The sequence below is a fragment of the Ornithorhynchus anatinus genome, chromosome 2, assembly GCF_004115215.2.
Source record: "Ornithorhynchus anatinus isolate Pmale09 chromosome 2, mOrnAna1.pri.v4, whole genome shotgun sequence".
NCBI classification, from domain to species: domain Eukaryota; kingdom Metazoa; phylum Chordata; class Mammalia; order Monotremata; family Ornithorhynchidae; genus Ornithorhynchus; species Ornithorhynchus anatinus.
Window position 1 is genome coordinate 20,608,500 of NC_041729.1, and position 144,179 is coordinate 20,752,678.

At 45.6% G+C, this 144,179-nt stretch overlaps 2 protein-coding genes, 2 long non-coding RNA genes and 1 other non-coding gene across 6 annotated transcripts; 2 read left to right on the forward strand and 3 right to left on the reverse strand.

Moving 5' to 3' along the window:
* Window positions 1-4,207: 4,207 nt before the first annotated feature.
* RPL6 (ribosomal protein L6) lies at window positions 4,208-7,427 on the reverse strand. Its single transcript, XM_029058458.2, has 6 exons — window positions 6,943-7,427; window positions 6,767-6,859; window positions 6,299-6,442; window positions 6,051-6,099; window positions 5,663-5,847; window positions 4,208-4,401 (listed from the first exon to the last, which is right to left on the reverse strand). Exons 1-6 carry the CDS (start codon window positions 7,177-7,179, stop codon window positions 4,249-4,251), a joined length of 861 nt encoding a protein of 286 aa, XP_028914291.1. The 5' UTR covers window positions 7,180-7,427; the 3' UTR covers window positions 4,208-4,248.
* An 8,808-nt stretch (window positions 7,428-16,235) lies between these two features.
* Window positions 16,236-21,178, forward strand: LOC114809087. The gene is made up of 3 exons (XR_003756843.1): window positions 16,236-16,457; window positions 18,475-18,597; window positions 21,146-21,178. It is a non-coding gene; the product is annotated as an uncharacterized LOC114809087 (long non-coding RNA).
* Window positions 21,179-24,359: 3,181 nt separating this feature from the next.
* Window positions 24,360-82,856, forward strand: PTPN11 (protein tyrosine phosphatase non-receptor type 11). Its single transcript, XM_029051906.2, is given in 18 exon segments — window positions 24,360-24,454; window positions 35,020-35,142; window positions 39,366-39,560; window positions 43,205-43,397; window positions 44,934-45,050; window positions 45,868-45,981; window positions 58,046-58,142; window positions 60,656-60,735; window positions 60,876-61,034; window positions 64,756-64,887; window positions 66,906-67,060; window positions 68,247-68,314; window positions 68,785-68,936; window positions 76,731-76,760; window positions 76,762-76,801; window positions 76,804-76,843; window positions 77,534-77,635; window positions 78,752-82,856. Coding segments are annotated over 17 exon segments (1,779 nt in total). The 5' UTR covers window positions 24,360-24,440; the 3' UTR covers window positions 77,604-77,635; window positions 78,752-82,856.
* LOC114809847 lies at window positions 45,547-45,684 on the reverse strand. The gene has a single exon (XR_003757621.1). It is a non-coding gene; the product is annotated as a small nucleolar RNA SNORA7 (small nucleolar RNA).
* On the reverse strand, window positions 78,075-116,011 carry LOC114806601. 2 transcript variants are annotated; one of them, XR_003754644.2, is made up of 3 exons: window positions 115,734-116,011; window positions 83,129-83,273; window positions 78,075-78,219 (listed from the first exon to the last, which is right to left on the reverse strand). It is a non-coding gene; the product is annotated as an uncharacterized LOC114806601 (long non-coding RNA). The 2 variants fall into 2 exon arrangements; XR_005659585.1 differs by lacking the exon at window positions 115,734-116,011 and adding an exon at window positions 84,328-84,432.
* Between the last annotated feature and the right edge of the window lie 28,168 nt (window positions 116,012-144,179).

A 144,179-nucleotide genomic window follows, 5' to 3' on the forward strand; every position in this document is an offset into this window, starting at 1 on the left:
GAGAGGGGAAACACGGTATGAACGTTTTTCTAGAAAAATGATCCGAGCAGCAGCAAGAAGTGTGGACTGGAGTGAACAGAGCCAGGAGGGAGGGAGGGAGATCAGCAAGGAGGCTGATACAGTAATCAAGGAAAAGGATAAGTGATTGGATTAATGTGGTAGGAGTTTGGATGGAGAAGAAAGGGTGGAATTTAGCGATGCTGTGAAGGTCAAACCGACACAATTTAGTGACGGACTGGGTTGAGAGAGATTTTTCTATCGCCACCGGCACCGTGTCTGCAAAATCCTAATATAGCTCTATTAAGAACCAGTTTAACATATTTGTATTAAATTTGGTCTTAAAAGATATGTATAGCCTCTCGTAAATACATACGAGGAGACCAAGTCCAAATATGCCTTTTCAGTTCGTAATTAAGGCCTGGAAAACGAGACAGTTTTAGACATTTACAGAATATTGAGCTTAAGTATTACATGGACCAGCAGTATAGTGATTGGCATTCTTCTCTCACTTCCAGTTCCGTGAGCATCTTCGAAAAGACTCTTCTACTCTTAGCTCAAAGTAGTCTTGAACTCATACGCGCCAATCGAAGGTGGTGGCCGTTCGACATTCGCCCCCCCAATACTAGACAAGCGCTTACACACAATAGGTGCTCAATAAACACCGACTAAATAATTATATCTTCGTAAGAGGCTGCTTAAGTATAAATTCGTTCTGCTGACTGCAATTTCATTCAATAGTATTTATTGAGCTCTTGCTATGTGCAGAGCACTGTACTAAGCGCTTGAAATGTACAAATCGGTAACAGATAGAGACAGTCCCTGCCCTTTGATGGGTTTACGGTCTAATCGGGGGAGACGGACAGACGAGAACAGTGGCAATAAATAGAATCGAGGGGAAGAACATCTCATTAAAACAATAGCAAATAAATAGAATCAGGGTGATGTGCATCTCATTAACAAAATAAATAGGGTAATGAAGATATATAGAGTTGAGTGGACGAGTACAGTGCCGAGGGGATGGGACGGGAGAGGGGGAGGAGCAGAGGGAAAGGGGGGAGAAGAGGGTTTAGCTGCGGAGAGGTGTGGGGGGGTGGATAGAGGGACCAGAGGGAAAAGGGGAGCTCAGTCTGGCAAGGCCAGTTTAAGTTGAACAGTAGCTTTCGCAGCATGGCATCGTGGATAGGGCAGGGGCCTGGGAGTCAGAGGGTCATGGGTTCTAATTCCAGCTCCACCGCTTGTCTGTGTGACCTTGGGCAAGTCACCTCACTTCTCTGGGCCTACCTCATTTGGAAAATGGGGAGCGAGACGGTGAACCCGACATGGGTCAGGGACTGTGTCCAGCCCACTCTGCTTATATCCACCCCTGTGCTTCGTATGTCTGGCACATAGTAAGCGCTTAACAAATACCATAATTATTTCCAAAGTATGTTGCAGCAGGATAAATCTTGAATTTTTGCATAGCACACTGGCCCAGATTACTAGATTTTAATGCCCACAGCAGACTGGCTCGGCCCAGTCCGTCCTTCACCGCATCTCTTAAATGACCTAGTGGCAATAGCCCTGCCTTGGGAATCAGAGGACGTGAATTCTAGTCCCGGCTCCGCCACTTGTCTGCTGTGTGACCTTAGGCAAGTCGCTTCACTTCTGTGCCTCAGTTACCTCATCTGGTAAATGGGGATTAAGACTGGGAGCCCTGCATGGAACAACCTGATTATCTTGGATCTACCTCCATGATTAAACAGTGCTTGGCACACAGTAATAATACAATGCTTTTCTTGAGCATTTATTGTGTGCAGAGTACTGCACTGAGATTACAATATAAGAACTGGTAGACATATTCCCTGCCCACCCTCTGTTCTTCCCCCTACCCCTCCCCACTGTGCTTGTTTGTATATATCATTTATTACCCTATTTATTAATGAGGTGTACATCCCCTTGATTCTATTTATCTTGATGTCTTGTTTTTGTTGTTTTGCTTTGCTGTCTCCCCTTTTTTAGACTGTGAGCCCATCATTGGGCAGGGATTGTCTCTGTTGCTGAACTGTAAATTCCACTTAGTACAGTGCTCTGCACATAGTAAGCGCTCAATACTGTTGAATGAATGCCCATAAGCAGCTTTCGATGTAGATGGGGGAGACGGACGTTGTTATAAATCATTTCACTTAATATTTATTGAGTGCTTACTATGTGCAGAGCACTGTTCTAAGCGCTAATTAGGTATGAAGCTGCTGCATGGGAAAAGGAGTGAAAAAAGGACAAATCAAAGTGCTAGAGTGTCACAGGAGTGGGTTAAGGCCAGATCTTGCTTTGGGAAAAAGAGGTGGCCTGACTGGGTTATGAGGTTCCTGTCCCCACTTTCCCCTCACGACTTATTTGGCTCCACACCTTTTTGTTGGAAATGATGGGGTGTGGTAGCTTTCTTTTGATCTCTCTGGTCAACAGGAAGTACTTAGTACAGTGTACTGTACTCCCGGCACTCAGATAACAGTCAACGGCATTTTTTCAGCATTTACTAACGCTTGGGAGAAAAAAACAGGTCCTTGCTCAAGGTCCTTACATGGTAATGGAGAAAAATTATGAAGATAAACTGCAGGTAGGAGGAAGCAAGGGTATAAATACATGCCATGAAGTTAAATGGGGAAGGGGCTGTGCAAATACTCAGGTGCTAAAGTGGTGCAGATGGGAATGGAAAAGTTTAGAAATCTGTTGGGGAAGATCTAACGACCATCTTTAATCATCACTGTTAACAGCCTGTGCCTCAGCTGAGAATTAAAGCAATACCATAATTGTCTATAGAATGAAAATACTGCACTACACAGCATAATTTACTGGCTGAGATACAGTGGGCACAGCTGGGGTGAGTGCTTTGTTCTGCAACAGGATGTATACTTTTATGTGCACAGCAGGGCAGCTCCTGAGGTGCAGGTATTCTGTCTCATGTCCATAAAACCCTTCCGCCAACCTCCCTTGGTTACAAGGAAGCTCTTATGAGAGGGTGGATGTTTCAGCACAACTCAGCAGGTAGACCTGTCAGAGCAACGTCAAAAAACAAAGCAAAACATGCAAAGTAATTTAGCTTTTGCTTTTCTGCATTTTACAAGGCCTTGTACTACTACCAAAGCCATATATATCTGCTTCACACAAATGCTGTCCTCTGCTACATAACGGCAGCTGGCATTTTATCAAGCATGTTGCTGGACAAGGGCTGCTCAGCCTAAACAAACCAAGCACATCATCCTGCTCGACGAAGGACCAATTTTCCATTTTCCTCAAACCTGAGGTCTTCTGGAGCTTGGGCAGTCTTTTCTTGGGCAGTTCCCATTTTACAGCAATTTAGGTGTTCAGCATCCCTACTTCATGCAGTGTTCTGTCTGCCCAGAAAAAAAGGACACCCTACCATTATTTTCTGTAGATACATGCCACAACAATATTTTAATACTAATGTTGGTATTTGTTAAGCGCTTACAGAGCACTAAGCGCTGGGGTAGAGTAATCAGGTTGCCCCACACGAGGCTCACGGTCTTAATCCCCATTTTACAGATGAGGTAGGTGAGGCACAGAGAAGTGACTTGCCCAGTCACACGGCTGATAAGTGGCAGAGCCGGATTAAAACCCATGGCCTCTGACTCCCAAGGCTGGGCTCTCTCCACTGAGCCACGCTGCTTCAGTTACCTCATCTGTAAAATGGGAATGTTCTTGTCTGTCCATCTCCCCCAATTAGACTGTAAGCCCATCAAAGGGCAGGGACTGTCTCTGTTACCGATTTGTACACTCCAAGCGCTTAGTACAGTGCTCTGCACATAGTAATAAATACTATTGAATGACTGAATGAAGACTATGAGCCCCATGTGGAGCAACCTGATTACCTTGTATCTACCCCAGTGCTTAGACAGTGGTTGGCACATAGTAAACACTTAAATAACCAACATTATTATTTTAGTGACAGATTCTGTTCAAAGACAATGATGAGACTGCAGCAGCCATGTTGTTAGTTAAATTTCCTGTCAGGAAGGTGAAATTGAGCACTTATATTCATCCGTTCCTCTCTTAAAATCTATTTCTTTTTAATAAACGCCCTTCCCCCAAATAGTTTCCCGCCTCACGCAGTCAGCTAAAGTGGAACGGTGACGACGAGCATCTACAAATTTAGCTGTCCTCTTCATCTCCCTGGACCATTATATGTACCCAGAATACCAAAAAAACCCCATTCACTTTTTTCCAAAGTTTAATAAGGTCTTTGCGAGGCATTTAGAACACCAATTTGTGAGGATAAACTCCATTGGATAGTGAGAACATTGAGCGCAAGTAGCCCTGAAGCTGAGGAACCTTCTTGACACGTTGCAAGACCTGAGCGTCCACGGTCTTCTGGTCTGCCTTGCGTTGCTCAGTAATTTCATATTTCTTAAAAAAAAAAAGCAAATGAACATTTATAAAACTCACATTTAATATTCACCCCACCCACAGCACTTTTGCACATCTTAAAATTATACATTATAAATTACTCATATTAATGTGTCTCCCCGCTAGACTGTAAGCTCACTGTAGGCAGCGAAAGTCTGCTAATTCTGTTGTATTGCGCTCTTCCAAGTGCTTAGTATAGTGCTCTGCACATAATAAGCGCTCAATAGATACAATTGATTAAAAAAGGCAAAGGATGCCAGTTTTAAGAGGCAACTCTTATTATATGCTAAGCACTGGAGCAGGTATTCAATTAGGGTGCCTAGCAGAGGCGGGGGAACCCCACCGGCCAGATGGCCTTCTACCCTGGTTTTGTGCGAATAAACCGGAGCCGGGCACAGGCAGCAGTCCAAGCTCACTCCTAGCTCTGCAGTCTTAAACAGTATGCTATTCAAGCGCTCACTCTGCCAAGAGCTGTGCCTTTTAAGCACCGGGAGAGAAAACCGGCCTGTTTATACTGAACGTGGATCTGACACTCGACATCCACCCTTTCCCACAACGCTTGTATAAATTTAAATTATTCATATTAATGTCTATGTGCCCCCTAGACTACATTATGAGCAGGGACTGTGCCTACCGACTCACACAGTTCCCTCCCAAGCGCTTAGTCCGGTGCTCTACCCGTAGTATGTGCTCAATAAATACCACTGATTGACACACCCACCCCACAAGGGCTCCCACCATGAGCCTACCCCCATTTTGCAGAAGAGGAAACACCCAGCGAGGCTTTGATGTGCCTCGCTGTTTCATCAGAGAACATCAATATTCGTACTAAAAAGTACGCTGAACAACTGCATACACAGCACCAATGAAAGTTATTGGGAGAGCATAGTACTAGTACACATTGACAGGGAACGTATCGGAAATGATACTTGAGGACGTACCCTGTGCCCAGCACTCCACTAAGTCAATGGGAAGTTACAACATAATTCAAACATCCCATAGACCCGATGGTCTATTAAGGTACGTGCGCTTCAGTGCAATGGGGGTTGTTGAGTACTCAGATGGTTCGAGAGTGCTGAAATAGCTGCTGGGGAGTTTAGAAATTAATCGGGGAAGAGCCACGGCCTGCCAGACGTTTAGGGGATGGGGGGCGGGGGGAACGTGCAGAATGACATTCTAGAAAAGTAATCAAGTAAGCAGCGGGGAGAGATTTCTTTTTCAGTTACGAACAGGGGCAGGAAGGCTTTAGAGAAGTACTAACCTCTTTCTCTGTGTCAAAAATCTCCCCCTCCTGATGTTTTGGCTTACGCAGCCTCTTCTTCTTGAAGTAAGCATCAGTGAGATGCTTCGGAAGCTTTACGCCAGACACATCAACCTTGGTAGAGGTGGCGATTACAAATTTCTGGTGAGTCCTACGCAGAGGGACACGGTTGAGAGTCAGAGGTCCTAGTTGAAAAGGGAAAAAACCAAAAAACAAACCATCATTAAGCGTGTCAAGCAAGGACAATGCCATCCATTGCCCCACCCTCCCACATCTTGAAGTTCCAGAGAAGGAATCGTCCTTTAGATTCAAGCCAGTTACTGTGGCAAGATTTGGGCCAAAGAATAAATCAGCTCTTGGAGAGATTAAAGTAGAGATGAATTCTTACCCGTCACAAGGAGCAAACCACTAGCCAGCTGCTTCAGGAAAACCACCCGCTGCAAAGGAAGCAGAATTGTTAAACGTTTGGCGAGTTTATCCACAAGTTTATGTGACCCCGAACACCCAAAAACCGGGAATACGGAAAAAAGCTAAAATTAAAGCTTAAAGCCTCGAGTCAAGGAGGAGAATCTGACCAAAAAGGTTCCAGGATTGCACCGTTCGCAGTCACCCTCTCAAGCGACATCTTGTTTTTACCTTGCCTCTGTGGCGGCCAGTGAGAATAATCAGAACAGTTCCAGGAGTGATGCTGGATCGCAGATTCCTCTTGTGCTGGCAGAAGGGCTTCTTGCCATGACTCAAGAGCTTGCGAGGCACATCTTCAGTCGGGTAATACCTAGGCTACAGAGAAAGGCCACACAAATGTACGCACTACAGATATGCCAGCGATTCTGCTCCCTGGGGAAAAGACCCACCTAAATGACAAAACCCACTTTTGCTAGGTGGGAACAAAGCAAGTAGACAGTCAGCAGAATTGTACTATATTTTTGGATTTGTAATGTTTCCTTATTAAGGTTACACTCAGAATTTAGCCTCAACTCCCAAAATGAAGCTCGGGTGTCCTATAGAGTGCATTCTTTGCTGACCCGTGCGTCCTATGAAGTCTATTAAAAGGCAGTCGTCCTTCCCCCCAACTCATGCGCACTCATTTCTAAGCGATCTTACCATTTTGCGAACTTTAACCACTCTGGTCCCTCCATTCTTATCTCCACCAACGGGCTTCGTGATAGTTGTACGGGGTTTCTTCTTTCTTTCTATCTACATACAGAGGAATACACCGTAAGGCAACGGGATACAGTAAAGCCCAGGCAGCTCACGGGAACCCCACTCCCGGTTTTTACCTTAGACTTAGGTGCAGTGAACTTGCGCTTGTACAGGGCCTTCCTGCTGAACATCGCCGACCGCGAATACCTGCCGATTCCACGGGCCAGCACGGGGTTCCGGCTGCAATGGTGCTTTTTGATCTTCTTGACCTTGACTTTGACCTGGCCCTTGACCTTGACCTGGCCCTTGACCTTGACTTTGACCTGGCCCTTGACCTTGGGGCCAGGCTTCTTCTTTGCTTTTTCGCCTGCCATCTAAAACATCAAAGCTCAGGTTCAGTCAGCGAGAAAGGCGATACCCTCACTTGACCACGGGGCAGGGAGGTTCCTGTACGGGCAGGGCCACTAAGCCAATCTGCAGCCAGTGTGTCCTGCTTTCGAATGTCCTCGTTGGGCTACTGAGCCTCCCACTCCAGATTAAAGCCCTGGGTGTTAGACTGAGAAGATCAAATTCTAAACACCACGGATCCTAATCCCGGTTCCGCCACTTGTCTGCTGTGTGACTTTGGCCAAGCCACTGGACTTCTCCGTGTCTCAGTTACCTCATCTGTAAAATGAAGATTAACACCGTGAGTCCCAAGTGGGAGAACCCGATTACCTCGTATCTACTCCAGCGCTTATTATGTGCCAAGTACCGACCAAAGACCACGATTATCATCATCCCGCATCCGAAATTTAAATGAAAAGTTACGGCTTCCATCGCCACGAAAATGTCACGTATACGTGGCTATACCGTATGCTCTCAGTGCATAAGAGCAGAAACTGTACAGTGCTCTGCACATAGTAAGCGCTCAATAAGTACGATTGAACAAATGACGGTATGCTCATTTTGGGTAGGGAACGTGCCTACCAACTCTTATTCTGTCATGCGCTGCTCTGCACACAGTGAGTGCTCAATAAATGCGACCGATCGATTAGGGAAGACGGTCCGGTCCTCCGTCGGGCTCAGAGCCGCCTCGCCCACTTGGAGACTGATGACATTTAATTACGGTAGGGGTCAAGCACTTAATAATAATATTGGTATCTGTTGGTACTATGTGCCGAGCACCGTTCTAAGCGCTGGGGTGGATACAGCATAATCAGGTTGTCCCACGTGAGGCTCACCGTCTTAATCCCCATTTTCCAGATGAGGTAACTGACACACCGAGAGGTGACTTGCCCAGAGTCACAGGGCTGACAGGTGGCGGAGACGGGATTAGAACCCACGGCCTTTGACTCCTAAACCCGTGCTCTTTCCACTGGAGCCAGGCTGCTTCTCAAGCGCTTACTATGTGCAGGCCCTGTAACTAAAGGCTGGGGTGGAGAAAAGCAAGTCCGTTTTAGCCCCCTCTTTGCAGACGAGGGAACCTATAAAGGGAAACGACTTGCCCACTGTCACCCAGCTGACAGGTGGCGGAACCGGGATTAGAACCCATGACCTTTGACTCCTAAACCCGTGCCTTCTCCACTCGAGCCAGGCTACTTCTCAAGCGCTTACTACGTGCCAGGCGCTGTACTAAAGACCAGGGTGGAGAGCAGCAAGTCCGTATCAGCCCCCTCTTTGCAGAGGCGGTAACCGCGAAGGGAAACGACTCGGCCCGGGTCACCCGTCCGAGGCGGGATTCGAACCCGTGACCTTTGACTCCTAAGCCCGGGCTCTGGCCACTCGAGCCAGGCTGCTGCTCAAGCGCTCACTACGTGCCGGGCGCTGTACTAAAGGCCGGGGTGGAGAAAAGCAAGTCCGTATTAGCCCCCTTTTGGCAGAGGAGGTAACCGAGAAAGGAAGCGACTCGGCCCGGGTCACCCGAACGAGGCGGGATTCGAACCCGTGACCTTTCCACTCGAGCCAGGCTGCTTCTCAAGCGCTTACTACGTGTCGGGCGCCGTCCTGAAGGCCGGGGTGGCTGCAAGCAAGTCGGTTTTACCTCCTTCTTGGCAGGGGAGGGGAAAGGACTGGGGCCGGGCCCCCCAAGGTCGAGGCGGGATTCGAACCGGTGACCTCCGGGCCGCTCCCCCGACCGTCCCCCGAGGCGTCCGGCGGCCGCCGCCCCGGGGGCCGGGCCTCCCCGGGCCCGATGGCGACGGATGACGGCGGATGGCGGCGGATTGCGGCGGGGCCGGGCCCGCCATGCTTACCTTCCTGGCGGGGAAAGGGCCGAACATCCGGGTTACGGGGCTGTATAAGGGAGCCGAGCGGAAGGCCGCCCCTTCCCCTTCCCGTCTCCTTCTGGGAAATGTAGTTTTCGCGCCTCTTCCCCGCCCTCTCCCTCGCCTGAGACCCCCTTACTGATAATGGGGCCATTTGTTAAGCGCTGACTATGTGCAGAGGACTGTTCTAAGCGCTGAGGGAGATCCAGGGCCATCAGCTGGTGCCCCGTGAGGCTCCCAGTCTTCATCCCCGTTTGACAGAGGAGGTCACTGAGGCCCGGAGAATAATAATAATGCCGACTTGTTCATTCCAAGCGGAGTGCTCTGCACCTGGTAAGCGCTCAATAAATACTATTGAATGAATGAATGAATAATAATGTTGGTATTTGCTGAGCGCTTACTAGGTGCAGAGCACTGGTCTAAGCGCTGGGGGAGATCCTGGGTCATCAGGTTGTCGCCCGTGAGGCTCCCAGTCTTCATCCCAATTGGTAAAATCTGTAAAATCTGAGAAGCAGCGTGGCTCAGTGGAAAGAGCACGGGCTTTGGAGTCAGAGGTCATGAGTTCAAATCCCAGGTCTGCCACTTGTCAGCTGTGTGACTCTGGGCGAGTCACTTCACTTCTCTGTGCCTCAGTTACCTCATCTGTAAAATGGGGATTAAGATTGTGAGCCCCATGTGGGACAACCTGATTCCCCTGTGTCTACCCCAGCGCTTAGAACAGTGCTCTGCACATAGTAAGTGCTTGACAAATACCAACATTATTATTATTATTATTATTAAAATGGGGACTAAGACTGTGAGCCCCACGGGGGACAACCTGATTCCCTTATGTCTGCCCCAGCGCTTAGAACAGTGCTCTGCACCTAGTAAGCGCTCAACAAATACCAACATTATTATTTGACAGAGGAGGTCACTGAGGCCCAGAGAATAATAATAATGTTGGTATTTGTTGAGCGCTATGTGCCGAGCACTGTTCTAAGCGCTGGGGGAGATATGGGGTCATCAGGGGGTCCCCCGTGAGGCTCCCAGTCTTCATCCCCATTTGACAGAGGAGGTCACTGAGGCACGGAGAATAATAATAATGTTGGTATTTGTTGAGCACTTAGTAGGTGCAGAGCACCGTTCTAAGCGCTGGGGGAGATCCAGGGTCATCAGGTCGTCCCCCGTGAGGCTCCCAGACTTCATGCCCCTTTTGCAGATGAGGGAACCGAGGCCCAGAGAAGTGAAGTGACTTGCCCAACAGTCACCCAGCTGCCGAGTGGCAGAGCCGTGATTCGAACCCCTGACCTCTGACTCTCCAGCCTGGCCTCTTTCCACTGAGCCACGTAGATGCCCGGCACTGTTCTAAGCACCGGGGGAAAGAATAATAATAATAATAATAATGTTGGTATTTGTTAAGCGCGGTGTGGCGCAGTGGAAAGAGGAAGATTCATGGGTTCGAATGCCGGCTCTGCCACTTGTCAGCTGTGGGACTGTGGGCAAGTCACTTCACTTCTCTGTGCCTCAGTGTCCTCATCTGTAAAATGGGGAATAAGACTGTGAGCCTCACGTGGGACAACCTGATGACCCTGTATCTACTGCAGTGCTTAGAACAGTGCTCTGCTCATAGTAAGCACTTAACAAATACCAATATTAAGTGCCAAGCGCTGTTCTAAGCACCGGGGGAGATTAGCGAAGCAGTGTGGCTTGGTCATGGGTTCGAATTCCGCTCTGCCACTTGTCAGCTGGGTGACTGTGAGCCAGTCACTTCACTTCTCTGGGCCTCAGTTCCCTCATCTGGCAAATAGGGATTGAAATTGTGAGCCTCACGTGGAACAACCTGATTACCCTTTACCCCAGCGCTTAGAACAGTGCTCTGCACATAGTAAGCGCTTAACAAATAGCAACATTGTTTTTTTTTTTTGCTAGGTGCAGAGCACTCTACAAAGCGCTTGGAGTGTCCAATTCGGCAACAGAAAGAGACCACCCTACCCAATGACGGGCTCACAGTCTAATCGATGATAATAATGGTATTCATTAAGCGCTTAGGATGTGCCAGGCACTGTTCTAAGCACTGGGGGGCTACAAGGTGATCAGGTTGTCCCACGTGGGGCTCACAGTCGTCATCCCCATTTTACAGATGAGGTCACTGAGGTGCAGAGAAGTGAAGTGACTGCCCCAAGTCACACGGCGGACAAACGGGGGCGGGATTAGAACCCGTGACCTCGGACTCCGAAGCCGGGGACCTTTCCACTGAGCCACGCTGCTTGGGATTTCTTTGTTAAGCCCCTACTAGGTGCCCGGCACTGTTCTAAGCGCCGGGGGACATACAGGGCGATCGGGCCGTCCCACTTGAGGCTCACAGTCTTCATCCCCATTTTAATAAAACTAATGTTGGTATTTGTTCAGCGCTTACTATTCATTCATTCAGTGGTATTTATTGAGCGCTTACCAGGTGCAGGGCACTGTACTAAGCGCTCGGAATGGACAATTTGGCGACAGATAGAGACCATCCCTGCCCAACGACGGGCCCGCAGACTAAACGGGGGAGACGGACGGCAAAGCCAAACGGAGCGAAACAAAAACAAGATGAATAGAATCAAGGAGATATACACCTTATATAAATACGGTGATACATAATATATACAAATGAGCACAGTGCTGAGGGGAGGGAAGGGGGGAAGAGCGGGGGGGGGGGGAGCAGAGGGAAAAGGGAGACAGTCTGGGAAGGCCTCCTGGAGGAGGTGAACTCTCAGTAGGGCTTTGTAGAGGGGAAGAGTCCTAAGGGCTGTTCTAAGCACTGGGATAGATACAGGGTAATCGGTTTGTTCCACTTGAGGCTCACAGTCTTCATCCCCATTTTAATAATAATAATAATAATAATGTTGGTATTTGTTAAGCGCTTACTTAAGCACCCAATGATGAGCCCGCAGTCTAAACGGGAGAGACGGACGGCAAAGCGAAACAGAGCGAAACAAAACCAAGATAAATAGAATCAAGGAGATATACACCTTATATAAATAGGGTAATAAGGGATATATACAAATGAGCACAGTGCTGAGGGGAGGGAAGGGGGGAAGAGCGGGGGGGGGAGAGCAGAGGGAAAGGGGGGCTCAGTCTGGGAAGGCCTCCTGGAGGAGGTGAGCTCTCGGGAGGGCTTTGGAGAGGGAAAGAGTTCTAAGCGCTGTTCTAAGCGCTGCGGGGGATACAGGGTCATCAGATTGTCCCCCGTGGGGCTCACAGACTTCATCCCCATTTTACAGATGAGGGAACTGAGGCCCAGAGAAGTGAAGCGACTTGCCTAAAGTCACACAGCCGCCAAGCGACAGAGCCGGGATCAGAAGTCCCGACCTCTGACTCCCAGGCCCGGGCTCTATCCACGGAGCCACGCTGCTTCTCATTTTACAGATGAGGTAAGTGATCCATCCAGAAGTCAAGTCACTTGCCCAAAGCCACACAGTTGACGGAGGGCGGGGATGGGATTCGAACCCATGACCTCCGACTCCTAGGCCCGGGCTCTTTCCACGGAGCCACGCCGCTTCTCTAATTGAAGCAGCAATAACTGAAGTATTTCTTAAGTGCCGACTGTGTGTCGAGCACGGTTCTGAGAGTTGGGGATGGATAAAAGACAAGCAGCGTGGCTCAGGGGAAAGAGCCCGGGCTTGGGACTCATGGGTTCTAATCCAGCCTCCTCAATTTATCGCTGTGCCTCAGTTACCTCATCTGTAAAATGGGGATTATGACTGTGAGCCCCACGTGGGGCACCCTGAAGACCTGGTATCTCCCCCAGCGCTTAGAACAGTGCATGGCACATAGGAAGCGCTTAACAGATACCACCGTTATTATTATTAATCGGCTTGGACGCAGTCCCAGTCCCACATGGGCCTCGCCATCCAAGGCGAGGATGCACACTGAGAGGCAGCGTGGCTCAGTGGAAAGAGCCCGGGCTTGGGAGTCGGAGGTCATGGGTTCTAAACCCAACTTGGCCACTTGTCAGCTTGTGATTTTGGGGCAAGTCACTTCACTTCTCTGGGCCTCGGTTACCTCATCTGTAACTCCTCCAGGTGGCCTTCCCAGACTGGACCCCCCCCCCCCTTTCCCTCGGCTCCTCCTCCCCTCCCCCCGCCGGCCCTGCCCTCTTCCCCTCATTCAATTCATTCAATAGTATTTATTGAGCGCTTACTATGTGCAGAGCACTGTACTAAGCGCTTGGGATGAACAAGTCGGCAACAGATAGAGACGGTCCCTGCCGTTTGACGGGCTCACGGTCTAATCGGGGGAGATTAGACTCCCCTCAGCACTGTGCTCATTTGTATATATTATTACCCTATTTATTTTGTTAATGAGGTGTACATCTCCTTGATTCCATTTATCTTGATGATGTTGTCTTGTTTTGTTTTGTTCTGTTTTGCTTTGCTGTCCCCCCCATTTAGCCTGCGAGCCCGTCATTGGGCAGGGATTGTCTCTATCTGTTACCGAATTGTCCATTCCAAGCGCTCAGTCCAGTGCCCTGCACGTAGTAAACGCTCAATAAATACTATTGAAGGAATGAATGTATAGTGGGGATTGAGACTGTGAGTCCCACGTGGGATAGGGAGTGGTTCCAGCCCGACCTGCTCGTATTATATTAATAATGATGATAATGATGATGGTATTTGTTAAGCGCTTACTATATGCCAAGCACTGTTCTAAGCGCTGGGTAGATTCAAGATCATCAGGTTGTCCCACGTGGGACTCACAGTTTTAATCCCCATTTTACAGATGAGGGAACTGAGGCACGGAGAAGTGAAGTGACTTGCCTAAAGTCGCACAGCTGATAAGTGGCGGACTCGGGATTAGAACCCACGACCTCTGACTCCCAAGCCCGGGCTCTTTCCAGCAAGCCACGCTGCTTATCCATCCCAGCACTTAGTACAGTGCCTGGCACGTAGTTAAGCACTTAACAAATACCATAATTATTATTATCCAAGAAAGAGAGAGAACAGATATTGAATCCCCATTTTACAAGCTGAGGAAACTGAGGCACATTAACAACGACGTTGGTATTTGTTAAGCGCTATGTGCAGAGCACGCTTCTAAGGGCTAGATACAGGGTCATCGGTTTGTCCGACGTGAGGCTCACAATCTAAATGCCCATTTTACAGATGAGGGAACTGAGGCACAGAGAATTGAAGTGACTTGCCCACAGTCACACAGCTGACAAGTGGCAGAGCCGGGATTCAAACCCATAACCTCTGACTCCCAAGCCTGTGCTCTTTCCACTGAGCCACGCTGCTTCTCTAACGTGAAGTGAATTAACGTGAAATGATTTGCCCAACATCGCACAGCAGGCAAGGGGCGGGGAAGGATTAGAACCCGGGTCCTCTGGCTACCTGGCTCGTGCTCTTTCCACTCAGCCAGGCTGCAAGATGTCCACCGGGAGTGTGTTTTGGGGTCAAATGCTGTTGCTGGCTCACACTAGCAGTCTTTGGGTTGTGCGAACCCCACCGAGACAGATGCTGCCGACAGCAGTGGCCTTATTAACGTCACCCGTCGGCTTCCGCCGGTCAGGGGTGGGTTTGGTGCCCGTTCGATTCAAATGAATTCAATAGTATTTAGTGAGCGCTTCCTTTGTGCAAAGAAGCTACTATATTAATCGATCGGGAGACTAAAATACAACAATAAAGAGACGCCGTCCCCGCCCACAACAAGTGAACAGTTTAAAAGGGGGAGACAGATATTAATGTAAATAAATAAACTACCGGTATGTACATAAGCCCCTCTCGGGGTCGCATGTGAAGAGTTTCCGGTATTCTACGGTCTCGACTACTTCCCTTCCCCTCAGCACTGTGCTCATTTGTATACATTATTATTTATTATATATTTAGATATGATACATATAGTAATAATTTATATATGATTATCCTATTTATTTTGTTAATGAGGTGTAGATCTCCTTGATTCTATTTATCTCGATGATGTCTTGTTTTCGTTTCGTTCTGTTTCGCTTTGCTGTCCGTCTCCCCCTTTTAGACTGTGAGCCCGTCACTGGGCGGGACGGTCCCTATCTGTGGCCCAATTGTACAGTCTAAGCGCTTAGTCCAGTGCTCTGCACCGAGGAAGCGCTCAGTAAATACTATTGAATGAATAACTGAATGAATGAAGCAGAGGCCTGTCCATTCCATTCCGTTCGTAGCCTGGGCAGCGGCTATCGAGCGGAAGGCGACCCGCTACAAGTCGAAACTCACCTGTGCTGGGCAGCAGCGGAATGGGAGCGAGTCGAGGGCGGAGACTCACATTTGCTACGCGGGGGGAGACGACGGTAAACCGCTTCGGTATTTTTACCGAGAAAACCGTGCGGATCCACCGCCAGAGCGACGGCTGATGGAGGCGGGCCGTACTGGGAGAGATGTGTCGGCTGCGCCGTTACGGGTCGGAGACGACTCGACGGCATAAGACAAGATGTGCCATGGGGCTGGGACGGGGGAATCAATAAAGGAAGCAAGTCATAGCGACTCGGAAGGGAACGGGGGAAGGGGCAAGGAGAGCTAAGTCGGGGAAGGCCTCTTGGAAGGAGATGTGCTCTCAATAGGACTTGGAAGGGGCGGGGAGCAATTGTACTTCGGATACAAGGACGGAGGGCGTTCCAGGCCAGAGGCAGGCTGTGGGCGAGAGGTTAGCGGTGAGATAGACGAGACGGATATACGGCGAGAAGGTAAGCGTTAGAGTCTGTGCACAGGCGTGAGGGACAAATATGGAGAACTCCGGAGCCCTCTCCGTACCTTGCGTTCAATTCCTTTACGCTGTGTTCATAGGAGCGGCAACGGCCAAGGGAGGACCGCCTCCAATTTTAGAAAATCGGGTGTCTCAATTTCCTCAGACATAAGGGTACGGTGCACAGAATAGGAACTGGATAAAACTGTCATGTGACGGATTTCTGCCGCGAGATCAGGGCCACTCTTATTCGTGTCGTCCCGAGAGAGGAGGCTATGATGTTGGATATATTTTCTAATATTAATTAATTCATTCATTCAAAAGTATTTATTGAGCGCTTACTATGTGCAGAGCAGTGTACTAAGCGCTTGGAATGTACAAATCGGCAACAGATAGAGACGGTCCCCGCCCTTTGACGGGGTTACGGTCTAATCGGGGGAGACGGGCAGACGAGAACAATGGCGATAAATAGAGTCGAGGGGAAGAACATCTCATAAAAACAATGGCAAATAAATAGAATCAGGGAGATGTACATCTCATTAAATAAAATAAACAAAATAAATAGGCTGATACTTTTCCATGATACACCACCCCTCTGCCAGGTGTCCGTCGCTGAGGGTTTTCAGCTTGTTCTTCTGAATCCAACACCCAGGGGTTTAAATCCGTGGCGGCAGGCGAAGTAGCCCAACGAGGACGTTCAATAGCAATAAACACTGGCTGCGGTTTGGTTGAAGGTACGAATCTTTTTCATTTTTGACATCTGAAGCTTTCCATTATCGAGACAGTCTGGTCGGGATATGCGCTCCGGTGCCCTCGGAATTAAGAATGGGGGTGCTTGTCATTCTTACAATTACAAGGTTACACGAGTTTAGACGCACCTCTTATCCCCTCGATTCTATTTATTGCCATTGTTCTCGTCTGTCCGTCTCCCCCGATTAGATTGTAAGCCCGTCAAAGGGCGGGGACTGTCTCTGTTACCGATTTGTACGTTCCAAGCGCTCAGTCCAGTGCTCCGCACAGAGTAAGCGCTCAATAAATACTATTGAATGAACGAACCTCTTATCGACCACCCTCGAATGTGGCTAAATGCCATAAAAAGTTGGACTGTGCTCTTGGGTCACTTTACCGAGTGAAAATCACTTCCAATCCCACCATCTCCAGGTAGCTTCTTGCAACGAAATGGGTGGGGAGAGGGGGGTACCCAAAGATATGCATCTTCTGTAAGCTCGTTGCGGGCGGGGAATGTGTCTGCTTATTGTTATATTGTACTCTCATTCATTCATTCATTCAATAGTATTTATTGAGCGCTTACTATGTGCAGAGCACTGTACTAAGCGCTTGGAATGTACAAATCGGCAGCAGATAGAGACAGTCCCTGCCCACTGACGGGCTTACGGTCTAATCGGGGGAGACGGACAGACGAGAACGATGGCGATAAATAGAGTCGAGGGGAAGAACGTCTCATGAAAACAATAGCAAATCGATAGAATCAGGGTGATGTACATCTCATTAAACAAAATAAATAGGGTGATGAAGATATATAAAGTTGAGCGGACGAGTACAGTGCTGAGGGGATGGGATGGGAGAGGGGGAGGAGCAGAGGGAAAGTGCACAGTTCAGTGCTCTGCACACAGTGAGTGCTCAATAAATACGACTGAACGAATGAATTATGAAAAGGAAACCGAGTCAAGTTTCCAAGCCCACCACCTCTTGGTAGACTCTTGAATGGGCGCCTTTCTTAAACTCCTGCCAGTCAATCAGTGGCATTTATTGAGTGCTCCCTGGGTGAAGAACACTGTAATAATAATGTCGGTATTTGTTAAGCGCTTACTATGTGCCGAGCACTGTTCTAAGCGCTGGGGTAGATTCGGGGGAATCAGGTCGTCCCATGCGAGGCTCACAATCTTAATGCCCATTTTCCAGATGAGGGAACTGAGGCCCAGAGAAGTGAAGTGACTTGCCCACAGGCACACAGCTGACAAGTGACGGGGAAGCAGCGTGGCTCACTGGAAAGAGCACGGGCTTTGGAGTCAGAGGTCATGGGTTCGAACCCCGGCTCTACCACTTGTCAGCTGTGTGACTTTGGGCAAGTCGCTTAACTTCTCGGTGCCTCAGTTCCCTCATCTGGAAAATGGGGATTAAGACTGTGAGCCCCACGTGGGACATCCTGATTCCCCTGTGTCTACCCCAGCGCTTAGAACAGTGCTCGGCACATAGTAAGCGCTTAACAAATACCAACGTTATTAAGTGGCAGAGCCGGGATTCGAACTCATGACCTCTGACTCCCAAGCCCGGGCTCTCGCCACTGAGCCACGCCCGGGAGAGTACAACGCAACGGAGTCAGCAGAGGGTTCCCCGCTCATAACGAGCTGACATCTCGACGGTGCATTCCACTACGAAAAGGAAACCTGGGTCCCGTGCTCTTGAGTCACTTTACCAAGCGGAGATTCCTTCCAAAGCCTCCGCCTCCAGATCGACTCTTGAACGTGGCTCAGTGGAAAGAGCCCGGGCTTGGGCGTCAGAGGTCGTGGGTTCGGATCCCGGCTCCGCCGCTTGCCAGCGGTGTGACTCTGGACAAGTCACTTCCCTTCCTCTGTGCCTCAGTTATCTCATCTGTCAAATGGGGATTGAAGACTGTGAGCCCCACGTGGGACAACCCGATCACCTTGTATCCCCCAGCGCTTAGAAGAGGGCTTTGCGCGTAGTAAGCGCTTAACAAATGCCACCATTCTTTTTTTAATTGGCATGGAGGCACCCCCAGATCCGCACCCTTCCTCACCTCCTTGCGACGTTTCGTTACGGAAAAGAAACCGGTGTCCCGTGCTCTCGAGTACTTTACTGAGCGAGGACGACTTCCGATCCCACCGCCTCCAGGTAGGCTTTTGAAACTAAATTGGGGCGGAGAGTGGGGCCTCTCAGATCCGCACCTTTCCGAACCTCCTGGCCACGTCCCATTACGGAAAAGAAACCGGTGTCCCGGACTTTTGAGTCATTTTACCGAGGGAAGATGATTTCCAATCCCACCGCCCCCAGCAGACTCTCGAAATTACATCGGTGTGACGAGCGGACACCCGCGGAGAGGGACTTTTCCTAACCTCCTGGCGACGTCCCATTTTGAAAAAGAAAGCCGGGTCTAGAGAAGCAGCGTGGCTCAGTGGAAAGAGCCCGGGCTTGGGAGTCAGAGGTCATGGATTCGAATCCCGGCTCTGCCGCTTGCCAGCTGTGTGACTGTGGGCAAGTCGCTTCACTGCTCTGGGCCTCAGTTCCCTCATCTGTAAAATGGGGATGAAGACTGTGAGCCCCACGTGGGACAACCTGATCACCATGTATCTCCCCAGGGCTTAGAACGGTGCTGTGCACATAGTCAGCGCTTAACAAATAACACCATTATTATTTTTGCGGGAATGGCTAACTACGGAGAGGCAAAGAGCGGGACAGGGACTGTGTGCAACCCGATTTGCTCGTATCCACCCCGGTGCTTAGTACGGCCCATAGTAAGCGATTAACAAATACCACAATTATTATTTTTATTATTATCTCCTGAACGCCCTGCCTAGCTCTTACCACCCAGAATTCATACGTAAGCGCTTAATCAATGCTATGATTAGAGAGGCAGCATGGCAGAGTGGATAGAGCCCGGGGCCTGGGAGCCAGAAGGTCACGGGTTCGATTCCCGGCTCCGGCACCTGTCCGCTGTGTAGCACCTTGGGCAAGTCACTTCACTTCTCTGTGCCTCAGCTCCCTCATCTTTAAAATGGGGATTGAGACTGTGAGCCCCACTCGGGACAAGGGACTGTGTCCAACCCCATTTGCTTGTGTCAGCCCCAGCGCTTAGTACAGCGTCTGCCACATTGTAAATGCTTAACCAATACCATGATAATAATAATAACTATTATTATTGTTAATCAGCACTCAACAAATATGATTATGAACAGTTTCACAAATACCATTATCATTAATAAATGCTTAACACATACCATAATGATAATTAAGTGCTCAACAAATACCATTATTACTCTTAGCATTGATAAGTTCTCAACAGATACCATTATAGTTATTATTAATAAGTACTCAACGAATACAATAGTTAATATCACACAAAGAAATACCATCAATTATTAATACGCACCACATACAATTATTATTTTGAATACGGGCTCAGTAAACACCATAATAATAAAGTGACCAACAAATATCTTTATTATTAAGAGCTTAACAAATATGATAAGAATTATTAATAAGGGCTCAACAACACCATAATTATTATTAATAAGCACTCAACAAATACTATCATCATTAAGTGTCAAATACAATAATTATAACAATTATTAAGGGCTCAATAAACACCATAATAAGTGCCCAACAAATATCATTATTATTAATAATGATAAGCGCTTAAACTAGAACAACAATAATTATTATTATTAATAAGGGCTCAGCAACACCACAATAATCATTATTAATAAATGCTCAACAAACACCATCATTATATAAGCGCCAAAAAATACAATAACAGTAATTATTAGTATCAATAAGGGCTGAACAAATACCATAATAATAAGTGCCCAACAAATGCCATTATCAAGAACGAGTGCTTAACAAATATAATAACTATTATTAAGGGCTCAACACCATGATTATTACTAAGCGCCCAGCAAATACCATCATTGATAACAAGTGCTTAAATATAATTATTATTAATAAGGACTCAACAACACCATAATGATTATTATTAATAAGGGCCCAACAAATACCATTAGTGATACTGAGGTCTTAACAAATATAATAATAATCATTATTCATTCATTCATTCAACGCTTTTATTGAGTGCTGCGGATGGAGCACTGTACTAAGCGCTCGGAGTGTACAATTCAGTAACAGATAGAGACTGTCCCTGCCCAAAGCAGCGTGGCTCAGTGGAAAGAGGCCGGGTTTGGGAGTCAGAGGTCATGGGTTCGAATCCCAGCTCTGCCACTTGGCAGTGTGACTGTGAGCAAGTCACTTGACTTCTCCGGGCCTCAGTGACCTCATCTGTAAAATGGGGATGAAGACTGTGAGCCTCGCGTGGGACAACCTGATTACCCTGGATCTACCCCAGCGCTTAGAACAGTGCTCTGCACGTAGTAAGCGAAGCGGCACGGCTCAGTGGAAAGAGCACGGGCTGGGGAGTCACAGATCACGGGTTCAAATCCTGACTCTGCCGCCTGTCAGCTGAGTGACTTTGGGCCAGTCTCATCACTTCTCTGGGCCTCAGTTCCCTCATCTGTAAAAAGGGGATGAAGACTGTGAGCCCCATGTGGGACAACCTGATGACCCTGTATCTACCCCAGTGCTTAGAACAGTGCTTGGCACATAGTAAGCACTTAACAAGTACCATTATTAGTAGTAAGCACTTAACAAATACCTACATTATTATTAAAAGGGGGAGAGAGAGAGAGCAGAGCCAAACGGAGCGAAAGAAAAACAAGACATCATCATCAAGAGAAATGGAATCAAGGGGATGTAAAAGGGGAAGAGAGACAGCGGAGCCAAACGGAGCAAAACCAAAACCAGACAACATCATCCAGATAAATGGAATCAAGGGGATGTACACCTCATTTACAAAATAAATAGGGGAATAAATGATATGTATAAATGAGCACAGTGCTGAGGGGAGGGGAAGGGGGAGGAGCAGAGGGAATGGGGGCGCTCAACAACATTATTAAGGGCTGTAATGATTATCAAATTAATAATGATTAATGATTATCACTAATAAGTGCTCGACAAACACCGTTATCACTGTTAATGAGCGCTTAACCAATACCACAATGATGCTGATCCCTGACTGTTGATGGCGATGACTGAGATGACCTTGACAGGCCACAAGGGAAGCAGCGTGGCTCAGTGGCAAGAGCCCGGGCTTGGGAGTCAGAGGTCAGGGGTTCGAATCCCGACTCTGCCACCTGTCAGCGGGTGACTGTGGGCAAGTCATTTCGCTTCTCTGGGCCTCAGTGACCTCATCTGTCAAATGGGCGTGAAGACTGCGAGCCTCACGTTGGACAACCTGATGACCCTGTATCACCCCCAGCGCTTAGAACAGTACTCTGCACATCGATTAGACCGTAAGCCCGTCAAAGGGCAGGGACCGTCTCTATCTGTTACCGATTTGTCCATTCCAAGCGCTTAGTACAGGGCTCTGTACATAGTAAGGGCTCAATAAATACGATTGAATGAATAGCAAGCGCTTAAAGTATGGGAAGCGGCGTGGCTCAGTGGAAAGAGCCCGGGCTTGGGAGTCATTCATTCATTCAATAGTATTTATTGAGCGCTTACTATGTGCAGAGCACTGTACTAAGCGCTTGGGATGAACAAGTCGGCAACAGATAGAGACGGTCCCTGCCGTTTGACGGGCTTACAGTCTAATCCGGGGAGACGGACAGACGAGAACGATGGCACTAAACAGCGTCGAGGGGAAGAACATCTCGTAAAAACAATGGCAACTAAATAGAATCAAGGCGATGTACAATTCATTAACAAAATAAATAGGGTAACGAAAATATATACAGTCGAGCGGACGAGTACAGTGCTGTGGGGATGGGAAGGGAGAGGTGGAGGAGCAGAGGGAAAAGGGGAAAATGAGGCTTTAGCTGCGGAGAGGTAAAGGGGGGATGGCAGAGGGAGTAGAGGGGGAAGAGGAGCTCAGTCTGGGAAGGCCTCTTGGAGGAGGTGATTTTTAAGTAAGGTTTTGAAGAGGGAAAGAGAATCAGTTTGGCGGAGGTGAGGAGGGAGGGCGTTCCAGGACCGCGGGAGGACGTGACCCAGGGGTCGACGGCGGGATAGGCGAGACCGAGGGACGGTGAGGAGGTGGGCGGCGGAGGAGCGGAGCGTGCGGGGTGGGCGGTAGAAAGAGAGAAGGGAGGAGAGGTAGGAAGGGGCAAGGTGATGGAGAGCCTCGAAGCCTAGAGTGAGGAGTTTTTGTTTGGAGCGGAGGTCGATAGGCAACCACTGGAGTTGTTTAAGAAGGGGAGTGACATGCCCAGATCGTTTCTGCAGGAAGATGAGCTGGGCAGCGGAGTGAAGAATAGACCGGATCGGGGCGAGAGAGGAGGAAGGGAGGTCAGAGAGAAGGCCGACACGGTAGTCTAGCCGGGATATAACGAGAGCCCGTAATAGTAAGGTAGCCGTTTGGGTGGAGAGGAAAGGGCGGATCTTGGCGATATTGTAGAGGTGAAACCGGCAGGTCTTGGTAACGGATAGGATGTGTGGGGTGAACGAGAGGGACGAGTCAAGGATGACACCGAGATTGCGGGCCGAGATTGCGGGCCACGAGTCAGAGGTCGTGGGTTCGAATCCCAGCTCTGACACTTGTCAACTGGGTGACAGTGGGCAAGTCACTTCACTTCTCCGGGCCTCAGTTGCCTCATCTGTCAAATGGGGATGTATCTCCCCCAGCGCTTAGAACAGCGCTCTGCACATAGTCAGCGCTTAACAAATACCAACATTATCACTATTAACTTCTCTGGGCCTCATCTGTAAAATGGGGATGAAGACTGTGGGCTTCACGTGGGACAACCTGATGACCCTGCACCTCCCTCAGCGCTTAGAACAGTGCTCTGCCCATAGCCAGGGCTTCACAAATGCCAACATTATATTATTAAAATGGGGATGAAGACTGCGAGCCTCATGTGGGCTCTGGATCTCCCCCAGCGCTTAGAACAGTGCTCTGCATATAGTCAGCGCTTCACAAATACCAACATTATTACTATTAACTTCTCTGGGCCTCATCTGCAAAACGGGGATGAAGACTGTGAGCCTCACGTGGGATAACCTGATGCCCCTGTATCTCCCCCAGCGCTTACAACCGTGCTCTGCACATGGTAAGTGCTTAACAAATACCAACATTATTATTATTCTCTGGTCCTCAGTTCCCTCATCTGTCAAATGGGGATGAAGACTGTGAGCCTCACGGGCGACAACCTGAAGACCCTGTATCTCCCCCAGCGCTTAGAACAGTGCTCTGCACCTAGTCGGCGCTTCACAAACACCACCATTATTATTATTAACTTCTCTGAGCCTCAGTTCCCTCATCTGCCAAATGGGGATGAAGACTTTGAGCCTCACGTGGGACAACCTGATGATCCCGGATCTCCCTCAGCGCTTAGAACTGCGCTCTGCACCTAGTCAGCGCTTCACAAAGACCAACGTTATTACTATTAACTTCTCTGTGCCTCAGTTCCCTCACCTGTAAAATGGGGATGAAGACTGGGAGCCTCACGTGGGACAATCTGATGAGCCTGCATCTCCCCCAGCGCTCAGAACAGGGCTCTGCACCTAGTCGGCGCTTAACAAATACCGACGTTATCAATGCGCCTGCGCGGGGGTCGCTTTGCGGGGGGGAGGGGGGGGAGGCACGGCGGAGTCGCGGGGTGATGACGCCAGGAGGCCGAGCGGGAGGGAGGGCGGCGGCGGCGCGGGGCGATGACGTCAGGGGCGCGGCGGCGAGGAGCCGGTCCTGGGGGGGGGCGGGGGGAAGGGGGCCGGGCCTGGCGGGGGGCGGGGCCGGAGGGGCCGGCGGGGAAGGGGGGGTCCGACCGCGTCTCCGGGAGCCTCGGGGTGGGGGGGGGGGGGCGGCGCGGCCCCCGCTCCGCCCGCAGCCCCCGCTCCGCCCGCAGCCCCCGCTCCGCCCGCGCGCTCCCGGGCGCGCTCCCGGCCCGCCTCAGCCGCCCCGGAGGAGCAACATGACATCCAGGAGGTGAGGAGGAGGAAAAAGAGGAGGCCCCATCCGCCTCCCCCCGGCGCCCACTCTCCGCCCACCGCCCCGCCACCCCCCAAAACGGGGTCCCCCGCCGCTCCCCCTTCCCGCCCCCCGCCTCAGCCTGCCACCGCAACCCTCCCGCGGCCCTTGCGGAGCTCCCCCTGCGAGCGGAGCGCCAGGCTAGGCGCTGGGGGCCCCGTAATCATCGCGGCGCTCCGTGGGAAGCGCTCAGCCTGGGCCCGCAGGGGTGAGGCCGGCCGGTGGGACCAGGCGCGGCGGGCATTAGAGGCCCCCCTGGCCCCCCGGCCGATGGGGCAGCACGGTGGATGTCGGGCCTCTCCTCGGCCCCCGCCACAGTCCCCCGAGTGCGCCTTCCCTTCATTCATTTCGTTTTCCCTTGGCAGCAGTGGCTTTTTGCAACCCGAGATTGGGCCCGTTTCCCCTTTGCGGGGGGGTTCGTCCTGAACCCCCCCCCTAAAGCCGGAGAGTCGATCGGGGCCGCGCGGGACATTCCGGGCTTATTGCTTCATGAGAATTGCATCATTATTACACCGGACTGTTAAAAGTAAATTGGGGGCGTTTGTTAAGCGCCCACTAGGTGCAAAGCGCGGTTCTAAGCGCTGGGAGATACAAGGTGGTCAGGGTGTCCACGTGGGGCTCTCGGTTTTAATCCCCATTTTACAGATGAGGTCACTGAGGCCCAGTGAAGCGACTGGCCCCCGGTCACCCAGCTGGCAGGCGGCGGGGTCGGGATTGATAATGTTGGTGTTTGTTCAGCGCCGACTATGTGCAGAGCACCTTTCTAAGCGCTGGGGTAGACACGGGGGAATCGGGTTGTCCCACGGAGGGTTCCCAGTCTTAATCCCCGTTTTGCAGATGAGGTCACCGAGGCCCAGAGAAGTGAAGCGACTGGCCCACGGTCACACAGCTGACGAGTGGCAGAGCCGGGATTCGAACCCACGACCTCTGACTCCCCAGCCCGGGCTCTTTCCACTGAGCCATGCTGCTGTGAGAGTAAAGGGGTGGTTGGGGGGGGGGGGGCAGTTCACTTCTGAATTTTAGGGCGCCAGGTCCAGTCGGGTTCGAGCCCACCCCTGGCCTCGATTTACCATCTTGTCTCAAGCATCATCATCATCATAATAATGTTGGTATTTGTTAAGCACTCACTCTGGGCCGAGCACTGTTCTAAGCGCCGGGGTATTCAATAGTATTGAGCGCTTACTATGTGCAGAGCACTGGTCTAAGCGCTTGGAACGTACAATTGGGCCATAGATAGAGACAATCCCTGCCCAATGACGGGCTCACGGTTTTATGGGGTAGATGCAGGGTAATCGGGTTGTCCCACGTGAGGCTCGCAGTCTTAATCCCCGTTTTACAGATGAGGGAACTGAGGCACCGAGAAGCGAAGTGACCTGCCCAAAGTCACACAGCTGACAGGTGGAGGAGCTGGGAGTAGAACCCATGACCTCTGAGTCCTAAGCCCGGGCTCTTTCCGCCTAGCCACACTGCTTCTAACCTCTCTGTGGCCATGGTTTCTAGTGGATAGAGCACTGGCCTAGGAGTCAGAAGGTCATGGGTTAATAATAATAATAATGGTGGTATTTGTTAAGCGCTTACTATGTGCAAAGCACTGTTCTAAGCATGGGGGGGAACAAGGTGATCAGGTTGTCCACATGGGGCTCACAGTTTTAATCCCCATTTTACAGATGAGGTAACTGAGGCACAGAGAAATGAAGTGACTTACCCAAAGTCACATAGGTGGCAAGCTGGTGGAGCCGGGATTAGAACCCACGACCTCTGACTCCCAAGCCCGGGCTCGTTCCACTGAGCCACGCTGCTTCTCTAATCCCGCCCCTCCTCTCCGTCTGCTGTGTGACCTTGGGCAGTTCGCTGCACTTCTCTGTCCCTCAGTCACCCCCTCTGTAAAATGGGGCTTGAGACTGTGAGCCCCACTTGGGACAGGGACTGTGTCCAGTATAATTTGCTGGTAGATATCCCAGCGCTCAGTACAGTGCTTGGCACGGAGTAAGCACTTAAATGTCATTATTAATATTCTAGATCTGCCCCGTCAAAACTCTGTTTGTTTTTTCTTTGAGGACCGGCTTTCTGACCGATACCTTCAGCACCCTTTGAAATAACGTTAAAGTATTTGTGATCCTTAGGCGCAGGTACTGAGATACAATATTATAATAATAATAATAATATTAAGCACGGTAAGCACTCACCTGTGCTAAGCACTAGGTTGGGTTACAAATTAGACTAGAAACGGTTCCCGTCCCACCTGCGGTTTGCAGTTTTAATAATGATAATGATGGTGTTTGTTAAACGCTTACTGGGTGCCAAGCACTGTTCTAAGCGCTGGGGTAGATACAGGGTCATCAGGTTGTCCCACGTGGGGCTCGCAGTCTTCGTCCCCATTTTACGGATGAGGTAACTGAGAAGTGAAGTGACTTGCCCAAAGCCACACAGCTGATAGGTGGCGGAGCCGGGATTAGAACCCACGTCCTCTGACTCCCAAGACCGGGCTCTTTCCACCGAGCCACGCTGCTTTGAGAGAGAGGGCGAACGTTCACTTTTATCCCCGTTGGACAGACGGAGGGACCGAGGCATGGAGCCGATAAGTGACTTGACCAGGGTCACACAACGAGCAGTTTGTTGGAGCAGAGAGGAGGACGTGTCTCCCGACACCCGGTCCCATGCTCTTTTCATTAGGCCCCGTTACCCGCGAAGAACCATTCGCCACACTGTAGTCCGTCCCTTTAGACGCTGCTTTCATTTTGGTTATTCTCATGCCTCGTTATTGTGTAGCATCGTTAATGCTATACTGTGTGCTTTGTTGACACCCGTTTTAGTATTTATTGTACCTCAGAGCATTAAAATAAAAACCGTTATTGTTGGTTAAGTGTCCCACCCCACAAGCATCCCCCTTTGCCCAGACGCAGAACTCTCTCCGGCTGTGGGGTGATTTGATCGAGAGATGTCTCAAGATATTAGGAGTCAGATTTTTGAAACCCTCCCCGAGGTACATACAACAGCTCTGTGTTCATGAGTGTTTTTGGAAATAACGCCTTTTAAAACTCATTGGAAGTGTGAGAGTTGGCAGATCTAATTGCAAGCCCTGAATGATCTGGTTAACACAACCGCGGTTTAGCGGCGTAGCGCATAACCTCAACGTTCGTGTAATACTTTAGTCACGTCAAGCACTTGTCCCGTCTTAATTGCTTTGCTCTCTATCAGAGTAGGCATTCGGCCTTTTGTTCCGCTTCGGCTTTTCCAGCCGAACAGGTAGCCGCCGTTCCAGTACGTGAGGCACCCGAAGCAACCGATAATCGTGATGATGTCGAGCGCTTCCTGTTTGCCAGGCACCGTACTGACCGCCGGAGTGGATGCAGGCAAATGGAGTCGGACACGGTCCGCGTCCTTTGTGGGGCTCACAGTCTCCTACCCCATTTTTACAGACGAGGTAACTGAGGCACAGAGAAGCGAACTGACGTGCGTCGCGTCACACAGCAGGCAACTGGTGGAGCTGCGGTTAGAACCCGTGACCTTCTGACTCCCGGGCCCGTGCTCTATCCACTACCCCATGCTCCCTTCTCTAGTGCCTTTTGCCCTAGAAAGCTGAAAATCCGGCATGGGCAAGAAAGCCATTTTTATTTAATTTAGCACTCGCCTAGGTATGTTCCTTTCCCACCTGCTGTGGAAGAGAAAGATATACCGTTACGAATTTCAAAAGCTAGCACTTCTCTCTAACCCACAAACGCATCAGGAACACTGTAAAGCCGCAAGCTTTTCGTGGACGGGGAACGTGCCTACCAACTCTGTTGTACTCTCCCAAGCGCTTAGTACAGTGCCCTGCGCCCAGTAAGTGCTTCCCTCTTGCCCACTTCTCTGATCCTTGCTCCCACTTCACTCTGACCGTAAATCTATTGGATGACCTTGGGGCTTCATGGAATTATAAGAGTTCAGATACAAGGTTTTAAAGTCCTTATGTAGCCGTTATATACGTTAGCATCTCTGTATCGGTATAGACGGAGAAGCTGGCAAGCGGTCACCTACGTTATTTGTCTCTAGTTGTCCTGTGGATCTTTGGCAGAGCTGAGATTAGAATCTAAACTTGTAGCCGGAAGAACGTCTCTCGGTCCACCAGCTACCGTCCTCTTAAAGAACCGTGCTAGCCTTAAACGGGAAAATTGTCGACCCGACGTAACGCGTCTCTCTTCCCCACTGACACGCTTTGTCTTCTTCCTGAAAGTTTTAGCGTAGCTCCTACTAGGAGGAATTTAAAACCTTTGGCAGTTCAGAGTGGACACTTTGATTTATATCATTATAATTACTGACTCAGTTTGCCTGGCAGAACCAGTAGTTTGCCCGCTGGTTGGAATGATGAGATCGGGCTGCCTTTATGAACTGTGTGTCCAAATTAAGGTCATCTTTTTGGCTAAGGCTGCAGAAGTCCTGGCTCCACTGCTTAGATTACAGCTTCCCTCTCTATAGCTCCGTCATTGTACGTATCGCAATAGAGTAGCCGAGGTGCCAGATAATATGTTCCTGTAACGGTTATTATTAGGCGATACTAACATTCGCCGATTTAGCAAAAGAGCAAGCTGAAAACAATGTCTCACAGCTCTCTCTAGGATTTGGAAAAACAAAGCTCAGGACCAGTGAGCAGCATTTATTTTTTTCTATTTAGGAAAATAAACAGTTTATTGTTCTACAGAGCCTCTGAGAAATGCGACAAGATATAATCGATTAGTTGGAGACATATGAAATGAGCTGATCTGAGACTTTTTTTTGTGTGTGTATGTGTGGGGGAAACAGCTAATTCCAAAACCCAAATCCCCTATTGGAAACCTGCCATTTATTCCATAGCAGGAGTAGTCCAAATACATCAAGAAACTCATGGGTAAAGTAAGAGTTCCATCTGGGTAACGTTCTCCCCAGAACATGATTTAGTGGCTTTTTTTCTGAGGTGCAGAGGGTTGGAGTGAGTTGCCCAAGATTAGGTTGTTGTCGAGGCAGGGAATTGAGCTTAAAATCCAGAATCTACACACGGGCCAAAATTTTGGGATCTGATAATTCGTGGGGTTGGGGATTAGGTGGGCAGAGAGCAGTTTTTGAGTACTTGCAGTAAGCACAAGTAGCAATCCGTGTAACTTCTGACAATAGTGAAAATTGAACCCAACATCCAACCCATCGTTGGGTGAAATATCCTTGCATTATGGGCAAACTTTCAAGCCAGAAGTTCTTTGTGAACCAAAGAGGCCCAATCCAGGAAAATTGCATTTTAAGTGGGGATCCTCGGGATCAGTAGAGCCCATTCCCTTTGCTCTTCGCAGCCAGATCGGCTCAGTGCCTTCCTCATTTGATCTTTCATTCAATCGTATTTATTGAGCACTCAAGCAGGGGACGTGTCCACCAACTCTAGAATATAATTCTATTTTTATAAATGATATGTGTATATTACAGTTCTGTTTCTATTGATGCCTTTTTGATGTCTGTCTCCCCATTTCTACATTGTGAGCCCACTGTGGGCCGAGATTGTCTCAATCTGTTGCTGAATTGTTCTTTCCGAGGGCTTAGTACAGTGCTCCGCACACGGTAAACACTCAATAAATACGATTGAATGACTGAATTCTCCCAAGCACTTAATGCAGTGCTCTGCTCACGGTTAGCGCTCATTAAATACCGTCGATTGGTTTATTGATCAACTCTCTTGAATCTTTTCCTCAAGTCGCACCCCCTGCTGGAATCCCCGCCCAACTTCTCCCCAGATCACCAAGCCTTCACTTGAACAATTTCTCCATGAAACCTTTCCCTGAGTAACCGGAACGGACGTAGCAGAGATTCCTTAGCCTCTGCCTTCCTTGATCTGATAATCCCTCGACTCTCCCTTTACCTCTCCCACCACATCGTGCACGTGTTTTTTCGATGATGGGGCTGTGAGGACCAGGGTCCAACGTGGAAGGAGGGAACGGGTGAAAAACTGAGAATTGAGTAACTTCTCTTAGGAGGCGTGAGAGAACGTGGGCCGATACGAGAAGCAGCACGGCTCAGTGGAAAGAGCACAGGCTTGGGAGTCAGAGGTCGCGGGTTCAAATGCCAGCTCCGCCACTTGTCAGCTGTGTGACTGTGGGCAAGTCATTTAACTTCTCTGGGCCTCGGTGACCTCATCTGTAAAATGGGGATTAAGACTGTGAGCCTCACGTGGGACAACCTGATTACCCTGTATCTACCCCAGTGCTTAGAACAGTGCTCTGCACATAGTAAGCGCTGAACAAATACCAACATTATTATTACACCTTTGAAAATAGACACGCAATGATGATGGGAAAAGGGGAAGCTCTCTCTGAGATTGTGAAGGGGTTTGTGAAATATCATAGTCAAAAGTTAGAGAAGCAGTTTGGCTTTGTGGATAGAGCGTGGGCCTGGGAATCAGAAGGACCTGGGTTCTAGTCCCGGCTCCACCACTCATTTGCTACGTGATCTTGTGCAGGTCACTTCACTTTTCTGTGGCTCAGAGATAGGGATATCCAACCTGATTACCTTTCATTTATTCATTCATTAATTCAGTCAGTCGTATTTATTGAGTGCGTACTGTGTGCAGAGCCCTGAGTTAAGCCCTTGGAAAGTACGATATAGCAATAAAGAGAGACCACCCTGCCCACAACGGGCTCACATCAAAACAAGTAAACGAGCGTCAATATAAATAAATAGAATTAGAGATACATTCATATATACAAAATATATATTACCTTGTGTTTACTCCAGTGCTTAGAGCAGTGCCTGGTATGTAGTAAGCGCTTAACAGAGACAATTAAAAAAAAAGTTCGAGTGGGGCAATAATTGTGTTTATTTCACATGTCGCACGTTTGTTCTCTTTTGTTTCCTCCCTACCGGTCCACTATCGCCTCATTGCCAAAATTCAGGGTGCTTAATTAACCTTAATGGCATCTCGATAGGTTAAGTGATTAATCTTACTCTCCCCAGTTACCTCCTCTGGACAGTGATTTTCCTGGCAGCAGAGTTGGGTCTCTAGTTAGTGGAGATTGGAAACTAGAAACTGAGGCTAAACTCTTGGTTTCGAGCCATTCGTTCTCCTTCACTGACAGAATGAAAGTGTCCGTCTTCTCTGCTCTGTCTCTACGGCACTCTCCCTCTCACGTTTCCTCCCTTCTCACTCTTCCCCATCCTTCCCTTTCACGTACTTAATATGCTCATCATCCAAGCCTCTCTGTTTCAGACTTACTTTGAATTTGGCTATGGGGTAGGTTTCTCTGCTCAATCTGTATTTCACCCAACTGGTTTTTGATTTTGCAGTTAATGACCAATCTGGTAACTTAGTTAGTCACCTCCGTATTAGCTGGTGTGAGAAGTAGAAGCGTGTCAACACGGTCGGTTATTCCTCACTTTGGGACCCGACTCGATGCGGCGGTCGCCTTCGTTACCAAGCAGAGTGGCCTCTCAATCAGCCATATTTGTTGAGCACTTATTGTGTACGGGCACTGTGCTAGGCACTCGGGGTGGGGGACAAAATAACAGAGTTAGTAGACCCGATCCCTACCCACATTACAGCCTAGAGGAGGTGGCTGACGTTAAAATAAATTACGGATAAATATTCAAGTGCTGTGGGGCTGAGGGTGGGATGAATAAAAAGTGCAAACCCCAAGTGGAAGGACAATACAGAAGGGATCGGGAGAAGAAGAAATGAGGACTTAGTTGGGGAAAGCCTCCTGGATGAGATCTGCCCTTAATCAGCCTATGTATTGAGCACTTACTATGTGGAGAGCATGGTACTAAGGGATTGGGAGAGTGCAGTATAATAATAATGATGGCATTTGTTTAGCGTTTACTATGTGCCAAGCACTGTTCGAAGCGCTAGAGGTGATAGAAGGTAATCAGGTTGTCCCACAAGGGCTCACAGTCTTAATCCCCATTTTACAGGTGGGGTAACTGAGGCTCAGAGAAGTGAAGTAACTTGCCCAAATTCACCCAGCTGACAGATGGCGGAGCCGGGATTAGAACCCATGACCTCTGACTCCCAAGCCCGGGCTCTTTCCACTGAGCCACGCTGTTTAGATTGGAACGGGGGTGTTTGGAGGTTGGACTGGTGAGGAGGCTAATGCAGTAGTCTGAATGGCACAAGGAGGTATTGGAAGCTTCAATATAATACTTTCACTCTGTCTAAAGTATAAATTAAGTTGGCTCTGACCTAAGTCTTTCTATGGAAATTTGAGGGGAAAGGGCTTAATTTAGGGCCATTTTAGAAGCTGGAAGCTCCATAATGATGTTTTTGTGTCTTCATGAAAGGTTTTTTTTTTCCTAGCTACAATACAGCCTGTTTCTATCAGAACATATAAACAAACATGGCATTAAATGGGACGGATCTCTTTTAATTGAGGCCACCCTGTATGGACCACTTTATCCATTTTTCATGTGGAAAGAACTGCTGAGCAGCCTCCTTCAATATTTGTTAACATGGTTAACCACTAAATTCAAGTTTACATGTGGTGGGTAAATAGAAAGATTGTGTGAAATTTGCTAAGTGTAGAACTTTTTGAAACAGTGGTTACGGGAGAGATGGGAGAAAAAGCCGAAGGGTTTTTATTTATTGGCCTCAACTTGGTGGGATCTGCAGAAATGATTGTGCCTTATGGGAAATGGAGGCTTCTTTTCGTTCCTTTGAGCCAGACTATTCTGCAGGCAGAAATGTGTGTTTCTAGAGCTGAAGGATTTAAGAGAAGATACAGCTGCAACATTATTGCCGCTGTTTGGGATATCGAGATAAATCTACAATTGGAGATAGTTTTATAACAGGTGACTAAAATAGGACATAGAAATTTACTTGAGCTTTTCTTGGATATTATAATAGTCCTCCCTCCGTTCTCTCACTTTCTCTTTCCCCCCATTATGGCTGTTCTGATTTTCTTTCCAAAAAAAGCCAAAGACTTAAGCCCAGGAAAACCTCCAGGCTGACTTCAGGCCCTTTGACCCCAATTGTACCGCGGTCCATCATAGCAAGTTGGGTCCGATGGGACCCGTGCCGTGCTGACAGAACCTCACCTTCTTCGTCCCCGGGTCGGCTCAGACATAATGAATCGTCTTATCCGAATTCAAAATCCAAATTAGGTTTCTTGGATTTCAGAGGATGGATGGTTTGAGAGAATCCCAAATTGGGAACAACGAACGTGGATTTCTATTTCTGTCCCGCCACAGTTGCACTTGGTCATTTTGGAGAAATGGAGGTATGAAGAGATTAGAACTTGTCCGTCTGCACAGTATCTACAGTTTATAATTCAAAGGGTTACTGAGTGATTTTTTTTTTTTGGAGGGGGAGAGGGGGCAGGGAAGGGAATGGTTATTTGGAAACCTTTAGACTCCAATGCCAAAGTGGTGTCTTCTGTGGTATGCAAAACTGCTTTCTGATCTGGAGCATGACCCCTTTTACTTGGAATTTGGCTGTTGTCTTTGCCAAAATTGTCTCAGGGAGATTACCATAAATTTGATCGCTTGGAAGGAACGAATAGAATTTGTAAAAATGATTTGATTCCAAATCATCTGTTCTCCTTCCACTTAGTTTTTCTGAAAAAGGACAGTGTTGTAAGAGCTTAATGGTGTTTATGGCAGCGAAAACCAGGTAGCCTAGAGGCGGACGTTACTCTAAGTTTTTGGACCTTCCCTTGAACTCTTAAACTGTCGTGATGTTATGATGTTCGCATTATCAAAATACCTGTCTTTCACAAAGCCTGTGTCTTGATTGTTCCCGATGACCAATACATGAATAATTTTCTTATTTGTTCCACGTTACCACTATAAGAGTGTAATTAATTTAGGTTTGATCTGCGTGTAGAATTTTTTCTTACGTCTACTGGTTAGCCTATTATAAGCCCGATATATGCCGATTCTAGTGCTGGAAAGAGTTGTAGGTTTATTTTATTTTTTTGTTTTTTGAAAAAGGCCACTGCATGTTTCTGATTAAGCACGTGGAAATAATGAAGAACTGTGTGAGTAGTTGTGGATTTTTTTTTTCTTTTGAAATCACTGACCAGAAATCTTTTGTTTCTTCTCGTCTTTATGGTTATGTTATCTAGGCCTTTAGACTTCTGTACTCTATTACCACTTGACTGGACTTAAATTTGAGAGTCCATGTGCAAGTTTTATCCAGATCAGAACAAAGCAGCCTATTTGCTAACAGGTGATAAACAAATGTCTCAGAACAAAGCCCGCACTATGGAGTTGACGCCATAAGCGTTACGTTGGATCAATAAAGTCCGGGGTAATTCAGATCTGGTTATTTCAGGGAACACTCCAGTCTGTGAACCTCAGCGAAAGTTGGGAGCCAGGAGGAAAATCCTCTTGCTGAAAGTTCCTAGGTCTGAGATCCAGAGTCGGCTTGCTCTTTTTCAGTCAATGATGATGTAATCGGGAGATGATAACTCTATTTGTACCTCGATCAGTGGTTTGGGAGACTCTTGCTAAAACGAAGCCTCCCCCAGACAGCGTACGGGTGGCCCGTTCCCATCGATTCTAACACGTTTCTTTTGTTTCTCTTTGTCTTTGCCAAGATGGTTTCACCCAAATATCACCGGAGTGGAGGCAGAGAATTTACTGCTGACGAGAGGAGTTGATGGCAGTTTCTTGGCTAGGCCCAGTAAGAGTAATCCAGGAGACTTCACACTTTCCGTTAGGTAAGTTGATCTTCATAAAGGGGGAATTTTCCAGGTAGAAAACATTGTTCTACTGTCTTTTGTTTTCTTCTTAAATAACCCTGGATGGAGAGATGGGAGCCAACAGAAAAGCAGATCTGCACAGGTGGCTGCCCTGAGGGTGAACAGAACCGTTTTGGGGGTCTGCCTGTGGCCCACTGATAGCAGCCCGAGTCCTGAACCTTCTCCGTGGCCTGGGTTCTAATCCCCGCTCCGCCGCTTGTCTGCTGTATGACCTTAGGCAAGTCACTTCACTCATTAAACTCATCTGTAAAATGGGAAATAAGACTGTGAGCCCCATGTGGGACAGCGACTCTGTCCAGCCCTCTTTGCTTGTATCCACTCCAGCGCTCCGTCTGGCGCCTGGCACATAGAAAGCCCTTAACAAATACCAGTATTATTATTATTGAGGGTGATGGGACCTAGTTTATTTGGGAGAAAGTTAGGGATGATGCTCCTTCTGTTTCCAAACTCTCAGGACAAAAGATGGAGGCAGCCAAGAATTAGTATCTAGCAAATGAAACCTTCTCTTCAATTGATGGTATTTATTGAGCCCTTACTGTTTGCAGAGCATCATCGCATCGGTGGTATTTATTGAGCCCTTTCCATGTGCAGAGCACGGTACTGAGCGCTTGGGACGGTACCACAGAGTTGGTAGACACCTGCCCCGTCCACAGCGACTTTGCAGTCTAGCGGCGGATACAGACATTAATATATATAATTTATAGAATACTGTACTAAGGTCTTGGGAAAGGACAGTACACAGAGGTGGTAGATGTGATTCACGCCCATTCGGGGCAGCTTAAAGTCTGCGGAGCCTCACGGTGCCGGCTCTTGGTTCTACTGTACTTTTTCCTGTCCCTCACCTCATCAGAAAATGTTCCTAATGAAATTTTCTGTAAGTTTGATTTTCCTGCATCCCCTCCCCGCAAAAAGCTGGAACCCGAATAGTCACTCAAAAGCCTGAAAAATCTTAAACAAGAAAGATATTTTCTCTCCTAACGCTGCTCCTCCTACTTTTCTCTTCGAAGATTGGCACTATTCTCTCTCCCTCTCCCAGGAGTTTGCTCACCTGGTTTCATCTTTGGCTTTTCAGTCTTTCGTCTTCGACAGTGGGTTGGTCTCTGAGTCCTACTGGTATTTCTCGTAAACTGTCAATCATTGGCGTTTATTTGAGCGCTTATTGTGGGTTGAGCGCTGTACTAAACACTTGGGAGAGAACAATACAATAGAGTAGGTAAACCTACTCTACCTTGATCCCGTCTATCTCGCCGCCGGCATTTCACCCATGTCGGCTTCGGCCCTGGAACGTCCCCCCCTTCATAGCCAACAGACATTCACTCTCTCCAACCTCAAAGCCTTACCGAAGGCACATCTCCTCCAAGAGGCCTTTCCTGATTAAGCCCTCATTTCCTCTTTTCCCACTCCCTTATGCATCGTCCTGAATCGCTCCCTTTATTCGTCCACCCTCCCGGCACGAAAACATTTACGTGCTGCGTATCTGTAATTTATTTATATTCAGGTCTCTCTCCCCCTCTAGAACGGGAACTGGTGGTGAGCAGGGAACCCGTCTGTCAACTGTTATATTGTACTCTCCTAAGCGCTTAGGACAGCATTCTGCGCACAGCAAGAACTCAGTAAATACGATCGACTGATTGTAAACCCAATCCCTGCCCACAAGGAGCTTGAAGGCTAAGGTGGGGAGACAGACATCAAAGCAGATTACAGATGGATATGTATATTAGTGCTGCAGGGCTGAGCGGCGGGTGAATATCGAAGTGCCTAAGCGGTACAGGCCCAGGTGCGTAGACAATGCAGTGGCAGTGGCTAATAGGGAGGGGAAATGAGGGGTTAGTCAGGGAAGGCTTCTTGGAGGAGGTGTCATTTTAGCGGGCCTCTGAAGAGGGGGAGAGTAGTGCTCTGTCGGATATGAAGGGGGAGGGAATTCCAGGCCAGAGGGAGGATGTGGGCAAGGGGTTAGCGGAGAGAAAGATGAGATCGCACTCCTGCGATAGGTTGGCAGACTGTCTCCTAGGTGCACCTTTTCTTCCATCCTTACCGTAGGTCAGGTTTTCTCCACCTCCCGGCAGGAGCCTCTAGGCTCTCCCCTTTCCGTTTATCCTACAAGTAACCGCCTTGCCGAACTGTAATAGTAATGTTGGGATTTGTTAAGCGCTTACTATGTGCAGAGCACTGTTCTAAGCGCTGGGGTAGATATAGCGTAATCAGGTTGTCCCCCGTGGGGCTCGCAGTTAATCTCCATTTTACAGATGAGGTAACTGAGGCACAGAGAAGTTAAGTGACTTGGCCCTCAGTCTAGCTCTTTGTCGACCATTCTCTCTGGCCACTGCACCCCGCTTCCTCTTGTATGGCATTACCTCTCCCTCCAAATCTGCCAAACCAGATCTCCACCCTCCACCCCCACCTTTAAAGTTCTTCCAGAAAATGCAGTTTCTTACTGAAGGTAATAAGAATAATAACGATGGTGTTTGTTAAGTGCCTACTATGTGCCAAGCACTGTTCTGAGCGCTGGGGGAGATGCAAGGTAATCAGGTTTTCCCCCGTGGGACTCACAGTCTTAATTCCCATTTTACAGATGAGGTAACTGAGGCACAGAAAAGTGAAGTGACTTGCCCAAAGTCACACAGCTGATAAGCGGCAGAGCCGGGATTAGAACCCACGACCTCTGACTCCCAAACCCGTGCTCTTTCCACTGAGCCACGTCCCTAACTAATCCCCAGCAGGGTTAACCCATCAGTCGTACCTTGGACTCATGTTTATCTCCCTATTTGTTTGAATTGCCTTTTTTTTAATTAGTTGTACGCTTACTCTTGTTCTAAGAATATGTTTGCCATTTATCTCTGTCTTACCCATTCACTGTAAGGTCCTCGAGCACAGGAACCATGCCTTCCGCTATTATTTTATATTTCCAAGGATTTAGTCCACTGCTGTGTCCTTAGTAGTAGCTAAAGAAATACTGACGACGATGTTGGCTGAGGGGAGCTGGTCTGTTGCAAGTTCCTCTTGTGGGTTTATTTTGTATCATTCTTGGAACTTGCAAATTACCTTCTTAGATAGGAGGATACTTTCGTAAGTAGACCCCGCTGGAGGAATCTTTCATGGTCTTGGGGTTGTCACATCTTTTTTTCATTCATTCAATCGTATTTATTGAGCGCTTACTATGTGCAGAGCACTGTACCAAGCGTTTGGAAAGTACAATTCAGCAACAGAGACGATCCCTACCCACAGTGGGCTCACAGTTTAGAATGGGGGGAGACAGACATCAAAACAAGTAAACAGGCATCAGTAGAAATAAAGAGAATTATAGATATATACACATCATTAATAAAATAAATAGAATTATAAATAATATTGGTATTTGTTAAGCGCTTACTATGCGCAGAGCACTGTTCTAAGCACTGGGGTAGATACAGGGTAATCGGGTTGTCCCACATGCACACAAGTGCTGTGGGGAGAGGGGTCGAGCAGAGGGAGGGAGTGGGGGTGATGGAGAGGGGAGGGGGAGCACAGGAAAAGGGGGACTTAGTCCGGGAAGGCCTCCTGGAGGAGGAAAGCTTTCAGTATATAATAATAATAATAAATTTTCTTAGGCAGCGTGGTTCCTTCCAGGATTTTTCAGACGTCTAAACTTCTAGGCAGGGATTATATTTTGCGGGGTTCGAGTTGTTTACTGCAATCCATACTCATCAGAGGTGGCCCAATACTGGGTGGTGATCGCTGCCAGAAAAAAACAAAAGCCTTTCTCCATATAGAAATATTAAGTAAAGTTTAATATTCCACCCATTCTGGCGGGAAAAATTTTCACTCTAGCTGTTAAGAATAGGATTATTTTCTCTCCCAACCACCAAGAATTTTTAAAAAAGCTTCTATGGATCAGAGACTGGGGAGACTGTTTTGTAGCCTCTTGTTCTTAATCTGAAATGCTCAGTTGCACTCAACTCTTTCTCCATTTTGGGTCCTGTTATCACCAAAAGATATTAAAGCTACTGTCTTAACTGGTACTTAAATATTAAGCGCTCTAGAGAGAGAGCTGTTTCATCCAGTGGATGTCATACTAGATTAAGCTGCCCTAGTCATGTTAGAATACTTATCCGTGTCAATTTTAGTGAAATTTAATATTTAGAATGAAATCCCTTTTAACCAGGTTAACCGCTTTTTCTCTTTGTGTGAATGAACTGCTTTAGGCGAAATGGAGCCGTCACCCACATCAAAATTCAAAATACTGGGGATTACTACGATCTCTATGGAGGAGAGAAGTTTGCCACGCTGGCTGAATTAGTGCAGTACTATATGGAACATCATGGGCAGTTGAAAGAGAAGAATGGAGATGTGATCGAGCTCAAGTATCCACTGAACTGTGCAGATCCTACCTCGGAAAGGTCAGTGAAACACACTGCCGTAGAAGCTGAAATGCATCGCGCTTCATAATGCACACGTAAAGCAACTAAGGCTCGAGAGACAAGTCTGTCTCCTTAACTGTGAATTTATTGTTAGCAATCAACCCATGGTATTTATTGAGTTATTACTTTGTGCAGAGTCCTGTACTCAGTACAGAATCAGCAGACACGTCCCCTGCCCCTAATGAGTTTACAGTTTCGGCGGGGAGACGGACATGAATTTGAATAAATAAGTAATTTATAATATGCAATTTAAAGATATGTACACAAATGCTGTGGGGTTGGGGCTTGGGCGGATATCAAATGTCCAAAAGTCACAAATCCAAGTGCTTAGACGACACAGAGGGGAGAGCGAGCGGGGGAGAAGAGGGCTCAATCGGGGAAGGCGTCTTGGAGATGTGTTAGCAAAAGAGAAAATTACAGGCATGTGACCTAACGCCAAATCCTAACCCAAATCCTTTTGATTATAACAACTTCTAGCAAATACCCAGTCTTTTGGCTATTAGGGGTGTCCCGGAATATTTCCATTTGTAATCCCTTACTTAGTAATTAAGGGATTTACTAGTTGAAGTCCAAATTTCTGTTGCGACGTACTACAAAAATAAATACATTTCTCTGTGGTAATCCACTTGACTGGTTATTCAGCCTCACTGCCAACAGATGTCAGTTTAACCACAAAAGTGGAAAAAGTAAGAGCCTCAAAGGCCTGGCTGGTTCCGTCGTCCGGACTTGTAGATGGTATTCCACAAATAAAGGAATATCTTGGCTCAAGAGAGAACGGACTGACATTGTGCGATGAGTTAGATGACAGAGGTCATTTAAGCCCTGGGAGGGTAACTTCCGAAAGGGTTGAAACTTTAGTTGCTGAATGCTGGGAATTTTTTTTTTTATTATTTGAAACGGCACTATACTGTATTGAAATCCCTATATTGCCAAAATTCCCTTTGAACAGATTTAAAGCCACCGAATCAGCTGTGCATGCTGCATATTTTTATGCTTTTATATCTGCAGCGTCTTTTCGGGGCCATCATTGGCCGAAGTATTTTTTCAGTCTTATTTATTCAGTCGTATTTATTGAGCGCTTACTGAGTTTAGAGCACTGTACTAAACGGTTGGAAAGTACAGTTCGGCAACAAGTAGAGACAATCCCTACCTAACAACGGGCTCACAGACTAGAAGCAGCGTGGCTTAGTGGAAAGAACCCGGGCTTGGTAATCAGAGGTCGTGGGTTCTAATCCCAGCTCTGCCACTTATCAGCCGTGTGACTTTGGGCAAGTCACTTCACTTCTCTGGACTTCAGTTACCTCATCTGTAAAATGGGGACTAAGACTGTGAGCCCCACGTGGGACAACCTGATTACCTTGTATCTACTCCAGTGTTTAGAACAGTGCTTGGCACACAGTAAGTGCTTAACAAAAACCATCATTATTATTATTAGAAGGGAGAAGACAGACAACAAAACAAAACAAGTAGACAGGCATCAGTAGCATCAATATAAATAGAATTATAGATATATAAGCATAATTAATATATATAGAATAATAAGTATGTACATATATACCCAAGTGCTGGGGGAAGGGGAGTGGGGTAGAGCAGAGGGAGGGAGTCGGGGTGATGGAGAGGGGAGGAGGAACAGAGGAAAAGGGGGGCTCAGTCTGAGAAGGCCTCCTGGAGGAGGTGTTTTCAGTAAGGCTTTGAAGGGGGGAAGCATGCTAGTTGGGCGGAGGTGAGGAGGGAGGGCATTCCTGGCCAGAGGTAGGACGTGGGCCGGGGCTTGACGGCGGGATGGGTGAGAACGAGGCACAGCGAGGAGTTTAACGGCAGAGGAGGGGAGTGTGCGGGCTGAGCTGTAGAAGGAGACAAGGGAGGTGAGGTAAGAGGGGGCAAGGTGATGGAGAGCTTTGAAACCAATTGTGAGGAGTTTTTGCTTGATACGAAAGTTGAGAGGCGACCACTGGAGGTTTTTGAGAAGGGGGGTGACCTGCCCAGGGCGTTTCTATAGAAAGATAATCTGGGCAGCGGAGTGAAGAGTAGACTTAAATGGGGAGAGTATAACTGGAGGTTTCAAATTACCCTATAAACTCACTGACGATGCATTTATCTTCTGTATTTTTTGGACTATTCAGCTCTTATGGAGTACCCGGATTCTTTACAAAGCTCCTGGGAGAAAGATACTATGTTAAAATGGTAGCCCACGGTTCATTGGTTAACCTTGTCTACAAATTAAAGTCGTCAGGCCGGAGAAGTTGACCGCAAATTTGGAAAGTTCTGAAACGTGGATTGGGAAATGTGGCATCATTTGGAGGGATTGGCTTTCTTTTTAGTGAGTCGTCATGAAGCCAGTTCTCCCGGTATAGAAAGCTACCCATTAGCAACTTGCCCAATAGCAAACTAAATACTTTAGTAGGAGCATTATTCATTCATTCATTCAATTGTATTTATTGAGCACTTACTGTGTGCAGGGCACTGTACTAACCACCGGGAATAAACAGTTCGGCAACAGATAGGGACGATCCCTGCCCAACAACGGGCTCACAGTCTAAACGGGGGAGACAGACGACAAAACAGAACAAAACAAAACTAGGAGGATTAATTCTTTCCTAGAGGATTATTTAAAAAACGAATATTTTAGATACTGAGAGGAATGAGGTCCCTATCTGCCTGAAGGAAATGATGATAATGATGGCATTTGTTAAGGGCTTACTATGTACAAAGCACTGTTCTAAGCGCTGGAGAGGATACAAGGTGATCAGGTTGTCCCACATGGGGCTCACAATCTTAATCCCCTTTTTACAGATGAGGTAACTGAGGCACAGAGAAGTTAGGTGACTTGCCCAAAGTCTCACAGCTGACAAGCGGCTGAGTCGGGATTTTAATCCGTGACCTCCGACTCCCAAACCCGTGCTCTTTCCACTGAGCCGCGCTGCTTCTCTAAGCATGTTAAGCAGGAAACATGTTAGGGGCCAAGATTATCATCTCACCCTCACCTGAGTGCTCTGGGGTCCCAGACCGACTCCACCCCTCCTGCCCTCCAATTCCTTCCTTCTCATCCCTACCGATCTTACTCTTCCTTTTCCCCGACTCTACTCCGGTTCCTGCCCTGCCCGTGCTTAACCCTTCCTCACCGTGATTGGGAACCCCCTCCAAGCCGCCCGGAACACCCGGCAACTTCCGTTTCGTCTATATTATATTTTACTCTCCCAAGTGCTTAGTACAGTGCTTTGCACACAGTAAGAAATCAATAAATAGTAATGAATGAATGAATGAAGATGGATCAAAAGGATTTTTTTTTTTTAATTTAAGGTGATGACTTGGATCGGTGCGGGGAAAAGAAAGTGGTGACCTCCATTTCCGAAAAGTGGAGAAATTCTGGGGAGAAATGAAAAATAATCCGAGAATATTGATAATAACGTGTTAGAAGGTCTAGAGATTTTTGTGCCTATCCTTAATTCGCTCTGGCATCTCAGCTTTGTTTGGATTGCGAAGTCTTCATTCGAGAGAGCAGACCTTTGGAAAACCGAACCTTTGATCTCTTACAACAGTTTTAAGAAGATTTCTAAAGGACACGGATAGGTGGAAGTGAAGCATGATCCTCGCTCTGTAATTTTGATTTATTTTAATTTTAGGTGGTTCCATGGGCACCTCTCTGGGAAGGAAGCAGAGAAACTATTAACTGAGAAAGGAAAGCATGGAAGCTTCCTTGTTCGAGAAAGCCAGAGCCATCCGGGAGACTTTGTTCTCTCCGTCCGCACGGGGGATGATAAAGGAGAGAGTAATGATGGCAAATCTAAAGTGACTCATGTCATGATTCGCTGTCAGGTAAATCCCTCAATTAGCTTTTTGCGTATTAGAATCGGAGTCCTTGCTGTGATGGTGTGGACCCTGCAGATGCCTGGGTCGTATTCAATCTGCTCGTTCGGTTTGGGCAGTATTGCCTTTGCAGTACACTGTTTGTTCGAATTGATCATTTCAAAATTCGGTTACATTTTTTATTTTCTGTCTGTCTCTGGCAGATTGAATCTCGCATCAGTGAATCTTCTCTCACCCTGCAGTACCTAATGTGTTTGATTGCATCTAAATTCCTTTTCAAGGTCTCAGCTGCCAAAGTCGCTGATTGCAAATCCTTCTTAGGTTTGTGGCGGTCTGCTCTGGGACTGTACATGCCTCTCTACAACCAGACTACCTGTATTTAGACTACTCTGGATTGAACTTGTCATTTTCATTCTTTTTGAGTTTTGGTCTGACGGTGGAGGTCGGTTCTTTCCTTTTGTTTTAGGGAATCATAATGATGAATTATTAAGTGCTTACCCCATGCCAAGCACTGTACTGAGCCCTGGGGATAGTTGTAAGGTGATCAGGTCGGACGTGCTCCCTGTTCCAGATGGGCTTCACAGTTTAGACAGGAGAGAGAACAGGTATTGAATCCCCATTTTACAGATGAGCAAAGGGAGACACAGACAGGTGAAGCGACTTGCCCAAGGTCCCACAGCAGGCGAGAGGCAGAGCTGGGATTGGAACTCACGTCCTCTGATTCCCAGTCCACGTTGCTTCTCGGTGAATGAATGAGCAGTGGATCTTACTGTTTTTACTTTAACTAGAGTCTATTATCCCAATTGCCTGCCTGCCTGACTCAAGGACCCATCACTTCAAACTTATTGCATAATTTCTCACGCTTTGTCTTCTGAATTTTCACTCCGCTTTCGTTATGTCCCTGGAAAATCTGTTCTCCTCTGCTGACGTCAGCGGTGTTTTCTTCGAACCTCAGGACAAGTCAGCAGCTACTGTCCTGATCCAGATGTTTCATTCATAGAAAGTTCTCTGTGATACCCAACCTGAATTTTCTTATTTTCATCTCATCATTCCTAATTTTACTCATCCTGAAGCCGTTTTCCCCTCCTTGGAGTTTACATAGTTCAGAAACTATTCTCTCTTCCACTCCCCATGCCACAAGCCCAAACAGCTACTGGCTCTGTGCAAATACGCGTTTTTATTATTTGACGAGTAAAGAGTGGTGGTTTTCATTTATCTGTTACCTTACGGCCTTTAGGTGCAGAGTACAAATAGGGCAAGTAAATATTTTGAATTTTACCTGCAAAAATGTTCACGTCCTGAGCGTTATTTCTGTTACTCTTTCCTGTTGGGTCATGCCCTTCGATTCTCAGTATTGTTTCCCTCCTCTCTATTGCCTCAATTTTTGTCCTCATCTTTCTGGGAGAGGGTTTTTTGTTTTTCTGTTTTGATTGTTTTTTTTTTTGTCGGCGTGGGACCTTAGAATACTTTAGAGATGGTGTTAACGGTTGCTGCTGGAATTTGTGACCAGTTTGGTCAGTTAAACATCACTGTTTGTCTTGGAAGGATCTGAAGTATGATGTTGGAGGAGGAGAGAAGTTTGACTCTTTGACAGATCTCGTGGAACATTATAAGAAGAATCCGATGGTTGAGACTTTGGGCACGGTACTTCAGCTGAAGCAGGTGAGTGTACCCCCAAAAAGCTAATCATAGACCTTAGAGCACTTCCTAGAGGATTTTTCACCCTGCTTGCCCTTAATCTCTCTCGGAAGCCCAAGGGGGACTCACTGGTCTCCCCAGGCACGATTCGTGCTTGTCGAGAAATTCAGCCTAACGAGTCAGTATCGAGTCCTCACTGTCAGACTTTTAGGGCATTCTTGTAGTTCATTCAGTCCTGTTGATTGGTATGCTCAATCCGAAGAGGACTGGCCAAGATTACATTTAACGTTTGTCTCGTCTTATGCCGTCGAGTCGTTTCCGACCCGTGGCGACGCCGCGGACGGATCTCTTCCAGAACGCCCCGCTCTCCATCTGCAGTCGTTCTGGTAGTGGATCCCATAGAGTTTTCTCCGTAAAAATACGGAGGTGGTTTACCGTTGCCGCCTTCCGCGCAGTAAACTCCGGTCTTCCGCCCTCGACTCCCTCCCGTGCCGCTGCTGCCCAGCACGGGCGAGTTTTGACTTGTAGCAGATCGCCTTCCGCTCGCTAGCCACTGCCCGAGCTAGGAATGGAATGGGTAGGCCTCTGCTTGACACTCCCTCCCGTAACCGAGACTGGTAGAGTACTGGAAACTCTCCAGGATTGACCCTGAGAAGGGAACATTTAACATACAGATGGAAATTTCTATTGTTGATTCTCTGATTTTTTTTTAGGCCCTCAAAATCTACCTACTAATTCTCAAGGAGCCCTATTTGTCATGTAATGTAGCAGTCATGCATTAACTGGTACATTCTTCCTGAAATTTTGCCTTCATTTCCTAAAAACCATTTATCTTCATCAGCCTCTGAATACAACCCGTATAAATGCCGCGGAGATCGAAAGCCGTGTGAGAGAACTGAGCAAGTTGGCCGAGACCACAGATAAAGTCAAGCAAGGTTTTTGGGAAGAATTTGAGGTAGGTCAAATCTTTAGATTCCGTGGCAGAGGTTGTGGTCTTGTGTTCGGGGGTTGCTTAATCCTATTTATTGAGTGCTTACTGTGTGCAAAGCACTGTACGAAGTGCTTGGGAGAATACAGTATAACGAATAGACCCATTCCTGCCCACAACGAGCTCAGAGTCTAGAGGAAATATATATTTGCTTAATCTTTTCTCTGCTGTTCCTGACTAAATTTGGGCAGGTGACATGCAATCATCTTTTCACCTCAAGGGACTGGTTTACTTCTGCTCAAAGATGACATTTCAGTCCTCTAGACTGAGAAGCATCATGGCGTAGCGGATAGAGCACGGGCCTAAAGTCTAGGTCATGGGTTCTAATCCCTGTCTGCTGTGTGACCTTGGGCAAGTCACTTAACTTCTCTGTGCCTGTTACCTCACCTGTAAAATGGGGATTGAGAGTGTGAGACCCAAGGAGGGACAGGGACTGTGTCCAACCTGATTTTCTGGGATCCACCCCAGCGCTTAGCACAGTGCCTGCCACACAGTAAGTGCCCGACAAAATACCACTATTATTATTATTATTATTAGAAGACCGTAAGCCCGTTGTGGCGGGGAGGAAGTGTCTTCCAACCCTGTTATGTTGTACTCTCCCAAGGGCTGAGTACAAAGAAGGTGCTCAGTAAATGCATTTGATTTATTCATGAGAATGCATCTGTGTGTGTGTGTGTTGTTAGCACACTCTTTAACACGCTGTGCTCCCCGCTAAGATATATTAGGACACAGAATCAAGTCCTAGGCCATTTAGGGGAAGCACGCGATACCAGAGCTGACTGGTGGTGTCAAATGATGTTGCCCATGTTTTCTGGGATCTTAGTTTAATACTAAGAGAAGGAGGAATGGCTCTCCCCCAACAGCCAGACGTGGCCTTGATTTGTATTGCCATAGTTGGGGATGGTTTATGCTGAGCCTTCTGCACTCTTGCCCTTTTCCTGTGTGTTCAGCAGAACGCATCGCAGGATAATTGGCAGGGATGGAGGGTACTGTCTGGGGCCCTTGGGCAGAATACTTCTGTAGGGTCTTAGCAGACGACACTGATCGATTAGTCATTTACAGAGTACTATGTACAGACCATGGTACTAAGCGCTTGGGAGAATACAGTAAAACAGAATTAGCAGACACATTCGCTGCCCATAACAAGATTACGGTTGAGAGGATGTCCCCACATCCTTTTTTTTTTCTTCCAGAAACTGTGGTTGAATAGCTCTCAGATTTGTTTTAGAAAGGACTGGAGACAGACCGTTTTACAAAATAATGAGAAAAGTGATAGAAATAAACACCAAGCATTCTAAATTAAAGCAATCTTCCAATACAAACAAAACCAAAAAAAGGGAAGCAAAGTGAAAATGGAGGAAAGAAAAATAAGGATTTGTGGACCTAGACTTTTTTTTTTTTTTTTTTAGGAAAGTAGCTTCATGCCGTTCTCTTTGAAATCTTTGAAATATAGCCAGCTCTTTCAAGGGACCCCTTAAGTACTTAATAGGAAAAGAGTGGAGCTGGCTCTCTGTCTGATGAGCCTTAAATTTTACTTGACTATTTCCAGCAGTTGACCAGAGTATTAGGAAAGAAAGTGATTTGAGGTTTTGATCCAATGAAATCCCCATCCTTAATGCAAAGGCTAAAGAGAAGAGAACAATCTCCCGCGGTGGCTCGCTCTGAATGTTCAAGGTTATTACTGTGGATAAGTGTGAATCGATCGACTTTTTCACGGGAAGAGGCTTGGGGCAAAATGCTTTGGAAGCGGCGTTTTATTGCAATATTTTTTTCTTTTCAAGTTATATCAGAGAGAAATCTTCACAGAATTCGATCCTCCCTCGTCCTCCAGATGCATTTTTACAAGTCTTAAGGAGTTAGTGCTTAATCGATCATATTTATGGAGTGCTTACTGTGTGCAGGGCACTATACCAAACATTTGGGAAAGTCCAGTACAAAAGGGTTGGTAGATATGTTCCCTGGCCAAAAGGAGCTTAGTGTTTAGAGGGGAGACAACCATTAATATAAATAAATTACAGATATATACCAAGGGCTGTGGGGCCGAGGGTGGGGGTGAATAAAGGGTGCAAATCCAAATGCTAGGATGAACAGAAGGGAGAGGGAGTGAGAGAACTGAGGACTTAATCAGGGAAGGCGTTTGGGAGGAGCTGTGATTTTTAATAAGGCTTTGAAGGTGGGGAGAGTGATGGTCTTTCAGAGATGAATGGGGAGGGAGTTTGAGGCCAGAGGCAGGATGAAAACAGTGGGTTCCTGGCACGGTGATCAAGGTAGAGATACAATGAGGAGGTTGGTATTAGAGAAGCAAGGTGATTAAGTGCTTTAAAACCAATGGGGAGGAGTTTCTGTTTGTGGCATTGGATGGACAACCCCAGGAGGTTCTTGAAGAGTGAAGAAACATGGAGTGGGGAGAGACCGGGGGCAGGGGGGTCAGCAAGGAGGCTGATGCAGCAATCACGGCGGGATAGGATAAATGCTGGGATTAACAAGATGGCAGTTTGCATCGAGAGGAAAAGACAGACTTTAGCGATGTCGTGAAGATTGAACCGACGGGATTTGGTCATCGATTGCTTATGTGGGCTGAATGAGAGACGAATAGAGGATACTGCCGAGGTTAAACTGTAAGCTCGTCTCTTAAACTGTAAGCTCGTTACGGGTAGGGAACGCGTCTGCTTATTCTCTTGGATTAAACTCTCCCAACCGTTTAGTACGGTGCCCTGCACAAAGTAAGTGCTCAGTAAATACCATCGATTGGTTATGGGCTTGTGAGACAGGAAGGATGACGGTGCTGTCTGCAGTGATGGGAGAGTCATCGGGAGGACAGGGTTTGGGTGGGAATATGAGGAGTTCTGTTTTGGACTTAAGTTTGTGGTCTTGGCGGGACATCCAAGTAAGCAGTGATGTCCTGAAGGCAGGAGGAAATACTTAACAAGAATGAAGCACTGTAGTGGGATGGGGTGGAGCGTGAGAGGGAAATCAAGATTTTTTTCTTTTTTCCTCCTCTGTTCATCTGAGGCAGCCTTCTATGAGAGAAGTCAGTTCTCTCCAGAAATCTTGTTGCAATGGAGCCCTTTTAATGGTCTTAATAATGATGTCAAGATGTGGGCTTTAGAAGTATTAACCTCCTTCTCTTGGTCATGGGTACCAGGAAAAAAAGAATCCATTCTAAGTCCCGACCCACTGGCTACATGCTGTGATAAAGAACAAACTTATGCTCTCTTCTGGGCGGCATTAAAAATGAAAAAAAAAAGAGTTGATGCTAATTTTAGGGGGCGAAAGAGGGACGAGAGCCAGACTTTACGAGGCCTGGGAAAGGCTCAGGCCATCTCTTGCGAAGAGTCCATTTACCCACAGATCGTAGTGGAAAGATCTGAAGCGATGCTGATTACCCCCTCTCTTTAGCTTCTCATCTCTGCTGTGTGCTCCTTCCTAATTTCATTTCCTTCAGTTGCATTTGGTACTTAAAAAAGCTAAACTTTTAAAATGCCTGTAAGGGGGGGCTGTTGAGGAGGAACCGGCTCTATTTATTATAGGAATTTGGACACCTTCCCCCTCCCCCCCCTCCCCGGCCCAAATTTAATGTATCAGAAATCAGTCAACAGAGGTAGAGCGTTGCTGATTGTGCTGTCCTTTCACTTGAGCTGTTTTTCAGAAGATTATAAATTGAGAATTAGTTCCTCAGTAAAGTATGATGTGTCTTTGAAATGCAGCAGAATCGTAAAACGTTGACACCTCTGTTAATTTAACTCTGACAGCCATAGCTTGTTTGCTTCTGTAGACGAGGCCAGGTTTTCTATAAAACTCGGCATGTGTCATTTAGGGTCTGTTTACCCAGATGGCACTTATAAATTACTTGCTGTTTATTCATGTTTAAGAATATGATATTCTTTGGTAATGTTCGAGGTATGACTTTTATCGTTTCTCCTCTTTTGCTTCTGAAATAAGGCAAAACCACTACCCTCTTTTTTTAAAAAAAAAAAATTACGTAGTTTGAATCCTCAAATCTTATTTTTCTTCAAGAAGTATCTGTCGGGAATGTGAAATTTTCTTCCTCGTGCTTAAAATTTTGACTGTCATGAAGGTGAAATAGTAGTTATTGTTTTATTTTGCTTCAGGTCGAAACTGAAGAGAGAGATTTTTGCTAGTGTAATTTTGGGTCTGAAAAGCATATGTTATTCAGAAAAAGCACCCATCAGGGTCCTTCTCTGTTCTGCATGGGGTATAGGTTACCTGAATTCAAAATGCAGTCAGTTTTAGAGTACCAAATTCCACCCTGCATTTGAGATCGGGAACGTCCTTCCGACTACACGGGTCTGGCTGTGACGTGACACCGCGTTGGAAGAGGTAACTGGGTGAGTGTCCACGGGGTCGGACGTGAGCCGGACTGCGTGATGAAAGTTTTTCTTCGAGCGGGGTCCGACAAGGACGCGAGCCCCGGGTTTTAGGGGAACCGTCTGTGTTTTTCCATTCCGCGAGCATCCCCCGCCCCGAGTCCTTTGGCTGCTGATCAGCCAGGGGGCACTGTGGACCGAACAGGAACCCTATCGGGGACGGACCAAAGGCGGAGAATCTCTTCAGCGCTTCAGCACTTTTACGCTCCCCATTCGCCAGCCTGTCACCAACAGCCCCTCCAACTTCGTTTCCACCAGTTCCGTAGCCCAAGCTTAGCTCAGAGACCCCCCCCCCTTCCCTCCCCTGCCACCTCCAGACACTGTCTTGTGGTATTCAGTTGGGAAAGGATGGCCTCAGTAGAGAGGGGAAAGGGACGGTATTCACTTTGGAGAATATGGCCTCTGTAGAGAGGGGAAAGGGAAGGTATTCACTTTGGAGAATATGGCCTCTGTAGAGAGGGGAAAGGGACGGTATTCAGTTTGGAGAATATGGCCTCAGTAGAGAGGGGAAAGGGACCTTTAATTTTCCCTGTCTTTATCCTACTTTTCTGGCTTCCTTGCTTGTCCCCTTCTGATAAAATAAATGGTGGTATTTGTTAAGTGCTTACTGTGTGCAAAGCACTGTTCTAAGTGCTGGGGGATACAAGGTGATCAGGTTGTCCCACGTGGGGTTCACAGTCTTAATCCCCATTTTACAGATGAGGTAACTGAGGCACAGAGAAGTTGTGACTTGCACAAAGTCACCCAGCTGGCAAGTGGTGAAGTTGGGATTAATAATAATAATAATGATAATGTTGGTATTTATTAAGCGCTTACTATGTGCAGAGCATTGTTCTAAGTGCTGGGGGAGATACAGGGTAATCAGGTCATCCCACGTGAGGCTCACAGTTAATCCCCATTTTACAGATGAGGTAACTGAGGAACAGAGAAGTTAAATGACTTGCCCACAGTCACACAGCTGTCAAGTGGCAGAGCTGGGAGTCGAACTCACGACCTCTGACTCCGAAGCCCAGGCTCTTTACACTGAGCCACGCTGCTTCTTCTGCTGCTTCATCTAAATGTGAAAGTGAAGTCCCACCGGTCTCCCCCTCCAGGCTCCCAGTCACTTAGAGGGAGCACAGGAATAATTACGCAGGATTCCCCCTCCCCGCCCATTTCCCCTTACAGACGTTGCTGATTAAAATAATTTCCTACAAACAGAATTACATTAAAATATCATGCAATGCTGAAGTCTTTGCCATTTCCCCCACTGCTTTTTTTTTTTTTTTCCAAACTGCCGAAAGGTTCAGTGTCATTGGCGGTGACTGCACTAGTCACCAGTTTCATAAGATACAGCCAGCAAGTTGTTCCCCCTGTTACTTTTTGGTTTCAGGTCGCTCATCCATAAACGGGACATGGTTGTTCTCTTTTAAGTCCCAGGGTAGTACGATGTATTATATTAATCCCAGGACCCTTGGATTACAGAGGCCAAAGACGGGCCGATTGGGACCTAAATGTGTGTATTAAGTGAATTTGGTCTTTTTTTTTGGAGTCTTCTTGATTGAATCATCTCTTTTTCCCTCAGTGTTTTTAACATTTATATTTCCTCAGATTATAAAAAAACAAAACCTCATTCACTGCTAAAGCGTTTTCGCTTCCGCAGTGGCGACGATGCTGAAGTCTGAAGCGGTTTTTCTTGGCAGGGCACCTGACAGCTAAACAGAGGTGCTGGAACCTGCCGGAGCTTTGATAAACTGACTCGGCCCCAGCAGCATCGTTCTTTTACGTTTCCCTTAAAATGATTGGCGCCTTCTCTGGGGAACTGAGGCCCTTTCTTTTCTTTTTATTTTATTTAAACTAGGCTGAAGCAGTGTCTCCCCGCAAATCGTGGATAGGATAATAATGTGCAAGGGTCATCTCCCCTAGTCACCCGAATGGATAGTTTTCCTTATGGCTGGTTATAACCCAGTACTTAGACGGGTACCATAAGGAGCACATTCAGGAAAGAAGCTTTACGGCCTTTCAGCTGAATTCAGGGGTTCCTTCCACCGGCAAGTCTCCCACTGGTGGAAGCGGCAAGAAAGTTACAACTTTCAGCCCCAGCTCGCTAATCCAAAGCGGTGTCCTTCCGGGAGCCTTATGGTGCTGGCAAAACGCGATGCCTCTTGCTGGAATGCTCCTCCCTTTATGTTCAGGGACACTCCAGGGGAGGAAATAACTCAGTCAGAAGAACAGAATACCCTCCCGGTAGTCCTTTGAAATGCCGAAGCGGTTCATCATCACTTAGAAGAATTTGAATTAAGGTGCTGTTACTGGTGAGGGGGAGGGAGGAAGGCTTTGCTGACTAGAACTCTCAGCTGCCCCCTCATCCCCTTAACGGTCTTCAGATTTGTCCCGAGGAGAGCACCCCAGAAGGCTCAGTTTTGAAAAGAATGCGTCGTGGCAATGCAGTATAATTTCAGGAACCTGATGCTGTGATGTAGTATTGTTTAGCACTGCAGTGTTTCCAATAAAAAAGATTAAATAAATAGTTGCAGCGTTCCATCAGATAGAGGACAAAAGACCGGGAGAAAGCAGAAGTCAATTCAGATCAGGTAGAACAGCTCTAGAGGCCCGGCTTTTGAGACGGCCCAGATGGTCGCCAGAGTTCTTAATAATTATTAGCGGTCTAAAAGATAGTGACAATCTGTCAGACTGGCTTCCTAAACTTCCCCTCCTCCTTCCCTTCAGCGGCAGCTGCCGGGACTTGTGGAAGAACTCAGTTTAAACTTTCAGTGGCTTTCGCATTGATTTTGGCAAAAAAGAAAGTCGTAAAGAATCTCGCTCGTCCTTTTTTATCTCCTTTACTACCTCATATTCATTCATTCATTCAGTCGTATATATTGAGCGCTCACTGTGAGGAGAGCCCGGCACTAAGCGCTTGGGAGAGTACGATACAACAATAAACACATTCCCTGCCCACAACAAGCGTACAACTCACTTCTTTCTCTCTCTCTCAAGAATCCGTGAATCCTCCACTTCCTCCCCATTTTTATTGCCATTAACCCAGTTCAATCATCTTTGCTTGCTCGCCTGTCAAAAGTCTCACTCCACTCCAGTCTGTCTTGCATCAGCAGTACGAATCATCTCCCAGAAGCCAATCTGGTCACGTCAGTTGTATTTATTGAGCGCTCACTTCTAGATAGAGCACCTAAGTACTTGGCAGTGTGCCATAAAACAGTTGATAGACATGTTCCCTGCCCACATTGAGTTTACAGTCTAGAGGGAATTATCTTTGACTCATCTCTATCCCTCAACCCGCCCTTTGTCAGTCACCAAATTCTATGGGCTTCATCTTTACAACGTCACTCTCTTTGTGGCGTAGAGAAGCAGCATGGCATAGTGGATAGAGCACGGGCCTGGGAGTCAGAAGGTCATGGGTTCTAATCCTGGCTCCATCACTTGTCTGCTGTGTGACCTTGGGCAAGTCATTTCACCTCTCTGTGATTGTTACCTCGCCTATAAAATGGGGCTCAAGCTTGTGAGCCCCACGTGGGACAGGGATTGTGTCCGACTCGATTTGCGTGTATCCACCCCAGCGCTTACTATGGGGCCTGGCACGTAGTAAACTCTTAGTAAATACCATAATTATTATTATTATTCATTTGCAATCTCTCAGTGCTTTGTACAGTGATTTTTCGTTAGACAGATTGAATTGTGGTTCTACCAAGGACCAACTTGTAGATATGGAGACTAGAACAATTGTCCTGGCTCGTACACTTCAGAGGATCCCCTTCTTTCCCTGCATAAATTGGTAGGCCTGTCTAGGATAAATCAGCTGGCTCAGGCCCAGTGTGGGAGAGCAGAGGTGGAGGGAGAGATGTGCGTGTTTGTGTGTAAGAGTTAGAATGATACCCCCCAAAAGAAGCTGCAAGTTTTCACTGGTCTCTTCCTCCTGATTTGTAAGTGTGCTCCTTAAAAGTCTTCAGAGCCTTAAAATCACATCACCCCCAAGGGTCTTTCCCCCACTAAGCCCTCATTTCCCCAGCCTATTCATCCTCCCTTCTGTACCAATTAAGCGCTTGATATTCACCTCACCCTCAGCCCCACGGATCTATTACTTATTTTAATATCTGCCTCCCCCTCTAGACTGTAAGCTCCTTGGGGGTAGGGAACATTTCTACCAATTCTGCTGTATTATAATTAGCAATAGTAATGGTATTGAAGTGCTTACTCTGTGACAAGCCCTGTTCTTCTAAGTGTTGGGGTAGATACAAGGTAATCAGGTTGGTCCCAGCCCTTGTCCCACATGGGGCTCACAGTCTGAATCCCCATTTTACAGAAGGTGTAACTGAGGCACCGAGAAGTGAAAGTGACTTGCCCGCGTTCACGCAGCAGGCAAGTGGCAGAGCTGGGATTAGATCAGGTCCTTCTGACTCCCAGGCCTGTGCTCTATCTACTAGGCCAAGCTGCATTGTACTCTCCTAAGTAGTTAGTACAGCGCTGCGCACACAGAAAGTACTCAGTAAATGCCATCGATTAATTAAAATTTTCACCCTCGGACTAAGACACTGAAGCATTGGTTGCAGAGGTCCCTCACTGGTTTATTTGTCTCAGGTTAGCATACTGTTTTAGGGATAATAATAACATTGTAGAGCACTTTTTTTTTATTCTGTCAAATCCTTTAGATATCAGTGATCTCATTTTCACCTTCCAACAGCTCTGAGCCGAATGGAGAGGCAAATATTCTTATCCCTATGAGGAATTTGAGGTACACAGGTTAAGCACCTTGCCTAAAGTCACACAGCAGGCAAATGGAAGAGCCACTGTTAGAAATCAGATCTCCTGTCTTCCATTCCCTGCTCTTTCCTTTAGACTGTAAGATCACTCTGGGCAGGGAACATGTCTACTAAATCTGTTATATTGTACTCTTCCAAGTGCTTAGTACAGTACTCTGCACATGGTAAGAGCTCAGTGAATACCATTGATTGAATTCATCTAGACTGCCTCATTCTGCCTAGATAGGTCTTTTCCTCCTGCCCTCCCTTAGAGGGGAATTGATTGTGTCGGACACCCCTTTTGGCTTTGGATCCAGTTGCTCTCTTTTGAAGTCAATTCTTGGTTTTCTGGTTAGTTTTTTTTTTCCCCCCACGGATTATTTGGTTTGCACACTATCTAGTTCCGTATCCTTTTTCCCTTTGCTGACTGCCCTCCACCAATTTCCCTGATCATTAGCATCCCCCCTAGAGGACAGGAAGGAAGAGAGAGGGAAAGGTGAAATGCATATCATTCAACTTGGCAGGTCATTAACGCCTTTGTAAAGGGCAAAGCAAGGGCAAGAGACAGATGGCCAGTGTGAGGTTTTGAATGAGTATCATTGCTAATATAGAGGGGTGGGGGTGGAGGTTATTTGGCTCAAATCATTACCTATGAGGATATTTGCTCATCCAGAGCATGAGATTGCAATTCAGGAATTGTGGACCCCTCCTTAAACTCAGAGATTCATTACGAAGACTAGTTAGCAGTCCCCTTTCCGGAGGCTACCCCTTCACTACCCCAGATAGTGCTCCTCAAAGCCGGGGAAACCTCATTTTTTCCCAATAGGGCGGACCCACGTTTGCAGAGTACGTCGGGATCCTCGGAAGGAGGAAGCTGGAAAAAAAAGGCCCTGTTACTTTTATGAGGATGTGATAGGTGAGAGAGAAGATAGATATGTGAGAAGCAGCATGGTCTAATGGGCTTGGAAGTCAGAAGGACCTGCTTTCTGTCCCTGCTCTGCCATTTGTCCGCCTTGGGCGAGTCGCCTAATTTCTCTGTGCCTCAGTTACTTCATCTGTAAAATGGGGATTAAGACTGTGAGCCTTGGGTGGGGACAGGAACTGTGCCTGACCCAGTTATCTTTATATCTACCCCAGTACTCAGTACTATGCCTGGCACATAGTAAGCACCTAAAAATGCCACAGTTATTAGTATGGGTTTTAGCAATTCACCAGGCTACCCCTTCACTGCCCCAGATAGTGCTCCTCAAAGCCCGGGAAACGGACCAAGGATTGTTAAGCTCTGAAAGCGCCGCTTTGAAGAGGAGTGGGGAGCCTCAACGAAAGGCCTTGGGGAGCAATTTCTCTGGAGCACGGCTGACACTGCCAGGTGCCGAATCCACATTCTGGAGTCTTCCCTTTATTCGGAACTCACCCCTACAAATGGTCTCAGAGACCTGAGGAATTCTAGCGAAAGTTAATGGGTGTTTATTGAGTGCCTGCAGTAAGGTTGAGTTAAGATCCCCGTCCTTGAGGCGCTTACATTCTGGCACAAATATTCACACCCTGGAGGAAAAAGAGAATGGAGAGGTGGAGTGTGGAAGAGTAGTAAGTGCTGAACTAGAATTTGCAAATAAATATGTGTAGAGTTGCCATGCCTAGATGCAAGTGCAGAAGTGGGGAGATGTGAGCGTAAGTGCCGAGTTAGCAGTTAGGAAGATACAACCTAGGGGAAAGAAAAATTGAAAACTCTAGGCCTCCTGGAGTTGATGGGCTTTCAGGAGGGCTTTGAAGATGGGTAGCAATATTGCTTAGAAAAACTGGCTCAACAGTCAGAAGAAAATGTTAGTGAAGCGGGAAGTGACATTTGTTACTTAATGTGAGATTAGCAATGAGAAGGTCATTCAAGTTAAAAAACACTTCTGCAAAAATACCTTCTATTTCTGTCCCAATTTTAGCAAGCCACACACTTGAGTTTTGTCTGAAGGGTGAATATTGCAGTTGGAAATTGGGACTTAAATATCAGTTTTAAATCCAGTTCACACGTGCGTCTACGAATCACGGAGACATGAAATGGGAATTTCTTAATACGATCATTGTGTGCTCACCGTGGGCCGGGAATGTGTCGTATATCGTCGTATTGTTTCCCTAGCGCTTAGTCCGGTGCTCTGCGCACAGTAAGTGCTCAATAAATACGATTAAATGCAACTGATTGCGCTCTAAAGGGCGTAACCAATTTGGCATCTTAGTTCACTTGTTTCTTTTCTGAGGTGGTTTGTCTAAGGGACCGTAAAATTGGTAGGTGGGCTTTGGTGCAGCATTGGAGGGTGAAAAGGTGGAGGCGACTAGGGAGAGCCGGTATAAAGAAGTGCAAGGGAAGAAGGGTTGGTGAGACACTAGGCTGGTGGGGGCCGGCCTCACTGCCGCGGCTCCCGCGGGGGCGTATCGATCGGGTCACGGACTCTCGAGATGACGATAACCAACGGTATCTCCGATGAATTAGCGTAGCAGCAGATTTGGGGGCCGTGACAGTGGCGAGGGGACCAGACTGGCATACCGGAGAAGAGGGGTCGTTTTCTTTGAGCAGAGGCTTTGAGAAGATTGCGGTACTAAGCGGTAGATTAGAAAGAAGGTGCTTCACGCACAAAGACATTAACAGCATCGCAAGAGTCTCTCTCTTCGGGTACACATTACAGAGTGGATGTCTGTTGCACATTGGTCTCTTGAGCATCTCACTGTCAGGAGCCTCATTTTCATAATCCAAGGACCCAGAAACACCCGTCTGTAAATGTGCAATCCTAGCCTTGTGAGCCGGGGTAGAGTGGTCGCCAGCAACAGTTACTTCAAGAAATTTTGAACGTTCGCCTGCCGTAGAATTGAAAAGTCGCTGAGCACGTCAGTAAATAATAATTGTTTGCTTTCATCCAGACTTTACAGCAACAGGAATGCAAGCTTCTCTACAGCCGAAAAGAGGGCCAACGGCAAGAAAACAAAAACAAAAACAGATACAAAAACATTTTACCCTGTAAGTAGTTGTATTTTTTTCCTTAGTGATGTCACTTGGTGATGTTTCGTTTGTTACCGGCGTGTGATGCCGCCAGTTTCTCATTAGCGACTTAGTGCCCTTCTCGGCAGCTCAGAACGCTTAGTCAACTGTAATTGTAAACGGCATCGTCGGTAAAGATTGAATTTGGGGCCAAGCCAGGCATCGACTCACCTAGTTCCCATGATAGTAACTAGCACTGCTGCTAATTAGTTTCCCGTCATTTAGCTCCTTGTTTTTAATCCTTTTCTCTTCTGCCTTTCGAGGTACCACGTAACCGTGGCATGTGAATCTCAGCCTGTATCTCATAATTCCGGCACAGAGTAAGGGCTTAACAAATACCATCTTTATTATTATAATTCCCACATCTAGAGTTAACAGTGGTGCCTGCATGAGTAGGTAGGTTCCCCCGTAACAGCCCCTTCGTTAAAGCAAACAACTGATACCTCTTGGTGAACGAGGAGGGACTCGGGGATATGGAAATCTGGGTCGTGGAAGGGAAGAGGATACGGGGAGGCCGTGCGGACAAGCAGAAAGAGCTTGGGCCCGGGAGTCAAGAGACTCGGGTTCCGCTGTCAGCTCGGCCACTGATCTGTTGTGAGACTTCGGGCAAGTCACTCCTCCTCTCTGGACCTCATTTTCCTCACCTGTAAAACAGGGGTAAGAGAGATTGTGAGCCCCATATTGATCAGTCGGTGGTATTTTGGGAGCCCTTACTGTGTACACAGCACGGTAATAAGTGTTCGGGAGAGTACGGTAGAGTTGGTAGAAACGATCCCCGCTCACAAAGGAGTTTACGATTAGTTGAGAAGCTGAGGCTCTAGCGGAGACGGGGACCGGGCCTGACCTGATAACCTTGTATCTACCCCAGTGCTTCACACGTGGTAGGCTTTTAATAACTCATAATTTATGGCAGGAATATGGCCTGCTGAAAAGGACTCCTAGGGCACATGTCTCTGGTCAATTTGAGAGTGGTAACTTTGAAACATATATTTACCTAACAATAATAATAATAATGTTGGTATTTGTGAAGCACTTACTATGTGCAGAGCGCTGTTCTAAGTGCTGGGATAGATACAGGGTCATCGGGTTGTCCCACGTGAAGCTCCCAGTCTTCACCCCCATTTTACAGATGAGTTAACTGAGGCACAGAGAGGTGAAGTGACTTGCCCACAGTCACACAGCTGACAAGGGGCAGAGCCGGGATTCGAACCCATGACCGTTGACTCCCAAGCCCGGGCTCTTGCCACTGAGCCACGCTGCTTCTCTGTGCATTATATGAAGTTGAGGGTTTAAACTTATAAAAAAAAAATACACGTAGACTGTGTATGGTGTTCACACCAGTATTCGTGAAAACTTGTTTCTATTTATTTAAAAAAAATGTTATCATGGAGTGTCAAAATCTGAAGAAAGGACAGAGGTCAGGTATAATAGATCAAAGGACAAAACCCTCAGGGGACTGATGAGTCTACCAACTCTGTTGTAGTATATTGTACTCTTCCAAGAGTGCTCTGCACACAGTAAGTACTCAATAAATACCAGTGATCAATTTAATTTTTTTTTGGGTAGTTTAGCTTTGCCCTCAACGTGCTGAATGATCTTGACTAGTTGCTGCTTTCTGTGACTCAGTTATTATGCCTTCCCGGGAGGAGGTGTCTAATAACACTTACGTAATCAATGTGCGAAGGCAGAGGGAACTCTTTCAGGGCAAAGTAAAATGTGGGTGGGAGCCCAACTTCAGTACCAGTGAAAAGTGGGTCTTGTCTTGAATAATTCCTTTAGAAATATGGAATTGGGAAAAGAACAGACCAGCAAGAACAATCTGCGAAGGATCCTAAGGGCAATAAAGATTCTGAGGATCATAAGGATTACTGCAAAATATAAAGTGTAGGGCAAGGAGTTTGTACTGAGGACTCCAAGTATGAACTGCATCTAGTTGGCAGTGGAACACAGACTTTTAGTTCATATCCTCAATTAATGAATAGGCTGTTTTTATTCACTGGTCATTTATGTTCATAAAATAATATCTTCAGGGCTAGTTCGTTTTTTATTATTAAGGCCCTTGAGGACAGGAACCATGTCCTTTACTTTTTTTTTTTAATGGTATCTGTTAAGCGCTCGCTTTTTGCCGGGCACCTTACTGAGATCAGATACAAGCTAATCAGATTGGACGCAGTCCATGTCCCTATATGGAGCTCCCGGTCTTAACCCCGTTTTATAGTCGAGGTAACTGAGGCACAGAGAAGTTAAGTGAGTGGCCCGAGGTCACACGGCTGACGTGGCGGAGGCTGGATTAGAACCCGGGTCCTTTTGGGGTCTTTGCTTTTGGTGTCCTCCCCGAGCAACTTAGTTCAGTGCTCTCCACACATACCATTGATGATAGTGATGATTCGGGCATCTGACACGTTTTCGGTGTCAGGAAAAGAATTTGACCAAACTCAAGATTGCCCGATTTTAAAGTCCTGGATCTCTCTCTCTCTCTTTTTTTTTTTTAGTTGATCATACCAGAGTCGTCCTACATGACGGTGATCCCAATGAGCCAGTGTCAGATTACATTAATGCCAATATTATAATGGTAAGTTTTGCATGTATCCGGAGCTTCTCGGTTGCAGGCCTTCTTCCTGCTGTCATATTTTGAGTCCACTATTACGTTCCGAAGAACTGCTTCCAAGAGGCCTCGGTGATTGTTCCAACGATAGTTATTTTGATTTTTAGCCTGAATTTGAAACCAAGTGCAACAACACAAAACCCAAAAAGAGTTATATCGCGACCCAAGGTTGTCTTCAGAACACAGTGAATGATTTTTGGAGAATGGTGTTCCAGGAGAATTCTCGAGTTATTGTCATGACAACGAAAGAAGTTGAAAGAGGGAAGGTAAGATATATATGCTTCTCCTCTCTCTTTATTCCCAGCTCTCTGTCTCTTTACTAAGAAACGTTGATGGAACAGAAGAAAGTGTCTTATATAATGAGTTCCAATATATTAAACCTGATCCTTAAGAGGAAGAGGGAACAGATTTTTTTGGAGTGCGTTTTAACTCCGTCAAACAGCTAGGGTATCATTTAGTAAAAGACTGCTCAGTGCTCTATTGTGTGAACCTCAAACTTCAAGATTTTTTACAAGGCTTTGATAATTGAATTTTGAATATGTGGTAGTAATAATATTTTAAAAACACTTTCCTAGGATGGAACAAAAGCCTACCGCTTGACTGCAGTCAAGTCTGCACTTGACACATTGAATTTCAGGCTAATTAGTGATGCTATATTGTGATTGCTAATGAAATTAACTAGTATCTGAGACTTGCACAGATACAGATGGGATTATACAGCAAAGAATACATTTAAGGTTAAGTAAATGCTAGATCGAGCCACTGGCATCTTTGAATCAGTATCATATTATGGCTGCTTTTTTTATCAAAATGATTGCCAGGTAACTCACTTGCCCTATCGATCAATCATATTTTGGGGGGCATTAACTGTGTGTGGAACACTGTACTGTGTGCCTGAGAGAGTACACTGTAACAGACTTCGTAGATATGCTCCTGCCTTCAAGGAGCTTACAGTCTGCAGGGGGATAAGAATGCCATTTTTAGGTTAACCAATCGATGGTATTTGAGTGCCTACTATGTGCAGAGCACTGTACTAAGGGCTTGGGGAGAGTCTAATACAACAGAGCTGGCAGACACGTTTCCTGCCCGCAGCGAGCTTGCTGCACAAGAGTTCTGCCACTGGGGCACATTCAGCTTTCCGCGGAAAGCATTATGCCGAATCACTTAGTGCTCAGTACAGTGCTCTGCACACAGTAAGTGCTCAGTAAATCCGAGTGAATGAATGAATGAATGATGCTAATATTTAAGAATAGAATAATCTGAGAGCAAAACTTTGCAGTGGGCTGACAGTTGTCCCCTTTCAGGCCCAAGATCTGGAAGGGGACGGGAGCAAGCTCTGTGGTAACCAACTCCCACGTCTCCTTCTGTTCCACATTCTTTTCCTCTAGCCAGGCTTCTGTTTGGTTGGAGAGGAGAATGTTGGGCAATTACAGCAGCCTCCAAGCTCTAGGGATCAATTCTGGCAAGGACATCATCTTGCGAAAGCACCGATTGGCTTTCCCTCTTGAGGGTAGCTAAGGTGCAAGAAGAGCATTATAGCGCCATTGGAGGAAAGCGGGTGGGGACCTCTTTTTCAATACACTCTTATTGGGTCATCTCTCTTTTCTGTCTCTGTAATAGTGTATTAAAAAAGAGGTCCCCACCCCACTTTCCTCCAATGGAGCTATAATACTTCCGATCCTGACTCCACCACTCGTCTGCTGTGTGAACTTGGGCAAATCACTTCACTTCTCTGGCTCAGTTTCTTCATCTGTAAAATGGGGATTATCCCTCCCACCTAGACCGTGAGCTCCACGTGGGATAGGGAATGGGTCCAACCTGATCACCTTCGTCTATCCCAGTGCTTACAGCGGTGCTTGGCATACAGTTAGTGCTTAAGAAGTACCATAACAGTAATAATAATAAGGATTAACCTGACTAATCGTGTGCTGAATCATCGACATGCTAAGAATAAACCAAACCAATCATTGATTCCTAGCCCAGATTCTCATGTTGATCCCACCCATTGCACTAGTTTGTTTTTTGGGGAGGTTGGGGAGGACAATTGACTTGGTCAACAATTAAATAAAGCTTTTTGACAGGGTCAGTGGAGAGCTAAATTGTCATCATTGTCAACTGAGTTGGCAGGCGTGATTAAAGTATCTTAGGCATCTTTCCAGTCTCTACGACCAATTGTAGTGTTTTAAAGAGAACCATGCTCAGAGCGGGTTGAATTGGCAAAATCTTACCGTTCCTCTCATGGAATAGCAGTGAAACAGATGAAATTTGAGATTATTTGCCGAGGCCCGTATTAACCTCTGAAAATCTGCTGGAGCATATTTCGGCGTGAGAGTTTTATTTCTTCACCTCGTATGTAGTTCCGTCATCTCTGGCGTGACCAGAAGTAACCCTAAGAGATGATTGACTAACGACTGCAGTGGATAAAATCCTGACTGCTAGTTAAGCATATGCGCGGGGCATTGAATTTGTATCGAGAATATGTTTGGCGGTGAAATGTGCCGGAGGGAAAATGAAATTCCGAATACAAGAGATATAAATAAACCAAGCCGAGAAATGAAGGTGCGGAAGAACTATTAACCCGCCGTGGGTGATTTCTAGTGTTTATACAGATTCCCCAAATTTTATAACTGCATACTGTTATAGTTCAGTAAAGCTACAAGATAGATGTCTTACTGTAGCTCGTGCTTTGAGGGGATGGCAGGGGATCGGGGGTAGTGACAGACAAGCCCCTATTTCCTGCCTGCTTCCGTCTCCACCAATGCAGATTGATTCCAGACACCTTACTAAATGTATGTTCTCCAGGTAACATACGTTTTCATACCGATGGCAGGAAACCTTCTTCTGGTGGTATCTTTTCCAATCCTCCTACATCTAATGCCAGCAGGTTTTGGAAGCTGGGCATCTGTGGGCCCCTAGGTACAGTTAAGAGGTTGTACTCTAGCAACAGGCTTAGTAGGTGAAAGAGAGTCACCTATAGCTTCCCAGGAAGCCTTAAAGTACAGTACGTTTCTCCGTTAACCTCTGGTGGCTTTTTTTGTTTTGTTTTGGTATTTGTTAAGCACTTTCTATGTGCCAGGCCAAGTTCCAAGCAATGGGGCAGGTATGAGTTAATTACATGGTCCCACAGGGGACTCATAGTCTTAATCCCCATTTTACAGTTGAGGAAACTGAGGCACAGAGGAAGAGAAGTGACTTACCCAAGGTCACACAGGCAAGCGTCGGAGCCGGGATTAGGACCCAGGTCCTTCTGACACCAGGCCTGTGCTCTCCCCACTAGGTCATGTGTCCTGCTGGAGTTAAAGCATATTTAGGTAAGGCAAGAGAGGCAGTTTGATGCCTGAATTGCTAATGCAATGGCAGAGGGTTGAACTAAATTGTCCAGGTTCGGGAATCTTGTTTCTCAACAGAACGGTGGGTAGGTAGGTTCATTTGAGTTGGGTTTGGCTTCGAAACGTAGATTTTGCTGAAAGAGCCTTCCTGATCCGGATATAACAAACCGATCTGTGATGTAGTACGTAAAATATTTATTAGAACATTAATGCTAGACTGTAAGTTCCCTGAGGGCAGGGAGCATGTAATATTGTACTCTCCCGAGCAAGCGCAAAATGTTCTGCAAACTGGAAGTGCTCAGAAGACATGATTGGTTTGAAAATATGGATAAATGAGTATTGCATTTCATTGGGCTTCTATTCATCTGTCAGTGAGGCTTCCCTTTGTCTTTCCCACTTAAGGAGACTCGAGATGTTTTGGCAGCAGAAATGTCTACAGAAAATTCCAGAAAGCTGGCTTTCCGCCTTACTTCGCCCTTCTCAAATCCTTCGGGAGGCCGTCTTCTTCTTTTGGCCCTCCTCCCTTTCTTCCTCCGGTTTTAAAAACCTTATTTCTGATGAGATCAGGCTCTGCTCAGTGGTCACCTGTCAGAGAAATGGTCAGGATGCTGTTCTGGCGCACGACAGGACTAACTGCTTTCTCTGTGGTCCTTTCCAGAGTAAATGTGTCAAATACTGGCCGGATGAATACGCGTTAAAGGAATACGGAGTCATGCGAGTCAGGAACGTCAAAGAGAGCGCAGCTCATGATTATACCTTACGAGAGCTTAAACTCTCAAAGGTTGGACAAGTAAGTACTTTGTCATGTTTTATCATTTGGCTGCTCTTTAAATTAATCATGAACTTTTTGCCTGAAACAGAGTTCCTCATTTTCCAGTCCACACCCTTTCCTCCCCCTGACTCTCCCATCACCCTAGGCTCCACCACCATCGTCCCTGACCCACAAGCCCATAAATTTGGTATTTTCCTCCAGTCTTTTCTCTCAGTCAATCCGCTCATTCAGTCCATCGCCAGACCCTGTCGGTTCTACTTTACATCTCCCGAATCTACCTCTCCCTCGCCATCCAAACTGCTAGCACTGATCTAAGTGCTCATCGTATCCCATCGTGACTGTTGCCTCAGTCTTCTCATTGACCTTCCTGCCTCTTGTCTCTTCCCACTCAAGTCTGTACTTCAGCTCGGTCCACATCTCCCCGGTCCTCAGACACCTCCCTTGGTTGCCCATCCATCTCTGCATCAAGCAGGAATTCCTTACCGTTACCATCAAACGGGAATTCCTTACCATCTAAGCCACTCAGTCAGCTCTCCTCCTGCCTCAACCTTCCCGATCTCCTACCGTAGGCCAACCCAACTGCTCTGCTCCTTTAATTACAACCGCCTCACAGTACCTCGCGCTCCCCTTTCTCACCGCCAGTCCCTTGCTCACGTCTTCCTTCTGGCCTGGAACTCCCTCCCCGTTCGTATCCCACCAGGTGATTACACTTTCCCCCTTTCAAGCCTTACTAAAATCATATCTCCTCCAAGAGGCCTTTCCTGAGTAAGCCTTTACTTTCCCTATTTGTTCTCCTTTCTGTGTAGCCCTTGCTGTACCCCTTAAGTACTTTGATTTTTTCAACCCACCCCCACAGCACTGGCGTGGCGTAGTGGATAGAGCACGGGTCTTGGAAACCATAAAGTCATGGGTTCTAATCTCTGCTCTGCCACTCGTCTGCTGTGTGAGCTTGGGCAAGGCACTTCTGAGAACTGCACCTCATCCGTAAAATGGGGATTGAGACTGTGAATCCCACGTGGCCCGGGGACTATTTCCAACCCAGTTTGCTTGTATCCACTCCAGTGCTTAATACAGTGCCTGGCACATAGCATTTAAGAAATACCATAGTTGATTTCTTTTTTTATTTATCTGTAATTCATCTTCATATCTCTTCCCCCTCCGGTCTCCCCTTTAAGTCCGAAAGCTCCTTGTGGGCAGGGCTTGTGTCTGCGTACTCTGTTGTACTCTCACGGGTGCTTAGTACAGTGTTCTGCACACAGTAGGCACTCAAACCATCAACTGTTTGAAATACCGTTTCTGCTAGCTATTTGTCATTCATTTTAGAAAAGTGCAGAGAGTGGTCGGGTGGCCACAGGAAAATTTTCTTTGAAAATTACTGGTTCAGAGCATGTTATAAGAGGAGACAGAGACAGATATTTGAGGAGATTGTCACGAGGCCTCTTCTCGTGTTTTAATCCATCAGTGGCATTTATAGAGTGCTTACTGTGTGCAGAGCACTTTAAAGTTGGAAGAGTTGGAAACTGTCAGCTCTGTGACACAGAGGTTGTTTTCCGAAAGATACTATTAGGAGAAATTGTACTCATACCCTGCCCGGTTCTATGCACACGCCCCAGGCTGTTCTGATATCGCATCACGTTGTATCCCAGACAGATTCGCATCGTCAGGACAGCACTCTCTAATTCCACGACATCGCTTCTTTGCAAAATGTACTTAAATTTCCCTTTCTGGTAGAGCCGACTGTAGTATTCCCATAGTCTCTCCAGCCCACTGAACTATAGGAGAAGGAATAGTACTGGAATACTTGGTTGCCTTTCAGGGCCGTGGGCATTCAGACCGCGTCTTCCTTACTGATCGTCTCTATTCAGACGGGTCCCAAAACTGAGTCTTCTGTCCGTGTCCGAAACTCCAGTGGAAGGGAAGGGAATCCCGTTAGAGTTTCATCGGTGCACTTGACGTCGCCTAACGGTTCTGGCTTAGGCTTTTTGCCGGGATTACTTTATTTAATTCTTTGCTGTTTGTTCTTGGCTTTACTTCAGGGGAACACAGAAAGGACAGTTTGGCAATATCATTTTAGAACCTGGCCCGATCACGGAGTCCCTAGCGATCCTGGTGGTGTTCTGGACTTTTTAGAGGAGGTCCACCACAAGCAGGAGAACATCACCGACGCCGGGCCTGTGGTGGTACATTGCAGGTAATCTAACCAAGGACCAGGACTTGGGCTTCGTGGAGATCTAACGGTGAAACGTCCTCAAAGAGGATGGGCTCGTCCAGGTCTGTAAGTGCACGTCTCAAAAGCGTGACATGGTGGCCGTTTAGTTTTGGAAGAAGGTTGGCTGCTTTTACGAAATCTGTAAAAGCTGCTTATGTCTGTCGGGATTTCACTCTCCCTGCGTTAAGCACGAGGGTAATGATGCCAATAATAATAAAACTAGTAATGATGGTATTTGTTAGGCGCTTACTATGTGCCAGGCACTGTACTAAGCGCCGACTGCCGGTCTTCCTTCCCTGTGTTTGTGTCCTTCGTTGCCTGCCAGAAGCTCCTGATATTAGATTTTCACCCTCTATTCACCCCTCCTTCAGCCCCACAGCACTTATGTACATATCTGTAGTTAATTTCTTTAAACGTCTGTCCCCCCTCTAGACTTTAAGCTCACAGTGGGCAGAGAACGTGTCTACCGACTCTTTTCTCTCCCAAGCGCTCAGTACAGTGCTCTATACAGAGTGAGCGCTCAATGAATACCACTGATGGATTGGTATCCCAGTCAAAGTTTCGACTCTGCATCCAGAGCACAGTATGCTCTTCTGACAAAACAAAACAAAAAGCAACGACCCAAAAAATCTTCTACCTCAAAGATCAAACCATTAAATTTTGTAAATAGTACTACTCTTTTTTACTGCCTTGATGTTCCTTTTCCAGTGCTGGATTTGGGGAATTGCTCCTCTTTAGTGATCTGCTCCCTTCCTATATGGGGAGAAATATTTTTCTCCTCTGACTGCATGAATAAATCTGGGCCTTCTGTCTCCTAGTGCTTTGAAATTAAGGGTGACCTTGTATTCCTCCCTGACGTAGCTAAAGCTGTCGATGCCCACGTTTTTGAGCTGTATCGGTGTTCAGATCGTGATTGTTCTAGAGGAAAGATTTGAGATCTCCGTGGTCACACTGGATCTGGGAAAGCAGATGGCTACGCGAGACAATTTACCTTCACGCGTTTGCACGGTTGAACAAGGAAAATATGTTGAAAGAAATGAGACTTTAAGGCTTAGCTGTGGTGTCACTGTTAATACCGTCTATTGAACACAAAACCATGCAAGTGGCTGTTCTCAAATTAGAAGAGAGGCAACTGCTTTCTCTTCTCCCCGTTCTCTTCTTCCCGCAGTGCTGGAATCGGCCGGACGGGAACGTTCATCGTGATTGATATCCTTATTGACATCATCAGAGAGAAAGGTAGGTTCCCCATGGAGTGAAGTTCCAAAATTCCTTCTTTCAGATGATGGGAAGGACAGAATAGATGAGCGCGCTAGTGGGGTAAACAGTTTGAGTGCTGTAAAATCTGGCAACTTGCAAAAAGAAATCTGAGGTGACGAACTACCCAGACTAGGATAAGTCTGGAGAAGACGCAGGTCGCATTTCAAACTGTTGTGATGGGGTCGAGACAAGAAGGGGCCTCAGTTGCTCCCCAGGTTTGAATTCGGGGGTAGGGATGGAGTGAGCCCTTGACTCGAAGGCTGCTGGGATGATTGAGCTCTGGGTACCTTTAGCATCAACAATTGGCTTGTGGCTACAAGCTCTCGACCTTCACAGCACCTGGCGGGGAGAGGCCAAACAAGCCTCAAGTTCCAGCGTCCAGTATATCGTACGCCAGATGGCCAGGCCGGTACAATCGCCTGTGATGTTGTTTCATGTTGTCTCTTCAGGGGTGGACTGTGACATCGACGTTCCCAAGACCATCCAGATGGTGAGATCTCAGAGGTCAGGGATGGTCCAGACGGAAGCACAGTACCGATTCATATACATGGCCGTGCAGCACTACATTGAAACACTACAGCGCAGAATTGAAGAGGAACAGGTAGAGCAATTTCCATTAGTCCACAGCAGTCTTCCACCCACGTCTTGCTGATAGATTTAATAATAGTAATAATAGCGATGCTATCTGTTAAGCGCTTACCATGTGCCAGGCACTGAACTAAGCACTGGAGTGGATACAAGCAAGCTGGTTCGGACAAAGTCCCTGTCCCATGTGGGCCTCACGGTCTCAATCCCCATTTTGCAGATGAGGAAACTGAGGCACAGAGAAGTGGTCATAATAATTATAGTATTTGCTAAACGCTTACTGCGTGCAAGCACTATTCTAAGCCCCGGGGTAGATACCAGGATCACAGTCTTAATCCCCATTTTGCAGATGAGGGAACTGAGTCAGAGAGGAGTGAAGTGACTTGCCCAAGGTCACATAGCAGACAAGTGGTGGAACTGGGATTAGAACCCGTGCCCTCTGACTCCCAAGCCCGGGCTCTTGCCACTAGGCCATGTGACCTGCCCAGGGTCAAGCAACAGACAAGTGGCAGAGCCGGAATTAGAACCCATGACCTTCTGACTCCCAGGCCCTTGCTCTAGCCACTACATCGTGCTGCTTCTCTAGATTTCAAGCTGAGTGAGCGGAGCGGAGCTTGAGCGTGGTTCAGAGAACCAGTCCGGGCTGGTTGGATTTCTCTCTTCTCTGGTCACTTCTTTTGGGCAGAGACGAAGATTGAATAAGAAGGGCACTATGGGTGGAACTGTGATTGTCTAGTTCAGCACTCTCCTGGTAACCCTTAAAAATTTGTCTTTAACAAAGAACACCCTAGGCTGGGAGGTAGGTGACTCTTCCCCACCCTTTTCCCCCTCACAGAGTAGTTGGTGGGAAAACCAAGCGTAATTTGGAACCTTCTACTGAGCTCTCCAAGCCCATGTTTCTTGTTGACATAATTCTAATGGCTTTTCTTAAAAAAAAAAAAAAGCGTCAGTCGAATAATTCTGTGATTAGTTATTAGTTCTGCTGGCTGGAAACTTCTATTTTACTAAGTTGTGGTCGACTATGCAAAATTTTAAATTAGAACCTTTCCTTTTCTCTTCATTTAAAGCTGTTCACCAAGCGTCAGACTGAGTTGACTCTGTGGAAATGATGAAAATAAGTAGAACTAGTTCTCTTTGAGCTCTAAATTTTTCAGGAGCACAAATGTGGGCAGGGATCGCATCGACCGCCTGTATTGTATTCTCTATCCCAAGCGCTTAGAGCAGTTCTCTGTACTCAGTAAGTACTACTGATTGATTGCTAATTAAGGCTGTGAACAGCAAAGAAGTCTGTGTTACTTTGTGCAGCGTGAAGAATTTTTAGGCCACATTCTCTAAGATGAGCTCATTAAATTAACTGCCTGGTACAATGCTCTGCAAACAGCAGGCACTCAATAAATACCACTGATTGAATAATTGAGAAACTGGCCCTGGTTTTAAGCATGTTCAGGACAGTAAACTGCCTATCACACGTATGGTTTTTATCGTATTAAGAATCTGCGGTGCACAGAGCCCTAGACGTAAGGGAATGTTCGAAAGGACATACGGTGTGAGATTGGGGTCTGGTTATAAAGCAGCTCACATTTTTGGGAGAAGGAGCCAGACAAGAGTTAATCAGCACTAACATTTAAGTTCCAATAAGTGTGAGCAGTCAATTGGTTCCACTCTTCTCCCTGCACTATTCCCCCTTCTCATTTTTCGTGATTTTCTTCTTTTTTTGAAAATTGTCCTTAGCATTCAGATTGCTTTAGTCAGAGGGTGGGAGGTTTCACTGGTGATGGGCCCACCTTTTCCGTGAGATTGATCGCCTCATCGATCAGTGGTATTTATCGGGCACTTAGTGGGTGCAAAGCATCGTTCTATGTGCTTGGGGGAGAGTACAACAGAACAGTCAGTAGACATGATTTCAGCCCACAAGAAGCCGTAGGGCCCGGTGGACAGAGCATAGGCCCGGGAATAAGAAGGACCCCTTCTAATCCCGGCTCTGCCGCTTGTCTGCTGTGTGGTCTTGGTCAAATCACTTACCTTCTGTGTTCCTCAGCTTCCAACCTGTGAAGTGGGGATTAAGACTGTGAGCCCCACATATGAGCCCCGCATGGGGCAGGGATTGCGTCCAACCTGACTAGCTTGTATCTTCCCCAGCGCTTAGCACATAGTAAACGCTTACCTAATACTATTTTTTTTAAAAAAAAGTCCTTGTTCTGGTTGGTCTCGTGAAGATGGGGCTTGGTGTAGTGCCCATGGGGTGTGGGGATCCAAGCCCCGCTCACCCACTTTGACCAGGAGATCTTCAGGCAGCAGGAAGTCTCTTGGATGGCACATGTTTCTCCTCCCCTCAACTGTCCTGTTCTGCTAGGACTCAGCCAGCCCAAGCGAAGCACCTGGTAGAAGGCTATCCCAGTCCTCACGCAGCAGCCCAAGATTCCAACCCACAATATTTTCCTTTAATTTTTAAAGGCTCATCAGTTTGACTTCTTACCAACCTCAGACTCTTATGGGAATTGTTTTCAAATCATTTGTTGACAATATTTTCACATTACATCTGAATTTAGAGTAATGTGAATGCCCTTTCACTTGAGAAGTCAGACTTTTAAGTGATTATTAAATACTCCTTTTTTTTAATGGTATCTAAGCTCTGACTATGTACCAGGCGCTATATGAGGTGCTGGGGTAGGTACACGCTATTCAGGTTGGACCCAGTCCGTGTTCCACATGGGGCTCACAGCTTTAATCCCCATTATACAGATGAGTTTACTGAGGCCCAGACTTCGCAAGTGACTTGCTCAAGGACAACCAGCAGATAAGTGGCAGAGTTGAGATTAGAACCCAGGACTTCCGACTCCCAGATCCGTGCCCTATCCTCCAGGCCATACCGCTTCCCATAAGCAGGTTGTCTCACTTGACTCAACTACATTTGCTTTAAATTGAAGAGCAGCCTAAGCTTGGAAGGAATGTTTTTTGTTTTGATAATGGTATTTTTTAAGCACTTACTATGTGTCAAGCACTTTCTAAGCGCTGGAGTAGATACGAGTTTATCAGGCTGACACAGTCCTATCCCGCATGGGGCTCACGGTCTAAATTGGAGAGAGGAGGATTTAATCCCCATTTGGCAGATGAGGTTACTGAGGCACAGAGAAGTTAAGTGACTTGCCCAAGGTCACACAGCAGGTAAATGACAGGGCTGGGATTAGAACCCAGGTGCTCTGACTCCCAGGCCCAGGGCTCCTTTCCGCTAGGCCGTGCTGCTGCAGAGGTCAAAGGCATTACCGTGATAATGTTACATATTGCTGACATCAAGCACAAAATGCTTCCGGGCAGATATTTTGCTCTAAAAGCTACAAAAAAACTGCTTTCATAGAATTTCCAGATTTGATGTGAAGCCTTATTTTTTTTGGGGACACTCAACCACCTGGAGAAGGAGGCGAAACAGTGTCCGTGTCGTTGTCGTAACATGGGCCTGAAATATTTCAACTTCCTAGACAGCCCAGCACTCAGGCATTTTGGATTTCCGACGAACGTATTTTTTCTCAAAGAGCACAGATCAACCAGGCAGGATCACTTAGTAACGGTCTAGCGTGGCATTCTATGTTTCTGGGCACACTCAGCTGTTTCATGTCACAGGACGAATGCCGCCAGTCTCTTGCTACTTCAGTCCATTTGGTGTGGTTCAGGGATTTTCTTTGTGCTGTATTTCTAAAGTTTGAGCAGCTACAGGATACCAGTGAGGTTTCGTTGTTCTTGTACTTGAATAAATTGATTCACTCAATTATCCTTAGCGTAGCGGCTTCTTAGGGGAAAGAAATTGGGTTTTTTCTTTTTTAAAGTGCCCAGTTTAATGAAAAACTTCATAAATTATTCAGAGAGGCTCTGTGTTTTTTTGCAACTCACTAGAGTATCAAGCCCCAGGTTAATTTGTGCCAGGTGAGACATGATGGGGATGTTTAGATGTTAGGAGTATATAAGTTCTCTGCTCTGGGAGTAATATTCCTTGCTTTAATATCCACGAGAAGGTTGCCCAGTGTTGCAGATGATTTCTTGAGAACAACTTGTGTTTGTGTGACCACTGCTGAACATTGATATTTTGATTTATGGCATTAAAACCCCCAAGAAGCATTCCAGAAAATAGTTGAAAAACAAGTCAAGGATCCTAAAAACAGAAGCATTCAAGAAAAGAGTCAGTGTGTGCCTAGGGGATCCCTCTCAGAACCGTCTCTTTGTGAGTAGAAGGTTTTTTTTGTTTTGTTTTTTTAAAATACTGAAAACAGGAAAAGTGGATAATCAGAGTAGTAATAATGGAAAGGGGGTTGGGGAAAAAAAAAAACGACATAGGGCCGTAGCATCTGTTTCAGGGAATCAAAACTGTCAGCGGATAGGCTCAGTTTTAAATATCGTTGATTTGTTCTTTAGTTCTGTTAATAGGAACGAGGAAATAAAAATTAGCCTGTGGGGAAATGACTGCTTTCCCCGCTGCACCTGGTGAATAGAATATTGGCCTTCTGTTGCATTGCAGTAGTTTTTAGTTATGCTCTCGATGTTCCGTCGTAGACATTTCCGTTAAAGAGTTTCATGGAGGGGTATATATATATGACTACCAGTCATTCAAACAGCTTTTCTTGGTTTGGAGGAGCACATCACTAGACGTTATTCAGCTTTTGAAGCCTAGCCAGATTGTACTGTCGGGAGTAGGTCATATTATTGTAGTTATCATGACTTAAAGAAAAAAATGAGGTCTAGATTTGTATTGTCTTAAAGGGAATTTCTGTGTATGCCTTGAGTATTTGTTAAAATTATAAACCTTCCTTTTAAATAGTAAAAACTGACTTCAACAGAGGAGCCTTACAGCAACCCGTCTTGCTTTTCCCTAAACCCTGTTTTTATTACATCTGTTGGCCTTTGTGAGCCATAAAACACCCTGGGTTTTGGAACGAAAAGTAAAGTACTGAGCTTCCTAGTCAGAGAAGGAAGTCGAGAGTTTTTCCCATTCAAAACTTTAGTGCGTTGTATAGCCTGGAGTGCTTCCCTGACTTTTTTTTAGACAAGGGAGAAGCAAAATCATGAGAGTGGGCGACTGTGGGTGGAGGAGAGAGATTAAGTCCCGGTTGAGGTGGAGAAAAGGAAATTGGCGATGGGTGAAGGAGAGCAGAAAATGAATGGGATGAGACATTTTTTCTGTTGAGAGCAAGGCATCGTTATCGTAATTGTCACCATCAACAACAGTGTTTGATTGCCTGCTGTGTACATGTTGACCAGGATGGCATATTACGGTTTAAGAAAGAGTAGCTCGTTTTTTAGTGAAACCTTCATGATAGAGGCAAAAATCGAAATAAGTACCAGACGGGTGTAAGACGGGGCAGGGAACATGCTCACTGGAAAGAGCTCGGGCTTTGGGAGTCAGAGGTCATGGGTTCGAACCGCCGGCTCTACCACTTGTCAGGCTGTGTGACTTTGGGCAAGTCACTTAACCTCTCGGTGCCTCAGTTCCCTCATCTGTAAAATGGGGATTAAGACTGTGAGCCCCACGTGGGACAACCTGATTCCCCTGTGTCTACCCAGCGCTTAGAACAGTGCTCGGCACATAGTAAGCGCTTAAACAAAATACCAACATTATTAAGTCAACCCAGAGACAGTTTTTTTTGTGCACACACAATTTGATCAGAAGTGTGGGTCCCACAGAGACATTCACACAACCTCCCCTCCCCCACCTGACCATTGTGTGCGTGATAAATGTCGGGGAACATACAGCAGGACCCCAAAATGAAATCTCTACCTATGCAGACCTCCTTGCACCTTGGAAGGGGGAAGAGAAGATGAATAAATTGATGAAACAGTTACAAATCTGAGTTTAAGGTGTAATAACAATGGAACGGCTAAATAAAATTGGTTAGAAATTTTAAAAGATAAATATCTAAGAATGCTGCGGCTGTTCCCCGACTGGAAATAGTTGGGGGAATAACTTCTCGAGGAGGTGGCCTTTTAGAAGAACTTTAAAGATAAGAAAGGCCATGGTTGGGTGAAGCTAAGAGTAGGAACACACCAATTTCGTAGGACCAGTTTCTCTTAAGCACTCACAGATTTGTAACTTTTTGAGGTACTTTGCTGCTATTTCCAAGGAGAGTAGTAAATAATTATGGTATTTTAAGTGCTTACTCTGTGCCAGGCATTGTTCTAAAATGCTGGAGCATAATACAAGATAATCGGGTTGGACCCAGTCCCTGTCCCACATTGGCTCACACTTTAATCCCCATTTACAGATGAGAGAACTGAGGCACCCGAGAATTTAAGTGACTTGTCCAGAGTCACACAGCAGACAAGTGGCGGAGCAGGATTAGGACCCCATGACTTTCTGACCTCCAGGCCTGTGCTCTGTCCACTAGGTCATGCTGCTTCCCGCACTTGATCCAGACCAAGGAAGAGGAGGAAAGAGTCAGTCCCTGCTGGAACTCTAACCGAAGTCAGTTATCATAAGCCCATTTGTTAAGAAAGAGATTTTTAGGATACTGCCCGTTGTAAAAGTATTTTTTGAGTAATCAGAAGAAAGACCAGTGTGTGTCCATTCAACCAAAGACTAGCACCCCTATTGAAATCGTGAGCCAGTTTTCTAGTGTAAAGTGATACCTTAATGTCAAAGTAAGCATAAAAGAACTAGGGAAAGTTGATGCGCCTCAAAAATGGTATAGAGTGGCTCAGTCATGTTCAGAATTCTAGAGAATCCATAGAGAAGCAGTATAGTCTAAGTGGAAAGAGCATAGGCCCGGGAGTCAGAAGGCCTGGGTTCTCATCCAGCATCTCCAGTTACCTGCTGTGTGATTTTGGCCAAGCTACTTAACTTCTCAATGCTGCTACCTAATCTGTAAATGGGGATTAAAGACTGTGAGCCCCATGTGGGGCATGGGCGGAGAATGTGTCCATTAATTCTGTTGACTCGCTCTCTCCCAGGCTTAGTACAGTGCTTGCACATAGTAAGCAGTCAGGAATACCACTGATGGATTAGCTTGACTCTATCTCGGTGCTTAATACAATGCCTGCACGTAGTAGGTGTTTAACAAATGCCATCAAAGAATAAAAAAAAATTCTACCCTCTACTTCAGCCAAGGTGATTTTTGGAGATGACTTTTAAGTGACTGTGATGCAATTCTCTATCGGACTATTATTTTTATCTAAATTAGATTCCAAGCATATGATAAATTTTACGATAGGGTCCTCTAGAGGTCATCAATCTATTCCCCCCCTTCAAGTAAAAACCGCAAAACCCTTCTGTTTATACGCTGATACTGGTCCCAAAATGTATTTCAGCCCTTCCACCGGAACTATATTACTTTGTCTGATAAGAAAATGGCAAAACCCAAAATAGAGAGTAGTACATTTTCATCTAATTTACCTTTTATTTGTCTAAACTCGAATATTATGAAATGTTTTGCAGATGAGCCATGAAATGTATTCTTTGTCATATTAGCATATAATCCAGAACAGTCACCCAACCTAGTATGCTGCAGTTTGGTTTGATATGACAAATTAGAGTTATTAGTGGCTTCCAGGTAGTTGTAAGATTGGGGATTAAGAGCATCTTCCACTCACAGGAAAATTCAGATTGTACATTCTAATTACAAATGTGGATTCCAGGGAATTTTGACTACTCACCCCGATGAAAAGCCACTGATTGAACCAACGTGGCTTGAGTTCTGCAGGGACGAGGTATCAATTTATCAAGCTCCTCAAGTACCGAGCCGTAGCCTTTCTCCTCTTTAAAATGTCTTTCATTTAAAAAAAAAAGATCAAATATTCAAAAATGTTTAAAGGGTCCTCTCATTTTCAGAAAAGCAAGAGAAAAGGACACGAGTACACAAAATATTAAGTATTCCCTAGCGGACCAGACGAGTGGAGATCAGAGCCCCTTCCACCCTGCACACCAACTCCAACCTGCCCAGAGTAAGTCTGAACCATAATTTATATTCACAATTGGACATCCGTCCTGTTAAATGATTTTATCTGCAGGACAGTGCTTGCATGTATTTACACACTGTCCAAACTGAAATTCGCAAACAACAGTTACCGACTTGTATTTTTTTCTGTTACCGTTCATTCATTCACCTGTCGGCTTATCGCTGAGGAAATTTTTTACATGAGAAATTAGACAAGGATTTTTTTTTTCCCGATCCTCATGAAGTCTGCTTGTAATTTTTCACCCAAACTGTCTATACTTCATGTGAAGTTAGTAGCCGTGGTCACAAGATGAATTTCCCGGAGGAGGAATTTGAGAATGAAGACATCCTCTGCAGGCAAGTAACTATTTTCACCCTTCTCCTCTTTTCCTCTACTTTACTGTTTTCCCTCCTCCAGCCCCTGTCAGTGATCTAGCTGAATCTCACCAGAATTGACGTTCTAACACTGATGCCTGCAAGCAACTAGTCACACAATGTTGCAATGCAGTCAAACTTCAAGAATTCCCATACGGAATTTTCTCCCCACATCTGACTCAGCGATGTGGAATCGAAAAATTGTCCCTTGTAACAGATGGAGTGAATAGAAGCATACCTTGTCAATATAATGGTCTCTGCAGCCTAACCAGAGCGATTTCTTTTAATGTGGTCCACATGATATGAATATGCTCCTTTCCAGAATGAGAGACGATAGCGCCAGAGTATATGAAAATGTGGGCTTGATGCAGCAGCAGAAAAGCTTTAGATGAGAAGACATGCCAAAACTTCACTGGAGAGACAGGTATTTACAATAAAAATGTTTGTCTGGGGCCGTGGAACGGTTTTCAGTTCAGTTCCAGATGGCCAGAGTTTTTTCCAATAAAATCGACATTTAATTATGAGAATATAGCCCTAGTAAAATATACTACTAATGGGAAGGTCTTATTTAATTTGACTCGTAATGCTCTTTCAATATTGGTGAGGTAAAAGCCCTCCAGCTGTTTTGTTCCTTAAGCTAGAAAATATTGGTCCTGGTCCATCAACCAATCGATCGGTGATATTTACTGAGCGCTGTGTGCAGAGCACTGTACAGAGTGCATGGGAGACTACAATAGAGTTGGGAAGACACATTCCCTGCCCACTAGGAGCTTATAGACTAGAGGGAGAGAACAGTTCTTTTGTCTTTTTCCCACCTGTTGAACAGGTGGATAGCGATAAACAATTTACGCATTTAGCAAAATAAAATAGAGCTCTGAGAGACCCAGTTTACTTAGTCGTGACTCAAGGACTCAAATGTTTTCTTAGAAGTGGTAGCTTGCCGGTAGGTCCATAGAGACTGCCAGGTGGTAGTTGTAAGTGTTTCCATTGTCTGGTTGACTAAACTATCTGTGGGGAAAAAAAACAATACAAAGAAATTTATGCAGTGGAAATTGTGCACATTTTTTTCCCCCCTTGGACATTTGCTTAGCAGTAATACACTGACAGTGGGGAGGCGCTCGTTAATACAGTCTTAAAAATATCCCCCCAAATACCACTTTCTTGGATGATTTAATAAAAGCATTCAGTAAAATTATTTATTAGCATATTAGGTTAATCCTTCGGCTCTTTGCTCTGGCATTTTTGGGAGAGAAATAGTCTGGGAAATGAACATTTGTCTCTAGTTGGCCCAGTTTAGAAAAAATATAATCCATATTGGTTTTCCCATATGGCAGAGGGGATTTTAGTAGCTTGCTTCTGCTATTATTAATAGCAATAAATATAAACCTAGAGACCACTAGTGCATATTTTATACATTTCAAAAGCACTTGTTCAACAGTTCTTCAAAAAAATAAGCAATTGAAAATATTCTTATTGTTTCGCTAAGCTTTTATATGTATAACGTTCTTAATGATTTTTGGGTTTGTTTCTCCCTTCCCAGAAATGAGTATTCTTTTTCAAAGCATACGAAAAACCTAAAAGGTCAAGAAAGATACAAGAAATTGCAAGTGAAGAGTGAATTTGGAAGGTCTGATAACTTTGCATTGTGGTTGTTTACCTTTCAATAAGTAAATTAAAAACCATTTAAGATCACTGTACTCTTTCTCAACAATATCTGATTTGCAGTTGCTCAGTTTTCAAATAAGTCGTTTCTACAATGTGGACAATTATATTTGGTAGAGTTTTGTTTGAAAATCTAGGAAGCTATTAAACTGTTGTTTCCGTATTTTACAGATAAAGTTTCAAAATCATTATTTTGAATTTTCCTTCTGTATCTGAACATATTCCCTTTTCTCTCTTTTCTGTGGGAGGGGTGAAGGTGCACTTATTAAAGGAGGGTTGATGTGAGGGAATCTGACAACAGTAGCTAGTACTAAGGGGAACAATTTTTTTTTTTTAACTAAAATTCATCAAACAGCAGTGGATAAAACCATATTCACAGGATCTTTTATCAGCCAAACGATATCAAGTCCAAATCATTTCAAACCTGGTCTGAGGCACAGTTTTGTACATTTTCCTTTTTTCAATTGGCCAGTTTAGAAATGATGAAGACTTGTGTGATGGACATTGTAGATATCAGTGGTATTTATTGAGCGCTTACTGTGTGCAGAGCACTGTACTAAGCGCTTGGGGGAATATAGTTAGAACAGTGTTGGTAGATACGTTCTCTGCCCACTTCTAGCTTACAGTCTGAAGATACGAAGTTGTTTTTCTTGTCAGCAGGTTATTTTCAGTTGTTATTCAGTTAAATTATTGAGGAAACGTGCAAACTTTTCTTGAAAATGCAGATAACCCTTACTTAAGGTACAGATCACAACCGTGCAGATAAGAAGCAGCTAAAAGGGAAGGTCAGGGCAAATATTTTGCCAGAATATTTATTTTTTGCTGAGGGTCAGACGTTGAGATTGAAGAATCCTGTAGTAAACTTCACAGTGATTCACAGTCGATCAGTCGGGGTATTGAGCGCTTACTGTGTGGAGGACACTGTACTAAGCGCTCGGGAGTACAGTACAATAGAGTTGGTAGACCTTATCCCGGCCCACAGAGAGTTTACAGGCTGGGGGGAGCCAGACTTTAAAATAAATTACGGATTGGGAAAATGACCATCTGTTTCACAAACTGACACAATAAACTGCCATGCAGCTGCTTAGTGGGGCATATCATTTTTCCTTAATTTACCATGTTTTATGATTTTCAACAGGGCCTTACACTCCTGGATGACCTCTGTACCCTTGAATTAGGAAATAAGATTCGTTTAAGGAAAGGACCTGATCTGCCTGGGTGAGGTGGGGTCCAGGAGTAAGGCAGAAGTTAATCCATTTGCATTGGGCGGGATTATTAGAATAAGCTTGTTTTATTTTGAGCAGGTATTTAGTAACGTTCTACCTTAAGTGCCTTTCGAAAAACCACATCCTCTTTGCTGTTTGTGTTTAATCATCCTTTTAATGTGTTGAATTTAGTTTAAAATATTTTTGTCCTTTTTTAAAAAAAGAAAAAGAAAAAAAACCCCAACTGAGCATCCTATAGCGATGTCATGATCTTTACTCAGGTTCCTTTATCTGTGGCTGTATTTCAGTTCTTGGACTCTTGTAGAGAAGTCTTGACCTCCCACTAGTTTCAGTGGAAGTTTAAAGCCTGTTTATTGATGAGAGTAGGCCCCAAATCACTATCAGAAGAGTTTCCTTCACCAGAGGTGTTGAATTGGAGCAATTTTATGTTGTGCTCCTCAAAGGCAGTTTTGGAGGTGCTTTTCCCAACCTTTTTCCATACAGAATACGAATTATAAACCATAAAGAACCATTTTACTGTAGGTAGAATGCACGTGCAGGATGAGTATTAATTTTATGGTAGAGAAATGTTGAATTCAAGGGCTAGGGTATAAGGCCACCTTACGAATGGAGTTGAGCCTAGAGTATGGGACATTCCGGGACCTCGACAGAGCGTCCTTTTTGGGAATTCCTGTATTTTGCATTTTGGTGATTTAAGTAAACTCCTCCCCTTTTTATCCTATCATTTCTTTAAAAAAAAAAAAAAGGTCTCTCTATCTCTCTTTTTTTTTTTGTGGTTACTATAATTTTTAACTCCTGACTTTGGGACTGTGTATTTTTGGGCAAACTTTTGTCACCAGCATACCATTGTATTTGTACATGGATTTTATTGTACAAATATATTTGTTGTAATAATGTCAATGTCAGTAGTGTAGATTCATTAGTATTTGCACTCTTTATACCTGAAATGCCTGTAATTTAACAGAGTGGAAGTCTGTCTCGGTTTACTTCATTTACAGGACGTATCTGCTCTAGTGCTCGATTTACATTAAACTTTCGTAAAGAGTAGCATACCGGGTTCTCGTCAAGCCGTGTGGAAAAACAAGAATCACGAGGCTTAGTTTTGCTAGATTCAAATGAAGATTCTCTCAAAAGTGGGCATCGTTCTCCTCAGTTAGGTAGGCCCCTTTTTAGAGCGCCGGAGAGAAGTGGAGCCGAAGCTGCCGTATAAAGTTGTAGTGGCTGCCCTGCTGGGGAGGAGTCCTTTGACCCACCCAGGAAAGTCCAGGAGCTATCCCCTCACCCCAGGATTTGGGATTTTTTAAACAACAGAAATGGAAATCTAGAGGAGGCATTTACGAGGAAGCCACAGGCTGGGGCGAAAGAGATTACCGACTGGGCAGACAGGAATGAGAGACTTGGATTACCTGGATTCATCAGGGTATAGTTTCACGTATTCAGTCGAGCCAACGAGCGTCTAGTCGTGCAGTCGATTGCATTACATCTGCCCATCGTCCAAACGGTAGCCATCTTTTTTGAAGTCATGGACCTGAGATGTTGTGTTTGGAGCTGAGGAACTGCGTTTCTACAGACTCTGAGCCCCGAACTGCTCTTTGGTTTTCGTCTGGGTTTGGCCCTGCCAAGAACCAGGATGACCTCTCAAGTTAAAACCGTGGCCTAGCAGATAGACTTAGAAGAAGGGGAAGATTGAGAGGAGGAGGAGGTTGGGATGGGTATCCGGTGTTTATTCATTATTGGTTGGATCCTGCAATAAGTTTTAGATGGGCATTGGTACAAGCCGGGAATGACTGTCAAATTTCTTCCCATTTATTATCGCAGTGGCGTTTTAAAAAAACAGTTTAAAGTCACGAGTCATTTCTGTTGGTCGAATGGGAAAAGCGATGGAATGCTCGGCCAGGGACAGTTTTACAGCAAGGGAAATTTTAAGAGCGCAGCTCCTGAGGTAAAGTATTTTCGGCCTATGTGGACCTCAGGCAGTTTTCATTTATGGGCTGTTTTTAGGTCTCTGATTTGGGTGTTATTTTATAACTTGCTAGCTCAGCCATTAATTTTGACCAAAACTTTGATTTTCCCCTTTTGAGATTTGTGCATTCAAAATATAGTTACTTACTTAACTGTATTCTCACTAAAAAATTGGTTCCCTTTGATTTTGGACAGATTGCACATGACAAAATATTGAGCGGTCGGTATTAGCGTCTTTCTTAGCTTTTATTGGAAACTAATTTTGAAGTTACCGTTCTAAACTGCAAAACATGTAATTATTAATTTTGCCTTTTATTTATGACTCTGTGATTCTTATTACTAAAGGCTAATGAAAAAGGATCCTTTATTAAGCTGACTAGACCTACATTTAATTTTCCTGCAATGTATGAAGTATTGTACCAGAGTATAAATGTAATATTTTATTGAAAATCTATCCTTTAAAAGGAATAAGTTTTAGGATGCCATCAATTTGATGTGAAATCATGTAAATGTTAATATGCGCTGTGTTTATGATACATTTAGTGTTTCAAGAGACTCACTTATTGCCTTTTTGCCCACGTACATTATGTAGTCCATTTGCAACTGTCAAAAAGTGACTTTAAAAGAATAGTTTATGTATAGAAACCTTTAGTGGATGTTAATTGTTTCCCCGCCTGTATTTATGGGTGTTTAGTTTAGTTGCTTTGCTGTTGGCAAGGCTGTATTATAAGAGTAAAAAGCATATTTGTAAACTGTATCAGAACTAAAAATTAGGAATAAAATCATTTTCTTAAATTGTGTTATTTTCATCAAATCCTCTGCGCCAGGGTAACTGTGAAAACGGGCTTCAAAATTAACCTTTTTCACCAGCAGAAGAAACCTTCCATTAGTTTAATTAGCTTGGTTCCTCCCCGCCCACCCAAAGATGTTGGAGTTTTATTGCTCTCAACCGAAAGATGTACTAGATTGAAGAGGGAATAGATATTTGGGTTGGCTTTTTTCCTCCTGTTTTGTGTCATTTTCCTCCCGTTTCATCTCTTGGGTAGCTGTTTCTGCTTCTTCCTTACCTTGGAGGTAACTTTCTTCCCTTTTGAACCCTTTTGAGCCGGTGTTCGTGAAGTTCAAAACCCCTTTGGTGCTCGGTGCTGTGGCTGCCTGTGTGTAGTTTCAGGGACGCTGTTGTGTTCCCACAGACCCTTCTTTTGGCCTTTGCTGCAAATAAAAGAAAATTGGAATTTCTTTTGAAATGCTCCGGGTAAGATTCGTCAAATCCCAGTATTCCAAAATACCTATTCTTTAGAGAGCCACCAAAGAGCGAAGGGCAACTGGAGTGGGAAACTGTACAACGAAGAAAGCCGAGATAGGATCGCACTGTCTGCCCGTCGACGGATTAATTGAGCCTTCAGGAGAAAGATAACCCTGCGTTAATCGGTCGTATTTACTGAGCGCTTATTGGGTGCAAACCACTGAATTAGGTGCTTGGGAGAGTACAGTATAACAGAGCTGGTAGACGTGTTCCCTGCCCACATGGAGCTTACAGTGCAGAGAGGGAGACAGACGTTAAAATAAATTATGGATCTGTACGTAAGTGCTGTGGAGCTGAGGTTGGTGTGAATAAAAGATAAACATCCAAGTGCAGGGGATGATGCAGGAAGTAGAGGAAATGAGGGCTTGGTTGGGGAAGGCCTGTTGGAGAAGCAGCGTGGCTCAGTGGAAAGAGCACGGGCTTGGGAGTCAGAGGTCACGGGTTCCAATCCCGGCTCTGCCGTTGGTCAGTTGTGTGACCTCGGGCAAGTCACTTAACTTCTCTGTGCCTCAGTTACCTCATCTGTCAAATGGGGATTAAAACCGTGAGCCCCACGTGGGACAACCTGAACACCTTGTATCCCCCAGCGCTTAGAACAGTGCTTTGCACATAGTAAGCACTTAACAAATACCACAATTTATTATTTATTTATTTTTTTAAATAACGGTGGCTTATAGTAAGCGCTGTTCTAAGTGCTTTGACGGTGGGGAGAGAGGGGTGTCTGTTGGGTCCGAACGGGGAGGGGGTTCCAGGCCAGAGGCAGACGTGGGCAAGAGGTCGGCGACGAGATAGATGAGATCGAAGTGACTCTGGGCTGGCTTGTAGTAGGAAATCAGCGAGGTAAGATAGGCGAGGGCAAGGAGTTCGAGCGCTTTAAAGCCAATGTTCGATGCCGAGGTGGATGGGCAACCCCTGGAGGTCCTCAAGGAGGGGTTGGAATACATATTGAACAGTAATCACCATTCCCGCTTTCAAAGATCTTCAAGTTAAAAGAGGGAATCTCCCATCAAAAGCCTTGGGTCCGATCGGGAGACCTTGACGTTGAGAACCTGCATGAAGAAATCGATCATTAGTATCAGTGGTTTGCACGATGCCAGTCGTTCTTGCCAGCCGTAGCCTTGCTGGGGCATGGAGTGTGACCGAGTGAGTAGGTGGGAACTTTTGTTTTTTTAATGACATTGAAGCACTTACTAAGCAGCCATGCTCCGTACTAAGCACTGGAGTAGATACAAGCTAATCAGGTTGGACACAGTCCGGGTCCCACATGGGACTCATTCTTAATCCCCATTTTACAGATGAGGTAACCGAGGCACAGAGAAGTGAAATGACTTGCCCCAACGTCACAGCAGACAAGTGACGGGGCCGGGATTAGAACCCAGGTCTTCTTAGCTCCCGGGCCCATGCTCTATCCACTAGGCCATGCTGCTTCTCAGAGCGAGGTCCAGCAGTAATTAAAGCTCCATGCAGGTAAGTGTGGTTAGAAGCTCATCCCACCCACTCTTGGACGCCTCCATCACTGCCAAGAAAATCGCCCGGGGTAGCTACTTCCTTCCATCCCGCCACTGAAGCTCTCTGTTCCCAGCCTGCTCCTGGACAGGGGGTTAAAGCTGATCTCATGGGCCCTCGGACGCCTCCGTCGTCACCTAGAAAACCATTAATGGTAACGACTACCTTCCCTCCCGCCATCATGCTCCAGCCCGCCGGGCTGGGGACAGAAACGGCTCCGGTGCGTTCCTGGGACCCCTCTGTCGCTGCCGAGAAAAGTATCCGTGGCAACTGCCCCTCCATCCATTCATTCATTCATTCAATAGTATCTATTGAGCGCTTACTATGTGCAGAGCACTGTACTGAGCGCTTGGAATATACAATTCGGCAACAGATAGACACAATCCCTGCCCAATGATGAGCTTACGATCCACCGAGGATCCCTTCTCCGGGCATGTTGCGTGCATGCCGGGGGGAAAGAAAAGCTGCTCCGCGTGTTCTCGGACCCCTCCGTCGCTGCTCAGAAAATCATCTGCAGTAACTGCGGTAACACCATCCCTCCCGCCACGGCCGGGAATAAGAGCGGTTTCACCACACCCACAGCATCAGGCCTCCACAAACCCCCTGGGAGACTGATGGATGTGGGTGTGCCCTGAACTCTGAGCCCCAAGGAGCCTGCAATTCTGTCCTTTTAGTCACAGCTCTCTACTGCTTTTGTTTGAATTTGGTGTATTTCTCTGTGCTGGGTTTTAATGTTTCATCGGACCCGACGTGTCTCTCTCCGGTCCCTTCCCCCCGCTTATACTCTTAGATTGTGAACCCCCGGAGGGACAGGGTCCCTAAGCGTGGCTCAGGGGAAGGAGCCTGGGCTTGGGAATCAGAGGTCATGAGTTCGAATTCCGACTCCACCACTTGGCAGCTGTGTGACTGTGGGCAAGTCACTTAACTTCTCTGTGCCTCAGTGACCTCATCTGTAAAATGGGGATTAACTGTGAGCCTCACGAGGGACCACCTGATAACCCTGTATCTACCCCAGCGCTTAAAACAGTGCTTGGCACATAGTAAGTGCTTAACAAATGCCAACATTATTATTATTACTCTCTCCCAGTAAGGGCTTAATAACTACTATTACAGCTAGTAAAGACCCTACTGCAGCCCTGTGGCAATCTTTTATAGGCGTGCTCTTTTTCCCCAGAATTAGCATTAAGTCAGTCAACTTTCAAAATGAAGAGAAGCAAACCATCGACCAACCTGGTTTTGCTACCTTGAGTTAGGGAATAGCAATTTAGTAATGAGCAAATAAGCCACAAGCTGAGGTCAGAGATTATTTTAGTTTTCAAATATTATTTTGGCAGCAAAAATGTCTGAAAAAGGTTGAACTAAAAGAAATTCAACTCCACTGTACTTGGTAGATAATAGGCTTGTCTTAAGCCGTTGAGTCGATTGCAACCCACAGCGACACCACGGACACATCTGTCCCAGAACGTCCCGCTCTCCATCTGCAGTCGTTCTGGTAATGTATCCCTAGAGTTTTCTCCATAAAAATGCGGAGGTGGTTTACCGTTGCCGCCTTCCACGCGGATAACTCGAGTCTTCCGCCCTCGACTCTCTCCCGTGCCGCTGCTGTTCAGCACGGGCGAGTTTTGACTTGTAGCAGATGGCCTACCGCTCGCTAGCCACTGGCCAAGCTAGGAATGGAATGGATAGGCCTCTGCTCGACTCTCCCTCCATTAGCCGAGACTCTACTGGAAACTCTCCAGGTGTGACCCTGAGAGGGGAGATAATAGGCTAGCTCAATTCAAATGAGCCTTAGACATTTATGACCTTTTTTATCTGGTATAATAATACTAGCAGTAATACTAGTCACCAAGACTGGTTTAGATTTGGAGCAATTTTTCTTTCTCTTTACTAGAGTGTAGAAGATTAAAGTGACTTTTAAGAAATTCGATCAGATGCATTAGAAATAATTTATAGCTTTGTGATAGGTCCAGAAAAACAACTATTTCCATTCATCTCTTCAACTCTCATTTGCCCCGCTCCGGCCCGGCCCTCGGGACGGGGCTCGGCGGAGAGGAGGCGTCCAACGTGGGATGGGCCACGCTCATCTGTCTTCTCGGCTCCGGGGAGCCGACCTTCTTCTCAATGGCTCCCCGAGGAACAATTCTATTATTATTACTATCATTATCGTTATCATTATTAGCTGCTAACACTATTATCATTAGCTCCACACGTGTTAATACTATTAGTATTGTTTTTGTCCGTCTGTCTCCCTCGATTAGATTGTAAGCCCATCATTGGGCAGGGACTGTCTCTGTTGCTGATTTATACATTCCAAGCGCTTAGTACAGTGCTCTGCACATAGTAAGTGCTCAATAAATACTATTGAATGAATTTTTCCAGATATCACATCTGACCAGGTTTCCAATCCAGCACCATTTAGTCAGGTCCAGTACTGTTGTGGTGGACTTGGGGAGAAAGGCTTAGCCCATCAGTGCCACTGTGTAACCCTCCAAAAATAGTCTTTATAATGGAAAATTCTGTATCATTATAAGAGTACATTATGAGTTCTTTCAAATTCTGTTTCACTTTTGGAGGTAAACATTGAGGAAATGTGCTTAACAAAACTGTTGTTATAGATAAAAAAGAGAAACAACATAAAATTGCCTTGAAACAACATCTTTCAGACTGATTTTCTTAGGAATTGTATTCCCCAGAATCTTTGAAATTCATTCAAATGCACTGGAATGGGAGAAAATGATAAGTAGCGGATAAAGAGACTATAAAATTAAAGCTTGATTAAAACTTGATAAATGTTCAGCGTTTGACAGGACTTTAGCATTCCGAAAAGCCTTTTTTACCCTCCTAGATGTTTTATTTTTCTGTGACACTGATTTGAGTTTAAAAGAGATTGATGATAGCAATTTCATGATTTAAAAGGACTCTCACCTTGGAACATTTTTGTTTATGAATGTCTAATAAAATTTTTAAGTTCCTGGCCAGAAAAAATTCTGGACTTTATCCATCCAAATTAAGCCATATTGGGTGTCCATTTTAGGTGATCATATTCACTGTCTTTTCCATATGAAAGAACTGGCTTAAGTCCCTGCCGACCAGACACAATTCTTATTCCCAGATGTGGTGAATTTGATTTCTGGATAGAGCACTCTGCTAAGCGGATTCCATTTTAGAAGTAAATGCTTATTGTGAATTTTGGAGAATATTTTTTTTTAATACCAGGTTGGATTTATTTTTTTTTGTTTCAAGAGCTTAGAAAAGCAAAGCTACCCTTTGGTCGGTCAAACGATTATATTTATTCTCTCATAATATCCTGCTTGGATTAGTGTGTCAGCCTTCTTTCTGATCTCCCTTCCTCCTGTCTCTCCCTACTCCAGTCTATTCTTCATTCCTCTGCCCGGATCATCTCCCTGCAGAAACGCTCTGGGCATGTCACTCCCCTCCTTAAAAACCTCCAGTGGTTGCCTATCAACCCTCCACCAGGAAACAAAAACTTCTCACTCTGGGCTTCAAGGCTCTCCATCACCTTGCCCCCTCCTACCTCACCTCCCTTCTCTCGTTCTACTGCCCACGCCCAGACGCCCCCGCTCCTCTGCCGCTCACCTCCTCGCCGTCCCCCGTTCGCGCCTATCCTGCCGTCGACCTCTGGCCCACGTCCTCTGGTCCCGCTTGTCCTGGAATGCCCTCCTCTTTACCTCCGCCAAACTAACTCTCTTCCCTCTTCAAGCCCCTACTGAGAGCTCACCTCCTCCAAGAGGCCTTCCCGGACTGAGCTTCCCCTTTTCCCTCTGCTCCCTCTCTGCTCCCCCTCTGCCCTCTGCTCCTCCCCCTTCCCCTTCACCTCCTCTAGCTAGCCCCCTTTCCCTCTGCCCCTCCCCTCTCCCCTCAGCACTGTGCTCATTTGTATATACTTTTATTACCACTATTTATTTTGTTAATGAGTTGTGCATCCCTTGATTCTATTTATCGTGACTGTTGTCTTGTTTTTGTCCGTCTGTCTCCTCCGATTAGACTGTGAACCCGTCATTGGGCAGGGATTGTCTCTATCTGTTGCCGAATTGTACATTCCAAGCGCTCAGTACAGTGCTCTGCACATAGTACACACCTCAATAATACTATTGAATGAATGAATTAATTAATGTATTGAGTGCTTCCTGTGTTGCAGAGCACTTTACTGAGCACTTGGGAAAAGTACACTATAGCAGTCGGTAGAAAACGTTCCTGCCCACAGGAAGCTCACAGTCTGCAGGGGGACGCAGAACATTAAAGTAAATTTCACATATGTACGTAAATGCTGTCGGAGATCACTGTCCATACTTATTCCTCAGATGACATTCTGTGGTGTTATACTCCTTGGACTGTATATTCTTCCTCTTTCTATTTATTCAGTGCTCTCCAGTACATTTATATAGAAGATACGCATCAGATACCTGAAATGCTTTAGCTTATGCTTGAGTTTAATCGCCGATATCTCGGTCTTGTTTTCATTTTCCAAAACTTACACCTTCCTTGTTGAAAAAGAAAAATCTTCAGTGAGTTTGGCCTCAGCTGAAGTAACCATTAAACCTACGCTCATAGAGAAGAATTCTTTCTGTAAGAATATAGATAAGCATCTCGGTACTAAGTCGAAGGTGACATTTTTGTAAACCTAACGGAAACAGCAACAATGTCACTCACTGTGGTTTACAAGAAGGAGATTTATCCATTTCCTTCTGTGTCACTGCTAAGGCACTTGCTGTTTTTAATAAGATGAACACGCTGGAGAGAAGAAATGAATAGAGTATAAACAGGTAGAGCCCCAGTTGTTTACCAGGAGACTGCCTGGCCTGCAGGCTCTGTTTGCCCTCTCTTTTGGCCTTATAGTTCACCTGAGCCCAGGAGGAAAATCTAATTTGAACAATGAAATAGCGAAATTTACCATGCTTCATGTTTGTAAGTATGCAACACAGGTACTTTTATATTTATCGTTTGGGCCAACTGTCTCCGATTCCAATTCTCTCCTTGACCCCCTCCGATCTGGCTTCCACCCTCTCTGACTTTTAATGGTCACTAATGATCCCCTTTTTGCCGAATCTTAATGGTCTCTACTCCAATCCCCAACCACCTGTCCCTACTTGCTGTTTACATCTCCTCGGCCTCTCTCAGGCTGCCTTCAACACCGTGGACCACCCCATTCTCCTGGGAACATTATCTAACCTTGGTTTCACAGAAACTGTCCTCTCCTCATTCTCCTATCTCTTAGGCTGCTAATTCTGTGTTTCTTTTGTGGGCTCCACCTCCTCCCACTCCCTAACTCAGAGAGTCCCTCAAGGCTCAGTTCTGGGTCCCCTTCTATTTTCCATCTACACCCACTCCCTCGGAGAATTCATTTGCTCTCATACCTTTAACTACCGTCTCTACACTGAGGATTCTACGTCTCCAGCCCTGATCTTTCTCCTCGGCAGTCTCGCGTTTCCTCCTACGTTCAGTACATCTCTACTTGAAAGTCTCTCCGACGCCTCAGATTTCATATCCGAATCAGAACTCCTCGACTTCCCACCCAAACTCTGCCCTCCCCTAGACTTCCCCTTACTGTAGACACCACCACTACCCTCCCCGTCTCACAAGCCCGTAACCTTGGCCTTTTCCTCGACTCATCTCGCATTCAATCCGCACAGTCAATCTGTCACCAAATCTTGTTAGTTCTGTCTTCACAGCATTGCCAAAATCCACCCTTTCCTCTCCATCCAACCGCTAATATTGCTGATGCCAGCATTCATCCTATCCCGCCTTTAATCGCTGCGTCGGCCTCCTTGCCGACCTCCCCCGCTTCCTGTCTCTCCCCACTCCGGTCCATGCATCAGTCTGCTGCCCGGGTAAGTTTTCTAGAAAACTGCTGAGTCCGTGTCTCCCCACTCCTCAAGAACATTCATTCATTCAGTCGTATTTACTTGAGCGCTTACTGTGTGCAAGGAACACCGTACTAAGTGCTTGGAAAGTATAATTCCAACAACAAATAGATACTAGAGACAACCCCTACCAACCATGGGCTCACAATCTAGAACATCCAGAGTAGTTGCTCAATCTACTTTCACATCCAACAGAAACTCTTTACCATTGGCTTTTAAAGCACTCCATCATTTTGGCCCCTCCTGCCTCAACCTCAACTGATTTCCCACTACAACCCAGCATGCTCATTTCTCCGACACCAAAACTACTGACTGTACCATCCATCTTACCTGTCCTCACCACCCCTGCCTCTGGCCTGGAACTCCTCCCCCTTATATCTGACAGAACATCACTCTCCCTATCTTCCAAAAGCCCTGTTCAAATCACATCTCCTCCCAAGAAGCCTTCCCCACTAAGCCATCATTTCCTCATCCATCATTTCACCCCTCTCCCTTCTGCATTACCCTTGCACTAGGATCTGTATCCTTTTCACCCCAGCCCACCAACACTTATATACATATATATCTATAATTTATTTTAACGTCTTTCGTTCTGGACTGTAAGCTCCTCGTGAGCATGGAATTGTCTACCAACTCTGCTATACGGTACTCTCCAAAGTATATTTTACTTTGCATACAAAAGCACTCAATAAATACAATTGATTATCCATCCATAGCACTTCTCCTGTAAGCACTTCCTCACGGAGGGCAAATCTTCCTGTGGCAGTCGATTTAGGCATCCTTCAAGAGACAATGACACTCCTTTGCTCTTCTTAACGTACTCTTGCAAGAGCGAGTTGACGGAAATTTAAATCTTGGTCCTCTAGTCATACACCACGACCATCCCCAACCATCTTCCTCTTGTATCGTGATAATGGCTGAATCTAACAATAAAAAAGGCACTGGAATGGTGAACCAGCTTGATTTGATTATTCTCTCTGTTTAGGCAACAAGACATTTGCAGAGTCAAATGGGAAATCAAGGACCTTTTCCTCTGGGAGTTTCCAAAATAATTATTTTTACAAGAGGCATTAATCTAGTCTAATAGATTGCCAAAGAGACAGTGGAATGCCTTAATGGTTCAGTTATTGCTATTTGTGAAGCCTCATATTTGATCATTTGAAGCTGCTAATTTTGTAACGAGTTTTTAGTGCATTGTATTTTTCTCTGCTCATCATTGTAGCCCCCTCCCCAACTTTTGCGTGTTTGTGGAAGACCTCCCACTTTTTTTCTCCTAAACTAGTTCCAACCCATTTATCACAGTTCTTTCAATGCAGTGTTATTTAACCCTATAGTCACCGTCCCGACCTCTGGGAAAATGACTGCATTTGGAGCAAGCAGATTGAAGGAATGTACTGACACCTGTTTTTACAAAGAAGTAGTAGTCTAGCTTGACATTATTTGTCATAAGTGAAGGATTCTCTCCTCCAGGGTTGCAGATTAGGTAGACTTTTTTTTTTTTTTTTGGTTTGGAAAGCCCATTGAAACTCTCAGGTGCAAATGATCCTCTGCATATTCTCATCTGACTGTAAAGTATAGTACACATTCAGCTTGTCTTGCATCGATTACAGCTCTGTTGCCGTCCCTCTGCAATTGGGTTAGGTACTTGAAATTTCACCGTTGGCCGTAATCACAGAGGGCTGCAGTGATCTCCGCTCGGTTAATGTGTTTTCTATATTTCACAGCCACATTGCACGGGGAGAGAATAATACTTCAGAACACATCATCGATGGTATTTAAATGATGTTGGTATTTAAGCGCTTACTACGTGCAGAGCACTGTTCTAAGCGCTGGGGTAGAATACAGGGGAATGAGGTTGTCCACGTGAGGCTCACAGTCTTCATCCTCATTTTACAGATGAGAGAACTGAGGCACAGAGAAGTGAAGTGACTTGCCCACAGTCACACAGCTGACAAGGGGCAGAGTCGGGTTTCGAACCCATGACCTCTGACTCCCAAGCCCGGGCTCTTTCCGCTGAGCCACTCTGCTTCTCAAAAGTCAATCATAATAATGCTGGTATTTGTTAAACACTTACTATGTGCAGGGCACTGTTCTAAGCGCTGAAGTAGATACAGGGTAATCAAGTTGTCCCACGTGAGGTTCACAGTTAATTCCCATTTTACAGATGAGGGAACTGAGACCCAGAGAAGTTAAGTGACTTGCCCACAGTCACACAGCTGACAAGTGGCGGAGCCGGGATTTACGAAGCACTTACTGCGTGCAGAGCATTCATTCATCAGTAGTATTTATTGAGCGCTTACTCGGTGCAGAGCACTGTACTAAGCGCTTAGAATGTACAATTCGGCAACAGATAGAGACAAACCCTGCCCAATGACGGGCTCACAGTCTGAAGGGGGGAGACAGCAGAGCCAAACAGAGCCAAACAAAAACAGCATCATCAAGATAAATGGAATCAAAGGGATGTACACCTCTTTAACAAAATAAAGAGGGTAATAAATAATATAAACAAATGAGCACAGTGCTGAGGGGAAGGGAAGGGGGAAGAGTGGGCGGGGAGGGACGGGAAGGGGGAGCAGAGGGAAAGGGGGAGCTCAGACTGGGAAGGCCTCCTGGAGGAGGTTGAGCCCTCAGGGCTGAAAGCACTATACAAAGTGCTTGGGAGAATTCAATGTGAGTTGGTAGACAGATTCCCTGCCTACAATGAGCTTACAGTCTAGAGGGGGAGACAGACATTAATATAGGGCCTGGGACATAGTAAATGCTTAATAAATACAATTATCATCATCATAAATGACTACAATGCTTCAGTCTCTTGGTCTCTCCCCTTCTCTCTCTTTTTTCTCTCTTCACCCTACCCTGTCCTTTATAGTCTCTTCCCCTTAGCCTGGAGAACAGGGGAGCGCATGCTCTCTCTGTGTCCTTTTTTTAAGTGCTTTAGAAAATTTTCTTTACGTATTAATAAAACATCAGGAGGTCAGAGGCTAATTGAGGAAAAGTGCATGTGGGAGGTACTTGCAGAACCCAGATGATCTTCATCACCCTGTTTTCCATATAGACGGTTAAGTGGATTCTTCAGAGTGTGTAGTATCTAGGCACAGAAGATGCAGTGTGCTAACTCGAATTTGCAGAACGGCTCAAGTCGGCCCCCCGAGGGACAGCAGCTTGGGAGCCGCCAATCTGTTTCTCGTGCAGTTAATTCTCAAATCACCGAAGTAGGCAGTGACTGGGAGGTGAAAGGAGTGGCATCTGTTTGGGAAACTGAGAAATCACTGACAGCACTTGGCTTCTTAAACACTGGCACCTATTTCTCATGTTCCTTGGGAGAAAGTCGAGCTTTAATCTTGTCTTTGGCGAATGTTAATAGGCCACCGCATAGCGTTAATGCCACCGGTACAACTCGGGCAGCACTGAGTGACTGGCTGTCCTGTCTGGACATCATTCGGCTAAATGAGAAGTAGTTCCCGGGTCCAAATATACAGTGTCTAAGAACTTCTTGCAGTGGAAGAGGTGGCTGGAGGCAGAATTAGACACCCTGACTGGAAATCTTATCCTCTTTAGAAAGAGAAAGAGCTGTTTCCCCAACCTGTTTGGAAGGAACGGTCCTCAGCTATTAAGACTAGCTCACTGATCAAGGATGGTTCCGTTTGCTAATTTCATATACGTGGTTTCCTTGCACAAGATGGAAATAAAGAAGGCTCAAATTCTAAGCGTGTCTATTAGGATGGACACAGTGGCTCTGGAAATTAGAGGATGGGGATCTTTTTTTAAATTTGTATGATTTTTAAGAATTAGTCCTCAATCTGACTCAATGTTTTTTGCAGATTTCTCCTCCATATCCATTCATAGATTTTTATGACAATTGTGTTTCTGTTTTTTATTTTATGGTATTTTTTAAGCACTTACTATGTACTAGGCACTGTACTAAACACTGGGGTAGAAACAAGTTTATAAAGAGGCCTTCCCTGACTAAGCCCTCCTTTTTTCCTCTTCTCCCACTCCTTTCTGCATTACCCTGACTTGCTCCCTATATTCATCTCCTTCCCAGCCCCACAGCACTTATGTACAGATCTGTAATTTATTATGTTAATGTCTGTCTCCCCCACTGAACCGTAAGCTCATTTTGGACAGGGATTGTGTCTGTTTATTGAATTAATGAAGTTTGGGCACAGGCCATGTCCCGTGTGGGGCTCGCAGTCTTCATCTCCATTTTACACATGAGGTAACCGGGGCACAGAGAAGTGTAGTGACGTCCTAGGACACACAGCAGACCAGTGGCAGAGCCAGGATTAGAACCCAGGTCCTTCTGACTCCGGGTCCTGTGATCTCTCCACTAAGCCACACTGCTTCTCAACGTTATCATGTCATTAATATTTTCATGCACTGTGACTTTTCTCCAAAAAACTCCTCCTTACAAATTCCTTTATTCAGTTCTTTGAACTTTCCCACAAATCCCTGACTTCAGTCAACTCTTAATTAGCCAAGGGTCCGTGAGTTAGTTTGCAGGTTATTTAGATACTCCTCTCTCCGGCTTGACTCCAGTTTGTTTCCTTCTATTAGAACCTCCACAAGAGGGTAAGCTTGGGAGAGAAAGTAGATAAATCTCCATCGGTTGCCGCTTTTAAAGTTTTATAGGGAAGAAGACACTAGAAAGGGAGATTTTTCGATGATTTGTGGCTCTGCCTTCTCTCCCTCACCACCTATTAGTAGGGATAATTGAGAGCTGGCATTACTGTCATTAGGCTACAAATTTTTTTTGTGAGGACTGAAAAGAACTCTTTGTCCTGCCAAGGGACCTCTTTTTACACTGATGCCCCCAGATAAGCCTGTCGAGCTAGTCATTCGTGACTCTAAAGTAGCCCATAGTTTGGGAAATGCTATCTTCGCAAATCTCTCCGAAGGGATGAGGCTGACTTTTGATTGTTCCTGAGCTAGTCACAACATTTAAGGCAACTATTGTGAAACATGAGGTGCGTGAATCAGATTTTTGCACATTTCAGATGAGAGGCATGATGTGGCTCATTGTACAATCATCAACTCCTCTGTGGACCATTTCCAGTCCTTTTGAATTCTTTTCCTAATCATCTCTGCGTTGTGATGTTCTCTTTTCCTCATACTCCTCCCCCTTACACCCCCTCCCCCCCATAAATGTAACATAAACCAGCTGAATCTCGCTAATCCAAGCAGGGGGATATAATTTGCATGATTTAAATAATGCTGCATAAGAGTGGCTCATTTGAATTATGGTAATTCACTATTCTGTAGTCCAGATTATCCTATTTTTGCATTTATGGGGAAGATGGGAACAGTTATAGACGAACCGAAATCAAGCTCTTGAAGGCTACAGTAATTAGGGATAAAACATTTTCCCTGTATGTCTCTACGTGACGTCAATCAAGTAAATGGACAACACAGAGGAAACTGTCACTGCTACATATTAAATACCTGAATTTGTGCACATCTCTCCAAACGAATTCCAAGTCATCTATAAGGATCAGATACCTCTAAGGGGTTTGGAGGATCCAGAGAATAAGGATTCATTACCTGTTCTCTCTCCTGCTTAGACTGCGAGCCCTATGTGGGACCTGATTATCTTTTATGGACCCCAGTGCTTAAAAGATAGTGTTTCGCACTTTGTGAGCGCTTAACGAATTCTGCAGTTAGTGTATTTGCAGAAATGTGAATATTTCAAACTCCCAAGAAGATGAATTAGTTCCTTATAAGTCTGAAGGAATTACTGCAGCTTGAGAAGCAGCCTGGCTCAGTGGAAAGAGCACGGGCTTAGGAGCTAGAGGTCATGGGTTCTAATCCCGGTCTCGCCACTTGTCAGCTGTGTGACTTTGGGCAAGTCACTTAACTTCTCTGGGCCTCAGTTACCTCATCTGTAGGATGGAGATTAAGACTGTGAGTCCCAGTGGGACAACCTGATTACCTTGTATTTCCCCACACCCAGTGCTTAGAACAGTGCTTGGCACATAGTAAGCGCTTAACAAATACCATAATTATTATTATTATTGTTATTTTCAAAGGGCTGGCTACTTTCTCTGCCAAATACATACTGGAAGGATGAAGAGTTGGCTGTTGCCTTGGGCAGTAGCACCCCCATCCTCGAGTGGGAAGAGTTGCAGGGGAAGTTTGGTTCATTTCTGTTTTTCCAAGGCCGCAGCTGTGAGCTACACTGCAGGCCTCACCCAGTGAAATCAGTCAATCGCTGTACTAAAGCACTGTACTAAACACTTGGGAGAGTGTAATACAACAATAAATGGACACATTCCCCGCCCACAACGAGCTCATGGTCTTGAGAAGCAGTGCGGCTTAGTGGAAAGAGCCCGGGCTTGGGAGTCAGAGGTCGTGGGTTCTAATGCCGCCTCCGCCACTTGTCAGCTGTGTGACTTTGGGCAAGTCACTTAACTTCTCTGGGCCTCAGTTACCTCATCTGGAAAATGGGGATAAAGAACGTGAGCCCCTTGTGGGACAACCTGACTACCTTGTATTTACCCCAGAGCTTAGAACAGTGCTTGTCACAGAGTAAGCGCTTAACAAATACCATAATTATTATTACTGAGGAAGGAATTGCCTTGATGACTGTGGAGATCATCATCATCATTGCTATTTATTGAGCTCTTACTGTGTGTGCAGAGCACTGTTCTAAGCGCTTGGGAGAGTATGATACCGCAAAGTTGGTAGATGTTTTCCCTGCCCACAATGAGCTTACAATCCAGAGAGGGAAGGAGACATTGAAATAAAAAAATAATTTATAGATGTGGAGGTAAAGGCTGTGGGGCTGAAATCCAAGCCCTTCTTAGCTCAGGGATAGATCAGTGCATAGACAGTGCTGGGCACATAGTAATAATAATAATAATAATAATGTTGGTATTTGTTAAGCGCTTACTATGTGCAGAGCACTGTTCTAAGCGCCGGGGTGGATACAGGGTCATCGGGTTGTCCCACGTGGGGCTCACAATCTTAATCCCATTTTCCAGATGAGGTAACTGAGGCCCACAGAAGTTAAGTGACTTACCCACAGTCACACAGCTGCCAAGTGGCAGAGCCGGAATTCGAACTCATGTCCTCTGACTCCCAAGCCCGGGCTCTTTTCCACCAACAAATACTATCATCATCATCATCATTCCTATTCCCTTATGACCAAACCTGATCACTTTGAAAAAATTATCTCAGTCAGGAACACAGCCACAGCTTCCCTCTTGGAACTCAGCCATTTTGGAGCTGGGCGTACCTCGTCAGACATTTGATTATTTAAAATTTAAACCTCTTCCAGGCAAGTACTTGTGGGCTTTGGGGATTTTTGCACAAGTGGGAGAGTACCCCTTCTCCGGGTCGCACCTGGAGAGTTTCCAGTGCTCTACCAGTCTCGGCTGCGGGAGGGAGAGTCAGGCAGAGGCCTGTCCGTTCCATTCCTAGCTTGGGCAGTGGCTAGCCGGTGGAAGGCACCCAGGCTGGGCGGCAGCAGCGCGGGAGGGAGTCGAGGGCGGAGACTCGGCGCGGAAGGAAGCGAAGGTATTCCGTATTTTTACCAAGAAAACTCTACGGATCCACTACCGGAACGATCGCAGATGGACAGCGGGGCCTTCTGAGAGAGATGTGCCTGTAGAGTCGCTCTGGGTTGGAAATGACTCAATGACATAAGACAAGTAGGAAGACTGATACCGTTGCCCTGATTTGCTCTTTTCTCTTCCCCACCCCCAGCCCCACAGCACTTATGTTCACATCTGTAATTGTATTTATTTGTATTCATGTCTGTCTCCCCTCCTCTGGACTGTAAACTCACTGTGGGCAGGGACTAATAATAATGATGGCATTTGTTAAGCGCTTACTATGTGCAAAGCACTGTTCTAAGCACGGGTAGATACAAGGGTAATCAGGGGGTCCCAGGTAGGGCTCCCAGACTTCATCCCCATTTTACAGTTGAGGGAACTGAGTCCCAGAGAAGCTAAGTGACTCGCCTGAAGTCGCACGGCTGATAAGTGGCAGAAGCGGGATTAGAACCCATGACCGCTTGACTCCCACTCTTTCCACCAAACCAGGCTGCTTCTTGTCACTGTTTCTTATTGTACTTTCCCAAGCGCCTAGGGGAAAGAGCCCGGGCTTGGGAGTCAGAGGTCATGGGTTTGAATCCCCGCTTCTGCCACTTGTCAGCTGTGTGACTGTGGGCAAGTCACTTAACTTCTCTGTGCCTCAGTTACCTCATTTGTAAAATGGGGATTAAGACTGTGAGCCTCACATGGGACGACCTGACTACTCGGTATCTACCCCATCGCTTAGAACAGTGCTCTGCACATAGTAAGTGCTTAACAAATAACAAAATACAGTGCTCTGCACACAGTAAGTGCTCAATAAATACGATGGAATTAATATTCTGGAGTTCTGAACTGAACATGGAAAATTAAGGCCTTGTGCAGCTGTGCTCAACACTTTTGGTAGTGGTGGTGGGTTAGATACTGCAGTTATTCCTCAACAGCAGTTCGCGTTCTCTACCCAGAATAACCGTTCAATAAATATTATTGATTGATTGGGGGCCTCACCACGGCCATTCCCAGATTCCCAAACTTTTGCCTTTGGGAGGAGAGGATCCTTCTCAGCTCCTGATCTGGCTACGCCCATCGGAGTTGCCTTCTCATGCACCGTTTTAATGCTACCCATGTTCACTGCGCTGTGGAGAGTGACTAGTTAGGAGCTGGGGAAGCAAGAATAAAGGCTCGCTGCCTCTCCCGGAGGGCTGGAGGAAAGCTGGAAAAAGGATACGTTTGTACTTCTCTTTGCTGGGAGTGGAAGTTTGTGGACCTGACAAGTGGCTGACAAGTGGCCGAGCCGGAATTTGAACCCATGACCTCTGACTCCAAAGCCCGCGCTCTTTCCACTGAGCCACGCTGCCAAACACTAAGCACCAGGGTAGATACAAGGTAATGGGGTTGTCCCATGCGGGTCTCACAGTCTTTATCCCCATTTTACAGATGAGGTAACTGAGGCACAGAGAAGTCAAGTGGCTTGTGCGAGGTCACACAGCGGACAAGCGGTAGAACTGGCATTAGAACTCACGTCCTCTGACACTGTGCTTTTGCTATCACGCCACGTTACTTCTCATGATCATCAGTGGTACTGAGTGCTTACTGTGTGCAGAGCACTGTACTAAGCACTTGGGAGTTGGTAGACTTGGTCCCTGTTCACAAGGAGTTTACAGTCTAGAGGATAACGACTTTGAAGTTCCCCAGCTGATCCTTAGATCGAGGGTTCGAGGGCCTCTAAGCTACTGCAGTGAAGCATCCTAGAAGCCTAGCAGAATTTGGCGTTTTGGAGGATTGCCCCAATTTATCCCTCAACCTTTGTTTACGCACTCAGAGCAAGCTCATATTTAACATTTATTAAATGCCTCACGTCGAAATGAAATGTATGCTGATTTTTACGGCGCATTGTTATTGATCACGCTCAATAACCAACTGATCGTTATTTTTTTTCAATGGGATCGCATTCCTCAGGATATAATTTATGTGGATTTTCCCCCCCCCCATCGTGCAGTTTGTCATCTAATTAATTTAGAAATGACACACACTGCGGATTCCAAAGCTCTGGGGAAAACTCACTTTTTCAACACTTCGTAAATAAGCAGAGGAAGTGAGAGAGAATTCTAAATCAGTGTGATACAGTACTTGTGGGTCAGTGTTGTTTAGCAGACAGAAGAAGAGACCACAAGAGTCAGGGCTCCTGGGTTCTCTTTAGAACTTAATTTCCTGACCCTTGCCTGTTCTTTACACAACATCCTCAGCTGCTGTGAGCCTTGGTGGCTCAATTCATGTTAGAAATGTGCTTTATAGTTCTCAGCCGAAACTCGGGGCTGTGGGGAATGAAGTCATTATTATTATTTTTTCACACTCAGTGAATAGAAGAGTCTATTTAAGTTTCAGGAGCTTTGCCTGGCTAGAACAATAGAAAGCAATTTACAGGTGGAAAAGACTAGCAAAGACAGGGCCCCGAAGCTGCAGGGATGAGAAACTAAAGAAGATGCCGGGCTGAAAATGCCTTGTAAATTCATTCATTCAATAGTATCTACTGAGCTCTTACTATGTGCAGAGCACTGTACTAAGCGGTTGGAATATACAATTCGGCAACAGATAGAGACAATCCCTGCCCAGTGACGGGCTCACAGTCTATTGAACACCTTTCACAGAATCCAGGATTCTTACACAGAACGCAGCCCCCAATACCCTGCCCTTTGGCCTCTTTCTGTGTCTACTGAATAATAATAATGAAATAATAATTGTGGATTTTATTAAGTGCTTACCATGTACCAAGCGCTGTAAGAAGACGTGGCATAGAAACGAGATCATCAGGTCCCATATGGAGCTCACAGCCTAAGTAGGAGAGAGAACCAGGTATTGAATTCTCATTTTGCAGATGAGGGAACTGAAGCCCAGAGAAGGGAAGTGACTTGTCCAAGGTCACAGAGCAGACATGGGGCAGAGTAGGGATTAGAGCCCCGGTCCTCTGATTTCCAGGTCGGTGCTCTTTCCACTAGGTCATGCTGCTTCCAAGTCATTTAGCCTCTCTGTGCTTCAACTTCCTCATCTGCAAAAAAAAGATAATAATAATTGATGATGATGATGTTGGTATTTGTTAAGAGCTTACTATGTGCAGAGCACTGTTCTAAGCGCTGGGGTAGACACAGGGTCATCAGGTTGTCCCACGTGGGGCTCACAGTCTTAATCCCCATTTTACAGATGAGGTAACTGAGGCCCAGAGAAGTGAAGTGACTTGCCCACAGTCACACAGCTGACAAGTGGCAGAGCTGGGATTCGAACTCATGACCTCTGACTCCAAAGCCCGGGCTCTTTCCATTGTGGTATTTGTGAAGCGCTTACTTACAGGCACTGTACTAGGCGCTGGGTTGGATACAGGCAAATCAGATTGGACCCAGTCCTTGTCCCACATGGGGCTCACAGTCTCCATCCCCATTTTACAGATGAGGTAACTGAGGCCCAGCGAGGTTAAGTGAGTTGCTCAAGGTCACCTTTTTTCTCCAACTGTGAGCCCCATATGGGACGGGGACCGGGACTGATGTAATTATGAATCTTGTGTCTACCTCCAGCAGTCAGCCCAGTTCTTGGTGTCTAGTAAGTACAGAAATCCTATCAATATTATTATATTCATCATCATCAAATGAAATGAGATTACAAAACCTAAGCAGTGCTATAATTGGATCAACTACTAATAAAAAAATAATGATAAGTGTTGTTTTTTGTTAAACTGGAAGGAGCATGGCCTAGTGGAAACGAGTATGGGCCAGGGAATCAGAGGACCCGAGTTCGAAGCCCAGCCTGCCACTTAATAATAATAATGATGTTGGTATTTGTTAAGTTCTTCCTATGTGCAGAGTACTGTTCTAAGCACTGGGGTAGATACAGAGTAATCAGGTTGTCCCTTGTGAGGCTCACAGTCTTCACCCCCATTTTACAGATGAGGTAACTGAGGCCCAAAGAAGTTAAGTGACTTGCCCGCAGTCACACAGCTGACAAGTGGCGGAGCTGGGGTACGAATCCATGACCTCTGACTCCCAAGCCCGTGCTCTTTCCACCGAGCCACACTGCTTCTCTACTTGTCTGCTCTGTGACCTTAGGCAAGACACTTAACTTCTCTGGGCCTCAGTTCCGTCATCTGCAAAATGGGGATTCAACACTTGTTCTCCCTCCCACTTGGACCCGTGCGGGACCTGATATCTTATATCAATCCCAGCGTTTAGTATCGTGCTTGACAAACTGCTGCTACTAGTAATAATAATAATACTACTGCTAATAATAATGGTGTCTGTTAAATGCTTACTATGTGCCAAGCACTGTACTAAGCACTAGGATAGATACAAGATCATCAGGACCCACATGGGTCTCAAATTCTAAGAAGGAGGGAGAATCAGGTATTAAATCAGGCTCTTTCCACTAGACCCTGCTGCCATTCTAGTCAATCTAAACCAATATTCTGAAAAGGGGCTGGGACCGGTGCTTTCCTTGACATTCCCCCTAATGTGCCCACAGACTTTTCTTTTAAGGTGTTGACATTGTTTTTCTACAAAGAATCTAGTTCATAATCAAGTGTTAAGGAGTGGTGACAGTTTGTTTCAAAGCTCTCCATCACCTCACCCCTTCTTACCTCACCTCCCTTCTCTTCTACATCACAGCCACACACTCCGCTCCTCTGGTGCCAACCTTCTCTCTGTGCCTCGTTCTCACCTGTCCCACCATCGACCCCTGGCCCACGTCCTACCTGTGGCCTGGAATGCCCTCCCTCCTCAAATCTGCCAAAGAATCACGCTGCAAAGTCCTACTAAAGGCTCACCTCCTCCGAGAGGCCTTCCCAGACTAAGCCCCCCCTTTTCCTCAGCTCCCCCTCCCCTCTGCGTTGACCGACTCGGTCCCTTTGCTCTATCCTTCCTCCCTGCCCCACAGCACTTGTGTATATATGGACAAATCTATAATTCTATTTATTTATATTGATGCCTGTTTACTTGTGTTGGTGTCTCCCCCCTTCTAGATTGTAAACCCGGTGAGGGGAGGGAGTGTCTCTCTTTATGGCTGAACTGTACTTTCCAAATGCTTAGTACAGTGCTCTGCACACAGTAAGCGCTCAATAAATGCAAATGAATGAATAAATACGATTGAATGAATGAATGCCAGAAATGTCCATGTTTCCTTTTCGTTCATCTTAAATCACAGAAATGATTCAGTCATTCATTCAGTCATATTTATTAAGTGCTTACTGTATGCTTGGGAAAATATGACAATAAACAGTGACATTCCCTGCCCACAATCAAAATAGACAGTTATATGTTAAAAACGATTTTTGTCATCCCACTCTGATTTCCCCTTCTAGCATTTATATAATTAATCACTGGGGTCTTCTAAGTGACAACTTTTTAAAATAATTTTAATTGATACAGAAACATCTATTTAATCATTTGGTTTGGAAGAAAAAAAAAACCTAACCCAACCAGTGTTCAATCCAGCGGAACCTGAATGGATCTGAATTCCCATTACCACCCAGAAGCAGAATTGAAAAATCCCCTCGGCGTTGGGAAAGCAACTCAACTTGCTCCGTCTCGAAACTTCTGCCTGCTGGGTAGGTCAGTACAGATTGAAACCGATTGAGATTGTTTTCCCAAGCAGTGATGGCACCAGTATGAAGCTAGAAGAAGGAATCTCCTGATATAAACAACAGACGAGCCTCAGCCCGGTCACGAAGACTTTGGACCAAGAATTTGTTCCAGGAATTGATTTAAGTGATAGTGATTAACATACACTGTTTTATTTCTGCCAATCGTGTTTCCTCTGTTGGAGCAATGAGTACCAACAGGCGCACAGTGGATGATGATATTAATGTTTTGTGTGTTTTTTAAATGATATTTGTTAATCAGTCAATGGTATTTATTAAACATTTACTATATGCAGCGCACCGTACTAAGCACTTGGGAGAGTATGGTACAACGGAGTTAGCAGACATGTTCCCTGCCTACAGTGAGTTTTCAGTCTAGAGGGGACGTATAGGAATGGAATGGCTATGCCTCTGCTTGACCCTCCCTCCCATAGGCGAGACTGGTACCCTCCTGGAAACTCTCCAGTTGCTACCGTGAAGTTGGGGGTAGAAGGCTGGGTAACCTAAAATAGTTCCTGTGCTTCTTGCCCCGGGGAACCTTCCAGCTTCATGCCAAGCCTCACGCAGTAGAGCTGGATTCCCCGGCTGGCCGGACGGTAGGGGCACCTGGGACCGGGGAGAACAAAGGTTCGCCAGAACCATAGATCTTAGATCTGGGGAGCACAGGCCCGAAGCGTAGTCCTACGTCTGTGTCCTCAAGCAGCCCCTTCTGCTCACACAGAGGCAGGGAGATCAGAGGAGGAACGCAAATCAAACTGCTTGGGCCTCGGAACCTCAGCCTCAAATGGAGAAGTGGCAGAGGCATTCATTCGGTTCAGTCGTATTTACTGAGCACTTACTGTGTGCAAAGCATTGTACTAGGCGCTTGGGAGAGTACGTTGCATCAAGAGACACATTCCCTGCCCATAGTGAACTTACAGTCTAGAGGGGAAGACAGACATTAGTATACATAAATAAATAAATTACAGATATTATCCATACGTACTGTAGGGCTGGGAGGTAGGATGAATGAAGGGAGCAGGTCAGGGTGATGCAGAAGGCAGTGGGAGAAGAGGAGGGCTTAGTCAGGGAAGGCTTCTTGGAGGAGATGTGCCTTCAATAAGACTTCGAAGTGGGGAGAGCAATTATCTGCCTCATATGACGAGGGAGGGCATTCCAGGCCAGAGGTAGGAAGCGGGCGAGAGGTCGGCGGTGAGATAGACGAGCTAGACCCGCAGTGAGAAGGTTAAGAGACCTCTGCCACCGATACCTGCTTTAGGAGCCTTTTTTAGTTGTTGTTGTTTTTTAAATTGTATTTGTTAAGCCCTTACTATGTGCCAGGCACTGTGCCAAATGTTGGGGTAGAGAGAAGCTAATCAGGTTGGACTGTATCCACATGGGGCTGGCAGTATTGATTCCCATTTTACAGATGAGGCACAGAGAAGTGGAGTGACTTGCCCAAGGTCATACAGGAGATGAACCGGGATTGGCACCCAGATCCTTCTGACTCCCAAGCCTGTACTCTATCCATTAGGGCCCACTGCTTCTCTTCAGCAGCCTGTGCTCCAAGAACAGTGGAAAATCTACAAGGAGATCTCTTTCTAATAATAATAATAACAGTATCTGTTAAGCACTTATTATGTGCTTGGCATTGTACCAGACACCGGAGTAGATGCAAATACAAGATAATCGGGTCAAACACAGTCCCTGTCCCACCATAGGGCTCACGGTCTAAATCCCCATTTTGAAGATGAGGTAACTTAGCCAAGGTCACATGGCAGATGAGTAGAGTGGGATTAGAACCCAGGTCTTCCGGATCCCAAGCCTGTGCTCTTTCCACGAGGCCACGCTGCTTGGGGTGTGACTTGCCCAGTCTTCATCACAGGCTCTGCTATAGTAAAGCCACAGCTGTGACCTCCCTAGCTGTGCTGCTCTGTGTTGGGGGGAAAGTGAGATGAGGGCCTCACGTGGGACAACCTGATGACCCTGTATCTCCCCCAGCGCTTAGACAGTGCTCTGCACATAGTCAGCGCTTAACAGATACCAACATTATTATGAGGGAGAGGTTTCACGCAAGGGGCCCGGGAACAATTCTTTAAGCCACCCCTACATTCTCCCCAGTCTCTGCTTGCCGTCGCAACCCGGGAAGGAAGCGAGAGCCGTCCCGGAAGAGATGGCAGTCCACAGACTAATTTTGCCAGGCGGTATAGTTCCTTGGTGATTTGGGCAAGAGAACTAGGTAGGTGACCGAACCCACTTTTCTCCACAAACCACTGCTTCACTTCAACTTCAGCTTTTTCATCGCGTCCCGATCTTTTTAAAGCCTCTGGGACTCGGTGTTAATGAATCATACATGGAATTCTGTCTCTAATTCTATTCTACCTTCTCTGATCCTCCCTAGCCATCAGTGGACACTCTGTAGTGTGATAAACTCCACGGGGACCCAGAATGAGATAAGAAGTGAGCTCCCTTTGTGTAGCGTGATGAGACGATGCCATTAAATGTTCGACATCAGTGAAAGAAACCCCTAATGTGTGCCCTGCAGACTGATGGGCTTAATGTTTAGGGATCATTTAAGCCAAGGAAAAAATGAAATTACTAACAAACACTGGGGGACAAAGTACGAAGACAGATTATGAAAATCTTCAATTGAAAAAGTTAATTAGCGGACAAAAAACCTACTTAGGATTCTATGCGGCTCATTTTCAAATTAAGGAACACGATTGTTTTAAAAATAATTCAGTCATCCAGTTTTCTATATTTAGTATGTGGGTTTTCACTGTCCCAAAGTCTTTATTAGAATGCTCCAAATACCGATTGATTTTCATCATTAACAGTTTTTCCCGTTCTCGAAAGAGGGTCTATTCTTGCAAAGGATGAAATTCTTTCTATCCCGGGAGAAGGTATTTTCTTTTTCCTTTGCTACATTCACTATTATTTATCTGGGTCAGTGGCACCTTGGATTAGTTAAGATGTAGCAGCAGAAATATTTCCCGATTTAAAGAGTTTCCAACCTAAGGACAAAATCCACCTTGGGAGGGATGATAGATGTTTCCGTAATTAATCTTCCTGAGATTAAGCGCTTATTATAGCATATTTACACTAGCTCTCATAACTAGCCAGGTGGACCAAGTGAATTTGGGAACAATTTTATTTATGTTTCGTTGCTTTCGTGGTATTTGTTAAGCACTTACTATCTGTCAAACACTGTTCTAAGAGCTGAGATAGGTACAAGTTAATTAGGTCAGACACAGTCCCTGTCTGGCGTGGGACTCACAGTCTAAATAGGAGGGAGAACAGGTATTTCATCTCCATTTTATAGTTGAGGAAACTGAGGCACAGGGAAGTTAAGGCGATGCATGCAGCAAGCAACTGGCAGAGCCGGGATTGAAACCCAGGTCCTCCAACTCCCAGGCCCGTGCTCTTTCCGCTCAGACCGTGCCGCTTCTCATTTGACTCTCAAGCCATCTTGCAGTTAAGTACTGTAGAGGCCTAACGGGTAGAGTACAGGCCTGGGTTCAGGAGGACCTGAGTTCTAATCCTGTACTGCAGCATGGCTCAGTGAAAAGAGCATGGGCTAGGGAGCCAGAGGTTGTGGGTTCTAATCCCGGCTCTGCCACTTGTCGGCTGTGTGACTTTGGGCACGTCACTTAACTTCTCTGTGCCTCAATAACCTCATCTGTAAAATGGGGATTAAGACTGTGAGCCCCAAGTGGGACAACCTGATTACCTTGTATTCCCCCCCAGTGCTTAGAATAGTGCTTGGCATATAGCCAGCGTTTAACAAATGCCATTATTATATTATCTGCTGTGTGACCTTGGGTGAGTCATTTGGCTTCTCTGTGCCTCAGTTTTCTCATCTATAAAGTGGAGATTAATACTGTGATCCCCATGTGGGACATGAACTGTGTCCAACCAGATTAGCTTGTATCTACCTTGGTGCTTTGTACAGTGCCTGGCACACAGTAAGGGCTTAACAAATGCCATAAAAAAAAGAAGAAAATGGATCAACCCACGAATTGAGTATTTTCCGCTAGTCACCTCTAATTCCGGGAGGTGCCCAAGTAGTAGGAAAAAAGATGAAACGAACATTCTGACTTGTCTGGAATAAATGATTACTTGCTCAGGGCCAGTGGCTATTTGCAAGATTTCTATTGTGAAAAGAAAGATGCTTTCAGGAACATTTCATCTTAGTAAGCATGAGGAGCTGAAATATTCTCGTGTCTTTTTTGAGGGCAGTAAATTCCACGGGCATTAAATAAGGAGTTATTTTTAAACTGCCCCAAAACTGCCTTTCTAAGGAGATTTCTGAAATACCCGTATTATGAAAAAAGTCCAATATAAACTGAGTCTAGAGAAGCAGCACGGAAAGACGTTTGTTGTTATATTACACTCTCCCAAGAGCTTAGTACAGTGCTCTGCGCAGAGTAAGCGGTCAAAATATGTGATTGAATGAATGAATGAATAAATGGATAGAACACAGACCTGGAGTCAGATGGACCTGGGTTCTAATTCCTGCTCCACCACACGTCTGCTGTGTGACCTTTGGGTGAGTCACTTAACTTCTCTGGGTCTCAGTTACCTCAAATGGAAAATGGGGTTTAAGAGTGTGAGCCCCATGTGGGACAGGGACTGTGTCCAATTTGATTAACTTGTATCTACCCTAGCATTAGAACAGTGCTTAACACATAGTAAGTGCTTAACCAGTACCATAATAATTATTAGTTATTATTATTATTGCTTCATTCTCTATGAGTATATATTGGATGCCCATACTCTGTGAGGCACTTTACGAGCCAAACAAGATACTCCCTCTGCTCTTATGTTTCGTAAAGCTTCCCGGGAGCTCAACACCTCAGGGTATTACGAATGGAAAGCTCAGTTCTCTCTTTTTTTATGGCATTTGTTTAGGGCTTACTATGTGCCAGGCACCGTCCTAGGCACTGGGATAGATACAAGATAATCAGGTTGGACACGGTTTATGACCCACATGGGACTCCTAGTCTTAAACCCCATTTACAAGTGAGGTAACTGAGGCACAGAGAAGTGAAATGACTTGCCCAAGGTCACACAATAGATAAGTGGCAGAGCTGGGATTAGAACCCAGATCCTTCTGACTCCCAGGCCCCTGCTCTATATACTAAGCCGTGCTGTTTCCCAGTAACTGTAGGAGCAGTTATTCAGGGGCCACAAGAGTAGGGAGGAAAGATGCCTGGTGTACATTGAGAAGCAGCATGCAGTGTGACTCAGTGGAAAGAGCCCGGACTTGGGAGTCAGAGGTCATGGGTTCTAATCCCATCTCTGCTGCTTGTCAGCTGTGTGACTTTGGGCAAGTCACTTGACTTCTCTGTGCCTCAGTTCTCTCATCTGTAAAATGGGGATTAAGTCTGTGAGCCCCACGCGCGACAACCTGATCACCTTGTATCCCCCACCAGCGCTTAGAACAGTGCTTTGCACATAGTATTTAATCATACAATAGTATTTATTGAGCGCTTACTATGTGCAGAGCACTGTACTAAGCGCTTGGAATGTACAAATCGGCAACAGATAGAGACGGTCCCTGCCCTTTGACGGGCTTACGGTCTAATCGGGGGAGACGGACAGACGAGAACAATGGCGATAAATAGAATCGAGGGGAAGAACATCTCATTAAAGCAATAGCAAATAAATAGAATCGAGGTGATGTGCATCTCATTAACAAAATAAATAAGGTAATGAAGATATATACAGTTGAGCGGACAAGTACGGTGCTGAAGGGATGGGATGGGAGACGGGGAGGAGCAGAGGGAAAGGGGGGAGAAGAGGGTTTAGCTGCGGAGAGGTGAAGCGGGGGATAGAGGGAGCAGAGGGAAAAAGGGAGCTCAGTCTGGGAAGGCCTCTTGGAGGAGGTGAGCTTTAAGTAGGGTTTTGAAGAGGGGAAGAGAATGAGTTTGGTGGAGGTGAGGAGGGAGGGTGTTCCAGGACCACGGGAGGACGTGGCCCATAGTAAGTTTAACAATAACCATCGGTATTATTATTATTATTACTGGTTAGAGCATGGGCCTGCGAGTCAAAAGGTCAGGGTTCTAGTACCAGCTCCGCCACTTGTGTGCTGTGTGACCTTGGGCAAGTCACTTAATTTCTCTGTGCCTCAGTTACCTTATCTATAAAATGGAGATTGAGACTGTGAGACCCACATGGGACAGGGACTGTGTCCAACCCCATTTGCTTGTCTCTACCTCAGTGCTTAGTACCATAATTATTATTGTTATTATTATTAGATTCAAGATAAACTGTGGTTCCAGGCTGAGATGATCTTGGATATCAATGTATGATAACAGCAACTGTTAAAGAATGAAGCTCAGTGGGTCCAGTGAGAGCATTCTGTGCTAAAGGGATAACAGTCTTTCAATAACTAGTGCATCGTATTGCAACTATAGCATCGTACAGTTTTTGGTTGACTTTAAGCTGACGCTTATCCTTTTTTCTTAAGTGTTGTGCGTATTTATCCGAAAAGATCACACCGACCACTTTCCCCTCCCCCTTAGCATTCCAGACAGCTGCACGGTTCTTTTGTATTTTAAATAAAGCATTTAAAATCTCTCAGAATTTAGCAACAATCACCATGGATACCAATCACTGAAATCCCTTGTTACCATGGCAACATTTTTCCCCATCTTGCCTGTTTACTCTAAAACTGACACGTCGGTTTTTAGTGAATGATAGGGAAGAATTTGAAAGCAACTTCCAAGTTCATGGAAGCATGAAATTCTTTGTAAAAAAAAAAAGAGGGGTTTTCCATTATTGTAAAAAATGCATCAAACTCCTCTAGAATTCAGGAGAATCCCATAATAAGGAAAACTTGTTTTTGTAGTGCTCATCCTGTATCTAGTACCACGTACATGCCCACGACCGCTCTTTTGACACCATATTGCACTGTATCCAGACAGATATGCATTGTCGGAAGAGCGTTCCTGATTCTCCTCTCACATTTTAACCAATATTTGCAAGTGATAATACACATTCTGGCAACACTGAGCTCTGTTCCATCACCTTACATCACACCGGAAAGCAGCATGGCATAGAGATAGAGCATGGGCCTGGGAGTCAGAAGGTCATGGGTTCTAATCCCAACTTTGCCACTTGTCCGCTGTGTGATCTTGGGCAAGTCACTTCACTTCTCTGTGCCTCAGTTACCTCATCTGTAAAATGGGGATTGAGACTGGGGGCCCCATGTGGGAAAGCGACTGTGTCCAACCTGACTAGCTTGTATCTACCCCAGTGCTTGACACAGAGGTAGGCACTTAACAAGTACTATTATTATTATAATTACTGTTGTCGTTGCTCTTATTAAATTCCCATCCAAGCCCCAGAAGTGTCCGTTCAGCTACGCGACAGCAGTTGCCACAACCGTCTGTTCTGCTGAAAGCTTCTCTCCTGACACCTCATTCAGTCAGTCGTGTTTATTGAGCGCCTACTGTGTGCAGAGCACTGTACTAAGCTCTTGCGAGAGTACAGTGTAATGATAAACAGGCACATGCCCTGCCCACGATGAGCTTACACAAAAATGGAACTCTTGATTGACTGGTTATTTGGCTCTAATGTTTGGGCTTTCGGGAGATGGGAGGGAACCTCCGAAAGCATGATCATCCAGTTCGCTTGGGAATGTCTGGCCACCTTATATTCAAGAATCTGTGGGGGTACAGAAAAGCTGATTTGGGGGCCTCACTTGCGGATGAAAAGTTTCCCTTGAAATCTCAGTCCAACCCAGGGATGCTGATGGAGAGCTCCGGGGACAGGTGATATCCCAGCAGTCAGTCCCTAGCTGGAGGAGGATGAAGCTGTAGGGGCCAAACCAGTCAAGCGCGGAGAGGACAGGCCTAAACCTTGCTTAACCCCATCTAGAAAGTTTGTTCCGATGAGGTGGCCACGATATGGGCTCGGCCTTCCAACTTGCAGCTCCAGGCAAAGGAGAGATCCTTATTTCCCGTGGGCTAAGCTCGAGGCCCCGACAGATGCTAGGCCGACACGGGAGATGTGGGGGGCACATTTATGGAAATAAAGAATCTTTTAATGATACGTACTAGCAGTGGTCAAGGTCATTATCGACTGGGGACACGGAAGGGGGATCGATACCTCCCGGGGTCCATTCGTATATTGCACGGCGGGGCCGTCACGAGAAGAGTCAGAAACACCATTTGAACTTTATAGATATATAGCGCTTTCAGGAGGTGGCACTGCTGGCGATTTTCTCCTTTTAGAGATACAGAAACTGAAGCACAGAGAGGGCAGGTTACTACTTCTCAAATCAGAGTCACCCAGCAAATCTTTAGCAAATTGGAGCTTTAACACTAAACGGCTTTAGTTTCGCTTCCCGGCCTGGGGCTTTAGACTGTGCCTCCTTTCTTAACTATGGTATTTACTGAGCTTTTCTGTATGCTAAGCGCTAGGGAAGATAAAAGATCTGGACACAGTCCCTAACCAACGTAATAATAATGATTATAATGTTGGTATTTGTTAAGCGCTTACTATGTGCAGAGCACTGTTCTAAGCGCTGGGGTAGATACAGGGTAATTAGGTTGTCCCACATGAGGCTCACAGTTAATCCCCATTTTACAGATGAGGTAACTGAGGCACAGAGAAGTTAAATGACTGGTCCACAGTCACCCAGCTGACAAGTGGCAGAGCTGGGATTCGAACCCATAACCTCGGACTCCCAAGCCCGGGCTCTTGCCACTGAGCCACGCTGCTTCTAGGGCTCACAAGCCATGTTGGCAAGTAGTGGTGAGAAACTGGATGAAACTGGCTCTATATTTACCTTTCAATGATTGATCAAATAGGAATAATGATCGTTTAGGGCAGCCCACTTTTCTTTTTTCATTCTTCAACCTACTGAACTTTTAAGACTTGGGCTGACACTCATTTTCTGTGAGATTTATTTAGAACTACTGTTGAGTTTCTCCTCTAGGCAGCTGAATGCTAACAAGACTGCTAGAATTAATATTAATCATATGTACACATTCATAATTTATAGTTATTAATGTCTGCCTCCCCCTCGAGACTGTAAGCTTGTGTGGCCAGAGAACCTGTCTACCAACCCTGATGTATTTACTGTACTCTTCCAAGCATTTAGTACATCTGCACACAGTAAGTGCTCAGTAAATACCACTGATTAATTGACTGATCGGTATTTTGCAATTTATGTAACCTTAACCTTAATTAGACTAGGAAAACTGAACAAATCCTTACTATCGATTTCGAGACTGGTTCAATAAGAGATTAATACTAGTTTTTCACTTGAATCTCTCTCGATGGAATCCCTAATGGAGAGCACTTTTTACCAAGAATTGAATTAAAAAAAAATATTTAGTCTTTTGCAGGGTGGAAGTAGAGGGCTGTGGGAAGGAGCAATCACTGAAATAAAAACATAGCAGTTTCCTAAGCCCCCAGAGAAGTCCAAGTTAAAATACACTTTTACTATTACTAGACATTTGGATTTGGTTTTGTGGAGCTCAAAGCATTTCTAAGTTGCCAGGGACTCAACTTTGAGTTTGAACTGGGGTCGAAACTGGTCTCCAGTTTTAGTAATAATAGTAATAATAATAATAATAATTGTAGTTTTGGTATTTATTAATACACAACCCTAATGTATTTTAATATGTCTCCCCCTCTAGACTGTAAGCTCCTTGTGGGCAGAGAATGCATCTACCAACTCTATTATATTATACTCTCCCAAGCGCTTAGTACAGTGGATCTCCCCAGATCTCCAGGCTGCTTTGGAAATATTTTTACCTCTCCTGTTAGAGTGTAAGCTCCTTGAGGGAAAGAACTGTGTCAACTGCTTGATTCTGAACTTTCCATGTGCCCAGTAGAGTGGGCGCCCAAAAAGTACTGCCTCTGCTATCATTTCTACTCCCACTACTATGGCAGTGGGAGAGGTTACTGGGAAAATTACTCGACTGACATAGGAGGGAGTAAAAGTAAAAGAGTAAAAACGTATTTTAACTTGGACTTCTTTGGGGGCTTAGGACACCGCTATGTTTTTATTTCAGTGATTGCTCCTTCCCACAGCCCTCTACTTCCACACTGAAAAAGACTAAATACTCTTTTTTTACTTTCAATTCTTGGTAAAAAGTGCTCTCCATTAGGGAGTCCATCGAGAGAGATTTTAAGTGAACTAGTATTAAATCTCTTACTGAACCGGTCTCGAAACCTATAGTAAGGATTTGTTCCGTTTGCCTCGACTAATTAGGGTTAAGGTTACATAAATTGCATCGATGGACATAGGAGGGAGGAGGCTCCTGTCATTTTCAAGTTTTAAATAGGGCCAATGTAAAAGCCTTTCCTGACTACGGGTCAAGTAGGCCTAGACTCAGGGCAGGAGATTTCAGGAAGTTGCCTACCCTTTAACTCTTCCCCCTCCTCCCTCCTGGATCTCCAAGAAATCCAGATGAGAGCAGAAGAGTAAAGTATTGGCTGCAGGGGCTATTGGGAAACGTAACCTCCAGCTGGGCATTAATCTAAGTAATAATAACAGTAATAATTGTGGTATTTAAGTACTTATTATGTGCCAAGCACTGTATTAAGTGCTGGGATAGATACAAGATAATCTGGCCCCCATCTGGGGCTCACAGTTCAAGTAGGAGGGATAACAGATATTGAGTTCCCATTTTGTAGATGAAGGAACTGAGGCCCAGAGAAGTTAGGTGACTTGTCCAAGGTCTCACGGCAGGCACGTGGAGGAGCCGGCATTAGAACCCTGGTCCTCTGACTTCAGGTTAGTGCTCTTTCCACTAGGCCAAGCTCCTTCTCAGGCTGAGGCGGCTAGCCTAGGACTGCGAACCCTCAAATATATCTCTGCCTGTTCCTGGGGACTTGAGAATTACTGGAACTAGGGTGTGGAATAGATCATTCATACATTCATTCAATCATATTTATTAGGTGCTTACTGTGTGCAGAGCACTGTATTAAGCACTTGGGAAAAGTACAATAGAACAACAACAGTGATGTTGCCTGCCCACAACGAGCTCACAGACCAGAAAGGGGGAGACAGACATCAATACAAATAAATTAAATAAAATTACAGATATATACATAAGTAATGTGGAGCTGGGGGGATGAGGGGAAGAGCAAAGGGAGCAAGTCAGGGCAACACAAGAGGGAGTGGGAAATGAGGAAAAATGGGGTATAGCCTGGAAGGCCTCTTGGAGGAGACGGACCTTCAATAAGACTTTGAAGGGGGTGAGAGTGATTGTCTGTCGGATTTTAGGAGGGAGGGCCTTCCAGACCAGAGGTAGGACGTGGCCAGGGGTCGGTGGCGAGACAGGCGAGACTGGGCACGGTGAGAAGGTTAGCACTAGAGGAGCGAAGTATGCATTCTGGGTTGTACAAGGAGAGAAGCGAGGCGAGGTAGGAGGGGGCAAGGTGATGGAGGGCTTTAAAGCCAATGTGAAAAGTTTTTGTTTTCTAGAACAAACCCCCAATACCTCACTGAGACAAGGCCAACTGCTGAACTGAACATCTTATTGTGAGTTAAAATCAAGACACTGGGAAACCGCCTCAGATTTGCTATTAGAATCACATGTTTCAGGAGGCAGTAGCCATGAGTCTAAAATACCTAGAATGAAGAGCATTAACAGGCATTCAAAAAGAATAAAGGAGATGTGGAATGTGGCCGGAATCCAAAAGAGAACTCTGCCCGAGTGCTTTGGAGAACTCTACAACTCCAATTATACACGTCTGCTAACAAATAATACTTTAATTGAAAAGAATGCTAGAAGGCAAATTCAAATAGAGATTTAAAACTTAGTTTTACACCAGAAACCCCCCAAATAGTCATTTAATCACTACTTCCCTGGCCTACTTTACCTCCATTTCAATTAGTGGACTTTTTTCCATGAAGAGCCAGCTGTGCAGAACTAGAAACACCACCTCACTCCACCAGCACCAAAAAAAAGAAAGGGGGGGAAGAGATTTTTGTCAGTCTCTCACTCCGCAACTCCACACCCCTGCAAGAGAACTCTGGGCTTGGCTCTCTCCAGAATCACTCTTTACAGTGGTGTTAAAAGTCATTCCCTTTGGTTACAGGGAAATGTAATTTCTCCTTTCCTCCTCTGCAATTCCCCTGGCAACCTTCAACAGTACATTGGAAGCTTTGAACACGTACGTTCTCACCGAAACGGATTGTAATACAGCGGTGTAACAATCCCCACCTCATGATTCCCCCATAGCCAGAGACCAAAGGTCACAATCACACACGTGCTTTAGCATGTGGCAAACTACACTTGAGCCTCTGGTCCCAAGGTGGCTTCACCGAGCCGGCCCGGTGGTACCTGTCAGTCGAACCTTGATTCCCGGGATGGCGGCGGTAAATTGATAAGCAGGTTAGACTCCTTTCATCCAGTCGTCTTTACTGAGGGTTTATTGTGTGCAGAACACTGCACTAAGTGCTTGGGAGAGTACAGTAGAAAACAAATGGACATATTTCTTCCCACAGCTTACTCACAGACTAGACGGGGGGACAGAACATTAATATAAATAGATAAGTAAATTAGAGATATATACAGACATATACATATGTGCCGTAGAGGTGAGAGGATGAATTAAGGAGCGAGTAAGAGCGGCGCAGAAGTGAGTGGGAGAAGAGGAGAGGAGGGCTGAGTCAGAGAAGGCTTCTTGGAGGAGTTGGGCCTTCAATAAGGTTTTTAAGTGGGGGAGAGCGATTATCTGTCTGATATGAGGAGGGAGGCCGTTTCAGACCAGAGGTAGGCCGTGGGAGCGAGGTCGGCAGTGACTCCTCTGTTCCCCTTTCCTCCTGGTGAATGTGAGTGCAGGAGCAAGAGGAAGAAACAGTATGGGCTTCACGTACCCTAACCTTTTGAGGTGCTCAGTCCCAGAATGTCTGGGGCACTGGCAGGAAGCATACACTGGACATGTTCCAATCCAGGCACGGAAGCACAAGCATTTCAAGCCAGCAAAGAAACTGGCATCCACAGTGCAGAATCCTGATTCCAGATCAATTTTCACCCCCCAAATTTCCCTACAGAGGCTTTAAAAATCCCGGACTGTCCTATCTAAACCAGGATGTATGGTCAGTTAAATCTCTATTGCTTACTTTATGGCTCTACTCAATCTTCCCTGCAGCTTCCACTAATTACTAAATCTATAATATTATTATATATAATAGCCAACTGTACTGTATGCCAATTATATATTTTGGATTATTTACTATTAGTATCTGGCCAACTTTTTTTTAATAGCCTCTTTGCTAATTTTTTTTCCACGTTTTCCATTCCCACTAAAATTTATCCTGTTTTTGGTATCATCAAAAAGTCTTTTAAAAAGTTGACTTATGGCCTTAACCTGCTCTTTTTGGAGCCAAGACCTTCAGTGTCCTTCATCTTCTTCAGTACGAGGCTCCCAGCGGCTCTCGTCTGCTCTGGGCATTTCTTGTTTGCATCGAAGAATCAACCATGGAGCCCTCAGGCAGAGAGAGGTCAGCCTGTCCAGTTTCCCGCCTTCAGGGAAGGTGCCCCAACCCTTTCCACATATATGAGCAGCCGTGCTTTTAAAAATAAATCACCTACTTGAACAGAGAGCTGCATTTCTCGATTAACCAGTTGGCACGTTCTGCGGGCCTCTCCCAGCCCAGCAGTGGGTTGTCTCCCTGGCAATTTGCAACACCATCAGAGGGAGGGGAGGACAGAAGAAATGTGGCAACAGACAAATCTGTCCAGCCTGCTCCTTGTTGGTAGATGGTTTTTTTAAAAAAGGCTGAGGGAAAGAGGTTGAAAGTAGAAGCGAAATGGCATTTGGGGATTATTATAGATTTCATCCATCGCTCTGCCATGCTCTACCTCTTCTCCCCATTACCACAGATAATTAAGAATGGACTATGTAGATGTGAAGCAGCATGGTGTAGCGGATAGAGCACGGGCCTGGGAGTCAGAAGGTCATGGGTTCTAATCCCAGTTCTGCCACTTTTCTGCTGTGTGACCCTCAAGTCACTTAACTCCTCTGGGCCTCAGTTCCCTCATCTGTAAACTGGGGATCGAGATTGTGAGCCCCATGTGGGACAGGGACTGTGACCAACCTGATTTGCTTGTATCCACCTCAGCGATTAATACAGTGCCTGGCATATGGTAAGTGCTTTACAAATACCGTAATTATTATTATTATCATTATTACGTGAAGAAAAGATTTTATGTTTCATTCCTTGCAGATTTGATATGAGCTCTTGATGCACTTGGATCTGTGACCTTTGGGCATTTGATATTCGCTCCACCCTCAATCCCACAGCCCTTCTATACGTATCTTTGAATTGTATACCATTATTTATATTAATATCTGTCTCCCCGTATAGACTGTAAGGTCGTTGTGGCAGGGAACTTGTCTCAACTCCTTTGTATTGTGCTCTTCCAAGCTCTTAGTATGGTGCTCTGCGCATAGTAAGTGCTCAATAAATACCACTGATGATGATGATGATGTCCAACGCCATGCAGAAGAAACAGGCTGCACCCCTTAGCTGTTTGAGGTAAACATTAGCAGTCCTTTGACATGTCTCCTAGCAGTGTGGATCTAATAATAATAAATAATGTTGGTATTTGTTAAGCGCTTACTATGTACAGAGCACTGTTCTAAGCGCTGGGGTAGATACAGGGTAATCAGGTTGTCCCACGTGGGGCTCACAGTTAATCCCCATTTTCCAGATGAGGTAACTGAGGCACAGAGAAGTTAAGTGACTTGCCCACAGTCACACAGCTGACAAGAGGCAGAGCCGGGAGTCGAACCCATGACCTCTGACTCCGAAGCCCAGGCTCTTTCCACTGAGCCACGCACAAGAAATTTAGTTTGTTGTGGAAGAAGCTCAGGAATGTATCGATTCTTTAAAGAACATCAGGTCCTTGACACAAGCAAACTGTGATTATAGATAGTAGGAGAGCCTTACTTTTTTCACGGAACCATTCCTCGATATCCCTCCCTGCTACATGAAGGGGACCCAAACATGCCGGAATTACCATTTTTGGGAAAAATTGCAAGTGTTAATATGTGCAAATGATGACCATGCCCAATTTCTGGTTGCAATAAATCCCTGCCAAGATGGGGACCTATTTTGGAAGGTGATTCTCTAGAATGTAAGCTTGTTGTAGGCAGGGAACATGTGTACCAGCTCTATTATAATGGCCTCTCCCAAGCATTTAGTTCAGTACTGTGCACATAGCACACAATAAATGCCATTGCTTGATTGATGGGTTGAATGGAAGCAGGTTTCTAAAACCATAATAATAACTGTGGAATCTGTTAAGCACTTACTATGTGCCAGGCACTGTCCTAAGCACTGGGTATAGATACAAGCAAATAGGGTGGAACACAGTCCTTGTCCCATATGGGCCCCACAGTTTTAAGCCCCATATTGCAGCTCCGGTAACTGAGGCACAGAGAAGTGAAATGACTTGCCCACGGTCACCCAGCAAACAAGTGGCAGAGCTGGGTTTAGAACTCAGGTTCTACTGACTCCCGGCCCCGTGCTGTATCTTCTAGGCCGTGTTGCTTCCTATTCCGTAGGTGGAGTTGAAAGTTTCCAGCTTTTCATCAAATAGCCTATTGTTTGTTCACGACACTCCTTGCGTCAGTGCCTCGACATCTGCCATTTTTGCCCCTGGTAATGCCTTGATCTTTCCATCAAATTACAGTTTTTGCCGGAAAAACAAGAGCGGATGATGGAAAGGGAGTCATGTCGGCATTGACAAAAAGGGAAATTTTCAACAGGTAATTCACCCACAGAGTAGAAAATAAACCCAGAAGTGGTGGAGATGAACGAAGGGAAAGAATAACTATATCAGTGTCTAGTATACTGCTGGTCCTCGGTAAATGCCAAATAAATAAAACAACTATTCAAATAAGTTTCAACGTGCCCCAGTAAATATTCATTTTCTCCAGCCTGGGTTTCCCTCCAGAGAATGAAATCAACTTTCTCTTTGCTACTTGTGGGGTATAAATTTTTCTTTGCCCGGGAAGAATAGGCTAGAGCCTAGTTGCAGGACTGAAATAACATGACCTTAGAGGAATAATAACCGAGCATTTATTTACTGGGCTGCTTACTGGATGCTTGGCCTTGGGTTAATCACTGCTCTCTCAGGGTATTAGTTAAGGCCGACCGACGTAATGACGTGATTGCTTTGGACAGCCGGCAGTTTGCTTTGGGAATGACTATTTCAGGTCCCCGTCCTTTCTGGGTAAGATTTGTAGGATGGGTGGCTGGAAGGCAAGCAAATGAGCTCTCCTGTACTGTTCTCTCATGGATGGGAGCCAGAGGTTTAGTATGGGTCACTGCTGGCGTCCCCCACAACCCAAAGCTGTCCACCCTTATTCCCCCCAGTTAACAATTCTAAAGATACAGAGATGCAGGGTGTTCTAGGGGAAGGAGCACGGGTCTGGGAGTCAGTGGACCTGGGTTCTGTTGCCACCTCCACACTTAGGCAAGTTACTTACTGTCTCTGTGCCTCAGTTCCCTCATCTGTAAAATGGAGGTTCAATACCTCTTTCTCCTTCTTACTTAGACTGTGAGTCCCAGGTGGGACTCGATTATCATGCATCCATCCCAGGGCTTGGCAGAAAGCTTAGCAAATTTCACAGTTACCACTATTATTATTACAGTTGCCTCAGGGGGGATGTTCCTCTTCATTCTCCTTCAAGACATGCCCCAGGTATCGTAACCTCTGGCACCCCCTGTTTTTCTTTCTTTTCAAAGAACTCGAGAGCCTTCAGGAAGTGTTTTGAGAGGCATCCAGGATAAGTAGGCAGATTTGGCTTCAGTTAGGAGAACGGTATCACAAGCAGGGGAAATGGTTGAGCACAACTGCACTCAGCCAGGGAGAACTCACAGGGCCTGGCGGGAGGGGGCCCAGAGAGGATAAAACCAAGCCGGTTATATAACACTTCCAGTGCGACTCGCTGGTTCAGCGGGCTTGGGGAGGAGTGTTGTGTAATCGAGTTCCGCCTGAAGCATCGATACCTTCCAATCACTTGTGGTTGGAACTTTATTTACTGTGGCAAAACCTCCTTCGGGAGAACTCAAGGCCCCAGCTACCTTAGCCACTCATCCTGTGGCAAGAATGGAGTTAAAAACAGCAGCAGAAAGAGAGCCCAAGGAAGGTGCTTGGTGATGGAGTCAAGTCCAAGAAAGGAATGATAGAAATGCTACTCTTGGCAAGTAACTGTGCTCCACCTCCACTGAGGCCTGAACAAAAGAAAACAGGCTAAAATTCCAGTAGGAGGGATTTAGGATACGTAAAAGGAAACGCTTTGTTTCTGAAAGGTCCGTGAGGCATCGTGGTGGCACCTGCAGATCCTTTGTGGCCTGGTACAAATCTCTCCCTTCCATTTGTCCCCTAAGAGGGAGGTGGCTCAGAGCCTTGTCCCCTCTTCCTTTTGACAGCATTTGTTATTCTGGTCAATCAGTCGATGGTACTGATTGAGCATTCACTGTGTGCAGAGCACTAAGAACTTTCCTACCCTTGATTTCTCTAGAACCTTTAGAGACTAAGATAGTCAATTAGCTGGGTAGGATGGTTTAGGAACTGTCTTGCTTGAGGACAGAGAAATAGACTCTAGATCCCAGATCCACAGAACAGTAGAAAAATAGAGCTGTAGACTGTACGATCCTTTAGAAGCAGTGTGGTCTATTGGAAAGAGCACAGAGTTGAGAATCAGAGGACTTGGGTTCCAATTCCAGCTCTGCCACTGTGTGACCTTGGGCAAGTCACTTAACTTCTCTGTGCCTCAGTTACCTCATCTGTAAAATGGGAATTAAGACTGTGAGCCCCATGTGGGACATGGATCGTGTCCAGCCTGATTATCTTGTGTCTACCCCAGTGCTTAGTACAGTGCCTGGCACACAGTAAGCGCTTAACAAATACCATTAAAAAAAAATTCCTCTCTGCCAGCTGCCCACTCTATGACCCTGGACAAGTCATTTAACTTCTTTGTGCTTCAGTTTTCTCACCTGCAAAATGGGGATTCAACAAGTACCATGATTATTATTATTGGTCATTATTATCATTAATAATCATCTTTATTCATTTTGTTATTATGCCTACCAACTCTATTATGTTGTACTTCCCCACATGCGCTTTGTACTCAGTAAATGCTTAATAAATGCCACTGATTAGCTGATACCAGTAATTGATTAATAAATACGACTGATTCTCTACACTTTAAGCTCATTGTGGGTCAGGAATGTGTTTATTGTTGTATCGTACTCTCCCAAAAGCTTAGTAAAGTGCTTTGCACATAATAAAGTGCTCAATAAATAGGATTGAATTAAGACTCTTAGAGATGCAGCCACCTACCTCTTGAGGTCCCTGCCTGCTCTGTGATGCCTCAAAAGAATAAAACCCTAACGGGTATTATTCAGCGATTCTGGACAGTTATGTTCTAAGGAGAGACTCTTGAATGTTTCATTTGTGACCTCTGGAAAGAGACATACTGGACAATCTCACTTTTATTCCCACTATTCATCAAAAGTTGGAGTGATTCCTAAGGGCGCTATTTCCAGAGTCTTGACAAAGATACATAGATCAGGGAAAGCAGTGTCAGGCAAGGCATTGGAGGAATGAGTTGGAAATCAGGCTTCCTGGTTTATGTTTCCAATTCTGACTCTGGACAATTCGGGATGACCTTGGCCAACTTATCATAAAAATCAAATTGCCCTCCCTGCTTCTCACTTCCTATTTTCTGCAAAATGGAGAGGATGCATGAACGCGGCCTGGAATACTGCTGGAGAAGAGCGAGAAGGAGACAATAATATGATTTTTCATTCAATGTTAAGATTTTCCAGGCATTTGGGAAGGTGTGGGCTGCTGGAGAGGAATCCTTTTCTGATTGCAGAGGAAAAAGGGGAGAAATTCCAGGAAAGAAAGGAGAGGTGGAAAGGTTTCAATTAAAGCTATTAAACTATTCGATTAAACTATTAAAGCAGGTCCTCCTTTGTCCATGCTTGTATCCAGACAGACCCAAAGCCCTGCCAAGTTCTCCCATCCAGACCCGTTAGTGAGAAGCAGCGTGGCTTAGGGGCAAGAGCCCGGGGTTGGGAGTCAGAGGACACGGGTTCTAATCCCGCCTCCATCACTTGTCTGCTGTGTGACTTTGGGTCAGCCGCTTAATTTCTCTGCGCCTCATCTGTCAAATGGGGATTAAGTCTGCGAGCCCCACGTGGGACAACCTGATTATCTAGTATCTACCCCAGCGCTTAGAACAGTGCCTGGCACATAGTAAACACTTAACAAATACTATCATTATTATTATTATTAGACCAGCTGAAAATGAGAGGCAAAAGCCCCTGGTGAGGAGCTGTTGGACGCCCCGAGCCATCCTCCCGCTGTTCTGGAAAGCCGTCCCTCCTCACATGCGCCAAACTAACTCTCTTCCCCTCTTCAAAGCCCTTCTGAGAGCTCACCTCCTCCAGGAGGCCTTCCCAGACCGAGCCCCCCCTTTACCTCTGCTCCCCCTTCCCCACTCCCACCCTCTGCTCTTCCCCCTTCCGCTCCCCTCAGCACTGTGTTCATTTGTATATATTATTTATTACCCTATTTCTTTTGTTAATGAGATGTATATCTCCTTGATTCTATTTATCTTGATGACGTTGTCAGGTTTTGTTTTGTTCTGTCGTGCTTTGCTGTCTCCCCCGTTTAGACTGTGAGCCCGTCACTGGGCAGGGATTGTCTCTATCTGGTCGCCGAATTGTACATTCCAAGTGCTTAGTACATACAGTGCTCTGCACATAGTAAGCGCTCAATAAATACTATTGAATGAATGAATGAAAGCAGTGTACAGTCTGTCTCGTTAAGTCTCTCCAGGTACAGCTGGCTGCTGGAGCTCCAGGAAGGGGCTGAATCTTTTCGGCATCTGGGAAGATGGAGGATTCATTGTCTCCCTCTAAACCGTAAGCTCCTTGTGGGCGGGGAACATGTCTACCCACTCTGTTGTAATCAATCAGTCATATTTACTGAGGGCTTATGGTTTTTTTTACACGGTATATGTTAAGCACTTACTATAGTGCTCTAGCACTTAGAACAGTGCTTTGCACATAGTAAGCGCTTAATAAATGCCATCATTATTATTACTGTTGTGTGCCATGCACTGGATTAAGTACTGGGGCAGACACAAGCTAATCAGGTTAGACACACGGGGGGTCCACCATCTTAATCCCCATTTTCCAGATGAGGTAATTGAGGCACAGAGAAGTGAAGTGACTTGCCCAAGGTCACCCAGCGGACAAGTAACAGAGCTGGGATTAGGATCCAGGTCCTTCTGACTCCCAGGGGCGTGCTCTATCCACTGGTTTGTGACAAATGATACTATTGTATGCACATCACTCTACTAAGCGCTTAGGGAGACTGTAAGCCCGTCAAACGGCAGGGACTGTCTCTATCTGTTGCCGACTTGTTCATTCCAAGCGCTTAGTACAGTGCTCTGCACATAGTAAGCGCTCAATAAATACTATTGAATGAATGAATACAATACAACAGAGTTGGTAGATACATTCATAGCCCACAGGAAACTTACACTCTCCCAAGCACTTAATACAGTGCTCTGCACACAGGAAGCACTGGATACATACCACCGATTGATTGACTGATTGGCTGAATTGGGAGGCCTTGAAATTTGATAGCTATTAAAAGGAGTGACAAACTGACTACCAGGAGGTAGACTGACGGCTGGCTTAATAATAACAATAATAATTGTGATATTTGTTAAGGACTTACTGTGTGCCAGGCACTGTACTAAGCACTGGAGTGGATATAGGCAGATCGGGTTGGACACAGTCCCTGTTCCACATGGGCTCACAGTCTTCATCCCCACTGTACAGATGAGGGAACTGAGGCACAGAAAAGTGAAGTGACTTGCCCACGGTCACACAGCAGACATGTGGTAGAGTCAGGATTAGAACCCCTGTCCTTCTGACTTCCAGGTCCATGTTCTATCCACCGTGCTTCTCAGGCCACGCTGCTTCACTCCACTACTTCTGTGTTTCTGGCTAGACACTGACCTAAGATAAAAAGACCCAAAGGTCACAGTTGACCAGTGAATGCTATCATAAAAGAACACAACATATTATTGGGATGTCTTAACAGGGGTAGATTATAAATTTCTAAACATTTGAAGGCACATCTCTTCCAAGACTCCATCCCTGACTAAGCCCTCGTTTCCTCATTTCCTCTTCTCCCTCTCCCTTCCCTGTCATCTTTGAGCTTGGATTTGCATCCGTTATTCACCCCTCCCTCAGCCCCACGGCACTTTAGGACATATCGGTAATTTATTTAATTATATTAACCTCTGTCTCCCTCTCCAAACTGTAAGCTTATTGAGGACAGGGAATAGGTCTACCACCTCTGTTATATCGTACTCTCCCAAACACTTAGTAAAGTGCTCTACATGCAGTAAGCACTCTATAAATACAATCGATTGATTGATAGACTGTAAACTCCTTGAGAGCGGTGGCCACATCTCTTAATTAGACTCTGGAAAAGCGTTCAGTACAGTATTCTGTACAAAATACTCTTGATTGATTGGATTAGGCCATTCAAGAGGCAAGAAATGATCCTTCTGCAATTCAGGCCCTTATAAGAAAACTGTCTCCAGTTTGAGTCCCCATTTTTTAAAATAAAAATGCTGCTGATAAACTGGAGAGGGCCCAGAGGAGAGTGATACAAGATTGAAGGGTTGGAAAATAGGTCCAATAAGGAAAGTTATTGGAACTGGGGTTGTTTACCCTAGAGAAAAGGAGGCTGAAGGGTGATTTAGCTCTCTTTAAGCAGATGAAGGGTTTTTATGAGGAGGATTGCTGTTCTTTATGTCTCTGAAGATGGAACAAGTGGAAATGGGTTTAAATTAAAGCAGGGGAGATTTGGGGTAGACATAAAAAGAACTCTCAACTGTCAGTGTAATAAAACCCAAAACAGACTACCAAGGGAGGGGGGGATGAGGGGGTAGGGCGGCGTGTGGAGTCTTCATTCTTGGAGATTTTTAAGGAAAGGATAGACAACCATCAGTTCTGACTTAACCATTGAGCTGCCTGGGCTAGATGATCTATGAAAACCCTTTTCAGCTCTCTGATTCTCTGATTCTATAAAGTTTTGGAAAATTTGGTGTTCTTGCCCAAGATTTATAAATACACTTGGGGATGAGGAACTTTTGAGAAAACTAGGGATAATCTGTAGTATGTGTGTGGGGAGAGGGTGTTGTAATGCGCTTACTAAGTAGATAGGATTGCACAGTTCAACGGGAAATTGAAACTCCTTACCATCGATTTTAAAATGATCATTCACCTTGCCCCTTCCTACCTCACCTCGCTACTCTCCTACTACAACCCAGTCCACACACTTTGTTTCTCTAATGCCAACCTACTCTCTGTAACACCGATCTATCTCGCTGCTGACCTCTTGCCCATGTCCTACCCTCTGGTCGGGAATTCTCTCCCTCTTCATATCCAACAGACACTCTCCTTGATTCCAAAGTCTTACTGAAGGCACCCCTCCTTCAAGAGGACTTCTCTAAGCCCTCTTTTCATTTACTTCCATTCCCTTCTGCATCACCCTCACTTGCTCCCTTTATTCATTCCCCCTTCCAGCCCCACAGCACTTTATGTTTGTATCGGTAATTTATTTATTTCTATTAATTTTCCGTTTCCCCCTCTAGACTTAAGCTTGTTGTGGACAGAGAACATGTCTGTTGTATTGTTATACTGTACTCTCCCAAATGCTTAATACAGTGCCCTGTACACAGTAAACTCTCAATAAATATGACTGGTTGGCTCACTGAAATAAATTTCATTTCCCAACAGTTGGCAAAAGGGTATTTACAAATGACAAAGAGTGAAATACAAAATGGGTAGGGATTATCTCTATTTGTTGCTGAATTGTACTTTCTGAGCGCTTAGTACAGTGCTCTGCACACAGTAAGCGCTCAATAAATTCAACCAAATGAATGAATGAAATAATTGCTCCCAAAGAAATAACTACAGTTGGTAGTGGCTAGGAATGAAGGGTATAAGAAACATTTTTAGTGTTTGTCAAACATTTACAACTGTTCAAAAAGCTTAAATAAGTAAAGTAGGGGGGAAGAGTGGGTGGGAGATAAGACATTGCCATTTTAGCTTAAGCTCAAATTGTAAATTTTCTTAAAAAAAAAACCACCCAAATTCTCTGGTTTTCAAAGCGTACTATTACTAGTAATGTTCCTGTAAAAAATTCCAGAGTAAATAGTTGATGCTTTTCATTTAACCCTTTCTCTACCTGCAGAAAACAGGACCCGATTAGACTGTGAGCCCATCATTGGGCAGGGATTGTCTCTATCTGTTGCCAAATTGTACATTACAAGTGCTTAGTACAGTGCTCTGCACATAGTAAGTGCTCAGTAAATACTATTGAATGAATGAATGAATGACCTTGGACTGACATAAGAACAAGAAAGTGAGTCGTCTTGAAGTAAAAAATGAAAATGATCCATTCCTTTGCAGAGCTGATTCTAGATGATATTATTTTTTTAAAATTTGTCCTTGAGCAAAATCCTAAATTCACAGTTTTGCTCAGAGAGAGGATCTTTAAAAATTTTCACCAAATGATTTGAAGAGTGATTGCCTTACCGTCTCCTTGAGAATTAGGAGTCATTTCAAAAGTTAAAACTACAGGGTAAACTGCCGTGAGATTTTACAAAGTTTGTTGAAAGTCATTTTCCCACGTCGGAGGAAGAGAATGGTGGAAGAAAACAACGGTGGTGGTGAACTCTCACAGGTTGGCAGGCTGCCATGCTGAGGGCTGACAGAAAGAGCAGATGCTACAGGGCATAGGCTCAGTGTTTCCAGAAATTCTTGTTCTGGTTTTTAAGATTATTCTAAATGAAATCAGGCATGGGATGGGGGGGAATGTGGGGAGACTAAAAAATAAAGCAGAGTCAGAAGAACCTAGACAAGTATCTGCCAAGTAAAATACTTTGGAGAGTGACAGGCTTCCGATAAGGGCTTCAATCAATTACTCATTCAATCAATAGTTTTTATGGCGCATTTAATGTGCAGAGCACTGTACTAGGTACAGAGAGAAAGAGTACAATAAGATTGGTGGACACAATCCCTACCTTCAAGGAGCTTACAATTTAGGGGGGAAGACAGACACTAAAATAAATTGCAGATAGGGAAGGACAAAGGGCTGAACTCGATCTTTGGAAGTGACTGGGTTGGTTGGGAAACAATTCTGGAACATTCCCAGAACTCAAGACTCCTCTGAATATTTGAAATGAGACTGAGGAGCACCTTGAAGAGAAGGCTCCATTAGTGTAGAGGACAGATTATTACTGTCAGTAGTAATTGATTGATTTTGACACTCTCCTTTCTCTGGAAGTGAGACCATTTCCAGAGCCACTGTCATCCTAGTAGCATTAGAAAACATACAAGACTAGCAGCTTTCTAGTAGCCAGCCGTCGACAGGGGTCACAGAAGGAAGGTTCGGACTCGTCTAGTGCTGGCGTGAGGATGATCAGGCTGGGAACAACGTTTGTGGAGATGGAGAAAGTGGGTTTGCGTCTCGTTGAATATCGATCAGTCGATCAATCAATCAATCCATTGTATTTATTGAGCGCTTACTATGTGCAGAGCACAGTGCTAAGCACTTGGAAAGTACCGTATAAAAATATAATGGACACATTCCCTGCCCACAACGAGCTTACGGTCTAGAGGGGGAGACAGATGTTAATATAAATAAATACATTATGGCTATATACATAAATGCCGTGGGGTTGGAGGGATGAAGTGAATAAAGGGAATAAGTCAGGGTGATGCGGAAAGGAGTGGGAGAATAGGAAGTGAGGGTTTAGTCAGAAAAGGCCTCTTGGTTGAGAAGATGTGCCTTTAATTAGGCTTTGAAGGGGGAGAGACTCGATTGGATATGAAGAGGGAGTGGGTTTCAGGCCAGAGGCAAGACTTAGGCAAGAGGTTGGCAGTGGCATAGATGAGATCAAGGTACAGTGAGTAGGAGGAGCGAAGTGTTCGGGCTGGGTTGTAGTAGGAAAGTAGTGAGGCTTGAATAATGAGTAGGGAGTAATCCTTTGCTGCACTTCTCCTCCCTCATTTAGCGAGGAGGGTATAGCTTCTTCCCTCACAGGGTTCAATCCAGGACCCTTCATTTTTTGGTGGAAGAAATAAGAAGAGTACTGGAGAAGAACCTGGCCTAATGGATAGAGCACGGACATGGGAGTCATAAGGACCTGGGTTCTAATCCTGCCTCCGGCACTTGTCTGCTGTTTGACCTTTGTCGAGTCACTTCGCTTCACTGCGTTTCAGTAATCTCATCAGTAAAATGGGGTTAAAGTTGTGAGCCCCATTTGGGACATGGTTTGTGTCCAAGCTGATAATGATAATAATCATATTGATGGTATTTGTTAAGTGCTTACTACGTGCCAAGCACTGTTCTAAGCACTGAGGTAGATACAAGGTCATCAGGTTGTCCCATGTGGGGCTCACAGTCTTGATTAACTTGTATCTATATCCCAGGGCTTAGTACAGTGCCTGGCACACAGTATAAGCTCTTAAGTACCATTAAAAACAAAAACAAAAAAGAGCTGGAAAAGCTAACTTCCACCCCTTCCTAGTGTGCTTTCAACAAGGAAAACATTGGCCTCACCTGTTGGTGGGCTTTTTGCCCTCTACCCTTGTCTTGTCTAGTCGTCTCCGACCCACAGCGACACCATAGACCTATCTCTACCAGAACGCTCCACCTCCATCTGCAATCGTTCTGATAGGTGCTCCAGAGAGTTTTCTTGGTAAAAATATGGACGTGGTCTACCATAGTCTCCTTCCACGCTGGAAACTCGAGTGTCCGCCCTCGACTCTCTCCCACGTCGCCGCTGCCCAGCACAGGTGAATTTTGCCTTCCACCCTCTAGCCACTGCCCAAACTAGGAATGGAATGGGTATGTCTCTGCTTCAGTGTCCCTCCTGTAGTCGAGACTGGTACGGTGCCGGAAACTCTCCAGGAGCGACCCTGAGAGGGTCGCCCCCTACCCACCTCTTCAAATACCCACCATGCTGGGCCCACCCTGAGGGGCTGGGGACCACTCCTTGACCAGGTGCTGGGTGGGCTGGGGGACCATCCTCCAGACAAAGGGGAGACCATTCCGAGGGGCACTTGTGGGAGCAGTGCGATGTTCTGGGGTTAAGCTCGGGCTGGGTTCTACCTTCACGACATCACTAAAATCCACCCTTTACTCTCCATCCAAACTGCAGCGTGGCTCAGTGGAAAGAGCCCGGGCTTGGGAGTCAGAGGTCATGGGTTCGAATGCCGGCTCTGCCACTTGGCAGCTGTGTGACTGTGGGCAAGTCACTTCACTTCTCTGGGCCTCAGTTACCTCATCTGTAAAATGGGGATTAAGTCTGTGTGCCTCACGTGGGACAACCTGATTAGCCTGTATCTCCCCCAGCGCTTAGAACGGTGCTCTGCACGTGGTGAGCGTTTAACAAATACCAACATTATTATTATCATTATTATTATTGATCCGAGCACTTATCCTATCCCATCTTGACTACTGCATCTGCCTCCTTACTGATCTGCCCGCCTCCTGTCTCTCCCCACTCCGGTTCTCACTTCTTCACTCTCCTGCCCCGATCATTTTTCTTAAAACCCTTCAGTCCATGTTTCGCCACTCCTCAAGAACTCCAGTGGTTGCCTATCCACCTCCACATCAAATAGAAACTCCTTACCCCTGGCGTTAAAGCACTCAATCAGCTTGCTCCCTCCTCCCTTACCTCACTGATTTGCTACTATAACCCAGCCAGCGCCCTTCACTCTTCCAATGCCAACTACTCACGGTTCCTCAATCTCATCTACTTCATTCAATCGTATTTATGGAGAGCTTACTGTGTGCAGAGCACTGTATTAAGTGCTTGGGAGAGTACAATATAACAATAAACAACGACATTCCCTGTCCGCGGACTCCTTGTCCACATCTCCCCTCTGGCCTGAAACTTCTTCCCCCATCGTATATAATAATGATGGTATTTGTTAGAGCTCACTAAATGCCGGGGTGGATACGAGCAAATTGAGTTGGACACAGTTCCTGTTCCACTTGGGGCTCACAGTCTCAATCCCCATTTTACAGATGAGGTCACTGAAGCATAGAGAAGTAAAGTGACTCGCCCAAGGTCACAGAGCAGGCAAGTGGCGGAGCTGGGATTAGAGCCCATGACGATCATATATGATAAACTACCACTCTCCCCTCCTTGAAAGTCTTACTGCAATCACATCTTTTCCCCTACTCCCTCTCCCTTCCATGTTGCCTATGCAGGATCTGTACCCTTTTGAGCACTTGATATTCGCTCCACCCTCTGTCCCACAGCACCTACGTACATATCTATAGTTTGCTATCTCCCCTTCTAGACTGTAAGTTCCTTGTGGGCAGGCCTCCCATTATATTGAACTTTCCCAAGGACTTAGTAGAGTGGTCTGCACACAGTAAGTGCTCAATAAATATCACTGATGGATTGATTGACTGATGGGACTGGGGAAGGGGAAGCGGTTGGACTCAGCGGCATGAGGCAGAGTGAAGTAGCTCATAACAGGGGCAGCAGCGGCATCCGGCTACAGGCCGCAGGTCCCTTGGGTGGGTCAGAAGTCAGAGGGAGGGAGCCAGAGCACGGCAGACAGGCAGAGAAGCCGGGATTAAACCCATGGCCTTCTGACTCCCTTAGGGTGCCGGTGTCCCCTCCTTCAGTGCAGTTCTAGGCCTCCAGTGCACAGGAAGATAAGGAGGGAGGCAGGGGGTGGAGGTCTCTTCCCTCTGGGAAGTCCCAGGCCTCCAGTGGGAGGGGCTGACGACCTTCCCCTCTGTTTAGACCTCAGGCACCCACCTGCAGAGAGTGGCCTTTTTCTCTGACGTGATCCTAGGCCTCTGGAAGTGAAGGGAGGGGCCGGAGGGCCTCAGCGTCCCTTCTCCCGAGTGAACTAAGTTCCCCTGGTGAGGGAGAGGTGGTGTGTGTGGGAGCGTGGAGAAGACCCTCCTCTTGTCTCCGTTTATAGCCCCTACTCTGCCGAGTGGGCATCGGGGTGGTCAGCAGCCTGTCTCTCAGCCGTGACCCTAGGCCTCCGAGGTCGGGGGGTGGGTGTGGGGGAATGCCCTGGGCCCTGGGTAAGGTCCTTCTGAGAGCCTTGCTTGATCCAGGGCTCCTCCAGAGCAGGGATGCCACAAGTCTAAACGCTTCAAGTCCCATAGCAGTGAGCCTCCAGGGCCTGGTCAGTGGGATGCCTGCAAGGAGTTGGACAGTTGGTTGGTGAATAGGCACTTGATTGCCCTGGACGATCTATCTCCTGGATCCTACGTGAATGAATGAGCTGGGGTGGACAGCCTGGGCCTTGAGCTGTCTGAGCCCAGACAGTAGATCTCAATTTCCTCAGCGTTTGGAGGTAGGATCTTTCAGGTCTCCATGCTCCACCAACATTACAAATGAACACTGGAATTTACACCATGATAATATTCCTGAAATGCTATTATCCCCCTACAAATGATGGAGAGTAGAGGAAAACACAAAAAAGACCACGGCCAGACTCTCCTGGGAGGAGATGCAGGGAAAGGTAGTGGAAAGAGGGATTATTACCAGAATGAAATTAGGGTACACATTTTGCCTTTGGGCTCTTGGCAAATGGATATTTCCTGAATATTCAGGGGGTTGTCGGTGCAGCCATTCAACCTATACAGTCCTTTATTATGCAAAATTTGCTTGGATTCTACCAACATGATCCCAGGACTATTATCTGCCTGCAAATTGTTACAGCAGAACCTGAGCGAATGACACAGGGGACACGAGGTCTTTTAAAAATAGTAAGTCGGGGAGGGAACTGCAGACATCTCTTTCTGACATTTTTGGCATTTTTTTAACCAAGTAAAACTTTATAATACCCACTGATCCGTCTTCAAAAAAAACAACAAACCAAAACTGCTGAGAATACTGATCATTGGGCCAGATCTTGCAAGGGAATAAGTTATTACCTGAGAACTTTGGCAAGATCTCTTTCCTTATGATCAGTTTTCTCTGCGGAGTGCTGGCCATCTGAACAAGGAACTAGTCATTCTCTGAGGGTTACTTGGAAGAGTTAATGCCCCTCTCAAAGTGCCTATTTTTCTCTCTTTTTCTCAGTGCCCATTTTTCACTGTTAAGATAGGGCCAAAGAGATGATTTAGAAAACAGGTCCTACAAGCCAACCCTCCCTCAAAGGTCAGTACGTGTGCACCACATGATGTCATCCAGTTACACGATGGATGCCACCAGGCACATGCCACCCTGAGGTACACCCTGGGCAGGGGGTACCTGAAGAATATCAGGGGCAGAAGGGCGCACTGGCTTAAATCTCTTCCTCCAACCAGTGCTCTTTGATGGCTCCTTGTGTGTTGTTTTTTTCTTAAAGGAACCTAACTGCTTTCATTTCTTTCTGCTCATCCCTTTGCACCATTAAATGATGATGGTGATTCTCGTCCCTCTAGACCGTAAACTCATCGTGGGCAGAAAATGTGTCTGTTTATTGTTGTATCGTACTCTCCCAAGTGCTTAGTACCCTGCTCTGCATACAGTAAGCTCTCGATAAATACGATTGAAGGAATGAATGATGAGTCCATATGTTGCTGGAAATCCCTCTAGACTGTGAGCTCGTTGTGGGCAGGGAATGTATCTACCAACTCTGTAGTATTGTGCTCTCCCAAGTGCTTAGTACAGCGCTCTGCACACAGCAAGCAGTCATTAAATGCCTTTGATGATGATACAGAAAGGACTTGCTTTGAGAGACGGAGGAATGAAGAGAAGAAAATTGGAGCAAGGAGTAAAGGCTGTAGCCTCTACCTACCGGTTTCTCCCAGTCCTTTTTTTGCCAGCTGTTTTGTTTTTAGAGAGCCGGGGGTTTGGGTGGGAGGTAGTTTAGAAATGTCACATTCCGTCACAGTGCTATGAGTATTGTAGAAGTTAGACAGACTTTTGGAAAGTGTAACAGTTTTAGAGAGGAGATTATTAAGATTTTTTTTTTCCTAGTTAGAGGTACTTGCACATGGAAATACTGTATTTCAAGTTCCTGCATCTGCACTGAGCTAAGGAATTATGTAATATCTATTTCTCAGAACTCCCTGGAAAATAAAAATGAGCTAGTTATAACTTTGATGGTTTGCTAAAAATGTCTTTTTATTTGCAAATCTCTGCAGATTGATTTACAAGATGTGAGATGTGATTAAAATATAAAATTCAAACACTGTCCAAACACTAATGGACTGGGATAACAAATTATAGAAGTTTGTTTTCCCTCAGGAATCACCCTGACATTTAAATTAACTTTTCTTGATACTAGCATCCATTCCATTACACAGCAACTTTGAAGAAAACATTTAAATTTAAGTTCTTTAGTGAATGACCTAACAGATGAGAAAAAACTACACAGTAATTGAATTATTGAAGTTATAGAATTCTTTCTAAGTGATTTGTTATCATTTTTCTCTTTCTGAGAAATGCTAAAAAGCAGTGAGGAAAGCAGCATGGCCCAGTGGATAAAGTATGGGCCTGGGAGTCAGAGGACCTGGGTTCTAATCCTGACCCCACCACTTGTCTGCTGTGGGATCTTGGGCAAGTCACTTCACTTCTCTGGGCCTCATCTGTAAAATGGGGATTAAGACTGAGTCCCATGTGGGACATTGACTGCATCCAACCTAATTGACTTTTATCTTCCCCAGTGCTTAATACGATGACTGGCACATAGTAAGAGCTTAACAAATACCTTAAAAAATAAAAAGGACAACTTAAAATTTGCAGAATCTTGCAGATAAATTCAGAAACTCTATCCATCTTGAATTTTTCTCCACCTCTTTCCTCTGCTTCCCAGTATTTTAGAAAAAGAACATGTGGGATTGATGCTCATTTGAGCACCAACAGTCTGAAGAAACAGAGGGAGAAGTGTCGGGGATTATGTTCTTACTTGCCTGCAGTCACTATTGTTCTTTCTGGCTCAGAATCTGTGGACTCATGCCATCTTGCATTGCTAAATTTACATTTTCAAGAGTTTTCTCTTGTTCTTTTCCTGATTTTTAAAGACCTCAATAATGATATTTAAGTGCTAATTATACGCCAAGCATTGTACTAAGCAGAGGTGTAGATAGAAGATAATCAGATCAGACACAGTCCCTGTCCCATATAGGGCTCACTGTTTAAATAGGAGGGAGAGCAGGTATTTAATTCCCAATTTACAGATGAGGAATCAGAGGCACAGAGAAGTGGAGTGACCCGCCCAAGGTCAGAGAACAGGGATCTGGAAGAGTTGGGATTAGAACCCAGGTCCGGGCCTTTCGACTCCTAGGCAAGTGCTCTTTCCATTAAGCCACACTGCTTCTTTGGAGATATTAGCTCTTCAGTTCTCACAGGATGGCCAAGGGTACAGTTATAATAATGGTGGTATTTGTAAAGCGCTTACTATGTGCAAAGCACTGTTCTAAGCCCTGGGGGGATACAAGGTGATCAGATTGTCCCACGTGGGGCTCACAGTCTTAATCTCCATTTTACAGATGAGGGAACTGAGGCCCTGAGAAGTTAAGTGACTTGCCCAAAGTCACACAGTTATGATTAGTCCCAGTTTACAGATGAGGAAACCGAAGGGCAGAGAATTTGTTAGGTCTGCCAACCAAGCCAGCGACCCAAAGAAAGTACCCCTGGGTGGGTGAGACACTCACAGCCTCGTGGCAACATACCCTCAACCACACCGTTTCCATTGCTAGCTTCTATGGGAGTGGGCAGGGAGAAGAGGAGCCATTTTAGGAATAAAAGTATTTATTGAGCACTTGTTTTGTGCTGAGCACTGTGCTAAGCCCTGGGAAAGAATACGCAGGTAGGAATCAGAGACGGTCCCTCTCCACCAGGGACTCATAATCTGTGAATAAACGGGAGACCCCTAAATTGGAAGAAGCCTCTGGTTTGGATAATCTGAAGAAAAGCCTAGTGAAAAGAGCATGGGCCCGGGAGTCAGGGGATCCGACTTCTAATCCTGGCTCTGCCAGTTGCTTGCTGTGTGACCTTGGATAAATCGCTTAACTTCTCTGTGCCTCAGTTTCCTCATTGTCAAAAAATGGGGATTCGATATCGGTTTTCCCTCCTACTTAGACTGCAAGCCCCAAGTGGGACAGGAAACGTGTCCAGCCTGGTGAACCTGTATGTATCCAAGCACTTAGAATAGCAAAAGCTTAACAAATAGAACAACAATAATAATAATACTAGCCAAACAAAACTTGAAGGGTGCCTGACCAAGATTCTGAGAGAACCCAGCTCAGCCTTGTTCAGTTATATTAATTAGCTGAACTAATCTGAGTCCCGATTAGTTCCAATTAGTAACTCCCTACTGTAGAAATCCCCCTCTCAGGGTCACACCTGGAGAGTTTCCAGTACTCTACCCTTCTCGACTACGGGAGGGAGAGTCAAGCAGAGGCAAAGCCATTCCACTCACAGCTTGGGCAGAGGCTAGCGAATGGAAGGCAATCTGCTACAAGTCAAAACTCTCCCGTGCTGGGCAGCAGCGGCAGGGGAGAGAGTCGAGGGAGGAGATTCAAGGTTACCTCACAGAAGGAGGCAATGGTAAATCACTTCCGTATTTTGACCAAGACAAGTCTCTGGATCTACTACCAGGACGATTGGAGATGGAGGTGGGGTGTTCTGGGAGAGATGTGTCCATGGCATCGCTACGAGTCAGAGACGACTCGACAGCTTAAGATAAGACAAGGCTGTAGAAATGCTGATTAGTGCCCTTGTGGGACAGGGACTGTGACTAACCGGATTTGCTTGTACCCACTCCACCACTTAGTACAGTGCTTGACACAGAGTATGTGCTTAACAAATACAATTATATATTTATATTAAATAATGTTATATTTGTAATATATTTATACTAACATCTGTATCTCTCTAGACTGTGAGCTCATCCTGGGCAGGGTACTTGACACAGAGTTTGTGCTTAACAAATACCACAGTTATTATATATTTATATTAAATAATGTTATATGTATAATATATTTATACTAACATCTGTATCTCTCTAGACTGTGAGCTCATCCTGGGCAGGGTACTTGACACAGAGTATGTGCTTAACAAATACCACAGTTATTATATATTTATATTAAATAATGTTATATGTATAATATATTTATACTAACATCTGTATCTCTCTAGACTGTGAGCTCATCCTGGGCAGGGTACTTGTGTACCGTCTCTTTTATATTGTATTCTCCCCAGCCCTTAGAATAGTACTCTGAAAATAATAAGCACTCAATAAATATGACTGATGTACATTTCCCCTGTGTTTAGTGCAGGGCTCTGCTTACAGTAAGCATTTAACAATTGTCAGAAATAATAATAATTAATAATTATGGTATTTGTTAAGCACTTACTATGTGCCAAGCACTGTTCTAAGTGCTGGGGTAAATACAAGGTTGTCTCACGTGAGGCTCACAGTTCAATCCCCATATTACAGATGGTAACTGAGGCAAAGAGAAGTTAAGTGACTTGCTCAAGGTCACACAGCAGGCAAACGGGGGACCCGGGGTTAGAACCCCCGATCTCTGACTCCCCAGCCCGCGCTTGCCACTAGGCCACGCTGCTCCTCTAATAACACTGGCTGTTAACTCGTCGGAGCCAGTTTGAGATAAGCCAGTTTGAGATACTGGAGTTGCCAGGAGACTAAATTGGTGTGGGGGCCCCTCTGGGCTCAGTTTGGGGGTGGAGGAGAGAGGCTACAGTACGGTACCATTTCCTTCCCTCCTTCCTTCCTTCCTTCCCCTTGCCTTTCCTCTCTCTCTTCTTCTCCTCACCCTCTTCTCCAACCAAGAATGCAGGCAGCGGTTCCAGGGATCTTGCCCAGCCCCTTTGGCCTTGTCTGGGCACTTGGGGAGGGAGGACTGGGGTACTAAAACCCATCCCTTTAAAGCAATCAACCAACGAATTGTACTTATTGAATGCTTACTGTGTGCAGAGCACTGTACTAAGCGTGTGGGAGAGTACAATATAACAGAGTTGGCAGATGTGTAACCTGCCCACAGAGAGCTAAAATTAGAAAGCCCAAGTGATCCCAGTGTGCCTGCTCTCAAAACCAAGTCTGACTCTTTTGTTTCATTATTCTCTCTGTGCTTTTCACTTTCAGTGAACTCGAGGCTGGGATCTTGCAGTGTCTTTGGGGATATCAAAATCAGTGGAGCTCCTGACCCAGTTTTAGTGCTCAGGCCTCCCATGCTGGTAAGCCCTTATCTCTTTCTTCACCCAGTTTTCCTCTAACATGGGGTTTGCATTCTTGTACAGCTCAGACTAAGGAAAACTCACATAGTAATACTCAACCCGTGTTCAGTGGCGTGACTGAATCCAAGCCATGCAATGGAAACATAAATTCTAGCAGAACTCTTAGAGGAGCACCGCGGTCTAGTGGTTAGAGCACGGGTCTGGGAGTCAGAACGATCTGGGTTCTAATTCCGGGTCTGCCACTTGTCTGCTGTATGACCTTGGGCAAGCCACTTAACTTCTCTGTGCCTCAGTTACCTCAACTGTAAAATGGGGAATAAAGTCATTCAGTCATATTTATTGACTGCTTGCTGTGCGCAGAGCACTGTACTGTACTAGACTGTGTGCTCATTGTGGGCAGGGATTGTCTCTCCTTATTACTGTATTGTACTTTCTCAGGCGCTTAGTACAGTGATCTGCAGACACTCAGTAAATACGCTCAGTAAATACGATCGAATGAATGAATGATTGAATGGGAATAATAATGTATTTGTTAAGCACTGTTCTAAGCTGGGGTAGATACAGGGTAATCAGGTTGTCCCCACGTGAGGCTCACAGTTAATCCCCATTTTACAGATGAGGTAACTGAGGCACAGAGAAGTGAAGTGACTTGCCCACAATCACACAGCTGATAAGTGGCAGAGCCAGGCTTAATGCTGGTATTTGTTAAGCGTTTACTATGTGCAGAGCACTGTTCTAAGTGCTGAGGTAGATACAGGGCAATCAAGTTGTCCCATGTGAGGGTCACAGTTAATCCCCATTTTACAGATGAGGTAACTGAGACACAGGGAAGTGAAGAGACTTGCCCACGGTCACACAGCTGACAAGTGGCAGAGCTGGGATTCGAACCCATGACCTCTGACTCCTAAGACCGTGCTCTTTCCACTGAGCCACGCTGGAAGGCCTCTTGAAGGAGATATGCCTTCAGGGAGGCTTTGAAGGTGAGGATTATTTAATTCCATTTACGGGGAGAATGGAGCATTAAACCATGTCCGTTAGACTAAGATCCAGGCTCTGCCGCCCCAGTGATCAAGAGCAGTATCTGGCCATTTTGACTGATTTCTCAAAACTGAGATTTGGGGATTGTCTGTAGATTTTATCCAGTTTACCTTCAGGAGATGATCAGATAGCCATTCACTTCTGTTTCATAAGACTTTGTAATTACTTCACAACTCTTTAATTCAAGTTTATGGACAGCAGTCACCGTTTTCATGTAAACCTTCCAGCTGCAGAAACGGAGACATAGTGGATGGGACATGGAACTGGTTAGAGAATCAATCAATCATATTTATTGAATGCTTACTGAATGCAGAACATAAGCACTTGAGAGTACAATATAACACAGTTGGTTAGACACATTTCTATCGTCATCCTTGGACCACATTCCTCTTATCCCTGCTTCAGATTGCCCTTCCTGAAAGGATGTCGAGTAAATTAGATTACCAAATTTATTGGGAGGGAAAAATTCCCTTCCCTAATACCGGCCTCTTGTGCAGAGCCTGTAATTAGAGTGACTGTAATTGTCTATTAATTGCAGCAATTGTGATTTTTTTAGATCTGAGGGTTAATTGGTAATATGGATGTATAACATCTTCCCTCAAGATATTTTAGATTACGGTAATTAACCTCTGCATTCAGGATAGCAAACACTAATCATTTGCCTTCCCCGTCTCCTTCAGTCAGGGCCTTATCACGACGGCTCTTGCATTGGCTTTGTTACATTATCAGGTCAGATGCAATGAAATATGAAAATGTGTCCTGAAGCTCTTATATAAGGGCAAGACACTGCTCTTCCTTGATTCTATTTAGTTGCCATTGTTTTTACGAGATGTTCTTCCCCTTGACTCTATTTATTGCCATTGTTCTTGTCTGTCCGTCTCTCCCGATTAGACTGTAAGCCGGTCAAACGGCAGGGACTGTCTCTATCTGTTGCCGACTTGTTTATTCCAAGCGCTTAGTACAGTGCTCTGCACATAGTAAGCGTTCAATAAATACTATTGAATGAATGAATGAGTGAATGAATATATGAAGATGCATCATATATATACTGCCGAATTAGGATTCTTCAGTTGGCAGGACTGTGCAGAATGTTATTAGACTAGTCGCTCCTTAGGATAGGACTCCTTTTCCTTGGGGCAGTTCTTCAAAAGATGATTTAATTTATAATGAGCAGTTGCATGTTTTACTAAAATGAAGAGTGAAGATTTGCACACTTCCTCTTCTTAACCTTTCTCACCACAGCTTTTATCCCTCTCAACCTAGGACTCTAATGGAAAGATCAAATAATTGTGGTATCTTTTAAGTACTTACTATGTGCCAAGCACTGTTCTAAGTATCTTAGAATGGGTCATTTACAGTGGCCGCCTTCACTTTTAACCACCTCTTCCGTCGTGGCGCAGTCGGGCTCCAGTCCTCGTGAGACCGTCGATTTAACTCATCCTCTGAAAATCTGTCAGGATGTTATTCTGTCATCTCTTTTGGCCTACCAGCTGCCTTTGGCATTGGAATACACTGATTGTCCACACTAATGACTCCCCATTTAGTCCATACAGTTCCCTTATCGTTCTCTTCTTCTGGACTTGGCTTGCTCTTTCTCTGACTGATCTTATGCCTCGTTCCTCTTAACTGTGGGCGGTCCTCCAGGTTCGATGTCATGGCATCACGAGTCCTTGAGATCTCAGCTAGTTTCACAGCTCCCCACTCCCTAGCCTTATTCTTTCCCCGTGACCACTCAGTCTAGACATGTCACTCCTAAAATGAGGTACTCACTGTTTCTCTGTTCTCTCATGGACATTTTGCTTACTCTTTCTATCGATCTCAACATCGTCCCCAACCCGCTAATCTGGCAGACCGTCGTCCTCCCCACCTTTGCCTGTTTTGAGCCATTTCATCCGGGAGGTGGTCCGTGACCAACCCCCGTTTAGACTGTGAGCTCGTCATTGGGCAGGGATTGTCTCTATCTCTTGCCGAATTGTACATTCCAAGTGCTTAGTACAGTGCTCTGCACATAGTTAGCGCTCACTATTGAATGAACAAGTGCTGGGAAAGATATAAGATAATTAGATCTCACATGTGGCTCACAGTCTAAGACAGGGGGTGAACAGGTACTGAATCCCCATTTTTTGTAGATGAGGGAACTGAGGCTCAGGGAAGTTAATTGTTTGCCCAGGGTCACATGGCAGACATGTGGCAGAACTAGGATTAGAACCCAGGGCCTCTGACTCCTGGGTCCTTGCTCTTTCCACTTGGCCGCACTGCTATCCAAAGCTTCCCGAAAATCCCTTTTCCCCATGCCAGTGGAAGGTTTATTCCCCACTCCCTCCTTCTTGGGAAAATCATCATCATCGTCAGTATTTCTCGAGTGCCTACTGTGAGCATAGGGAGTTTGGAGGCCTTCAAAAAGAGACTGGTTTTGAGGTCCTGCCAGATTCCAGCCTTGCCTAATAGAGGCACATATTGCTAACCTCTTATGGATGTGATTCAGCATTTAAAACTTCCCCAGAGAACATCATGTTGTTGACTAAACATTTAATATATGTGGAAAATACAGAGCCAAAATGTTGGGTGTAAATCAGGGCTGGCAAGATCATTTCTATGCAAATCTGCTAAATTTAGGTTCATTCTCAGGAGTAAAGACGGAAAAAGGTTATTCAGCAGATATGTATGTTTTAGAAAAAAAACTATTCATTTGACTTTGTTAGCTTTAATAATTTTAGAAAAAGTTATGAGTATTTTTAATACAGAGAGTGCACAATATTCTTATGTGCTTAATTGCAATTTTCACCATTGGAGGTCATATTACAAATGAAGGATGATTTTTCCATTGACTCAGGGAGCCATTTAATGTAGTTTCATGTAGTTTCGAATGCATATTCAAGGTTAGCTAAAAGCAAGGAATGCACTCAACCTTAAAACTTCTTTTTAATCATTTACCTGAATTTGAGTTCGCAGACGGCTTGCAAATTCAATTTTTCCCCCCCATAAAACCAAGACAACCATATCCTTCAAACTCAGTGATTTCAATCCTACTCAGTGGTAGATTAATGGGGAAACATTTTGTATGGCATAGGCATTCATGAACGATGGCTGTTAGATTAGCAGGAAAATATTTTGGCCACAATTCTTTGTAAAATCACAAGCATTTCTAATTCTAAACGCACACTCCTCATAGTGATGATCTGCCATCCTGCTGATCGATTTGGACTTCTTTTCTAAATTTGAACTGATTCAACGAATATTTAACACGAGACCTTTCCTACGTTTTAAAACCTGCTTATGAAATAACTCCCTCCTATGCAGTAAGTCAATAACTTTCTTCAAGACCAGAATGAGAATGAGAAGCAGTGCGGCCTTGTGGAAAAAGTACGGTCGTGGGAGTCAGAGGACCTTACTGCTAATTCTGGCTCCACCACTTGTTGACTGTGTGACCTTGGGCAAGTCACTTAACTTCTCTGTGCCTCAGCTACCTCATCAGTAAAATGGGGATTAAAGCCAAGAGCCCCATATGGGACATGGACTGTGTCCAACCCGGTTATCTTTTATCTACCCCAAAGCTTAGTACAGTGCCTGGCACATAGAAAGTACTTAACAAATACCATAAAAAAAATTGTTTTTGTTTTTTACCCAGTGAAAAATCTGCTTCAAACAGGACTAGACCCCTTAGGTGAGTAAGATACTTATATAAGGGGGATGTTTTCACGGAAGTGATCTGGTCACCATAGAAGTAAAACACTTGCCCGATCAAGGACAAATTTCATACAAAATCATGCCACCCTTCCCAGTAGTCCTGGTGAAGAGTGAAAACCCATGGACTAGGGTTTCCATTGCTCCTCTGGGGAAATCAGCTGTGGTTGGATGTCCTCAGATCAGGGGCCAAGAGCTAACGTTTGCATCCTAGATAATGGGCCCCCAAACTCCTCTTTAGCAAAATGTTTGGTTTGAAGTGATTTTTAATGTCTAGCTTTAAAGGTCTTCCAAAACAGCGCTGCATTTTGTGAAATGGAAATATCATTAGCCGGATGGCATCTGTCCAGTAGAAAGAAAACATTAAAAAATAGGGTCACCTCCCTGAAATGAGCAGCCTGTGGTATGAAAGATATTCTATTTCCTTTTCACTCAAATGGACCTGCTTATTCCTTCAGTGCTGAAATATTGAACAAATAGAGCTGGATTCAGTGATGATTGAGATGGGCTCTTCCTGCCAGATTGTTTTCCGTTCTGCAGGGTGGCTTTCTTGGGATTATTATGAAATCACAGCTTAAAAGATACACGGTCGAAAAAAATCCTCCAGATTTAAATAAATTGGCCCAAATATTTTTTGGGAGCTGTTCCACTTGGCTAGAAATGCTCCAAGGACATCTGGTTGCAGTTGTGGTGGGTTTCTGGGACTGAGATTTGTGGGCACATTTTCCCCATGACCCAAGTTTTGAACTCCTCATCACTGTAACTGGAGAAGTGGGGGTCATCCAGGCCACAGACTCTATCCAGTGGCCAGACGCCATGGAGACTTGCCTCCCTCACTGGCCAAGCTGGGGAATTGCCATTTTGGATTTCTGTGCCTCACCCCGAGGTGCTTATGATTAATTAATTTGGAGCCGACACTTCAGCTCCTGAGTCGAGCAAGTCTTAATTACTTGCAATTGGAGCCACCTCTGTAACTTGATACCACCTGGGACACAAGTTGACACGAGTCTCAAGTTTCATTCCTCCACATTAACAGACATTATGTCTCCTCACAACCACTTAATTTACACAGTTTCAAAGGGCAATGCCTGCTGCTGTAAGTTTGACCTACACATCCATATTCTTTTATACATTTTTCCTTTTGGGTGTGTGAGTGAAATTCTGGGACACTGCAGCTCTGTTACTACGACTCAAACCTGCTCACCCTCTGGGGGATGACGGGGACTACATTTGCTCACCCTTCTAGATTGTAAGCTTGATATGGGCAGGGAACTTGTCTATCAACTCTATTGTATTATAGTTTCCCCA

Bases quoted from the DNA above. Each gene is read 5' to 3' on its own strand.
- RPL6 (XM_029058458.2), bottom strand. From the start codon at position 7,179: ATGGCAGGCGAAAAAGCAAAGAAGAAGCCTGGCCCCAAGGTCAAGGGC. The intron at 6,860-6,942 runs GTAAAAACCGGG...CTCTGTATGTAG, and splicing joins TCACTGCACCTAAGTCTAAG to ATAGAAAGAAAGAAGAAACC. The intron at 4,402-5,662 runs GTTAGTACTTCT...TTTTTTTTTAAG, and splicing joins TTTTTGACACAGAGAAAGAG to AAATATGAAATTACTGAGCA.